We start from the raw sequence: 140731 nt of genomic DNA, 5'->3' as shown, positions 1-140731 counted from the left end.
AGGCCAAACACTAGAATAATCAAACTGTCTCAGGGTATGCATGATAGGCTTAGCTCTCCTAAGCTCTAGCCCATTCAAATGTCTAGTAACTGCCTCAGAGAATTCCCCTCGGAAAATGGAAAGAGCTTACCAACGGAGTAATGGGCAAAGATTGCCTAAAAGGTGTAAATTAAAAGATAAAACTTACTGCTAAAATCTGCTTCTGTATATCTGCTTCTGCTTCTTGCTCAGCTGCTGCTTATGTGATTCTGTAACTCCCCATTGTCACCATTGTTCTGATTTTTGTCAAAAACTTATTGTATTGTTTCCCATTTACCGAAAACTCACTGTGAAGCTATAAAAACCTCATTCAAACTCCATTCGGGACCGCATTCCTCTATGAATGTGGTCCCTGCCGCAGGAATAAATCTCTTTACTTTACCATCCGGTCTCTGGTCTCATCTGTAACACCGCGGGTTACAACAACCTGCAGTGCATCTTTAAGGAGCTCCCCCGCCCCCACCTTCCATTACTACGTATTACTACTACTACTACTACTACTACTACTACTACTACTATTACTACATTTCATTTGTATGCCACTCCATAGCCAATAGGGCTCTCTAGGAGGTTTACAAAAAGACAAAATACAAAATCAATGTAAATACCATAATATGGTCAAGTAAATACAACTACAAGTACAAATATACATATACAAAATTAGCCACAAACAAAATAGAATCAGCAAAATTACTTTATACAACAATATACTACATAATACTAAATAATAATAAATTATGACTGTACCCCACCCCAAGCACTGATTCTCATGCCCAGCAATACAAATTGGCTGCAATACAAGTTTACATCCTTCTCTGGAATTTATTCAGTTCCAAGCTGTACAGTCTGCCTTCCTGTCCTTGAATAAATTATGCTGCTCTTCTCTACACAAAACATTTCAAAGATGTTGCAGCTATGTCCCAAAAGCCATGAGAAACTACCCTATTGAATCTGGTCAAAATCCATCCAGACATCCTCTGAAACGGGTGCCTCTGGTTTGCATACCAGCATTTCTTAATCTGAGATATATTGCCACTGTGCATGGAGGCTCCATTTAGCTATTGTGGCAAAGAGCAGTCAGTAAATCCAGCATCCTTCAAAAGTCACAGTGTAGGGAAAGCAGTGACTGCAAAAATTATCATGGTGTAAACAATATGTACTGTTTTGGAGGCTTGTGGAATAACGGAACAGTTGTGTGGATAAATCCAGTTCCATAACTTATTTTCACAAATTACAAAAACAAAACAAACAATCTGCAAAGGCAGCATTTGCCACTGTCTAGCTTTATGGAGATGGAATGCAGGACATGCTGTATTTCAGGCTCCTCCCACTTTAGTGTTCTCTTGCCTACATTTCTAAGGGCATCTTTAGCATCACTGTGAGCAAGAGGATGGTCTTATCTTTTCAATCAGCTGCTGAAAGGAAGTGTTAACTCCTCACTTTCTACTATAAAGAAAGGCCCTTGCATTTTAGCACCATGCAGACAAATTGCTTCTGGGTAGTGAAATTCTAATCTCCCACCCTCTTCCTCTGGCAATTGAATGGAATACTGACTCCCTGGAGAATGGCCGTTCTGTTCACATTCTGAAAAAATTCCTCAGTCAATTGTATGGTGATTGCTGCATTTTCCTCCATTGCTAAAGGCTTGTGTGGCAGGAATGGCAATCATACTCTTTCGGAAGAGCATTTGGGAAATGCTGAGCACTAGTTTGCAAAACATACATGTACACACATTGCACCAGTATGCATAATTATTGTCAGCTAACTAAGCCGCAGTGATTTATTTAAGCATTTGAGTTGTGATGTATTCTGGGCATAATTTGCATAATCACCTCCCCTGTCATGTCTTGTTTGTTTGAACCAGGAAGGCATGACTTGTGTAAGGGGGAAACAACCCTCAAATAATCCAAGAATAGTACATGACTTGTTTAGGTAGTGTTGATCATCTGACTTTAAGATAACAGTTTTTGAAAGGAAAAGATTACCACCAAAGGAAAAGTTGTGACAAACCAGATTCAGGCTAGATATCAGGAAAAGTTTCCTTACTATCAGAGCTATATGACAGTGGAACCAGTTGTCTAGAGAGGTGGTGGGCTCTCCCACACTGGAGACATTCAGAAAAAGAAACTAGACAGTCATCTGAGTGGGATGGTGTAAATGGGTGTTCTGCAACAGCAGGAGGTTGGACTTGATGGCCTTCTTTGCTCCTTCCAGCTCTAGTATTCTATGATTCAATTAACCAGGTCATTCTATAGCTCAGAAGGTTTAAAATTGCTTACCTGGAGTAAACACTTTTCATTTAGGTTTCTCGCCAAACACTGTGCTTCTGTTGTGGAACCCATGCGTGTTGCAAACTATTCTGCGATGCATTCATGGAATCATATACTTGAAGAGGGCCATTTAAGCCATAAATTCCAAAGCATCTCTGGTAGATGTTTGTCTACCTGAATACCTATAGCAGAGCAACTCCCATGACAGTTGGTTCTATTGTCTATTAGAAAGTATTTCTGATGTTCAATCAAAACCTTCCTGTAATTTAAGCCCATTATTTAATGTTCAGTAGCCTTAGATGTTGTGGCCTTCTTCTGTATAATGCTGCTGCCACCACTGTTGCATTTTTATTCCACCTTTTTCCCTCTTGCAAGGAATCCAAAGGCAATTTACATGGTCCTCCTCAACTCCATGTTATTCTCACATCAACAAACCTGTTAGGTTGGGCTGAGACTGAGTGCTGACCCAAAGTGACCTAGTGGACTTCATGGCTGAGTGGGAACTAGAACCTAGATTCCCCAGTCCCCAGTCCAACACTCTGACCACCACACCGGCTCCACTGGTTTAGGTACTTGAAAAGAGCTATCATATCCCTACTAAATCTTCTGTTCTCAAGGCTAAATATACTTCGTTCCTTCAATCTTTCCTTGTATGACTTAGTTTCTAGTTCTCTGATCATCTCTGTTGTCTTGCTCTGAATTTGTTTCTGTTTATCTCGATATATCTGGAAATGCAGTATCTAGAAATAGACATAATATTTCAGATGAGGTCTGACCAGCATAGAGCAGAGTGGAAGTATTCATGCACTTGATTTAGAAACTATATTTATACTGAAAGTGAAAGATGAAAGTGCATAAGCAGGACTGGAGCAGAATATGAAGAAACCAAAATTCAAGAGTACTGAAGAATTATAGAACGATACTGTTAACTGTGAAGATATTGAAATTATGAAAGATTTTGCATACATTTTTTGCTCAGTAATCAATTCAAAGGGAGACTGTAGCCAAGAAATTTGAAGGCTGAGTCTTGGGACTGTACTAGACTAAACTAGAAGGAGCTAGAAAAGATCATCAACTGTATGGAAGACCAAGACCAAGATCATCTACACTTTTGTATTCCTGATCACTATCTGTGGATGTGAAAGCTGGACAGTGAAGAAACCTGACGGGAAGAATATGGTTGCATCCAAAACAGGTGCTAGAGGAGAGCTTTATGAATTCCCTGGACTGACAGAAGAATGAAAAATAGGTCATAGATCAAATCCAGCTGGGACTTTCCCTTGAAGCAAAAGTGACAAACCTGAGGCAGTCATACTATGGGCACATCATGAGAAGGCAAGACTCACTGGAAAAGACTATCATGCTAGAGAGAATTGAAGGCAGAAGAAGAGGAAGAAGACCAAATATGAAATGGATTGATTCCACAAAGGAAGCCACAGCCTTAATCTTAGAAGAACTGAGCAAGGCTGTCATGGATAGGATATTTTGGAGCATAGGGTTGCCATAAGTTGGGGATGACTTGACAGCCCATAGCAACAACAAAAACACTTCAACATAAAATTGTATTTGCCTTTTTTGCAACTACACACTGACTGATGTTTCAGGCTACTTTCTCAGCAGGGAAGGAGGCATAATATGCAAATTAGTGTAGTCAAGCTCTAGCTTCTTTTAAAATGCAGTTTCCCTAGGAGGTGGAGGAGGAGCAATTGAAGGGAAGGAATGCCTAATCATTTCCCTGTCAGCTGCTTTTCTGTTCAAAAAGATTGCTGCCTGACATGTGGTTTCAAATGCCGAGGTGCATCTGGTACCCTGCAGAGGAAAAGTACAGTGGTACCTCGCTTCACGAACTTAATTCATTTCCCGATTCTGGTCGCAAACCGAATTGGTCGCGCAGCAAGTCAAATTTCCCCATAAGGTTTGATGTAAAATAAGGTTAATTCTGAACCATATGTAATTTTTTTAACCAGAAAAATATGAAACAAAGTACAGTACAGTTTGAAGAGAGAGAACACTAACCTTGCTTGAGGTGATTTCTGGCATGGAGGACAGGAAAGTGGGTGGGGAGTAGGTTATTGTTCGGAGGGAGAACCTGCGACCACGATCTCAACTAGAGGAAGCTGCAACCACATGTCAGAGCAGGGAAGATGACCGTGTTCGTGCAAACACGATCATGGCCATCTTCCCTGTACGAATATGATCCTAGCCATCTTCCCCACACCACAACCACATGTCAGAGTGTGTTCCAGCAGGGAAAATGGCCGCGTTCGTGTGAACACGATCGTGGCCACCTTTCCTGCACGAACATGATCGCGGTTATCTTCCCTGCTCGAACATTCTCTGACACATGGTCATGGTGCTTGGAAGATGACCACAATCGTGTTCATCACCTGATGCGGAATTCGTGAACAGAAGCAAAATTTTGCCAAACTTTGTGAACCAAATTGTTCACAAACAGAAGCATTTGTGAACTGAGGTATTACTGTACCTTCAAAGTGCAAAGAATAAACCAGGATGAGGAAATCTTTGTTCTCTTGAGAGCAGCTTTCCTTCTTAGGGGCCACACACTAGCTGTGGATAGGTCCACAGATCAAAATGAGTAGGGTGTCCCCACTTTCCTCTCTCCGACTGGGTGCTCCCACCTGGATGGCTCTTATTGCTCATAATTAAAAGACATTGTGCAACTATTATTCCTCAATGGAATTTTTGTGGTAAGAAAAAAGACAGGCCCAGTGGTGAGAAGAGACCCGGGAGCTACAAATGGATGAGGATGATGTCCGGACCCTCTAGAAAATGCCATGATTGCATAGAATGGTTGTTTAGTAAAAGCCTTGCCTGGTCGTGACTGGCCATTTTGCATGATCACCATAGCTCACTGTGGCTTATTTCGGCCAGAGTGGGTAGTAGCATGTGCTGGTGTCTGTTTTGAATATTTACTCTGCAGGGGAGGGTAACCATGGTTTGCCATGTCACCTGGATCAAGGTAGCATGGGTTGCTGGAAGTGGGTTGATATAGGCTGCCCAGGTTTATATAACATGGCAAACTGTGGCCATTCAAACCTAGTGAGATTAGAATCTTGAAAATGGCCTCTGGCACATATCACAAGCTACCATGGGTTATACAAAGCACAGTTCATTGGTTTATACTGTGGGCTGCAGTGATTGTGCACAAGCATAATGACTGTTTCCACTTCTGTCACCTCCTCTTCTTCCCTGTCCAATGAGTGGAGGACTTTATTGGTCTTACAAGAAAAGGGTGGCCAAGTGTGGCTTGCCGAAACAAAGCACCACCCCAAAAGAAGTCAGCAATTTGCATAATATTTGTTTTTGATAATTTATATGAATAAGTGCAAATTTAGCAAGAAATATTATACCTGAAAAGGAAATTGATTGGCTAAAATGAAAAGCCCCGTAGAACAACATGTGCGGACACTTTCATCCCTGACCAGGGTGAGGCATCAGGGCTTGGGATGAGCCGGCAGATTCACTGCTTCATTCTTCCTTAGAACTGCCATGTAAATTGTGCTATCAGTCTTTACAAGCTTTTGGAGATGTGTGGAAGAGAAAAATGTATATATATTGTATGAATATAGCACACAAATTTACAACATTATACAAAATTGTATATAATATTCCAAAATATATATTATATTGGTATAATACATCTTGTATCACTTACAGATCACCAAAAGAAATGCATCACCAAAAAAGGCACCAATGTGCATAGGACAGTCTATATATATAGATGAACATTTAGTAGACATGTTCAGTTAAAAAGGAAAGCAGAACATCTCACCATAATGTGCAAGCTTATGAGCAGGTGATTTGTGTGACCGCTGAGGAAGTCTGCAGTCTGCATGTTCATGGCTGATGGGCCACAATTCTTAAGGTTATTTATTTTGAAACCACAAATGGACAGAACAGTCCTTTACAGTAAGGATGGTCCTCTGGTAGTCCTTCAAATAGAGGACTGTCTTCTGTAAAAGAGAACACCTGGTCATCCTATACCGGAGGTCTGACTTCTTACAGAAATTTGGCCAAGGGCTGCATGTGTTTAGGAGATGCAAGTTTATCTACCACTGGGTTATGTGTCTCCAACAGTGCAACCTCCCATTCCGCACCAAATCCCCAGCCTCCTTTAAAAGAAAAACTATACTTTTTATTATTTAAAATAATGTTTAGGCCACCTTTAAAGGCAGGACCCAAACTATTTATAAGATGATATTAAGTGGTTCCAATAATGATGAATAAGTGTACATTCAGTAAAAAATTAATAAAAAGAGAAATTACCCATAAAAACAGAAAAATGAAAACACTGTAGGGCTCTCTTACATGCATTTACACAGTTCCCATTAATTTCAATGAGGCTTGCACAGAAAGCCTTCCCAGTGGCTTTGTGTCCTTCATTCATTAGTGGGAGGTGGGTGGATTTTCTGCCTCAGGCACTTAAATATTTCCTCCTAGGCGGTTGTCCAAAAGGATTCTGTCTTCTATGCTTCGTCAGTATGGCTCAAAGGTAGCTTGGCCACAAAGTCCCATTAATGCAGCTCTCCAGGTTTGTTGTTCCCTCCAGCTTATGTAGACCTAGGATGAACAGTATAATAGGATCTTGACTGTAAACAAAAAAATAAAAAGTAGCAGGACTGCTCTTGCCTGCCCCCATTGCCTGGCATGAGTCAATATCCATTCCTGGCACAAAGCAAGCACCTAATCCACCCCTAATAAGAGTGCTTCAGTGCCTGAGAGAAATAATCAATAGCGTGCCTTATCAACAAGTCAACAAGAGGCCTCAGAAGACTTTGCAGCCTGAGAGATCTTGATAGGAAGCTCCCGTTGGGTCAAATATGCTGACCTCTGGTGGAATTAACACACAGTTCAGTCCTGCCTAGTCCAGTGGGGCTTTGGTGATCAGCTGTGCTATCTTAGTGCTGTAAATATGTAACAGAAGGGCAGGCTCCCCAGTCTTTGGGGAGGCAGAGGAAATATAACCTACTGGGACAGGGTCAGGACCCATGTCTGTGGCTGTGTGCACTTTGCCCATTTTAACCTGCTTGTGACTCAGTGGCAACTGATATCTGAGGGTGGGGTGGGGAAGCCCAATTCTCACCAAACAAGACAGTGTGGTAAACCTCCTTGTGAGCCTCCTGCTCCACATAATAGGGGCAAACTACAAGTGATGTTGCATGAATCACTGCAACTAATGCTCAGTATTTTTTTTAAAAAAATGTAAACTGCATCACTTGGAGTAGGATAGGAATGTGTCCTCTTTTACAATAGGCTGTACTCTTTTTGGAGGGCTGGCCAAGGGGACAGTCGTCTATTTTGAAGACAGCTGCTATTTTAAGGGCTGTTCAGCCCTGGCACAGAATAGAAATAGTGAGCTGCCTGAAGAAAGAGTTGGGCCTTGAAGTTGCCCTTCAACAAGATCTGAACAGCCGACCAAGCAAAGCACCCAGACAGGTTCCCATACTGTGATGAATTGTATCATATTTCTATTTAAATATAGATTTAAACATTTCTATTTCTATTATAGAAATAATATTGAAGTATAAATATTTCTATTTTTTCTATTTGAATATAGATTTGCATGTCTATATAAATTTCTACATATATTCATATGAATCAATTTATATTAAATTCATATAATTTGCACCTGCAAATTCTATGCAAATAGATGTCCTTTTTCAGGGGTGCATATCCTCTCTTTTGGCCATTCACAAGTGACCATCTGGCTGGGTGGTGGCAATAATTAACAGGATTACTTTGTTGTTGACTTGACTTCTGATAATCACGTTTTTTGTGTCATCCCAATACCTTTTCATCTGAGATCCAGCAAGGCTCACCCTGTGCCTTCTACTTTAAAGGAATTGATCCCCCCCCCCCCACGTCCCCTGTGGTCCCTTGGTCAAGGCCCTCTGCTTGTAAATCATCTGCTGTCCACACTGTGGTAGAAGAGATTGAATAAGAAGAGTGGGGAAGCTCATCCCACTATAATGACATAGCTAAATTGCAATTGATGGGCAGCATAATGCACGGCACAAGATGAAGGCAAACATCTTGCCTGATGGCACATAAAATACAAACCTATGACAAGTCACAAGAGAAAAGAAAACCTGAAGTCGCTGCCTGAATCCACAGAGGACGAAGCATGGATACATCCTATCCAATGGCAGGGGTGGGCACAGACCTCTTGCCATATGGGAGTTGCCTGATGGCTGAACGTCACACCTTCCATGGCAAAAAACAGCAACAAGGTTGGGACTTTATTTGCAGCAGGAAAATGGCACAGGGAGGAAGAGGTGAACCTTCTCTTTCCAGAATGGCACCCTGAAGCTGATTTTTGTGAAAGAAACCCGAGGACTAAGGGTTTGCTTAATATAACATGCAGCTTGGTCCTCAGTAATATCATGAATCTGAAAAAGCAGCCATTCAACTTCAAAGGACATATTTCTCTTCTCGATGATGATGATGATGATGATGATGATGATAACTTAAGACCATGCCTGCAAACAGCATGGTTGCCCTCACTGCTTCCAGAAAAAGGGAATCAGCTGTGCAGGAGGCTTGTGAGTGGAAGGTGTGATTTTACAGTGTGTCATTGTCTGGACACCCTGTAAAATTCTGTGAATGTGACAGACTGATGGCACCTTGAAGGCCTTACCTGGAAGCATCCGAGAACTGGTCAGGGCAACCCTTCTCTGGGCTTGGACCATTATTAGTGGGTGTGGGGGGTGACAACCTGGCCAGTCTTTTTTACTTTCAGGCTTGTTTCCAGAAGAGTCAGGTAACAAAGCTGCTTCTTCTACCACTCAGCTTGCTTATTTATTTATTTAAGGTATAAGCAGCCTTTCAGCTATAAGGCTCTCAAGGCTGTGCACAAAGCAAATATTTAAATAGTTTAAACAGAACAAATATTAAAGCAAGCATCAACCGTTTGTTAAAAACCATCAAAAACTGTGCAGAATAAAAATGCCTTTGCTATGTTCTAGAAGCTGAGCCATGGAATGGATTAATTTAAACTCCTGGGAAGGGAGTTTCAGAATAATGGTACTGCCAGAGAAAAGACTCTGTTCCCACCAACTCATTAAGCAGTGTGACATGCAACAGAGCTTTGGACAAAGAGTGCAAAACCCTTCCTACACCCCCCAAATGTCCAGAATTTTTCCATCCAGGGTCTGTCTATGGGAATGAAGATGGAGCTTCAGGATGTGTGAAGTCACCTCCTAGCTAATTGTTTCCTCAAATGCACAGTGCTGCCAGAAAAGGGAACTTACAATGTAACTGTTTGAACCCACAAAATGCATCAAAATGCTAATCGCCTGATATGTGCAGTGCACACCTTGTCAGCACCTTCTGGCAATGGATATTGGTGCAACAGTAATCTTGTAGCTTCAGAAATAGCCTCCAGCTGCTCCTCCACTTGCTATCTAAATACTCAATTGGTTTACTCTTTGTCTTTATGGAATCTCTTACCTCAGACAGTAAAAGCAACCATTGAAACCTGTTAAATTCTGTAACCTTTGTTTTATTTTTAATCTTTACTCAAGCTCCCAATGTGTCCTAATGTTTTCCTGATGATTTCTCTATGCTTCTGTATTGTCCTTGTGTTTTTCTACATTGTTCTTGTATATTGTCCACTGCAAGTCTCCCCTCTCTGCAATTTGTACATGACAACAACTCCATAAAACACTCTGTATATGCTCTGTTCCTTTGTAGTTGGTCTTAAATTGGCTATCCTTAAGCGTTCTTGTATTTAGGAATACTTGCTTGCTGTTAATAAACTATAGAATGCTTGGCTGTATGAATTTCAGTCTGGACATTCATTCTTTTGCAGGTCTGAAATCCTAATATCAGCTATGCAGGCTTGGGCTTATGGAAGCTGGGAACCCATATCGAACTGCTCAACTAGACCTGCTTGGAGCTGGTGTAGCTGATTCCCTTTCTCACTGCTTCTAATTGTGGGGGAAAATTTACCATTTAATACATAAGCAGAAGCTCAGTCCAGATAAGATTAAGATGCTGTTACTGTGTGGTGCCTCCATCTGGATGGAGGGCGCTCAAATGTTCTTAGCAGGGTTTGTTTATTTATTTATTTAAAGCATTTTTATGCCACCCCCTTTGCAACAAGCCTCAGGGCAGCTTACAAAGCAAATAAACAAATGTTGAATAAAGTTTAAAAATCCGGATACATCTAGGCAGAGCTATAAAAACCAATAAATAAAAACCGCAATTAACAGTTAAAATATTGTTTAAATAAAAAGGTCTTGGCCTGGCGCTGAAAAACAAATAACGACAGCGCCAGGCAGACCTCTCTGAGGAGCGCATTCCATAGGTGGGGCGCCACCACAGAGAAAGCCCTCCTCTGGGTACTCACCCTCCTAATATCTTTCATGGAGGGCTCCCGGAGGAGAGCCTCTGCTGCCAATCTCAGGGGGCGGGAGGGCATATATGGACGCACGCGCTCCTTTAGATAACCAGGTCCCAAGCCGTTAAGGGCTTTATAGGTGATAACCGACACCTTGAATTGGGCCCAGACTTCAATGGGAAGCCAGTGAAGCTGATGGAGGACTGGGGTTATGTGAGAACGCCCAGTCCCCATCAGCAACCTGGCAGCTCTGTTTTGCACCATCTGAAGTATCCAAATCAACTTCAAGCGCAGCCCCACATAGAGCGGGTTACAGAAGTCTAATCGGGAAGTTACCAATGCATGTGTCACTGTCACCAGGCAATCATTCTCCAGGTAGGGACGCAGCTGATGGATCAGCCAGAACTGGAGGAAAGCACTCCTTGCCACCGCTGTTACTTGAGCTTCTAATGACAGCTCTGGATCGAGGAGCACTCCCAAGCTGAGTGTACTCCTCTTGAAGGTTCAGGTTCGTAGCTTGGGGGTCTTCCTTTAAACAATCCTTGTCTGTTGAGGCTCAGGGACCTCAAATGGAATAGAGTGGCTTCTACCAGTGCCACCTGAGGGGCTTATCTGGACAGGGATGGATGGATGGACAGATGAATAGCCTGTTTTTTTTTCTGCAATGCACCTAAGGAGGCTTATGTAATCCTTCCTTCCATTTTATCTTCACTACTACAATCCTTTGAGGTAGGTTAGGCTGAGATTCAGTGACTAGAGTTTAATGAGGTTCATGGCCAAGTAGGGAGTAGAACCTAGATCCCCCCCAAGTCCCAGTCCAACACTCTTAACCCATCACACTGGTGTAGATTACTGAAACCAGGTTGGATTCATGAAAATCTGTGCTTATTTGAATAATTTCTCTGACATCCTTGCAGGATAGCCCTTCAATAGTGGAGGGTCCTCTAGCAGCTTTTCGAACAGAGGACTGCACTCTGAATAAGAGGACTGCTGTCTGTGCAAGATGACACAAAGGATTCATTGCTGACACATCGGTGGAGCCTGATTTTTTGTTTTTTTAATGGAAAGTCATTGGTCTTAGATGAGCAGGTAATGTGGCTTATGGCATCATCTGTTCTTTAGTAGAGGAATATACTGCTGGGTGGATCCAAAATATGACAATCATTTCTAAAAACTTGGCAAAACACAGCCATCTTTCCCTCCAGGCAAATCAACTCAACAAAACAGCCTGTGGATGATCAAACATGGACCCAGAGCTGGCAAACTGGGCATGGCACACCCTGGAAAAAGTTGTCGGTTGGATCCTGTGGGCTGACAGTTTTTTCCTCCGGAAGTCATCTCCTGTCATTTTTGCCAGAGATCCAGAAAACGCCCTTGGGTTGTTGCTTGCTTCAATGAAAACAAGTCGGGAGCATGCTGAGGAGCAGATATGGAATGGATCAAGCTCAACATCCTTTTCAACCAGCTGTTTGTGGTCTCCCTTTGCTCTATCATTTATGTTAAAAAAAGAACTTGCAAAGCTGCAATTCTGGCTTTTGCTTAGGTAGCAGGTTTTAGATCGTTAGCAGCAAGGGCCCTGGAGATGGGCTGGCTTCATTGGTGACACTTTCAAACAAATTTACCTTTCTCCCTACATGTCAGATTAATGAATGCTGTTGACTGGTTTCTTCCTTCTGAGCAGAGGAGGATGGCTGTTTGTCATAGTGAAATGCAGGGGCTGCTTAAATACCCATGGGTGAAAGAAACATGCCAAAGAGGATTTGAAAGTAAAATGAAAGCCCTTCTTTCCAGAGTCTGAATTATTACTATCATCTTCTTTTCACACTGGATCCAATTTACTGAGAAGAGAAAAGCAAGCCATTTAATACTTAAAAATTTATAAAGACAGCCAAAAGTAAATACGGGTAGTTCTTACACATGGTGTCACGAAGATTCAGTTGAATGAGAGACCACAGACTCCGAGTGTGAGGCTGGCCAGCTAAACCACACTGAAACAGGGTTAGTTGAAAGGGAGCTGGAAACCTGGGGTGCTGAAGTGTGAGTCACAGCAAGATTCCTTGTAGAATGGTTATAAGGCCTCTTTTACAGCGAACAATCCTCTGTGTAAATAGCTGTCAAAGGGCTGAATGTTGGTTAAAGGTGTCCCCTGTTTGAAGGAATATCTGCTCTAATTCTGGTTTAAAGCTTAAGAACCATAAGAAATGGTGCCCATCAGCGTTCCACACCTGTTCAGTGGCATAAGTGGGCAGGAACACATCACCTGGTTCCTCCCTTCCACACTACAGTGAGATGTATTCCTATGTAAATGATACTGTCTTAAACTTGCACCTATACATGTAAATTATCACATGCAAATTCCTTGCAAGTCAGAGCTCTTTTTCTAATAATGCATTTCCTTGTTTTGGCAATTCAAAAGTGGCCAACCTGTTTTGAGACAGGTGTCAGAAGGTGCCTCTGGAGCAGGATGCAGGAGGATCCATCCTGGAGCAGAGCCAGTCAGTTGCTGGCTGAGGAGTGAGCTGAGAAGTCCTTTGCAAAGAAGGACAAGTAGGGGCAGGTAGCCAGATGGCAAGCCAGGAGAGGAGCTTGTAAAAGGGGAGATGGAGGAGGAACAGGCTGAAACCTAGATCAAAGGTGGAAGCTAAACAAGCAAAACAAGAGTCTTACCTGTTGTCCAGGCAAAGCACCAGGTCTAGCCATATGCAGCTGGCATTTTATAACTAGGCCAACCCAGGAGGAATCAGCCAGCTACCTGGAGGAAAGGCATCATGCTGTTCTCAGGGAGGGTGGCTGTTTTGGGCAGCAGCAACTGTGCTGTTAAAGACCTGCCTCTTACCCAAACTCCCCCTGGAAACTTGTGCTGCTGTATTAGTTCTTAGTGTGCTTATAAGTTTTGTTTTGTTTCAAATTAGGGCACAATCCTATTGAGTGTCTGAGTTTCCCATGTCCTGACAGGTTGATGCCAACAAAGCAGAAGTTGTGGCAGAGTCAACCCCTTCCTCCCTGTCCTTCTCCGTGGGTGATTTTTGCTAGATGGGCATCCTAGGCCATCCAGTGATGGCATTTTGGAGGGAAAGGAAAACATGATGGATCAGGATCTCTTGTCTCCTGCCTTTTCTGACTCCTCTCCTCCAGGCCTTTAGTCAGCTTAGAAGGTTGTAGGGAGCATCAAAACAGTAGGGTAGATCATCGAGTTTGTAGGGTTCTTAAAGGCAAAATCATAAACATTTTTAATGTGTATGTAAAAAAATATTAGGAGGAAGAGAACATTTAGGAGGAGCCAGGCTCCCTGGCTTGTCTTAGCTACAAGCTCACTCCCCAGCCACTGGAATGCCCCCTTCTTTCCTCTTTGTCGAACCTTGGAAAGGCAGCCCGTGCAGTTCTCTCTGCACCAGCTGCAGAGGGAGGGGGGCTGGGGTCAGGGGTTCAACTCCCCCCTCAGGTCAAATGGCTGTCTCTAACCTTGGAGGGGTTTTTGTCCTTAGGGCTCCTGTTCCCCCCCCCCACCCCCCGTGCACCCAGAGACCATTAGATTGCTTTCTTAATCAATTTAATGAATGGGTTTTTGTTTTTATTGTGATTTATTTTTGGGTTGAGTAAACAGCAATGAATAAAACTCACTCACCCCTCTGCTGTCTGCAGTAGATTATCTCAGGGTTCAGTGTACACTTGGTGTTGGTTGAATCTGAAAAAGGACTAGTTTTGATTTCATAGGAAATCCCATTTAGATGCTTTGGAACCCAGGAGCATCTAGATGTTATTTACCAGGGGACCTTGTGGCACAAAGTAACTGAGCCAGCCTTGGGTTCTACACTTCCTGGCTTCTGGGGGCACCATAAGTTGCTCTTCTGCCTCAGGTAGCAAAATGCCTTGCCCTGGTCCCTTGGTGTTTCTTTCTCCATGTGTCTACTGTTCCCTGCAGATGTTTGCATGGCGTTATTGGATTTCCCTATTGTTTATAATTTTGTAAGCTGCCCTAAGAGGTTTTTATTATTAAATTCAGAATATATTAAACAGTGGGAGATAACTGAGAGGAGAGCATAATGAGAATTGCAAGGACACTGGGGACAATGAAAAAACAAAGATCCCCAAACCAGGCTTAGTGGAGATGGTGCCCTTTTGAAATCTTACATAAAGTTTGCACTAAAAAATGTCTTCTTGCCACATCCTCCAAACTCCAAATTTCAGTTTGAGATATGAGCCCAACAAAATGTCAGTAATGTTGGCATATTTCATTCCACTGAATGGCTCATAACCACAGCCAATTCTAAAGGATAGTAAAAGGCGTGAAGCTTATATATTACCACAAGCATTAATGGATGATATTTTCTCAAGAAAATCAGTTATTTCTGCTGTGGCTGCAATGTGCAAACTCTAGCAGTCTTTACTGGCACCAGTCTTCCCTTGCATTCTGCATTGAGCAATCCTACTTTTCCTGACCTGCTTCTCTGGGAGTTGGAAGGCAAGTGCTGTGCAGCGTTTCTCATGGACCCATAAAAATTCAGAGGAACACTCAACACAAAAGTCCAGTGTTTTTTTAAAAATGAAGTGCATGGGGAAGCCTCTTTCAGTCCAAGGGCTGAATTCAGTTCTGGAAGCATTCTCGGGGGCCATATTTCAGGGCAAAAGCCCTGGCAAGGGGGCAAAAGCAGAGAAGTAGGGTAGAAATGACAGCGTATTGTAGTTTATAGCTGCCAGCTGCTATGTTTTAGGAGAAGCGTATCAAGCCTTTAGAACACGGGTGAGGAAAGGGTGGGTGATTAGGAAAAAGGAACGTGGTCATCTGTGACCAGACTGGGATGCCAGGAAAGCAGACAGGGCCTCTGGGTCTAAAGCTGCCACTCCTGGATTAAAACAACTATGAAGAAGTTTACAGGGCCATAGCTTTTGAGCAGGTAGGAAAGCAGTCCCACAAGAATGAAGATGGGTGACTTCAACTTTCATATGAAGAGAAGAGACGAGACAAGATGAGACAAGACGGTGGACCTCAGCATCTTCACTTGTGATCAGTAGGAATTGTGTATGGTAAGGTGGCCATGTGTCTTATTTTTACAAAGCATTGTCCTTTAGTTGAAGGTATACTTTATTTGAACAGCTGTTCAGCCTCTATCCAGCTTAAAGGGAAAGAGCATAAAGATGGACCTTATTGCCCATTAGTACAGTGGTACCTTGGCTCACGAACTTAATCTGTTCCACGACTCTGGTGGTGACCCAAATTGGGTGTGACCCAAGTCAAATTTCCCCATAAGATTCAATATAAATAAGGTTAATCTGTTCTGGCCCTTCCGAATGTGGTTGTGAGCCAATTTTTGGTCACAAGCCAAGTCAAATTTCCCGATAAGATTAAATGTAAATAAGGTTAATCCGTTCTGTAACTATTTTTTTTAATCAGAAAAAATTGAAACAAAGTGACAAAGAACAACCGTAACAAAGTGAAGAACACTAACCTGGGGTGGGGGGAGTTTATTGTTTTGAGGGAGAGTCCCCCTCCATAAGGACAATGGGGAGATCTCTTTCAGGGGTTTCCTCTCTTCTTTGTCTCTTAGCTGCAGGGTCAGTTTTGGTGAAAAAATCTGTCTATAGTTTGCTGTTTTTTCCTGTGCTGCATAACCCTCCGGAAATGAGATACCACTTGGGGTGGGTAGGGTGGGGAGATGGCCACAATCTTGGTTGCTACCCAATACGGAGTTCACGACCCAAGTCAAAATTTTCATGAAATTTTTGTTTGTGACCTGATTTGGTTGTGAACCAAGGCATTCGTGAGCCAAGGCACCACTGTATATTTATTTAATTAATTTCTCCCCCTCCTTTCTAGCCAGAAAAATGGCATTTGAATTTGGACAGCAAACTGAGCAGGAACACCGATCATTGGTCACAGGCTTTGCTACTGCAGGTAGCTATATTCTATTTCTCTAAATTGTATCAGTTCTTCTAAATTCACATAACTATGTACCTACATAGATAATCATACCAAGTGATTTATATGCAAACTGGAAATACATGAGTAGCCACCATAGTGCATAGGGCTACAACTTTATTCAGTAGCCCTTTTATTTACACGGATATAAGGAAAAACCCCTTTCTTGAGGCATACTTCTTGCTTCATAAAAGCAAACCTCCACCCACTGAAAGCAAAGGCACTGGTTGACCGGGAAATACTTAGATTTTTTTTCCCCCAATTGCTTAGAGTACCCCCACTGAAGTCAGTGAGAAGTAACTCAGCCATAACTAACAAGTCTAATTTATTTAGAGTCAGTGCAGCATTAGAGTCAGTGCAGCGTAGGGCCACAAGTTTGGTGGCTGGTTTGCAGGGGATGGGGTATGAGGCAAGACTGAGGGAACTGGGTCTCTTCAGCCTGGAGAAGAGGAGACTCAGAGGGGATATGTTGGCGACATACAGGTATGTGAGGGGATGTCACATGGAGATGGGTAGAGACCTGTTCTCCTCTGCAGAGGAAGGCAGGACGTGCTCCAACGGAGCAAAGTTCAGGGAGCCAAGGTTCCATTTGGATGCCAGGAAGCACTTCCTGACAGTCAGGACCCCAAGGGTGTGGAATGGGCTTCCACGAGAGGTCGTTGAGGCCCCATCAGTGCAGGTGTTCAAGGATAGGCTGGATGTCCACATGGTGGGCATGTCATGAGAGGAGCCAGCTGGAGCTGGGGATCAGACTAGATGGTCCGGGAGGCCCCTTCTGACTCGCTCTGTTTCTATGTTTCTATTTCAGTGGATTTAACTATGACTAAATCTGGATCCAACCCATAAACTTTCCATAAATGTGAATGATGTATGCTGGGTGGAGTCAGATATTACCATGACAGCCCCATGCCTCAGAAGGAGGGTTATTCCCAAACAACTATAAACAGTGGATGCAGGCCAGTTTTCTCCATGCCACCTGTATGCCAGTTCCAGCTCCATACCTGCTAGCTGGTAGTCACAACAGTGCAGGCCCTAATTGCCCACCGTGCCTTTGATGTGGAATTTCTCTATGGGAGAAAAGCTGCATCAAATGCAGTTACCATTTCAATTTTCCACAATGCTGTGGAGCAGGACTTTGCAAGGGGCATTGCGGGTAATAAAACTGCTGGATGGCTCCCAGACTCAGCCACCAAGCATCAGTGGGTGGCTGTACTGTGGTGCTGAGACCCAGACAACTGCCCAAGGATACTTGGTACTGTTTATCCCCTAGCCTGTCTTTTTCACAACCAAGCTCATTTTCAGTGTTGGGACCAAAGTAGAAGAATAGTGGCTAGGGCTTGGGGCTCTGTAGCGCTTCTGGGGTGACCTGTATTTTAAGACAGTCCACAAATTTGATAGTTCTGCCCCTTGCTTTTCTGATCTCCTTTGAATTCCCATTTACAATATCCTTGCCAGTGTACTCATACTATTTCTGGCTATGGGGCTACATGAAGGAGGGGCCTGGTTACTCCCGCAATGGCGGCCATGGCTGCAGGTTCTTGCCTAAAGGGATGTTCTACAAGAGACAACTTTGAAGACAGTGAGTGGGTGTCCCCAGCTGAACAGAACCACAAGAAATGTCTCTTGGCATCCCTCATGTGTTTTGTCAGGGAGAGAGCAGTTTTTATGCTTTTGCCCTTCAGCCATAGGCTCCCGCACGCTGCCTTTGTTTTTCCTTTCCAGACATTAAGCAGAAAGGCATGGTAAATGACATTTTAGGGCACTGCAGGCATCCGACATTAAACCTGACAGAGAGGAGGAGAGAAGGCCGTCTTTAGCGACATAATTCTTACAAAAGTGAAAAAGCATGTGGAGTCTGCTTCCTTGTACTGTTTCTTTTTACTCCTCATGCAATGGAAAGCCTCCACCCACTGGGCCTCAGCCAAGTCCAGAGTGGTTTGAAACTATGTGGATCAATGCGAGCCTGTTTGGGGAGGGCAGCTTCCTTGCAGTTTTTTTGTTTTCATTGACAATAGGAAATGGTGCCAGAGAAAATGAACTCTTGGTTGAAAAGAGCTGGGCCTGGTGTCACAGTTTCACAAACACCACACTTCACCCGAAGGTGAGTGCTGACACTGGCATATTGCACAAGACTATCGCTCATCCATCCCTCATTTGAGCTTCCCAGCTCTGGATTAATTTCATCTGAGCTATGTACACAACCAGCTGTCCCCAACCCAGGGCCCTCCAGATTTTGGACCACACCTCACATCATACTCAGCCAGTACAGCTAATGACCATACCACCTAAGGTGATGGGAGTTAAAAATCCAACACATCTGGAGGGCAGCTAGCAGGTAAGCCCAACAGAAGGCCCTTTACGAAGGGCCCACTCAAAAATGGAGCTGGGGTAGAGGTGGCATGGAGAAAACTGACCTGCACCCACTGCTTCTAGTGGTTTAGTAATAACCCACATTCTAAGAGCTAATCCTTTGCTCAATGCAGGATTTAAATCTCCCATTCAGATTTTAACCAGGCCTGATCCTGCTTAGCAGCCAGGATTAGGCAGAACCAGACACTTGTTTCTATACAAAAGCTCAGGAGCCTCTTCCTCTCCATTTTATTCTTATATCACCCCTGTAAGGTAGGTCAGGCTAAGATTGGCCCAAAGTCACCTAGTAAACCTGATGGCTGAGTGGGGAATTGAAGGGTTCTTGTCCAGCACCCTAATCCCTATACCATGCTGGTTCTCATCATTGTAGGCTTCTCCTTGGCAGAATTCTACCCTAATGGGAAAGGCCTCCATCTCTATCAACTGACCTATTTGTTAATAGAAATTAATTCTCTTCTGCCACCTAATAGAAGGTTTGCAATGTGGGTGAGTGGGGGTTCTTGGGATTGCTATGAGGGAGGAACCAGCAAACCAATCAAATCACACCTTCATAATCCTGATCTACCCCTACCCCACAAGCTTGTAATTTAGAGTTTTAAAAAGATTCAGAAAACTTGAAGTCTTTAGGGTCATATATAGTTTGGTCCTAAAGATGGTAAGCAGAAATAAGATGTTAAATGTGTCACTTTAGGTCCCATGAATCTTCTAAAAACTCTAAATAGCAGGCTTGTGGTGGCTACATGAGGATCAGGATTGAGAGTGTGGCATGTGTTTTTCAAATGCTTTCCTCCCCCACTGTGGTCCAAAGCCACTCTTGCAATCTGCTGTTAGCTTTAGGAGGGAAATGCTAATACTAAAAGGACTAAGTTGGTGGAAGCAGACCCCTCTCATGTAAAACTATAGATTGATGGAGTCAGACCACTGAAATGAGAACCTGCCTCAAGTGTAAGAGATGGCTATAGGGATTGTATATTTAAATATTATTCCATTAAAAAACAAAGGAAACATAATCTGCAAATTCTTGTAAATAGTATGTCACAGAGAATGCTACACCAAACCTTTCTTTGCCATCTATGTCTATGTACAAGGAGTTTTCATATCCTTCAAGCAGTTTCCACAAATGCACAACCTGAAGTATCAAGTCTGAAGTAGTACAAAAAGTTTTACCTCTAGACCTTTATAAACTTGCCCCCAAAACTTTGTAATATGGGAAAGAAGTCAGTGATTGTAGACCAATTCCAGATAGATGCTTTCAGTGAGCTATCGAGCCCTGAACAATGGCAAAAGACTTGTTGCCAGAAGCATTTGTTTGGGTGCGGTCATAAAAATGGCCAACAATTAGTTTGTCCAAGGCTGATACATCAGAGGTGATTGAGAGTGGGCACTATGATACAAGGAGGGCAGAGAGAAAGACTGTGTCTATCCAAAATGGGGCGGGGGGGGGGGAGCCTTGGAACTGCTACCAAGACGGTTCTCTGTATGTAGCACACAATCCATGCATTCTTGGAGTACTTCCATCTTTGGTCCTTTAGCACTTCTTCTATGCTTTAAAAAAATATGTGTATGTTGCCATTGATTTTATTCCCATTCCCCATACACTTACCAATTCAGCTTTGTTCTCTTTAGTTTCCCATGGCTTCTCTCCTTACAACCATTTTTGAAAACCTGGTACAGTACCAGTAGGCAGATTCTGAACAAATTCATTTGAAAACTCAAAAGTCATGCCCACAAAGGATCATGCATACTTGAGTTCTCTGGCCACTTGGAAATCACCAAAAAAGAGAAAACAGGTCACCATAAAACAATTATAGCATATGATACAGTTTTGCAAAACATGGGCACATCCTAATTTATACAGAGGCACAAAAGTAGAAATTGTAATTTAAAGAGCAATACAGTGTATCTCACCGTTATGCAGAAGGCAGTAACCAGGTGACATGTGGCTGGTAAGGAATAGATGAGGGAAAGGTTGCTGCCAAAACTCTCAGCTATAATTCTCCCAGCAATAGGCTTCACATAGGTGCAGAGTGCATATGTGTGAAGCACAGAAACTGCGAAGGCAGTGGCTTAGTTATTGGTAGTAAGAGCTTTAAAACAGAACATGCTGATATTTTGACCCCAGCCTTTTGCCTTTGGCCCTGCTCCCCACCAGAAAGCAGTCTCCCCGAAAGCTACTCTGAAATGATATTTGGCCCTCTGGCTGAAAATAATCCAACTCCTCAGAAGGTGTGAAATAATAACAAAAAGGGGAGTGTGACTGAGCATGCTCCAAATATGCTCTAAGAATCTGTCCATCTAGCAATATGGGGGAGAAGGGCTTCTAGGGCAGAGTACATGACTTCCGAATGAGACTTCAGCCCTTGAAATTAATCACTGGAGAGACTAGGAGGTACAGACTATCATAGAATAATTCTGAAGTAGTTACCCCTGGAAAGCCAAGCTAAGTGCTGACATACCTTAAAACAGCCATTCATGCATTGCATCATAGTTTTTGTGGCTTTAATTTTTTTGGGATGCCTGCTTACATATAGGTCCCAATTACATTGACTAGATAGAGATTAGTTCTTCAAGGCACTCTGGCAAGTTGGCTTCGATATGTTTCTTTAAATTATACAGTGACTGTAATCTTTTTACAAGACAGTTGAAATTGGCATTTTGTACATCCATGCAGCAGGGGAACAAGCTGGATGACCTTTCTTCCCTCCCAACCAAGTTTGATTTAGGGAGAACCCCAGAGTGGATATTTATTTGAAATGGCTCCCTGGAAACACACAGCAAGGCTGGGAGAAGGCAGACTGCCTACAACACAAATCCAAATATTAAAAGGCACCGACTTCCTTCACATGTGTGAGGCTGGCCATAAACACCTTGGTCACCGAAGCAGAGAGGCAGGTAGAATAACCAGTGCAAAATGAAAGCATTTCCCAGGGAAAAGTAGTGGAGGGGAGGGAATTGATATGCACTGAATAGTTGCAATTTAAAAAAGGTAATCTCCAACTAAGTTAGGTTACAGCTCTTTCAAAGCAGCAAGTCATTTAAATTTGGCTTGCAGTTCCTGGCCAATGGATCCTATCTTACTTTAGTGTTACTCCAGATGTGCTTTCTGTGTGATGGCCACTTTTCTATGCCCAAACAGCCTCTGGGATGGGGTAAATTTTTGTTTCTGTAACAGTGAGGAGTGTGGGAGAGAGGAATACATTTTCCATTTTAAAAAGAAATGGCAAATATGTATCTTAGCATAGCCTTGAAATTGCTAAGTAAAAACAAAACTTTTTAAAGGAAATCTTCCTGTGAAGTATAGACATTGGAGAGTGGTAGAAAATGGAGAGCTAAACACAATGGCCATTTACAGATTGTCATAAAGGAAGAAATGTATCACCAAAAAACAAGGGAACAGACCTGGAAAATAATTTCATGAGCTAATTTACATGTTTAGATGTAATGTCAGAAGTAATTGCTATAATTTAAAGAGAAATACAATGCAAGAAATACAAGGCTCAGTCTGTTGTCCAGGGGACTGAGGGTTGAGGCCTCTCTGTAGTCCCTTCTTATGGTAGTTGACCTTTAAACTAGGTTTGGATCAGACTGCCCTTCAAACAGAGAACTGTCTTTAGTAAAGACTCAAGTCCAGCCTGCATTTGAACTGGTGACTGCTGGCACAGAAAGCCAAACTAAGTCCTATAAGCAAAACTGGATCTGAGAACATCTTAAAAAAACAACAAAATACTATCATGGGAGGGCCTGATTAATCTCACCTGTGCTGATTTCTTAGTGCAAACCACACATCCACCAGCTGCTATTGACCACAGTGAAGGAAACATACAGATGTTTGTTGAACTGACAGTGCATATTAGCAGAATAAGAATCCTTTTTTCAAGACATTTTGTTGCTTGGTGTCCTTAAAGCATCTGAAAACACACCAGGAAGACACCATGCAGTCCTGATCTGTGCCTGTTCCTTTAATATACTCAACCCAGGCAGTGAGTGAGAATTGTCAGCCAGGACAATACACATTGTGTTGTCTTATAGATGGGAAGGCCCTAACATCTTCACTCTCCCCACATCCACTGCTTGACAAGTAAGGATGTAGTTTGTGACCCTCTAGCTTAGATTGTAGTAATTATGTTAGTTTACTTATCTACAGTTCTGCTATTTGTTCACATAACAGGATGGAGTTTAAGAAACATACTTCTGGCATCTGAAATTCTCATCAGCAGACTCCCCCTGCTGGGAGTTAACCAAGATGCCAGAGAAGGTTCAGAGTATGCCCTTGTGCATAACATATGCACATAACAAGGCAGACTAGTGGAATTCGTCATGTGCTACCTTGTTCACTTTGCTGCTGTGGGCATATATCTCAGTAGAGGAAGCCAGAGCAAATACCAATTGGCAACCTCCACTGTTATGTGTGAGGAAGTCATTCTGACCAAAGATTGCTGTGTGCTCATATGCCTAGAAGAGACTTGGGCACACAGGCAATTATGCAAGTGCCCAAGTCTGACTCTCAATTTTTAAACAGCATTTAGAACAGGTAATCACCACTACAATTCTGGCTAATCCTGCTTTCTCTGAAATGAAACAAAATGACTATGCCAATAGTTTAGTGGCAGATGCAGTTAGGGTGCAGTGGTTGAGGATGGCAAGCTTGATCAATATAGAAACATAGAAACAGAGTGAGTCAGAAGGGGGTCTCCCGGGCCATCTAGTCTGACCTCCAGCACCAGCCTGGTTGCCAAGTTGGTGGGCCCGACTGTCCCATAAGTAATGATGAGATACTTGAGAACATAGAATAGGAATCCAGTGGGACCAAAAGCCCATAATTTAATCTGCAGCAATGTATAAACATTAAACACCACTTTATCAGAGAAGTGGAAACTGAGCAATCAATCACAAGATTCTTCCTCTCTCTGTTTCTTTCTTCATATCAATTTATTTACTTTGTAATTGCTATCCAAACTGCTAGGATGCATTTTGCTGACCAGATATGAGTGAGGAACCCAGATATGGTTTAGAAGATTCTTTGGCAGAATGAAAAAGATCTTATGTACCTCTCTCTGGTTTTACAGTTCTTATGATTCTGCAGCTGCTGCAGACTTCACCAACCTGGTGCTAATTAGGAACAGTAGGAGTTGTAGTTCAACATGTGGGGGGCACTGGATTGAGGAAGGCTGTTCTATAGCCCTCAGCCCTACCTCCATTCTTCAATGCATGGTGTTGAAGAGGTAACAAATTATATTCAAGGTTGACAAAAATCCATACAGTTGGCCTAGATGCTGAGGGTGCAGCTAGTTCCTCAGTATTCATTGCTTGCTGATTTATGTTTATCAGCTGCCATATCCTCCAGCAACCATAACAGTATATCTGCATTAAAGCAAAAGCATATGTCAATTTAACACTGGTTTGGCATTAATTTATAGCCTGGCCTATGGCTCACTTGCAGCATGAGCATTCATATTGAAGACCTGCTGAGGGTGAGGATGGAAATGCTTTGGGATTTGCATTACTTCAGCACTGGATTGTTCCATACTGCTATTCGATTTCTCTTCTGAAAGGCACTTACCATGTTCTGCTGCTTCCTACACTGAGAAAATTTCCATGTAGGAAATTGCAAGTGGCCAATATAGAGTCACAAAGGCACAAATGTTTCAGTTCATGTACTCAGGTTGGAAGCCTGACCTGCTGGTAGATATCCACAGAGGATACATATAGTTGGAATGGCCCCTTATGACTCAGACATGGACCTTTATATCCTAATGAAATGGGAGACAATTACGGCTCATCCTACAGGACACAAAGAGTGCTACACAAGAGGGGAGGTGGCTGATAGATCTGGGAGAGAAGCAGCAGGGAGATCAACAGCTGCCTATAGAAAAGGCCATGCCCAGTGTCCATGTTGCAAGCTTCATGCATAGGGAAGCAGACATATGTGATAGCATACAAATGTAACACAACAGAACTTCCAGCATGGAAGTGATATCATTATAAGAAATTCATTGTATACAGAGCAGTAAAAGTTCCACACACAACCTACAAAGAAATGAGTGCAGCCATGCTGATACTATAACAGCCTTGCAAGAACATCTCATCTCAGCTGTCCACCCACTCAGTGCTGCAGCTAAACATTCTCTCAAGAACATGCACTTTCACCCATGTTTTTGCTTTCCTCCTAATTAATAGCATACCAGTACTCAACAGAGAGCTGCCACACATCCATGGGGATGTGTAGGCTGAAATTCTAGACAAGCACAAGCACAAGAGAGCAGAAAACACAGGAAATTATAGTAGGAACAAAATTCAGCTTCCTGGAAATCTGTTTTTGAACACCACCACCATCACCACCACCACCAACTTCTCTGAGGATGGCAAATATTTGCTTGAAATTAGTGAGCAATGCCATTTGAAATCTCAGATGCTAGAGAGGTAAGTAAATATTCCAGGAGTCAGAAGTGGTACTTCAGTACCTTTTGTAGCTCTTTTCCCTTCTACATAAATAGGATGTGCTGAATAAATTATACACAATATTTTTTTTAAAGCAGAATGATGGAAAATGTAAAAATTTAGAAACACCTGCTTTCTTGATAATTCTGGCATATTAAACCTCAGGTTATAGGCAGCCCTGCTTATGTCATTTGGGTCCAGTCCCCCAGTATAGCTACGTCACCACCATTTCCAAACATACCCAGCACAACTGGAAAACCCACACCTCAGCAATCCTGGATTTCACCTGTTCTTTACTCCTTGGAGGTAGACTCTCTGCATCAGCCTGCAACTGTGGGTTTGTAGCCTATGCTATCTCAGTCTGATTTGGTCTCTGTATTTTGGACATAGCTGGGCAAACACACTGTAAGCCAGTAGTAGAATGCAGTAGCTAAATCTGAAGGAGGAATCATCCCTCCACAGGTGTTTCCAGATAAAGCTTTTATTGTGCAATCACCATGCCCCATTCACAAAATTTTACATGGGTCCAGGGGACCCAGTTTTCTACCTGTAACCCTCCTGTGTTTTCCCCATTTGTCTTTTTTCTTTCCATTAAGAAAAAAATCTATTAAGAAAGAAAAAATGGAGTATCTGCACAATGTCTTTTAACAGGTAGTGCTAAGAACCCTGTATGTACAAGCCCCAATATTTGTGGAAGAGACACCCAGCGCTGTTTCTTTTCCATTTACCAAGCCTACTGATCGGTTGATAGAGAAACAAAGATTGCCATTTTCTGCTTCTGGAGAATTATGTTCTGGCCATTCCAAACTTTATCCAAGAAGTGGGAGTTTTGTCCTGTGTCCACTTTGTGTCCTAAAAAGGAAGATGCAATGGCTCAAGCATCTGTGTTGCTACCTTCTGGAGCATCCAGAGAGTTTCCTTGCAACAGTGTCTCCAGCTCATTTGGACAGCCATCTTGATTATCATTAACAGGATGGAGCTTGGAGACAATCCTAGCAGTCTCTGGAGTGATCTCAAAGTGCTTGCATTTCCCACGGGTGTCTGGTGATGAACTGCGGCTGCTTGTTCCTGGCTCCAGAAGACCACTTACTGCCTCAGAGTTAGACAGGGCAGTGACCAGCAAGGGTAGGGTAGAAACTCTGGGGATCATGGTGCGAGCATGTTTCACTGGCATTCGGCTGAAGCGTCCTCTGGGATGTGGGCTGAGCATGGTATCTGGGTCAAGCAGAGAGTCCTTCTGTTTGGCACAGTTCCTGCTGTTCAGCTCTGAGTGAAAAGAAGATACACTAGAGGGAATTAGGGAATAGGATGGCCTGTTTAACGTATTCATCCGAGACAACATACTTGATGCCTGCCTAAAAACTACGGTTTTAAAGGGTTGCCTGGATCACTCTGCAGAAGCAAAAAGAACATTCCCAATGTAAGTCTTCATTATGGCAGGAGACAGAAAATCTGTCCCTTCCAATCAGTGCAATAGCAGTTGGCATGTGCAGTCCTGCCAGTAATGGAGGTAAATACATCAGCCATCTATTTTTTGTAGGTTTTTTGTTCCCTAGAGCATATGTGCATTACAAATTTGCATCAGGTCAATGCTGTCATAAGTACCTAAGAAGAACTTTGCTGGATTCCTTTAGCCAGAATCCTTTATAGTGGCCCACCAATTTTTTCCTCAGGGAAGCCTGTCAGGGCTTTCTTCAAGGAACTCTGGGAACCTTAGTTGATGCAAGTGATGAGAATTTGATGCTACAGATCCTCTCTCTTATCCCATCCCCAGCAGGACTATAATTCTCACGGTTCCCCGGGAAAGGAAATGGCTGTTAAATCCACTACAAACTATCTCAGTTGTAGTCTAGATATATGTGCCTTGGGCCTTCCACAAGGTTGAAACTGTGCATTTATTTTTTCTGCATCAGTTGTTCAAGCCCACATCAGTTTCAGCATTAATGCTTATCCGGCCCATAAGGACTGAGCTACTGTTCTTCCTCTCTGCTATAAAAGCCACTCTGAGAAGAAAGTGCTGACTTTTCCACAGTCTCTAGTTCTGAATAAAGGAGAACAGAAGTTGCTGTTCTTGAAAGGCTGCTGTATTCAGCTCTTTCCACCTAGGTAGGCAGAGGTCATTACATTGAATTCCAGCAGGCTGAGATCAGCAATGGACTGGATGTTGTCTAACACATCTAAACTTATTCTAGACATGACAAAAATAGTCTTAAGTATAAGACAAGTAGAATTCAGTCTATTGAAATGGGATGGGATAGGAATGGGATGGCAATTCCTTTAAAAATCAGGTTAACATTTGGGGAATGTTCCTGGACTCAGGTTAGCTCCTGGTTCCCAGGTGTCAGCTTTGTCAAGAAGGACTTTTGCCCTGCTTAGGATGGTGAACTGTATCATTTCTTCAGGGATACAGCTTGGCTATGGCCACTCATGTGCCAATCAGGGTAAGATTACTGGAATAAACTTTACATGTGGATGCCTTTGGAAACCATTCTGAATCTGTGCTGCAGTGATGATTTTGATCAGCAATAGTATTTGGGAGTAGTCATGTCTGACTAATCTGGTCTGAGGGTGGGATTTCCTCAGCTTGGCTCCCTGGACTTTGGCACATTTCTTCTTTGCCCTGAGTCTGCCTCACAATGAGCATTTGCACAGCCATCCACCAGGAAGCAAGTCCAATTGCATGGATATCACTAGTAAGGCCAGCTCGTACACATGTAGTCCTCTGCCTGCACACCTGCTATGCAAGCAGAGTTCTGCTACTTGCCATCTGCATGCCTACACTGTAAGCACAGTCCTGCGTGTGCACACATGGCTTGCAGACTTTGCATACTTTGGGCTGGCCTCATTTACAGGTGAAGAGCATATAACAAACATCCCTTCTTTGACCACTCTGATCAAAACAGACAAAGCCAACTCTACAGCCAAAGTATCTAGGGGAAGAGCATGCAGGTACCTGGAGGTTATGAGAAGGAATGCATTAATAGTCTGCGGGAGGGGGTAGTTGAGCCAGCTGTTTTAAACTTGCTGAATTCAAAACATTATCCCCAGAATGTAGGACATGGAATAATCAATTCAATTCGTGACAACCCAGATTCATGTTGGACATCAGGAAGAGCTTCTTCACTGTCAGAGCCATACAACAGTGGAACAGCTGCCTAGAGAGGTGGTGAGCTCTCCCACACTAGAGGCATTCAAGGCAAAAATGGACAGTCATCTGAGTGGGATGGTGTAGCATGGTGTCCTGCAACAGCAGGGAGTTGGACTCTATGGCCTTCATGGCTCCTTCCAACTCTACTATTCTATGATTCTGTAAAAGTATTGACTACAATTTCCTAAGAGCTTGTTTTTACAGAGGACAAAAATTACCTACGGTGTCTCTTGTTACAGTGCAGGGTGTTTGCTCCATATTGTGCTTCTCTGTGGCTTCAGTGGAAGAAAAGACTTCAGCAACAACACCACCATCATCATCATTGTCATCATCATCTTCATCAAGCTCAAGATCAAGATCAAGATTAGGAAGGAGTTTCTGTTGGAAAAAGCAGTGCCTGTGAATGGTGTGCTGAACACTCCTAGCAACTTTGTGAAGCTGTGGTCACTCAAAGAAAACCATTGGTAAAGCAGACAGGGCCTGAAAGAGGTGAGTCATAGCCAGATTTTTTTTTTTTTTGAGGGGAGGGGAAGTATAATTAGAAGTTTTTATTTCACCACTTTAAAGTTGAGTGCCACATCATAACATTTCTGCACTCCCTACTGTAATAGAATGATTATGCAGACTGCAGTCTTGATATTTCCCCTGAAACAACTATTTTATTATATTTTTATTTTATTTTTTTCTAAGTCATCACTTCTACTTTTGATGTTTGATAGTATCTCATTGTTCTTTTGTGCTAGCAGAAGTGAGTGCAGTGTGCGTATGTGTGTGCACATGCATATGTGTGTGAGAGAGAGAGGTTCATATATATGATTTTTAGAGTGGGGAAAACAGTAATTGACTGCAAAGGTGAAAGAAAACACTTTTAAATGGATGTATTTGCATTATTCTGCTATTCCACAGTGCCACCTGGTGGTTATCTAGTGGGAAAGCAGGAAAGAACATGTTCTTTGTGTAGAGCTTGGATTTCAATTCTTTGACAAAACAGAAAGTAGGCACAGCAGAGTTACAGCCCTGTGTAGAAAAGCTCACAGCCCTCCCTGCCTTCAAAGCTACAGAACAATGTGATGCCTTCATCTTCCTCAAGGTCCTTTTATAGTTGGTGGTTCCAAATGAATCTGTTCTCCTGTACTTTTTCAGTCCCTGCTGCTTTCTAGTGTATCTCTTTCCTTCAAAATACTACTACTTTGAATAAGGTGCATATACATTCCTGAAGGGAAAGTGGGCAAAGGAATCAAGGAAATGCAATAGCCCCTCAAATAATGAAAAGCAGATATGTGGGACCCCCCCCCCCCAGTAATCCCTACCTTGACATCTTTTTCACTGTTTGAAAGTATTTCATTGGTATTTGTTTCTTTCAAAGAGTTGTCACGTTCACAAAGCCCAGCCGAAGGCAGGTCGTCTATCCCAAAGATCCGTTCATAGTTGAGGATGAGAAACTCAACCATTTGGGACTGGTAGCCTGACTCCACAAGGCATGACATGGAAACATAACTGCTAGCGGGAGGGCGAATTAGTGTAGGGCCGAAGATGATCCCCAGGTTGCTGGGTGACATTTTGTTCTCCTTGTACCTTTCAGCCACCCTTGGAAAGAGAAAGACAGTCGTCAAGATTTTGCAGGTGTGCTGACAAGCTGAATACTGTTTCAGAAATGAGAGACACCAGGGTATTTACACTGCATTGTCCATAGAGCAGGTAGACATTTTCATCTTGTGGTTTGTAGTACAGGAGGGAACTGGTCCTTCATCTCAGGCAGTAAGGGGCAGGGGAATGAAAGATACTTTAAACACAGAGTGGCTTAAAGCAAAGCCAAACTTCTCCCACTGTGAGGCCTGAGAAGGAGGAAGCATGAGTCTCCCCAGTTTTTTTTTTCTTTTGCAAAGAACCCTTCTTTGCTACTCTCGCCAAGGGGCTCTTCAGCTTTTTGACTTGACCATCCAAACCCAGAACTGAACTGTGTTTGGATAACATGCAAAGTCAAAACAGGGAGCTTCCTTAACCCCACAACAAATTGTGACCACTTTGTGTGGTTTATATGTCATCCCAAGTGGCTCAGAAAGCACCCCAAGGTAAGTCAGAGAGTGGTTTCACATGCTTTCCCAGTGGCTTAGCATATCATGAGAACCCAGTCACTATCCAACAGGGGCTGTAACACTTGTGCAACTATATCACACACAGTGATTTTGAGAGCAACAGTTATGCTGTCAGGGGAAGAGCTACATTTCCCCAGCAACAAAAGATAGGTGCTTGAATACAAGAAAAAAAATGCAGTACCCTTGACTTCACTGGAGGAACTCTCTGCTTCTTGCAGACCTTCTGTTTCATAGGAAGCACAGGATGCTACCTTTTATCAGGTTTGTCCATCTAGTCCAGTACTGTGTACCGTAACTCACAGTAGTTCCCCACAGTTTCAGGAAGAGAAGTCTCTTTCTTGTCACTTGCTATAGGTAGTTTATATGGAAACTGGAAATGCCAGGAATTGAACCTATCTTCTATCTATGAAAAAAGTGTTCTGGAACTGAGCAATGGCCACTCTCCAATATAAATGCCAAGTATATACTAAATGTCCATTTCCAAATGAGACTACTTGGCTGAGACTTAATACAAAAGTGATCACAGTTGTGCAAACTACCCCCCTTCTACCCTTCAGTTGCACCTGGGGCAGAATGACATGGCACATGCAGATGTGTGCAACAAAGCTCTAGCAGAAGCTTCCAAGGAAGTCAGTTTTGTGAAGGGGCATTTTAGAGGAGGGCAGTTGCTCAGGTCTTTGCATATCTCAATGCTCCTATCCTGAAAGTGCTTCATGAATTTTCCTCTCCATAGAATTCCAGAAAATGTGCTTGTGAGGACAAGTATGTGTAGAACACCATGGGGGAAGGGGAGAGCAGAGAGGGAGAAGCCGCAGGTAGGAAAGGGCTAAGTGTACCACTACAACCTTACTGATTCTTTTTTTCCCAAACTGCCTCCTCCCAAAGATATTTATTCATAGAATGGAGGTTTTCAAAGCTCACTATGTTTAGGGCATCATTATTGGATTGATTTCTCTGCTGCAGGACTACTGCATGTTGCAAATGTTTCTGTGGAAGTTTCAAAGGCACACTGAACCACACAAGAGTCTCATGTGAACTGAATGAATGCCCTGGATCACACTCAGCACTTGCTTGTGCATTTCAGTAGAGGATTAGCAGTAGCATCCTTTTTGAGGAAGCCTGTCTGAGCAACTGCAGAATCCCAGTTATCAGAATCCATGTTAGCAACCACTGTCCTAGAAGAAGTGCCTACCAAGATTCTGCTACCTGTATTTGCCTTAGTGTGTACTTTCCCTACTTTAAGAACATACAAACAGCTGATACCCTTTGTAATTATTCAAGAATCCTTGATTTGAGTTTTCTTTTTAAGCATTAGGAGATGGAAATTGTGTCTTTTAAATGTTCTACTGATGCCTGAGGCTTTGGGAGAAAGCAAGGCACAAATTGCACTTATAGGTCTCCATTTTTTGACTGTGGCCAATATTCCTAGTTCCTTTATATACAACTAAACTTTGTATGTGGGTGTTAGAATGCTTTTATAAAAATGATTTTAGCCATGTTGGGGCCCTAAAATGGGGTCTCCAATGTAGGTCCAAATAGTTTAATAGGTTCACCATATACAATCTCTTCTACAAGACAAAAGCTGAGAATTCAATGTCAGGTGCCCCACCCATTACCTGTACAGGTGAGCAATAAGGTGCCGTAAAGTGTTATAATTCGTTGCTGGCAATTTGCTCAGTAAGTCCTTTGCGGTCTTGATGGAATCTGCCCATGTCTCAGACCCATCTCCTTTTCTGTCTTCAGTTCTCTGCAAACTCCTTGAGAGGGCCATAAACTCATCATACAGCTTGTATGGAAGCACTGGGCTGGTAAGCTGTAACAAGAGTGGGGACAAGTGTCAGAACACCTTGGCCATGTTCAAAACAACTCTTAATCACCTGGGGTGCTATCTTACCTTGAGGTCCGAGTTCAGACAGGCAAGTGGTTTCCATGCATGAATGGTTTCCACCCTCCTCCATCTTTCCTCCTAATGGAGCCACTTATCTCATCAAGCCCCCTGTTCAAAATCCATCCCATGGTGGACTGCTGTTGCCTGCACTGTTTGACTTTCCTCACTGTCCCACACACTCCCCTGGGCATGACCTCAGCCAGCTGCATTTTTTGTTTTGTTTTTTCTGCTGCTCAGCAAGTGACTGCCTACTCACTAGAGTAGTGCCATCACTCTGGAATAGCACTAGAGTAGCCCTCTCCACTGCTGCCATGCTCTGTGCCAATGTACAAGCAAATGCACACATCTCTCCCTCTTCCCTTGCTGAACATTTGTCCATGGTCCCCTATGGACGGGACTTGCACACACTGCCAGGGGGCTGCCTCCCCACTGCAGCAAGGCACACAAAAGCATCAGTGTGGGCACCTGTGTTAGCGATGCAGGGAGTACATCCTGCTGGGCAGACCTTCCTGAAGAAGTGCAAGTGAGAAAGTTGCACTGGGAAAGTTTTCCAGCTGGCTGTTTGAACAGTTTGTTGCATAGCTCTGGAGGTGGGGATAGCAGGACTTGTTGACAGTCTCAAGGATTGTCAGGGACTAGATAGGACAGAGGCACAGGTGAGAGGTGGAGTGGGAGACATGGTTTCCTCGGGATGCCAGCCCTGTTGATGATCTGTGTGCTGTCCCTGTGCAGGGCAGATGTCCCAAGAGGCGACCAGAACTTCCGTGTGCAAAGCCCATTAATTGGAATGTGGTCCAATAATCAGTGTCACCCAATGAGAACAAATGGGCTTGCTCGTTCAACATTCTTTGTGACGAGAGGAGCATTATCTAAAGAACACTGGGGAGCTCAAAAGAATGCCTGAGCTCACTAAACTTTCAAGATCTATAGACATCATTCTGCAGCACCTTTGGGATCAGGAAAGCAGAAAGACAGCATCAAAAGAATTGTTCCTTCTGTTGCTGAGGAGTAAGCCCCAGCAGAGGGCTCCAGTATAGGGTTCATGACACCCAACTTTATTGCAACATGAACTCTGAGCACTGGAGTGCTGTCAGTATGAATCAAGGAAGAGGTAGGTTCACTGAGGTTGATTTTTGGCAAGTGTTCTGGCCCCAGGAAGCTCAGTTTTGAATACAGAAAGCTGGTAGTGTTATGCTTGTACTCTACAACTGTCCTACTCCCAGATTGCCCCAATCTAAAATTACATCCAGCCAATTCAAACAGCATTTAGAACAGCCCATCTTATAAACTGCTTATAGACGGAGACAGACATAAAATTATTACAACAATGGGGACATCTTGGAAATGTTGTTCCATGTTCTGGCCTAAGATACCTTGTTGAACAGAGTTCAGCTCTGATGTAACAGTTCTGCAAATTGGTAGTGGAAGCAGGAAGTGGCTGGCCTCTGTGATACTCTCAAAACTACAGAATAGTTCTGCTCTTTTATAAAATTCCCCTTTTAAAATGTAAGAATAGTTGGACAAGCAAATGTATAACAGCGTTTGTGCCAAAGGGTAGGCTGCCTGCATGATTTGTTGGTATGTATGCCTGCCTTCCCCAGTGTCCTTTAGATGATTGTGATGCAGGGAAAAAGGCAGGGTTGCACCACAACTTTGAGTTTGCATTTCATATGTTTGCTGTTTGTCCTTAGAAAAAACAAACCTCTAGATATTTGGAGGTTGTGTTGCTTGAGGAACTCCCACTGTCTGCCTAAGATACAACCCTTTGGGGAATCACTTTTAAGTACCGACAAATGCACTTCTATGGATATTTCCATCTTTCTTCTATACCTCCTTGAGGAAATGTTTGAGGATTCCAGTGATGTCATGAGGGGAATGATTGGAGAGCTCCACCAGTCTCCGGCCATTCTCAAAGGCCTGGCACAGCCTCTCCATGCGGACTTTGGCCCCACTGATGCGGTAAATTCCCTGAATAGAGGACATAAAGAATCGAATGAGATGGTATGCATGTATTTATGTGCAAACACACAGACAACTCAGCTGGTGGGATTCCAAGCACCAATATATGCATACTGTTCCTCCTCTCCTGGAACTCTGAGGGATTTCTTGTAGAACTGACACCTGGACTTAGCTGGAAATTCAGCGCTAATTAACATCATGAGAAAAAATGCATGGAACAACATCAAAGTCTTGTGATTGGCAATATCAGAGTTCCACATCCTTCTGAGCCATATTCTGTCTTCTTTATTTCTGTACAAATGCTGTGAGACTGATATATAAAGGGGTAGACAGTCTTTCTTGTCCTACCAATCAAGCACTTAGATTCTCCCAGCATGCTCTGCTTCTTATTATGTAAAAGCTTCTCATCATTTTAAACATTTCCATCAATTAACAATGCTGCCAATGGTGGCCACTGTTCCCTTTCCAATGACCTGGTTAACAGATAGTCCTAACCCACAGTATGAATTGTTTAATTCCATATTGTCATGACATGCAACTGCATGAACAATGGTTTGTTAACCACAAACAATCCAAAAAAGAACCCATGGTTTGCTGTTGGATTGTGAACTCTGGGTTGTTTAAACCATGGGCTGTCATCACACGAGAATTTTCAACCATAGGTTGTTTTGCCAGGCAATAGAGGTATCAAGCAAAAGCAGTAAAACAAATGAAAAAATCAATATCAGTTTCACCACAAGCAACTGTGTTCTCATTTGCCCTTTACCTGAACTAACACTAATAGTCAAGTATTGCCTTGCAATACTTGTTTTAGTTTGCACAATGCTATGTTTGCTGTGTTTATAGACAAGCAGCTATTCAACTAGGAAGGTGTGAAGCAGCCTTCCACTGATTCAGACTGCTGGACCATTTAGCCCAGTATTGTTGACACTGAATGACAGAGGCTTTCCTGGGCTGCAGATAGCATTCTTTCCTAGCCCTTTCTGTGTTCAGAGCAGCCGCTGTACCACTAAGTTACTATTTATCAAGCTCTTCTTGTACGGGCATTGAGACTATGGATGGACCTCACTGCTGCTGCTTGTTCTGGTTTCTTAAAGAACACAGATTATGCTGCAACAGGATTTGTGCAGAGAGGAAATCAATTACCTGCACTCCCAGGGCACGACTTTCTATCTCCGAGGTACACTTCACCACAATGAATGGCACCTCTTCTGGGAAATCCCGTGGTACTTGAAGAAAGTCAATCCCAAAAAGTGACACTCGAGCTGGCAGCTTCTGGTGACCACAATTGATGAGAAGACTCTCCAGGCATTTCTTGTGACAGGTCATCAAGCACTGCAAGTAGCCCACAAATACTGAGTTAGTCTGGCTCGGCTCTCTCGCAGTCCAGAAGATGCCCCATTCTTATTTTTCACACCTCAATAGTCTGAGAAGTGCTCAACATACTAGCAGCAGGGGGACACATTGGTGTTTGCAGGATTACTTGTCTTCTTAGGCTAAGCACAGGCTGTTTCTGATATGGCCACAGTCTTAATACACATAGCAATCTCACGTTAGAGCTACACACATAACATTGTTTTACATTTTATAATTAAATGGTAAAGAATGTAATAGATATGAATACCACACAGGCCCACTCTTCAGGGAGCTGTGACTGGTTGCAGGCCCTTATGTCCTGTATCTCTGGCAGAATAGGTTTGTCATGAAATGGTACTTAAAGAGTTGCCAGTTTAACTCTTTTAGGATTGAGGATGCAGAAGGAATATTTTATGTGCCAGCAGAACAAATGTGAGTGCTTTACTATATAGACAAGAAAAAATATGCTATGGAATTACACTCAAGTACACACTGGGGTCCTGGAATTGGCAATATCCTAGAGTTTCACAACCTTCTAAGCCATATTCTGAATTCTTTTTTTTTTCTGAACATCCACTGAACTACCATTAGGAAGACGTATAAGGGGGTAGATGGGAAGGACACTTGTTCTTTCCAGTGCTTTCCGTTTCAACTCCTGAATCCAAAAGTCAACATGGCACTCTGCTTCTGCTTGTTTTTAATGACACACATTAATGGCAACTAAAAGCAAGACTGTTGGAGATCCCTGTTGGAGGAGATCCAAAATCCATCCAGTCAAATGTCCTGCTTCCTAAAATGGCCAATCAGCTGCTTTTGGAAAGCCTACTCAGAATACTCCTGCTCTGGAAATTGCTGGCTGACAATTCCCAGCTTCATGTTAAGGCCAGCTCTGATTATTTCTCAGACCAATATTATGAACTAGGGTACAGTTAGCTCTCATCTTCAAAAAGGGAACTGAACCCAAGAAACAATATTGGGTCAGCATCCTCTGGGCAGTTTATAGCCAAGTAGTGATCATCAGGACTGGAATGAAAAAACACTGCATCATAGCTGAGCAAAAATGGAGGAGGCTGGAAAGTTGAAGATGCTTGTGGCATCTACATTCATACCATTTTTGTTCTGGTAAATGGCCTTTCCAGCATTTGGTACTGTTTTGTAAACATGTGTTAATGCTATGAGAATGAAGTCTCTAACACCATTTGTAGCTCTCTGACTTTGGCCATCCTGAATGAGACAATACAATTAAACATTGTCACTCTAAAGCTGTCTGTCACTAAGGCAGCAATGAGGTGGGGTGCAAACAGCAAATCACTGCTGAGAGTGATCTCTAATGGGTCAGATTCCCTGTTCTCTTTTCCTGTGTTCACATCCAGCTACATTAGAGGTCCAAGTATACATACAATATTTTTATGTCACCATTGCACTGGCCAAGTTCAGATTGGCAAGCAAATCTATCTGATACATATTCACCCACTAGAGGAGTTGTTGGGCACGTTCACATATCATGGCAACCCATCCTGCCAATAAATCATGGTAGGTTGGCTGTTGTGCAAACAGCCTTCAGTGTGTCCAAGAGTCAGTTGGGCTCCTCATTGTTGTTTGCCCCCTTCTTCTGTCCTCCCATGGATATCTCAGGGACCCAGCAGCAGGACTAACATCTTCTAGCTCCTTAGCATGACTGGGAGCAAATTTTGGCATGCTGTGGCTTTTTGTCCTTTTACACTTTTTTGGGGGGTGGGGGGGGAGGTGAGGGGAATATCATGAAGTCTAGCTTTACAGCCAGCTTTTTCAATTTTTGTTGTGGCAGCCACTGACAATCCCTTCAAAGTGCTTGAGTGCCACCTTGGAGCAGCTGTCAGTGGTTGGCAAACATTTTAAAACTTTTTTTGAATATACACATTTTTGTCTTGTTTAATTCTTTTTTTAGCTGTACATGTGCAACTGCAGAAATTGAGACCCTCACCTGGACAATGTCAGGTTGGGGAGTGGGGAATATAGTTTAATATTTGGAGTTTACTGTCTCAAAGGGCATAAGACTCACTTAATAGACAGCAGCATCCTATGCATATTTCTTCAGAGGTAAGTCCCCATGGGACTTATTCCCAGACAAATGGGCATAGGGCCAAAGCTTAAATAATTATTTCAAAATCCCTGGATTACATTGTAAACTCCAGACTATTTTTGTGGTTTCCATTTTCCCAACACTATTGTGCTCTTCCTGAAGCTGTACTGAGTACAAGAGCCTGTTTCAGATCTGAACTTCATGCTACAGTACAGCAATTTATGCTCAACTTTATGCTCAACTTACCTCTTCACATTCAAGGCCATTATCCACAAAGGTCTCACATTCTCTGCATTTTGAACGGTGTCGCAGCTTCCGTAGACGGTGGGTCCGAGCAGCACTTGACAGGATTATGTCCTTAAACTGGCCAAGGAACAAGTCATTTTCAGATGCATCATTGAGATCTGAAAAGGGAATGAGGCATGTGGATATCAGTCTGTATTGGACTGAAGCATTTTTCTACAGACTGATGAATAGCCAAAGATGTATCTATGCACACAATAGAGTGAGGGTGTTTTGCTTCTCACCGTTATCATAGGCTGATATCAAATCTTTGTCTTCACACTCCTCTGAGGATACCGTTCCAGTGGACGGAGCTTTCAGCAACTTCTTGTGGCCTAAACATGAGTTAAATTCTTCTTTAAACAAAATGAGACCCACTTAAGAGTCAAGGTAGTTAATTACAAAGCTGCACTGGGTTTGATATTTCTTACATGAAAAAGACAAGATGCCTGGTACTGATGTTGATGCTGTCAACCCTGGCAAACGCTCAACTAGACTACTGGAATTTACTACTGACAGGGTCATTCTTGAAAATAGCTTGGAAACTACAGTTGATCCAGGATGTATATTGATGTCTGTACCTCACTCCACCCACACCTGCAACTATGAGCTGTGCCATGTGGCTGGCAACAATTAAACAATATAAAAGCAAATAACATCAAACACAGATATCTTTCATGTGTTAGATTTTGGATACATATGACAATTATTGTTCAAGAGCTTCACTGATTATTGATCTATCCCCAAATTCAAAGTGCTATTTTGTATTTTTAAAGACCAAGAGGGCTTAGGTCCAGCATATCTGACAAGTGCCTTCTCCCATTTATACCTTCCTGTTTAGTGATGCCCACTTAGTAAAAAGAATATGTTGCAAAGGTCACTTCCATGAGATGCAAGATTGGCCTGAAACAGTGCAAATACCTTTTGAAGCATCACTGCGTTTATGCAACTCCCTGCCCCTTGAGAGCTATCAATCTACAAGCCTGCATTATTCAAGCATGCAGTTCAGGATTTATTTTTAAAAGCAATCTTTTAATATTTGAGGCAAGATGTCTGCAGTGGTGTACTGGATACTCTCTTCTTGATTATCAGTTGTTGTTCTTGTTGTTGTTCCTATTATTATTTTGTTTTAAACTGTACTATTATATTTATTATTTGCCTTGGAAATGCTTTAAACTGAATAGCAGGTATCAGTTTTCTACAGAATGGTGTACTGCTGATGAAATTTATGTATTATAAATTACATAATTTACATAATTGATGCATCGTACTTAAATCAGACTTTACTTGGGCAGTGTGCCCATGTACGTACATCAGTTGCTGGGGAACAAGGACAGGAGAGTGATGTTACACACTAGTCCTGCTGTGGGATTTCATGGGCAATTGGTTTGCCATTGAATGAACAGAGTGCAGAACTAGATGGATCATTTGTCCAGCATGACTTTTACTTTGTTCTTATGTTCCCATCCAGGTGACTGATCAGATCAATACTTACGTAGTTGCAGCAACTTTATGGCAGGTTGTGCTCCTAGCCTATTCATTCAGCCAAAATACAGAATTTATTTATTTTTAGGAAGTGTAATTCAGGATCACTTAAATTTGCAAAGGGAATGCAAATGGTCACTTTGTTGATCTGGAAATTCGAAATGCAAACCCAGCTTTGAAAACCAAATTAAAACTCAGAATTGTAGAAGGATTCTTTTAACTTGGAAAAAAGTGCATTGGCAAAAACAACAAGAGTGACTTGCACATACAAAGGAAGATGAGCACCAAGGTTCATATATACTAAAAGCCAAGTAATGTGGAACATAATTAATATGAGACCCAAAAGGTCTCATATTATTACCATGAAATCTGATATTTAGCAAAAGAATATGATAATGTAAGAAATATGGCTGTTTGGGAAAACAAGGATCACACTGAAGCAAACCAAAGATATACCACTTCTGAGATGTAACTGTAATCTCTCTCCAGCACAACATTTATGATCAGGTCACTCAGTTCACTCCCCTCAGCACTGACATGATCACTCTTCCTTTGCCATGAACAAGATGCACTTCCTCTCACCTGGGCTGGAGGTGAGTGAATCCAAGGACTGGCACTCAATACTCCCTCCCAGGCTCTCGGTGTCACTGTAGAAGGATTTGCTGACAACTGGACAATGAGTGAAACAAATGAGCATAATTAATATTTTCAAAGTGATAGAGGTATTGTAATTGTCCACAGTTCACATGTATATTTTTCCTGTCTTGCTGTGGGGTCCAGTCAAATATGTTTTTGAAGTGTGGGGCATGCTTCATGCTGAACCTATAAAAACCCAATTCTCTCTTTCCAGTGTTTGATTCGCTGGACTTTGGGAGTGCCAACTGGTTAGCATCCATTACATCACAGGAGCAAAGTTACCAAGTGGCATCTGTGGGCTCTCAACAGGTTTGCAGAGGCCCTTGGCATGTTCCCCTCCCACTAGTTGGCCAAGTCCTATTGGCCCTTCATCCTATTAAAGTCCTTGCAAATGACAGCAGAGAGGAAAAGGAGGTGACAGGAGCAAGAAGGTAGAGGCTAGCCCTCAATAGCTGCGTGACACCACCATGTTTGCTTGGACCAGTCTGCCCATTTTTTAAGTATCTTTATTGCTAAGGAGAAAGATATATGCAAACAAACGCATATGTGGCTTTAGTAGTGCAAAACTACTAGCCCTCAGTCCTTTCAGCAGTGCCAGTCAAGCAAGTTTTCTTACTTTTTCAATATACAGGGTTAGCCAAAAGTAGATATACAGCACTGATCAGGTCATGTTTAGTTTCTTAGGTGTTTGAGATGTCCTCCATCAACATTGTCACATTCCTGGAACCTGACACTGTGACACAAATTTCGGTTAGTGCCAATGGTGATACATGCTTGCAAGATAAACTCCTTCAATTTGTCCACTGTGTGAGGTTCTCCATACCCAATCAGTACTTTTGGCCCACCCTGTAGTTATTCAGTTAATGTAGCAGGATTAGGGCAAACACTGCTATAATCAGACAGGAATATCACTCTAAAAATATTTTATTTTTTATATCACGAAAGAAAGACAGTAAGTGGTGTAGGAAGAGTCATCTTAAAAGATAGTGGAGAACATCTGTGCAACAATCTGCAGGTCAGAAAGCATTACTAAGTCCATTAACTTTGGCCTGTGCCAACACTACTCCAGGGAATTCAGTTGTATGCCTACTGGATCAAGGTAATGTAGATGCCAAGCTGCAGTGTCTTATTTAAGAAGTGTCCTGTTATGATTAAGTAGCGCATCTGTCCCATCAGCAGCATACTTAGATAATCAGCCTGCTATCAGGCAATCTATACAGTGATAAGTCTAACTTTCCAGGAACCTGTCATAGAAGGAAAGTGAGAAGATTCTTGGTATCTTTAGCCAAAAGAAAATGCTGGGTGGAGAAAGCTATCAATAATTTTCAGACCTTTAAGTAGAAGAGTGAGCAACACTTTTGGTATTCAGGGCCTCAAAGAGAAGTGTTTGCATTTTTGTAGGCACACATGTGCATGTATAAACATGCATGCACAAACAAATGCATAAATGCATACATGGGCACACTTGTACAGACATATATAGTATATATGTGTGTATATATGCATACATGTGTAAGAAAAATGATAAACTCATGCATACATGCATAGGTGCTCATATACCCATTCCTATTTTAATTGATTAAAAGTATATAAGATAGAAAGCCAAAAAAGAAAAAAAGAAAAAAAAACCCAACATTTTAAACTGTAGGCTAGATGTTAGGCATTTTCAGCTACTAATCCTCTCCTCAGTTTCTGAAAAAGACAAGTCAGATTGTTCATTTTATCTATAGAATGGTCAAAACCAGAATGGTTCTATAGTAAAAAGATAAGCTATATATTTCTCAGCTAAGTAAAGGGGCAATGCTATCTATTTTGAGAGACTGGTTGAAGAACTATAGAAAGCTGAGTATGTACCGTTCTGCAGACAGAGGAGATCCACTAGCAAGATGGCAATTGCATTGTTAGAACCCAGCTCACCCTATCTCCCAGTGAACCTGCAAAAAGCTCTGAAGGCACAGGTGTTCCACCAGTGCTGGTGGGTAAAATAAGGCATTTCAGGGGGTTGTTGTAGGCATCCATGAATCCAGAGGACCCAAAGATCATTCATTCCCCTAACATATTCACACTATCAAGAAACTATGCTAGCCATGGAGCTGGCAAGGTTATTCTGCCCCCAATACCAACTTCCCTGGCTTCAGGGAGTTGGTGGGGCTATGGGGGCAGTGCTTGCTCCCCCAGGAAAAGAGTGATATGTAATTAAGTCACTATAGTAAGTGAGAAGTTTTGCTACTCATCCTTGACAAGGAAAACTGGCTAAATTACACCAATGTGAGAGAGAATTGCACAAGCTGATGAGTCTCTGGCTACTTTTGTCTAACAGAGGCAGGGCAAACCAAAAGGTTTTTGGAAAAGAGCAGTGAAGAAATGCTGCCAAGTATTGAGGAGATAAGAGCTTTGAGGAGGAGGAAGCCAAAGGAAGCATGGAGACTTTAAAAATCTGGGTTGTAAGGGGAGGGTGGAGAGGATACAGTCCATAGGAATGAGAAGAGAAGATTCCCAAAGGGAGTTGTCTGGGAGAAAAAGAGAAACTGGGAGATAGATGAGCGGAGAGGAGGCATGGGGCAATGGCCAGCAGGGCCCTTGTGCAAGTGGTCCTTAACTCTGATTCATCTGTGCAAGCAGGACTCAATACTTGCACAAGAGAGATGTCCTGCTTCCTGGAGGAAACTCTGAGATGATTGCAAGAGTTTGTTTCTGGATTGGGACAGACTGGGGGAGCTCCTTTATATGAGATCCACTGACCCTGCCCCTCTCCTGTTCCAGAAATGAGCATTTCCTTTCATTTCTGGCTGCTCCTGGAACAGCTAAATTACAGGTATACAATGGAATTGGCAGGGAGCTCCAGAGGCAAGATGTTCAAAATGATGAATTCCAAATGGCTGCTATGAACTGAGTGCTGAATGGAACAGAGCTGTGCTCTGTTCTGCTCCTGAGTAGGCCAAGCAGAATGTGTCCCTTTGCTCTAGTCTGGTCCTCACAGGTGGGTGTGATGGCTGGTAATGCCACTCTTGCTAGCAATCACCACAGGCAATATGACAGTGACTAACAAGCATGCCCTGTCTTACTTCTGTACACGAGGAGCCCTTGTGTGTGGGACTGAAAGGTGGTGGCACTGCGAAGGGGGAAAGCAGGCACTCACCTCAAGCCACATGGCAAGACAAGCAAGCCTTTTGGCTGCCCTTGCCAAGTGGCTCCATAGCAGTTATGGGTTGACCCCATGCTGGTCCTCTCATCCTGTTCAGACAACATGGTGAGCCCAGGGGTAGTGAATACACTCTGCAACAAGCCATGACCTTTTGTGGTGATGTATAACCCCTGCAGCTGGACTTATAAGCCACCCCAAACAAGCCATGACACAACAAACTCACCGATTTATAAACTAGGGAGGCTTATAAGTGTCATGTGAATCCAGTCACTGAGCTCTTTGCTAGCCAAGACTAGGGACTGGCAATTGGTTGCCTGCAAATCAAGGCCCAGAAATATTTTTGAGGCTCTGAGAGCTAGTGTGGTGTAGCAGTTGGGAGTGCAGGACTGGGACTCAGGTGATCTGGGTTCTATTCCTGACTCCACCATGGAGCCAACTGGTTGACTCCAACTGTTGGCCAGTTGCAGATGCTCAGCCCAACCTACCTCACAGTGTTGTTGTGGGGATAAGATTGTGAGAGCAGGAGGAGGAGAATGAAGTAAGTCACTCTGAGTTCTTAAAAAAGAAAAAAAGGCAGGATATAAATCTAATAAATAAATCAATAAGTAGCAAATCTTAATATTTATTAAAATATTTTCCACAGATTGACACTCTGGGAAAAGTTGGGATCATGTGTGTGAAAAGACACTTTGGCTCCCTAAATGAGGGAGAGCAAGTAATCAATCCTGAGGTAGAAATCAGGGGAAAGATGATACCCGCCCCCACCTCCTTGCTAGTCACTGAGGGGAGAGCAAAGCATTTCAGATTATGTTGCTTGTGAGGTTACCCTTCTGCAGTCACTGCTACTGTCTCCACCCCACTTTTCATTGAGGTAGCCCAGCCTTCAACTTGGTGCCTTCTATATGTATTGATGTACATGTCCCATCACCCTGAGCAAGCACTGCAAACTATAGTGGCTAGAGATGATGAGAGTTGTAGTCCAGGACATCTGGAGAATACAAGGCTGGGAAAAGCTGATCTAGTTTGGCAATAGCCAGGATCAGAAAATAAATCTAAAGGATAAGAGAAAATTAACTAAATATGAATGTAACGTACTTTGCTCACTGCTTGAGGAAGACTGTTTTCCAGGGACTTCTTCTGAAGAGCTGCTGAGGTCAGCAGCAGATGCTGGAATGCGGGTATAAAGTGCAGCATTCTTTCTTCTAGGATAGGAGGGTGACCTGAGAAAGCAACACATCCATTACCCATCACAGTTTTTCCACAAGAAGCAAACATTTGTCTTTCAAATAAGCATTTCCTTCCAGAAAGGTCCAACTGAATGCTCAGCATTCAGGCATTCTCAGCATTCTTTTGTTTAAGACAGCCTTGCCCAGTCTGGTGCCCTGAATTCCCATCAGCCTGGATAATAGCTAGTAGTGCTGGAAGTTGTTATCCAAAACATCCAGAAGGTACTAAGTTGGGGCGAGCTGATTCAGGGTGCAATCCAGTAGACTGTGCCTTCAGTGCCTATGAGCCTCCTGTCTCTGCCTCCCTGCTCTTTCTACTCTGCAAGACTGCTAGATAACTAGTTTTGGCCATCTAGCTGTGATGCTTTGGATGGAGAGCAAAGGAGGTTAGTGGGTCAAGTCACCTCCCCTCCCTTTCCCCTGGAACACCCCTTTTACTTATTCTCCAAGGTCATTTTACTGACTGTACAGAAGCAGCTGACATGGTACTTCCTATGCCAGTTGGAGCTCTCTTTCCAACCTTAATCTAGGAATCCAAAGAATCCTGCAAGCCCCTAGACTCTGTAGCTCTTTTAACCTGTATTTCATTACTACATTGACATTTTAAAATACTACAGCCCGGAAAAAGCATTTTTGCTGTAATTAAAACATGTATGAAAAATTAACAGGGTTATAAAATGATACCCAATGCAATGGTTACAGTGAACATGTGCTGAGCTGTGATTGGTTCACCACCCTCGTATGTCATTGCCAACATCAGAACCACTCTGCTTTAGAAAGGCAGAGAAATAGCAGTAATGGAAATCGTGCTCCTCCTTCATTCTTTTGATATTAGTCAGACATTCTGCAGTAAGCAAAAAGATGGGAGCTGAACAGGGGAAACACAGGAGGATTGCAAAGGGGTGCAATCCTAAGTGCTTCCAGACTGGGACATCTAGCTGCATCTAGTGCAGCTATTCCATCTTTTTTTCCTCAACAGATTTTCTGTGGTAAGAGAAAAGATGGCAGAAGTAGTGAGGAAAGACAGGTGGGCTATGAATAGGAGACAATGTCATCCAAACCTTTTGTAAAATTCCATGAATGAAGCAGGGCAATGGTACAATAAAAGCCTCTTCTGGAAACATCCCCCTGTAAAATCTGACTGAATGAAGCATGGCAATTCTACTTTCATTATTTCATGTGGGAGAACCTTTTGTCCCCTAAATTATTGCCCAGGGGCATAACCACCCTTGATAAGAGAGATACCCATTGCTTTCCTGCTATTCTAGCAAGTGGGTTATGTAATCACTAACTATTTAAAACACTGGGTTTTCAAGTCTTGGAGAAAGTTGGATAAAATTTATATATAGAGTAGCATACCTCCAAATCATAGTTTATATACTTTTCTCCCAGATTTTGACAGAGAGTAATGATGCACAGTAAAAACCGTATTTACTATACATACTTTTATTCATAGCATGAAACTGGTTTGCCTATATCCTATGCTTTTGTTATCATACAGTCCTTGTTTCATTTCACACTCATTTTTCAGTAATATATAATTTTGATACTACATGCCCCTTATCACTGTCTATCATCATCCTTTCAAAGCATGCTAAGAGTAGTGATTTCTTTAAACTATGCAGTCAGTTAAGCTATGATCTTACATAGAAGAATTCAAACTGCTCTGGCTTTTAAGTGCATTTTCTCTGAGGTATTGTTTTGCTTCCAGGCTCATGGCTGGGCAAGCAGTAGCTGGAAATGCCCCACTCAAAGTGGAACTATATGTCGTCTTTGGTTCCTCTCCATGTTTGTGAATGTAGACACAAAGGAGGCATTTGTAAGGAGAACTGGTAGGCAGGATGGAGGGGCACATATTCTCCCCTCTATCCCCCGCCATCATAATTTCTTCTCATGCCTACATGCCTCAGGTTACAGAGCCTTAGTTCTCTGTGTGTGTGTGTTTGTCAGCAGGGGTAGTATTTAAAATGGGTGGCACTTACAAGGGAGAATCTGCCAAATTTGTTTTCCTCATAATATTCAATTCTGCCCTCAGGCTTTCAGAGAGATCTGTAGCAAATCTACAGAGAAACAACTTAATTTTTTTGCCCAAAAATGTTTTTAAGTTAAACAAGTTTATCCTTCCTGAATAGCTGGTTCAGGCATGGCCAGTTGATAAATGGAATGTAGGCAATATAATGCTATATATTACAATTTGGCTTCAGTAAGGTTTTTGATGTAGTACCTCATGGCATAGTAAAGATAAGGGGGATGTAGTATCAAAATATATACCACTGAAAAATGAGTGTGACATGAAACACAGATTGCATGATAAAGTAAGCACAGGAGAGAGGCAAGTCAATTTCGTGTTGTGAATGGAAGTATATGTGGAAGTACAGCTTTCAAGTCTGTCTTGACATATGCAGGCATTCTGTGTCCCATTGCCTAGCTGGGGTACCTTGCATGCTAAAGCTGTGGGGCCATGGTGGAAGCAGTGATCAAAAGCCACCATTTGTCAACCAAGGGCTTCACTGCTGTTGTGTGACAGCTGCTGAGAGTTCAGCTGATTCTGCTGAAGACCCACCATGGAAATATATGGCAAAAATTAGGAAGGTTTAACCATCCCAAATGAATGTCTGGAGGTAATGATGGTTCTTTGAATGGAAATCTTGAAATTTTCTGCAGAGGGGCACAGTTCCAAAGGAGCTGGTGTGCCAACTGCAGGAAGAGAGAGCCAATGCTACCACTGGGAAAGATGCAAGAAGTGCTTTCTATCTCCTGCTACTTGAAATCACATCATTCCACCCTGTTATATGCCTTCAACATGCTGTGATCTTCACTGATAGAATTTTAGCCTGAAAGGAATGCTGTTTATTACACATGTGACAGCTTTACATCCTAAAACTACTATCAGAACAGTTACAGGTCTTCAGAGCTTGCAAAAATCAGGGTTGGGACAGCAGACATCAGGGGTCAGAAATGAGGCGGGATATAAGAAACCATGTTGCTCACAGTAAGGGAAGAGAGAAAGAATAAGGTTTGAGCTTCTTTACCTTTGTCCTGAAGGTACAAATTCATCAAACTTGTACACCTCCATTGGAAGCTCTCTTTTCTGCAGATTCTGAATGAACTCCAGGTATTTCTCGCCAGACTTGTAAGGCGTGCAGAATTCAATCAGATTCTGATATTCTATAGGGATTTGCTCTGCTTGTTCATGTTGCAGTTTAAGCATCCTCAAGGTGACCTTAGAGAAACAAAACCGGCATGGTGAAGTTGTTAGAGTGTTGGAATGGGACTTAGGAGTTCTGGGTTCAAGTCTCCACTTGACTGTGAACCTCAAACACTGGTGACTTTGGGCCAGTCATTGACTTTCAGTCTAACCTGCCCAGCAGGGTCATTGTGAGGATAAAAGAAAGAGGTGAAGTCTCACACAAGCCACCTGGGGTTTCTTACAGGATGAAAAAAGGCAGGATAGAAATGTAATAAATAAATAAATACCAGAAAACATAAAGGAAATGGTTTTTTGACAAAGTTCTGAAAGTTTTGTGGATTTGTGCAATTCTCTACAATCTTTACCAATCGTTAAAGGTGTGAAATAGACAGTTTGCACTTCAATCAAATTACACTTGTCATGATCTCACTAGGTTGGCTTAAGCAAGTTGTCATTATGTAAGCCTCAGCAAAAACATGGGAATAGTAACTCTGCTCTATGTCACAAGACAATTCTTGAAAATCAGCTAAGAATGCATGTGAAATACTTTGAGCTTAAAAAAATCTATCTGGTTCAGCTCTCTTTCCATTTTTTTGTTTTAAAGAAGCAGGAACAAGTGTGAGTGCTTGTTTTTGCCACCTGATTGTTCCCACTGTAGCTAGGTGAAGCTAAACAATGCAGAAACAACCCACTCCCCAATTGCTGGGTTGTGTGAGGTCTGAATGAGGAGCTCCCAATTGCTAGGGGAGAGTTACATACAATTCAGAGTCATAATTCTTCCCCAGCAATCCAGAGTTCTGCATTTGAACATCATGGTAAGCATCCCTGGGTTGGTTAGTTCAAGCAGTGGGGGACAGGTGGCCGGGAACAGGTTGGATCCCTCCCTCCCACTCACAACTATCAGGGTTTATTCTCCTCTCACCTGTTTACAATTCATCTGCTCCCTCCAACTCTCTCTCTCTCTCTCTCTCTGTTTCCCAGTAATTCAGGATTTCATGGGTCTCAAAAAATAGACTATATGCTATAAGCAGTCTTTAAGTTGCCACAAGTTCCCTAATTGTTTTTATATAAAAAGCTATGACAGAAGCAACTCTATCATACTGTTTTCTTTATCACCACCATCAATTCTCTCAACAGTAAGCTACTCCCATATCTCCATATTACTTAAGCTGCAACTGCTGCTGAAGCCTCTCAGCTAGTGCCTTTTGTTGTTTCTCAGAGCGCAACCTGACTTGTTCTGAGGTTCAATCATTCATGTGCTTCCCCTTTCTGCATCTCATTGCTTCAATTGCCATTTTCCAATTCCCACTCCCTGTTCTTCTCAAACATACCCCAACATTCTGGTTCCTCCCCTTCTTGCTTGGCTTCCCATTGGCCCAGTAAAATGCCCATCTCATCACTATTATGAGCAGGGCATTATAATTCTAGACCATGGCCTTGAATCTAGCTTGATGAGGGGAAAAAACTACAATGGACACCTGTTATCTCGCATGGACTTGCTGCGTTTGGTTTCCACACTCCTGTAGCTCCCCTCCCTGCAGCTAGAGAGGCAAGGAAAATGGCAAGGATATTTATAACCACAGATCACTACTTACCCGTGTCAGCACCTCATCTCCTTGATACACCAGTTTACGGATGTGGGAGACAATTCTCTCCCTGACTTTCTCCAGTCCCTGTCGGCGGGTGTTGGCATCACAGACGCAGCCTTTATAGGTGATTTCAGATTCCTGAACCTGTATGTAGTGAAATAAATATACAGTAGGATGGACTGGAGAAATGCTGAGTTGCAAGAGTGGCATTGTGGGGATGTCTTTTTATTTAACCCTCATTTTAACAACTAATACTATTTTATTTATACTACTAATTTGTATACAGTTGCATTTTTATTATTTTTATTAATTAAGGGAGGATATATTATGGAATGTTTTATGTTATTTATAATATTATATTGTTATGTATTTTGGAATTTTATTTGTGTAAGCTGTCCTGAGGCTCTCGCAAAGGACAGAATACAAATATCTTAAATAAATATATAAATGAATGTCTGAGTAAGGGCACTGTGTGGGTGCCAAAAAACATCTCAGTTCTGCAGCCCCCCACCCCCACAAAACAATATGTACCTATTGTGCACAATAATTTTAGGACAAAGCTAAAATCATTCATATAGTTTCTGTTCGGGTTCCATTTTCACATTCAACAACAACAAAAATCTACCGTAGCAGCATGTTCCTTTTTTCTCTTTTTTATAGAAATTTTATTAGGATTTTGAAACTAAAACTACAAACAACAATCATTGCACACACCAGATTTACTGGATCAGTCCCCTACTACATATCTTTTAACATTCTATGATCATACTAGAATCCATTTATAATAACTTGAAAGCATTGTTGGATCAAAACCAGGTCCCGTTTCTCCAGCCAATAAAATAATAATAATGATAATAATCCAAATTTGATAGAAGTCACTATCTTCCTCTTCTTCATCCATGAAATCAGTCTTATCATTTCCTACAAAGTCCTGTTTCTCTTGAGCAATGTCAAAGGGAAGCATCTCCAAGTTAAATGAAATTGCAATATTCTCTTTCTCCTTCAGTGGTAAGTTTGATCTAAACATTTCTAGACAATTCAAAATATTTTCAATTTTCTAATAGTAAACAACTTTCTCACTACCACAATTACATGTAAACATCAAAAATATCCATTTAACATCTCTACAATTGTCTTAACTATTCTACTTCATGATGAGTAATACTTATAATACTTATAATATCTTTTAGAACATTTTTCTTTAAGCTAAGTTACTAGTGTTTCATCTCACTTAAACACCATTTAATCAAATATGGTTAGCTCCATATAAAAGCCCAGGTGTTTACAGTCTAACATATATCATCAATAACAGTAGCTTATTAGAAATACAGTCAAAGATATCCATTTAACAATAATACCTTTTAAACAGGATTTCATTAAGCTAAATTGCTACTATTTCACCAGCAATAATAGCTTAGCCTTTCTACATTACATGTAAGCATATCAAGCTATATAAATCACCTTTTTTTTTGGAATAGAAAGAAATTTCCCTTATCTTCCCTTTGCACCCCTGCCATGTTTCCTTTTTCTTTACCCCTCTACCAGACCTTTCTGTTTTTTTTTCCCATTCCACCGTAATGTCTGTATTGGAGTCTTCAGTTGCAGCCACATAAACATAACCTCTTTTAAGTGGTCAGCTAAAATGTCCTTCTCTAAGATGACACGCAGATCCCATGGAAGCTTGCTTCGTAATGTCTGCAATAGATCATGTGTCTTGAGTTGCAGCCAAGCTGTCTTCTCCTTCTCCATCATAACACGCAGATCAGTTGCACTTATTTTCTTTCCAGTTTCAGATTTTCCTTCTGCTTGTTGGATATTTTGCATATTCTGTTCAGGTGCAAGTTGCTTATCTAAAGCCTGATTAATAGAAGTGTCTAATTTATCAAAACCACTTTTTTGTTCAGTTAAAAAACAATCAAGTCGCTCTAGAACAATCTTCTGTCGTATTATTATCGCCTGCTGGGATAGCTGCACAGCTGTTAAAGAAGCCTGTATTGCCAGAAATGCCTTCCATATTTCTTCCACAGTAGCGGTAAATTAGCAAAGCTTGGCAGGTGTCCAAGGATCCCAGGAACAAAGAGAAAGATGGTTGCCAATTCTTGGCAGTAGTCCAACACAGATGAATAAAAGAAAGATCCTCTATTACTCAGTTCCACAACACAAGTATTCGCCCTTGGAGAGATAAAAGAAGATAAATCTTTTCCTTACTTACAAAAAGTTCTTTCTTTCTCTCTGTTATGCAATTCGCCGCTTTTCAACTCCGTGGGGGGGAAGGTTTCATTCCCCCTCCATCCGAAGGGCTTTTTAATTAGCAAGAAATGCAGCTTATTCCATGGGTATCATTGCAGAAAAAAGAAACAAAAATACGTTCCAATAGATCCGGTGTGTTCACAAAAGCTAAAACAAAACTTTAAAAAGGTAGTATGTTGAGGATTTGCAGAGGGCAGCTCTCCCTCTGGTACTACCCGGCTGAGAAAAGCTTGATTTCCTCCCACTAAATGTGGAATTGCCATTCCACATCATCTGGGGGATTTGCCAAGCAATCTATCTTAGCCCCTACAGAGCTGATTGAACCCCATGGCCCACCACCAGGCAGTTACCAGCGTGATAACGGAGGTTCGTTAATCACATCTGTATCATTCCAACGCCATACTTCTTCTCCTGCTGCATGTTTCTTTGAACACTTTGCTACTGGGATTATGAAATCTATGGACAAAACTTCATAGGAGGAAGAGGTTTCACAGTCTTGACTGATGTGTGAGACTGCACAGTTCCCTTTCAAAGGCTGGACAGCTTCCTTCACTATTTCTCTTTTGAGCTTACCTGGAAAGCAAGCCCCCACTGAATCAACTTTCAAATAAACAAAGAAGGCAGAGGGACATAGCTCATCTATTTTTTGATGACAAGGTTCTACGTTTTTGGAATACTTCCAGTGTGGAATCAAAATGGATGCATATTCATCAGATCACCTCTGATTATTCCATGCTCAGAATTGTGATTCCCCCACCCCCAGCAGAGACATTTAGGGATCAGAGTGGTCCTGTATCCTTTTGTATTGCATGAAGTTGAACTTGCTTGGTGCTAGGAGGAAGTGCATTTTCTGATGGAACAGGAACTATGTGGGGAGGAAATACTAACAACAGTACATGACCTCTGCAGAGCAATCTCAACTCCGAAATTTTAAACAATCTACCCACTGTGACAATGGGCAGGTTTACATATCACATTAAGCCACCTTGTAAATAAACACATGGTTGTTTACAGAACTCAACAGATGATTATGCTTCCTGTGCTTTGTTGTCCTCCTTCCCCCTTGGTTCTCTAGGTGATTTCTCAGTGGTCTTCATGGCAGAATGCATCTTGTTTCCTCCTTCCCATTCTGGTCACAACCTACCCCTGTTCTTTTACCTTTTTTAGCCCCCTAAAATGGCATGATTTTAAAATAATGTTCTTTCTCACATCTGCAAATGGACGCTTATCTGGTATGTGTAGTTTTGTCTGGTTAATTTCCTTGTCTCTATCTGCTGTACAAGGGAAGACAAGGGAAGACTTCCTTTAGGCAAATTTACATGCAGTTGTCAGGGACCAAGTGGCAACAGAAGATGCTCCCTTAGCAATGTAATCCTTGCAATTTTTAATGTCACAGTCCTTGGTGCCTACAACCTTTTCAGCACTTCTACAACTCTCCACCTACTCCAGAAAGGGGAGATATTAACTCTCTCTAGCAGTTCTAGAGCACTTACAACTGTGAGTACTGTGGTTCTCTAATAGTTCAAAAAATAAACAGTATGCGGTATACACAAATGGAATAGCTATGAGGTAAATGGAGGAGAAATGTGTGCAAATTTAATGGTTGGAAAATAAACAAAGTAGAAATGTACACACTTGCATCAGCTACTGCGTTACTGCAAGTGCACACATCTCTCCTCTATTTACTTCCCAGCCATTAAATTTGCATAATTATCTGTGGCTATTTTAGAAGTGGGGGAGAACCTCAGTAACAGCAGCAGTATGTGCTCTGAAAAGGAGCTGCAGAAAAGGAGAAGTTGAGATCTTCCCTTTCTGGAGTAGCTGCACACTCAGGGAAATGTTGAAAAGGTGGAGAACACTGAGATTGTGAAGACTGCCAAGAAAGTGATAATGTACTCAATGTTCTAGGGTGCACCTCCTTTCCCCATTTTTTTGTCCTTTACTGGTACTTTTCCATCAAAAGCTTGGTGCTTGATTTCTGGCAAATGAACTAGATACAGTTTTGCCTTGTATTGGGTAGCCATTAAGTGCCCACTTGCACAAAGAGAAACAAAAAGCACAGCTTTCAGGAGCCAGTGGAAATTATATGAACCCAAATGCACATTTTCACGCTCTGATTTCTTTTAGATGTTGAGGAATGAGCAACAGTCCTCCCAACACAATGACCTGCCATGGCTCAAACAACCTCTAGAATAAACCATGAGTTCTCAGGATGTCCTATTTGTGGAAGGAGAAGCCTCACTGCAGACAACATGCTGGATTTTGCTGACACAAAAATCCACCATGGTTGCTTACCCATGGCAGATTGTCATGGCATGCCAATCAGATCATTGTGGGTCTCACTTAATGCAGGAGCCGGACTGGTCTAATATTGCCAACTCCAGTGTGAAGGCATCAAAGAATCTCCTTCAATGACACAACAAGTTCTTTTTAGTGTCCTTCTAGCGTACATGCTTTTGCTCTCTTAGAGCTATATCCACTATACTCAGATAACTTTGTGTGCCAAGTTGCCCGAAGACTCACAAAAATCTGTCGTTGTCCCTGCTGGATTTCCATGCATTTATGTACCTCTGGAAGAACCTGAATTCCAAAGTTTGCACCACAGATCATAAATGACAGAGTTCTGAATTACTTTAGGACATGAGATCGATACCTTTAACTGGGCTTCCTCTCGATAACGCCGCCGTTTCTCCAGTTGCTTGTTGCCGCTGCCTGCTGCAGCCTGGAACTCTTCTTCTGCCTTGGCACTTAACACTTTGGCTTTCTCTAAGTCCTCACAGCGCTGGAGGTAATGGAGGCGGGACTTCCGCATGGAAGACAAAGAATCATTCTGCAATTGAAGAAGGTGTTAGCATGACAAACCTGCTTAGCTTCAGCTCTGAATAGTTCTGTTTTCCGAGTTTTGCTTTTAAAACTTTATCATGTATTTGGGATGATTCTAGGCAGAAGCAGTTTCTCTTCCTGTTCAAAGTGAATTGTCATGAGTACTCTCCTAGAATTTGTGTAGCTATGTTGTGTCTTTAATTTCTTTATATTTCCTTTTCTTTCTCTGTGTATTGTCAGGGACTCCTGGAAGAGCAGTCGTGGGAATGTATGCTCAGATCTACAGGGGGACACCTTCACCTCGAACCTCAGCTCTTTTATCGGTGAGAACACCTAGGTAAACACCTCTGCAGAGTACAAACCTACAACAGTGCTGTCTAGTAGAGGTATGCCCACCAACTACAAGTTTTTAGAACATAAACAGAGGATTTTATAGGCTTCTAGTCACACATACAGGGCAGAGGATGAGAAAATAATGGGCACATAATGTACTCATAGACAAATGAAGTGAGAGATCTGCAGAGGTGCATGAGACAATTGTACAGCAAATATCAATGATTACAGGATATTGATATGACAATCAGGAAGATACATGAATCATTACAGGATTTGGGTGTGGGTATTGACATGAAGCTCAAATACTTTGGCTAACTAATGAGAAGGAAGGACTCACTGGAGAAGACCCTGATGCTGGGAACGATTGACAGCAAAAGGAGAAGGGGATGGCAGAGGTTGAGGTGGCTAGATGGGGTCACTGGGGCAGTGGGGGTGGGCTTGGGTAGACTCCGTAGGATACGAAAACAGGAGAGCCTGGAGAAATGTTGTCCATGGGGTCATGGTGGGTCAGACATGACTTTACAACTGAGCAACAGAACACTGACACGCAGGAAAACTAGTCGGGGCAGTTAGCTGCAGCTCAGCACATTAACAGAACAAAAGCCTCATTGCAGTGAAATGCTAACAATGTAACAAGCTTAACTTTGCAACTAAAAGTTTCAGTCTCTTAAAGAAACAGATGATTAATAAAGCTTCAGGGAAACAAAGGAACCTGGCTTGGAATTCTGGTTCTTTCTGGGCAAGAGGAGCAGGGACACTGCAGGTTTGCTTTTATATCACAAAGGCACCTGTAAGCAACCTTTCTCTATAAAGATTTATTTGGATTTTCCCAACAGTATGTAATGCTGCCATCAGGAATTTAATTCCAATCATATTAATTAATTTCTTCCACAGTATTGTGTCCAAGCTATAAGGCTCCTTTGTTGGACTATGTGGTCCTGAGGATTGTTACTGAACTCAGCCAGTCAACAGCTAGGGCAAACCCGGGTGGACCCCAGACCCAAGTCAAAAGGAGCCTGAGATGAGACTTAGAGCCAAAACCAGCTTTATTCTAGTGCACTATAGAATCAAGGGAGACAAAAGGGGACATTCAGTCAAGCAGTGTCTTGAAAGTTGCACCCCGGTACATGCATTTTATACTCTAGGTAAGCAATTAGGTCACCTAATACACTTCTCATACATCAATACATCAATGTAGCAACACCCCCACTGCTGTTAGCTTCAAAGAGTCTTTACTTCTGTCAAGGACCAGGCATTTCCCATGTCTATTTCTTATCTGCTCAAAATTCACACAGGCTTGCCATGTTCTTACTCCCTGCACATTTGCAACTTTCATGGTGGCTATAACCAGTTTCCCTTTGATTACCGTATTCAAGGTCAGGCTAGCATGTTAGCTGTGGGTTACACAAAGTTCATTTTGTTCTTATCCACCCTCCCTTCAGGGACAGTATAACTGTGGTGTTTTTACTATGTGGACTTCCTCTGGCCAACTACTTTTAGGGCTTTTCTTTGACCAATTACTTTTGGGGTGTTTTGGGGTGCTGCAATTGGCAACAGGATGATTCTGGTATTCAAACTGCCTATGACTCTGAGACGACAACAAACAAAATAAAACTTTATTTGTACATGAAGCATATAGGTTTCAAGATGTTCAGTAACTTATTTCCTTAATGAATAAAACAACATATAACAACAACTTCTAACTGAGGTATCCCACTGTTACCCTTCACAATCATTCCTTATTCTCAGATCCTTCTTTCATGTCTGAATATTCTTTGACCAGACTTTAATCTATTTATCTCAGTTCAGTCTTTTCCTTCTACACTCAAGTTTCTATATACTGCCTTATAATACTAGACAATATTCAGTTCTGACTCTCCCTAGGCACAAATATGTCTCCCAACTATTCTACTTCCTTCCCTTTGTCCATATAAATACTAAATGCTTTTCACAGCACTCTTTGAAACTCTAATGAAGAGGCTGTCTCCTCAGACTAATGACTGATTCCAACTGACTGCAACTGCTGACAGACCACTGTGAAAGTTAACTGCCAATTAACTGACAGCTTTCTTCCTTCTCTCTCTCCAATTACACTTCCAAGCCCCACCCACACATGCTCAGTCACCAACCAATCACCTCACTCACTCATCCCCCTCCTTTACCCCCATTGCCCTTCTGAAATGTAACAACATTTAAAGGAACAGCACATAGCACTTTAAATCACTGCATGAATCATCCTGTTGTCTCTACATACACCAGCCAGAGCACAGGAGGGAAGAAGCAGGCAGTATTAGACAGAATCCTGCTGTGTGCATTTTTCTCTTTTTAAGTAAAAGGGCTAGAGCGACTGAGTTTCGAGCTTTCAAGCAATACCAACGATTCAGGGAAGGGTCTTTCCTGAAAATCAGTATACCAGTGGCTGCAATATTTGGGACAAGAGGACAGAAGAATGTTCTTTTTACCTGAAGGCACTGGTGAATCTGTTTTTGGTCATATAATGTGTACCTCATACATCCCTAGCCCTTCCCTTCCCTGATAACCTTCTTCTCTATCAGTTTCATTGTGTATTCCCCAGGAATCCACTGACACATTTTGCCTTATGGGATCTTAAGACAGGTGGCCCACAGACAACAGGCAAGAGACCCAAAGTGATTGTAGCTTCATCCTTATCTTAACTTTGCTCTTACCATTCTTTTTTGTTCTTTCTGCCACTGATCCTTGAATTCCTTCCTCCATTTCTCAATTTCATTCTTCTTGGCCCAAAGTGGCTGGGGGGAAAAGAACAGGGATGAGAGGAGTGAGATCTTAAGCACTCATAAAACCATAACATCACTGAGGCATCACGGGGGGTTGAGGACAAAACTACAGAATAAAAATGTGGCATGTATCCTTTCCTCTTTCCCATTCTCCATCCCACTCTTCAAATGGAAAGACCAAAGCTTCATGAGATGTTCTAGCAACAATCATTTCAGACCTAGCACTCTGGCCAGCTAGTTGAGGAGACCTGTGTCCAGTTCTGGGCACCCCAGTTTAAGAAAGGTGCAGACAAGCTGGAAAGGGGTCAGAGGAAGGTAACAAGGATGATCTGGGGACTGGGGAAAAGCCTTATGAGGAGAGATTGAAAGAACTGGGCATGTTTAGCCTTGAGAAAAGAAGTCTGAGTGGGGACATGATAGCACTCTACAAGTACTTGAATGGTTGTCACACAAAGACAGGATCTCTTCTCGATCATCCCAGAGTACAGGACATGGAATAACACACTCAAGTTACAGGAAGCCAGATTCTGGCTAGAGATAAGGAAAAATTTCCTGACTCTTAGAGCAGTACAACAGTGGAACCAATTACCCAGAGAGATTGTGGGTTCTCCCATACTAGAAGCATTCAAGATGCGACTGGACAGCCATCTGAGAGGGATTATTTAACTTGGGGGTCCCAAACTGAGCAGGGGGCTGGGCCCAATGGCCCTCTGGCCCCTTCCAACTCTACAGTTCTATGATTCTGTGATTCTTTTGAAGGACACAAAGGGTCTGGACTAGATGTTCTTCACCCAATTAAGCATGACAAGAGTGAGTGGAGCAAAACTGTATTTTATTCTTGAAAACAGTTGACTGCAAGCAAAGGATCAATTGACCCAGACCACATGATGGAGTCCCCTTTGCTGACCAGGTAGCAATCACAGATATCCATTGGTTTGAAAGTCCTGCTGCAAGTGCTAATTGATACATTCAAATTCAGATAGTTCCCACACTTACCTGGGAGGCTAGACTACCTAGGAGTTCAGCTGGGAACTCTGGCAAGGGATTTCTCAATTCCCAGCCATTTGATTGGCTCCCATTTCATAGGTAATGCTTGGGGGATGTTACTAGCCTGTCCTGGCTCAATGCTGGCCAGTCAGGTATGTCCTCTCCTATGATTCCATGACCCATAACCTATTTTAGTATCTGCCTTTGCATAGCTGTTGCATAGCAGTGTTGTATCCAAGCCAGAAAACACTGAACCTCGTAGTATTGTTTCCGATGCAAAACGCCGGCTGTCTTAGAAGCTAGGTTCCCCACATTTATGTGATGCTCCATGACTTTGGTGTACAGAGTCTGGAGGGGCATGTAGTTCTGAAAAGAAAGAAAACAAGACCCAGCATTATCTTGTCCATATTTGCCCTCCCGCCCCTTGAGATTGGCGGCAGAGGCCCTCCTCCAGGAACCCTCTGTGAAAGACATTAGGAGACTGAGTACCTGGAGGAGGGCTTTCTCTGCGGTGGCACCCCACCTATGGAATGCACTCCCCAGAGAGGTCCGCCTGGCACTGTCGTTATTTGTTTTTTGGTGCCAGGCCAAGACTTTTTATTTAAACAATATTTTAATAACTGTTAATATTATTTATTGGTTTTAATTCTACAGCCAGGGTGAATCTGGATTTTATATGTACTATTTATACACTTTGTTTATTTATTGTATTGGAAGCCGTCCCGAGGCTCATGTGAATGGGACGGCATATAAAAATTCCAAATAAATAAAAAATAAAATGGGGTGTTAGAACTTTCCCAAGAATTCAAGGCCTGAATACAATCTGGGAGAAGTTCTTAGAGAGTGTCTTCCAGTGGTGGGAGAGCCAAAGAAAGAGGAGGGGCGGAAATACCTGTATATCTTTGTTTAAAGCTGTTCCCAAGCCTTTCAAAAGGCATTTTGAGAGAAATTTCAAGATTTCACGAGAGGCATTTCAACTTAGAAAGATGCAAAAGCTGGGAAATTACCAAATGTTTGGCGGTCAGGAGAGAAAGGAAGGAGCATAGCATCTGCGGAACCTTGGCTGGCTGGATTGGGATGCCAAGTAGAATAAGGACATTTGGATTCAAATCTGAGTTTCTAGGTATGATACTCAAACTCCGTCAGAAACAGCAATGCACTTCATATCCCATGTGTGACCTGTGGTTGCTAGTTTTATTTGGCTGCTCAGTGCAGTTGCTGTAGCTCATGCAGACAACTCACCCATATCATGAGTAAAATCCCCAAATTCCTGCAGGCCACTGGGTTAGTGTTAGAAACTTTCCAAGGGACAAAGTGAGTTGCTTATGAACATTACAGCAGGCAGAACGAGCTCCTACCACACAGGAGTGACTTTTAGACCCATAGAAGGAGCATCCATAAAGTGGACCCAGGAGACTTGCACATCAGGGTCATCACCACATCCCAGGAACTGTGATGGGACCTACCCTTATGGCACACTGGTACAACATACAGAGTATTGCTGGTTGCATCTCCCATTCCAGTCAACATGTCAGAAGTGAAACTGCCATGAAATTAATATCCATCTAAGTTCTTTGGAAACTAACACGGACAAAAGTAATATCTCATTCCAGTGGGCTGAAACCTGCCAAGAAACTTCCTGTGGATCAGCATCCTCTTCTACTGTTTTCACTGGGCCTCAAGGCCCATCTGAAGAGTACCAGGGACTATGGATATACCTCAGTCTACAGCTGCCTTAGTCAATGAATTTTGAAACCAACTCCACTTTCCACCCACAATGGCATAAACAAACCCTTAAGAACAAATTGCTTAAAATATGAGGTGGTTTCAGACATAGCTGTACTAGGACTACTAGCATGGATTTTATAAAAATAGTATTTAAAAGATTCCATCCCATGTTTTGGTCACATGGGTGTCGTCCCCGTCCCCCCCCCCCCCGGCTGATAAGTGTTAATTTTGCAGGGGAAGTACAGAGGGGCACTTTCAAGAACTGGGTCCTTTCCTTAAGTCAGCCTATGAGAATATTGCACCAGAAACAACCACTGAAAATGATACCCTGGAATGGTTGCCTCTGCATGTGGTGGTGGATGGATTCATTCTTCCATGTACCAGAAAAATGGTGTCTGAACACACAGTGCGAATCCCAGGCATGAAAACACACACACATGCACAGATTTTGCTTCAAGTTCCATCTTGGAGAGACCAGCAAAGATGCTACAGGTCAGATGTGGTGAGGCAAAAAAACAACTCACACTGAAACTATTCATGCAAATTACAAAATGAAGCTCATAGAAGGAGCATCTAGGAGAAGTTACCTGTGAGAAAAGGAAACTTTTGCTAGCTTCTGTAATTTTCAGGATGTTCTTGGCAACCTCCACTTCTGTAAACAAGAAACAGGTTAGTACTCTGGGATTCCAAAGAAAATGCATAGTAAGAGAAGGAGCATATTTAGCCATAAAAATGAAATTTTGGAAGGATGCTCCCACCTTGTGGCAAGGTTTAAATGAAGAAACGTGTATTTGTTCTGATATAGTATTTTGCTATTTTAGCCTCAGGATGGCTTATGAAGACTTTTTTAAGGCTATATGGAATATGTAATGTAAGGGACCACTATTGATAAAGTGATGGTTACCATTTGTACTTTCCTTCTGATCTTGCTTTGTCCTACTATTTGAACTATACAAAAAAGCTGAACCTCTCCACAATATTCCACACACCTGACGCAGTGAGCTATAGTCCATGAAAACGCATGCCAGAATGATGAAGCCTCGAGGGACCGGCAGGACCCCCAGTCTGGGATGACAAGCGGCAAGGGGGCCTCTGCAGGAGAGGCGAGGGCCAGGGCACAGCCTCCCACCACCACCAGGAAGACATGGTGGCAGGTAATTGTTGTTGGGGACTCCCTGCTGAGAGACACTGAGGCAGCAGTGTGCCACCCCAACCTGGAGACAAGGGAGGTTTGCTGCCTGCCGGGCACACACATCCAGCATGTGAAGGACAGAGTGGAGCATCTTGTTCGTTCCGGGGGTCACCAGCCGCTCCTGGTGATCCATGTGGGCACAAACAACGTGGCCAGGCAGGGTGTGGTCAGGATCACCAGGGACTTCGAGGCCTTGGGGAAGAAACTCAGGGAACTAAAGGCCCAAGCAGCCTTCTCATCAATCTTACCGGTTCGGGGATTTGGGCCAGGAAGGGACAGGAGGGTCTCTGAGGTGAACGATTGGCTTAGGGTGTGGTGCCAGAAAGAACGCTTCACGTTCCTCAACCACGGCACTCGGTTTCTTGCCAATGGACTTCTGGCAAGGGATGGGTTACACCTCAAGAGGATGGGGAAAAGGTCCTTTCAAGATGCTCTAGTGAGCTTCGTCCGGAAGATTTTAAACTGAGCCGGCGGGGTGGGTTCAGGCCCCCCAGAAACGTGTCTGCACTGGACAAGTGTGGGGGGAGGATCAGGGCTCTGGAAGCAGGGTTTTAGAGGTACTGCAGGGACTGACAGGACTCCTACAGAGAGGGGCCAGGTATCAGGGAGGATGGGAGGAAGGAGGAGGCTGGGAACTCCAAGCAAAGAAAGTGGTGGGAAGGAGTTGAGGTGCATGTACACCAATGCTAGGAGCATGGGTAATAAGCAGGAAGAGCTTGAAGCTCTCCTGGGAATAGGAGGGTATTACCTGGTGGGAATCACAGAAACTTGGAGGGATGAAAGGCAAGGCTGGAATGTGAACATAGAAGGGTATCACGTTTTTAGAAAGGACAGGAAGGGAAAGAGAGGTGGGGGTATGGCTTTATACATCAGGGAAGGGATAGGATGCAGTGAGATAGAATGCAGCACAGATGGGGATTCGGTAGAGGCAGTCTAGGTGAAACTTAGGGGCTTTGACAGGGAAAGAGACCTGACAGTGGGGGTATGTTATCGCACTCCAGGTCAACTTGAGACCCTGGATGATGTCCTGACAGGCCAGATTCTAAGGATATCTCGGGGGAGAGACACAGTAATTATGGGAGATCTCCCAGATATTACCTGGGAGACTCACTCGGCGGTGACAGCCAGGTCACGTCACTTCCTAGAAGCTATAGAGGGAGGATTTTTCACACACAGGGTCCAAGAAGCAACGAGGGGGGGAACATCCTTGACTTGGTCTTGACCAATAGGGAGGAGCTGATAAATGAAGTACAGATTAGGGGAGCGAGTGATCACTCCATCCTTTGCTTTGAGATCAGGGGACTGGGGACGTGCAGCAGGTTGAGCACTAGAAGCTGGGACTTCAAGAGGGCCAACTTTGGCCAACTGAAGGCCAGACTGGGGAAAGTCTCCTGGGATAGGTTACTGGAAGGTAAGCAAGTTGAGGAGGGGTGGATGGCACTCAAAATGGAGGTTTTGGAGGCGCAAGCCTTGACGATTCCTCTAGTCAGTAAGGTGGGGAGACGGAGGAGAGTGCTGCCATGGACGCGAAAGGAGGTGGTTAAAGGGATTAGATGAAAGAGGAACCTCCATAGGAAATGGGTACTGGGGCAAATAGACAAAAGGGTATACCGGGAGGAGGAGGCCCGTTGCAGAAGGATTCTTCACAAGGCTAAGGCTGATTATGAGCTGAGACTTGCCAAGAACATCAAGAGCAACAAAAAGGGCTTCTTTCAGCATGTAAATAGGAAGAGGAAGGGGAGACAAGTGGTGGGACCACTAAATTAAGAAGGAGATCCACTGACTGATATGAGGGAACAGGCACAGATGCTAAATGACTATTTTGCCTCTGTGTTCTCCCCAAAGCAGGATGGGGGATATCCGCATAGGAGATTAGATGAGGCTGGGGGCTTAGGGGCACAGATTAGAGTCACCCCCCCTTGAAGTCGAGGGGCTCCTCAGGGCATTGGACATTACAAAGGCACCAGGCCCTGACGGGTTACACCCGAGAGTACTTAGAGAGTTGACAGGGGTTCTCTCACGCCCTCTGGCCTCCATTTTTGATGCCTCGTGGAGAACAGATGAAGTTCCAGAGGACTGAAGGGTGGCATCTGTGGTCCCAATTCTCAAAAAGGATAGTAGAAGGGACATAGGGAATTATAGACCTGTTAGCCTTACATCCATTGTAGGAAAAACAATGGAAAGGCTCATAACAGAGAGAGATCCAGTGATGCTAGATAGCGAAGGGAGGCTGACAGCCACACAACACGGCTTCCTCAAAAACAGGTCCTGCCAGACAAACCTTGTGGAATTCTATGACGAGGTTTTGAGATGACTAGATGGAGGGGATGCAGTGGATGTGGTACACCTGGATTTCAGCAAGGCCTTTGACAAAGTGCCCCATGATATCCTGGTGGAGAAACTGAGGTGTTTTGGGATACACCAAAGAACTGTCCGATGGATTAGGGCATGGTTGACTGACTGAAAGCAGAGGGTAACCATTAGTGGGGAATCATCAGGATGGCGGCCTGTGACAAGCGGGGTCCCCCAGGGCTCTGTCCTGGGGCCAATCCTGTTTAATCTTTTCATAAATGACATGGAAGAAGGGGTGAACAGACTGCTGATCAAATTTGCAGACAACACTAAAACTGGAGCAGTGGCCACAACTGAGGCGCAGGTACTCCAGATCCAAAAGATCTGGACAGACTATGGAAGTGGGCAGGAGACAACAGGATGGCGTTCAATGTGGATAAGTGCAAGGTCTTGCACTTGTGGCATAGGAATAGCTATCATAAGTACAGGTTAGGGGACAAGTGGCTGGAGAGCAACACTTGTGAAAGGGACCCCGGGGTACTGGTTGACTGCAGGCTAAACATGAGTCAGCAGTGTGATGCGGTGTTCAAGAGGGCAAATGCCACCGTTGGTTGCATAGCCAGAAGTGTGGCTTCTAGATCAAGAGAGGTATTACTACCACTCTATACAACTCTGGAGGGACTGCAGGTGGCGCAATGGTTTAAACTGCTGTGCTGCTGGGCTGGTAGATCGAAATGTCGCTGGTTCGAATCTGCACAACGGGGTGAGTTCCTGTTGCTCTGTCCCAGCTCCTGCCAACCTTGCAGTTCGAAAGCATGCAAATGCAAGTAGATAAAAAGGTACCACTTCGGTGGGCAGGTAACAGCGTTCCATGCACTTTGGTGTTTAGTCATGCCGGCCACATGACCACGGAGACTGTCTCCGGACAAACGCTGGCTCCCTCAGCTAGGAAATGGAGATGAGCACCGCCCCCTAGAGTCAGGCATGACTGGACTTAATGTCAAGGGGAAACCTTTACCTTTACTTTTATATGACTCTGGTGTGCCCGCAACTGGAGTATTGTGCTCAGTTTTGGGCCCCTCATTACAGAAAGGATATAGCCAGGTTGGAGTCAGTGCAGTGTAGGGCCACAAGGTTGGTGGCCGGGTTGCAGGGGATGCTATATGAGGCGAGACTGAGGGAACTGGGTCTCTTCAGCCTGGAGAAGAGGAGACTCAGAGGGGATATGTTGGCAACATACAGGTATGTGAGGGGATGTCACACGGTGGTGGGTAGAGACCTGTTCTCCCTTGCAGAGGAAGGCAGGACATGCTCCAACGGAGCAAAGCTCCGGGAACCAAGGTTCCATTTGGATGCCAGGAAGCACTTCCTGACAGTCAGGACCCCGAGGGTGTGGAATGGGCTTCCAGGAGAGGTCGTTGAGGCCCCATTGGTGCGGGTGTTCAAGGATAGGCTGGACGTCCACATGGTGGGCATGTCGTGAGCGGAGCCGACTGGTGCTGGAGGTCAGACTAGATGGCCCGGGAGACCCCTTCTGACTCACTCTGTGTTTCTATTAATTTGTTAGTCCTGAAGGTACCAGAGGACTCTTTGTTGTTTTGTTGTAATGGACTAAAGTGGCTACCATCTGGAAAATATATTGCACAGGAGACTGTTAATGTAAAGGTGGATATATATAGGGGAATGGAGAGTTTGGTGGATTGGTTGGTCTGGTTAAAAAATGGTATAGTAAGAAGTGAACCTCACCATAAGTAAGGCGTTTGTCTACCCAGATCAACAGCTCCTTGACATATTTACACCACATCTTGGCATATTCCAGGGCTGCTTCGACACCGCCATCACACTTGATCAACATCTCATCAGCCTCTTCAACTAAGAACATTAGGAACAGATTGGTTTGAGTAAATATCTGGTGATGAAGTCAGCCTTACTATCCAAGACTGTTCCATCAGCACCATAAGAACCTCTTATTAGGCAGGTGAACAAGTCTCCACAATCAGGCTTGAACCATGAACCCTGCAGGCGATGGGCTGGAGTCCTAGCCATTGAGTCACTGTATCACTTTGGAAAAATATTAGTCTCCTTGGGCCCCATGTATTATTACCAGCTTTTTGGCTTGCTCTACACCCATTGCCCTTTTCAATCTTTGTAAATTTTCCTTTCTTTTAACAGACTTTGTCAGTGATGCTCTCATCCACAGCTCATGGGCTCCACTCTGTGCCCTTCCCCTGCCTGTTTCTGCTTAGCCCACCCTAATCCAGCAAACTGTCACCAAATCCTCAGTCTTGGTAGTCCCTGTAGTTTCTTCTCTTCTCACACATGCCCCAAGCCTTTCAAGAATTGACACCAGCTTGCCTCTCCAGGATACAATTTTGCCTCTCTACCCCCATAAGCTGGTCCTTCAGCCTATCTTCCTAACTGTAAAGTGTAACCCTTCAAAACTACCAGTCTTCCTCTTCTCTCCTGGGAGGCTTTGACCTTCCAGAGGGGCTGGGGTCCCCTCCTGCATGAAACATGTCACATGCCTGATGATTGGCACTTGTATATCCAAGGCCATCCCTACCATTAGGTAAAGTGAGGTACTTGCCTCAGATGCCAATGGTGGGTGGTGAGGGCGAGGGCAATCCCATGCACCTTCTCCTCTATTGGATGGCAGGGCTCCGCCTTCCACATGGCCTGCCCTACACCCCTTACACTAGCCTACTCTGTTCAAGTGAGGTGCAGGAGAGAATGGCATTCAGGACGCCATTGAGGGCTATCTCCCAGGGGACTTCACCTGGGCAGAGACCCCTGCTTCTCAGTTGGAGAGCTCTTCCATGGAAGCAGGGGAGCAGGAAGAGGTCTCTGTGGAGAGGGTGTTTCAGAGGTGCTTCTTTGGGTGCATCATCAAGAAGGAGGGTGTTTCAAAGGCACCTGGAGATGCAGCAACCACCTGAGAATCAGGTGTCCCTATCAAGATCGAATATCCAAAAATGATCTTTAGTTGCCACTCACCTATGTCTGAGCCAGAGCAACCAGCTTTGTTGAAAGCAATTCACTGGCAACCTGGAACTGTGAACTTATTTGGATTTATTTTGCATGCTGAAGCCGGGGCTGATTTGTCATGATGCTCACGAAGGGATACTTGTCAAGGAATTACATTATAATCTTTACTGTGGATCTTTATTGGGACTATAAAGGTTTATGGCTAATTAGTGGCATTACTGCAATAAAAGATTTTTATTGAGATTTGTGCATCAGCTCTGGGAAACAGCCTACTCTGATGTTTTCACTGAAAGTCTCATTGCTCACCTGATAATGGGAATATTGGATCAGGCCAAAGGTCCATTCAGTGTAGCAACTTGGGTCCCCCAGAAGCTCACTAGATGCCTTCAGGATGCCCAAATACCATTTATGAAACAGTCACCTACTGTCTTTTCTCCCTTGTAACTGGTACTCAAGAGTTTTATGTTCCACACAGTCAGCTAATTTCCTTTTAAAGCCATCTAAGCTCATGCCTATCATCACTGCATCTTCCGACAGAGAATTCCACACCAGTTACTTTTGCATTTTGTCTGCCCCAAATCTCCTGCTGGTCAGGTTCTTTGGACAATGTAGAACTGTGAATTGGGTGGGGAAGGGTGGGGGGAGGGGGAAAAAACAGCATTCCTTTTCTCTGCCCATTTTCTCCGTCCAAGTGCAATAGCGGAAAACTGAGAACAGCACAAACCAAGATCCATACTGGCCATTTCATTTGACCTCCATTGGAGCTACCTGACATGTTTGCTGGATCTCCTGCCTCCACATCAATATCACACTTGCTGAAATTTTCATATATCTGCAAAATAATGAAATGCGAGAGGAGGAGGATGTAAGTTTTTGGAGATGGGCAAATGTCCCTAAAAAAGGTTCGGCAACCTCCCTCAGCCATTTAAAGTTTAGCACAACTACCCCATTCATGCATCTCAAGATTGATGTACACTTTTCCTCTCAAAAATATGTTTCTGATCCAGGAACTGGGGAAGGGATAAAGGTAAGTGCCTGAAGGTGAAACAAAGAAGGTAACCAGGTTGTTCTGCTGTCCAGTCTCAGAAAACATCTCATGCAGGACATGAACAAATGTGTTAATTGATTTTTTTTATTTTATCTGCCATTCCGGTGCTTACCCACTACTCAGGGTGGCTAAAAGCAATTGAAATCAATAGTATGATATACTTACAAAGAGGAAAAAGCAATCAAATAAAAGGACAGCTGTAGCATATAAAATGCATCCATCTGATAAATGAACAGCTGCCTCAACAAGGTTTTTACCATGTGGTGGAACACCATAAGAGAGGGTGCCAACTTAATTTACTGGGCCAAAGAATGCCACAATTTAGGTGCAGCAACCAAGAAGGCCCTTTCTCTTGTTTTCAAGAGTTGTGTGTCCACCATAGCTGAGACATAAAAAAAGGCTCTCCTAAGGTATTTTAAGCAAATCTCTCACTCTTCGTGCAATCTGTAAATGTCGTTCATACTGGACAGAAAGCAGAAGAGATGCATATTTGTTTCTTAAAATATCTCTTAGATTTAGGAACAGGCACCAAATAACTTTTTTGAGCCTGAGGGCCAGATTCAATGTCAGAGAAGGGTATTCTAACTCAAAGCTCTTATTGCCAGTAACTGAGTCTCCAGAAGGGCATTCCAACCTTTTAGAACAGGGAGAAAAACTGCAAAATATTGGGAAACCCAGAAATAACTGGCTGTTGGAGAAGCCAGGGACAGATGCCATGGCCATCTGGTGAACCCTAGGTGAACCCTGGTGAACCCAGGATTTCAACCCTGGCTTGAGTTTCCGCACCCCTACAGTTAAGGCTAATCACAATTTGTTCAGTATGGATATAATACTAACCACTAGTTAGGTAACCTAGAAGAGGAAACATTAGATCCCCTCATCAGTGAAAGCAGAAACCTAAGCTTATTTACATAACAACAAATAATACATTTGTTGTTAAATATCAAAAATCAAATGCAGCCTTTCATTTTTAGCTTATGCTGCTGGGATATCATACCTTCTTTGTGCACAAAGCATAGAATGTTGAGCTTTCAGGAAATGCAAGCATTTTTCCCTGTACCAATAATGACGACCACAGTGATTTTACTTCCATACTCCCAATTGCTGAAGCAGTTTACAACACTACATAAAATACAATATATGAAACGCAGTTTGTATCCCATCAGCTACTGGATATTCCCTGGGCTACCATCAGTCATAAACAATGCACTTCTCATCTTGCCTGCACCATTTTGTTATCTTTATTTTCAGTATTAATTCTTTGGTATTAATTCCAAGAATTAATTTGCTCCCCTCTGCTGTGCAAAAGTCGTGCCAGACTGCTCATGCAAGGCTTTTTCCTTTGTCCTGACATTGCAAAGAGCAGCAAGATTTTTGTCCGCTCTCATTGCCCCACTAGAGCAGAACCTCAGCTTTGTCTTTTGCATTACAGTTCTTGGAAAGCTGAGTACCATGCCACATTGCACATCCAGCCAGGGTTAAGGGCTGGGGGGAAACAGTGCCGTGCATATTTCCCTGCAGCAATGCTATTCCCCCACCTCACATCCCCAGCATGTATTATGTGCAGACAGAATAGCTTGTTATTGCTCCTGGATTAGATCTTGTGGGAGAATGGTCCATCCAAAGGAAGGGATGCCACAACTACTTCTGTTCAGATGGGGTAAAAATGTTTTTAGCAAGGCAGCCCTGCTAATGGTTTTTTCATCCCAATCACTTTTGATCATACCTGTAGTTTTTCAGGCTCTGAATCTGAGACTCCAATGCCGTTGTCATTAGCGTCATCATTGAGCAAATCAACTGCCCTGCAAATGAGAAACAACCAGTTGGGAAAATTCCATTAAAGGCAGAATAAATATTGGCCATTAGGACTGAACACGATCCTGTGGTCTCATCAGTTATGGGGAAAGAGCCAGCAGCCTCTGGTGGTGGATTTTGGGTGCTATTACGCAATGGCAAATCTGCCTTTATTTAACATATTAAATGTTTGCCTTGCTGGGAGAATAATACTGCTAGGATTTTTCTACCTCAAGAAGCAAAATGTCTTGGCCACACCAATCCATAAAAGTGTAATGCATGTATTGCTAAATACATTTAAATAACAGCCTTGCTCCTTCTGTCACCATTCTCTGTTCACACAAGCAGCTCCCCACACTTTAGGACATACAGGCTCCAATCCTAAACACACTTTCTGAACTCAATGGTGCTTACTTCTGAATCAACAGGCTCTGACCACAGGCCCTTACTTCTTTTTTTATTTTATTTTTTTACTCTCCCCCCATTATTTTTACAAAAAAACCCATAATTGCAATACATCACAACAATAATAACATAACATAACAAAAACACAATAATAAAAAGGTAAATAATAAAGTGCCCCCACCACCCCAGAGACCAATGCTACCACCATTCACATACTATAACAATTAATAATATATAATATACTTCAATTATTTCCATATCCCCTCCAGAAGTTCATATAATCTTGACTGGGTTTACAGCCTTTGCCTTCTATCAGTACTGCTTTTACAAAATCTCCCCAGATTTCATTATATTTCTTCGTTTTCATTAACCCTCTTTTAATTTTCATTTCTGTCATCAGTTTACCATTAATTACCATGTTCCATATTTCATTATACCATTCATGCCTTTGCAAAATCCAATTCTGTTTCCAGGCCCTTACTTCTGAGTAAATAGAACCTGTTCTATTCTTTCAGCCAAGCAGGTCTCAGCTTGGCTGGTGTCTAGAGGAAAAACTGCCTGGTTCTCCTGTGTACATCAGCACAAGACTAAGATATAACTGTAACAGCTTCGTAAATCCATCAGATGCATGATGCATGCTAGAAATGTATCCTGGTTAGAGCCTGCAGGTACTGGGGGGCACCCACTAAACTTGAGGAGGTACCTGGGCAAAATACGAGGGGGAGCAGTCAGAGCAGGTAGCTGATCTCTGGGAAGCAGGCTTCAGGGAGAGCACAAGGACAGACATGGGTCTCTTACTGGACAGAGGGGCATATGAGATGAAGAAAGATTGAAGGGGCACAGACAGCTTTGTTATAACAAGCTAAAGAACACAGGTAACCCTTGCGACTGATGATTGCTGCAAGATCTGCTTCTCAATGGGAAGTGGACAGAGTTTAAGGGGCCCAAATTTCTATATGGCTGCACAGGAGGCACGCAGTGCAATTTACAACATGCAACCTTTACAAAGCGCATGTGTGCACAATGCTGCAGATGACGCTACCACTGGCTTAGAGAAAGTCTGCCTAGCAGCACAAAGAGCTCCACTGGACTTTCCTCTGGCTTTGCAGCCTGCAATTCTGGCCAAAAAATAATATTCTAGGCAAAGGCAGTACAATTATGGTTGTGACCGTTTTAAGTCATTTTCATGGCTGAACTGCCCTTTTTCCAGGAGCCACAAATCTATACTGGCTCATTCGCAGCCTGAAGCACCATCCAGCTCACATTAAACTTTCTCCCTGCAGTCATGTACCTGCAAACACAAGATCAAGACATTTAGTGGCCTTGTGAGGAGCACTATGAAAACTTTCTTGGATACATACGCATTTCCAATTGAAATTTCTAGGGCATCTAGACTCCGGAAAATCTCACTGTAGCGTTTGCTTTCAGTGCCTTTCAGTTGGCTGTGGAGATCTGGAAAGGGAAAAAAAGGATTAAAAAGAAATTTCAGTAAAGCCTTTTTCAAACAATGAAATATGGACTCTAACCATGCATACCGCATCCTGACCCTTCTGACGAAGTGAAATTATACAGGAGTCTGGCCTTCCTTTCAAACTGAGATTGGCTGAAGCCTGCTTGAACTATGAACACTGAGTTGTGCTCCAAACCTCACTGGGGCTCAGTGAGTGCTGAGGATAAAGGCAGATATAAGATTTATAGCTGGTTTGAAACTCTCCTCAAAGCAAATAACCCTGCTATTCCCCAGAAGAAAACAATCATACTGTAACAAAATGTTGGCTGAGGACAGCTCCTATTGGTTAGTTCTTTGAGCCACTGACTGCAGCATCTTCATCTAATCCTTTAAGCAGCTTTGCAACTCTTTTGAAACTGTTTGCATTTAAAACTGCTTGCAGTAATGATGGTGATGATGATGAAATTCAACAGGGACAAATGCCAAGTTCTACACCTAGGCAAGAAAAATCAGCTGCATCGATATAAGATGGGGAACACTTGGCTCAACAGTACATAAAATAAAAGGGACCTTGGAGTTGTAGAAAACAAGCTAAACATGAACTAGCAGTGTGATGCAGCCGCAAAAAGGACAACACCGTTTTGGGATGCATAAACAGAGGCATCACTTCCAGAAATAGAAAAGTGCTCATTCCCTTCTACTATGCATTAGTCAGACCTCACCTGGAATACAGCTTTTGGTTTTGGGCACCCAGGTTTAAAAGGAGCCTGATAATCTGGAGAGGGTTCAGAGGAGGTCAACAAAGAGCCTGGAAAATAAGTCTTATGACAAGAGGCTGAAAGAACTGAACCTCTTCAGCCTAACTCTAGTCCTCAAAGGCAGTCACAAAGATGGAAAAGACCTCTTCCCACTCATCCCAGATTGTAGGACATGGAACGATGAACTTAAACTACAGTACACCAGGTACAGGCTCAACACAAGGAAGAATTTCCTGACAGTAGGAGCGGTATGACAATAGAACCCGCTGCCAAAAGATATTGTGTGCTCTTCCACTCTAGAGACATTGAACAGATATCTGATTGGGATGGTGTAACTGGTGTCCTGTGCAAGCAGGGAATTGCACTCAATGGCCTTCTTGGCCTCTTCTGACCCAGCTATTCTGTGATTCTGTGAAAGGATACCTGAATAAACATACATGAGGCAGTTAACAAATCAAGACAAGCAGTGCACTTGAAGCATAGTGGTAAAACAAGACACTGCATTTGTGAATAAACTATACAACTCTCATGGACATTGCAAAGCCAGGAGGGCCTCAGGCTCACATCGCTGGTCAAGAACACACTATGACTTCTCTTTAACTGTTATGTCTGCTATCTTTCAGAGTAAGAGCTTTTCCAGATGATTGGGGCAGGTAGTGGTGGGAGAGCGAGAATGCAGCACTAACCACGCAGGCAACATTGCTAGCAACTTAATATGACCCCATGCAATGGATGTTCTTTGAGGAGGGGATCATACAATATAAACAGGTGGATACTAAATATATGATATGATATAAAGGCAAAAGGAATTAGTGAAACTGTATAAGAACCACATCAGATAGCAAAAAAAAACTCATATCTCAGGCACTGGGCTGAGCTGGTTTTGGTATCCAATAGAAGTGAATTCAGCTGGTGTTACTAGAAGACTTGTTTGCTTGATCTTTACATTTACTTTTTCCTCCTTCAAGGAACCCAGCTGGCTTACATAATCCTCCACCTTTCCCTTTTCATCCTCACAACAGCCTTGTGAGATGGGTTAGGCTGTGAGTCAGGGACTGGCCCAAAGTCACTCACTCAGCTTATGGCCAAAGTGGGCACCAGAACCCAGATCTCCCCAAGTCCCAGTTCGCACTCTGAGCACTACACCACTCTGTTGTCCCCCACTGACTTTGCACTAGCTTCTCCATTCTGTAGCATGGAGGAGGCCATGTCATAAGGTTACAATTTGTTCCCCATGTTTTCTAACATCTTGAAGTTGCAGTAGGAACTTATCTGGAGGTTTGTGCTAAAATGCTATCAGAACTAAAGTGGTACTCAGCTCTGCCTCTCATTTTCTTGTTCTCATTCCAGGGAAGCTGTGGAATGGAAACTGTGGACGCCAACTGATGTCTAGAGGCTATTTTGACATGGGTGACGGTGTTGCCCCTTTCTTCAGCTATTGTTTTCCAGCATTTTTTGAACTGTCCCTCATCCCTGCTTTTTCTCCAAAGACACTGCAGAGTTGCATTCTGTTTATTTATTTATTTGGAGTTTTTGTATGCCGTCCCATTCGCATAAGCCTCGGGACGGCTTCCATACAATAAATAAACATAAAAAATAGTATACATAAACTCTAGATTCACCCTGGCTGTAGAATTAAAACCAATAGATAATATTACAAGTTGTTAAAATATTGTTTAAATAAAAAGGTCTTGGCCTGGTGCCAGAAAACAAATAACAACAGTGCCAGGCAGACCTCTCTGTGGGGTACATTCCACAGGTGGGGCGCCACCACAGAGAAAGCCCTCCTCCAGGTACTCAGTCTCCTAATATCTTTCACCGAAGGTTCCCAGAGGAGGGCCTCTGCTGCCAATCTCAAGGGGCGGAAGGGCAAATATGGAAGCAGGCATTCCTTTAGGTATCCAAGTCCCAAGCCATTAAGGGCTTTGTAGATGATAACCAGCACCTTGAATTGAGCCCGGACTTTGATGGGGAGCCAGACTGGGGTTGTGTGAGAGTAACGCCCAGTCCCCATCAGCAACCTGGCAGCTCTATTTTGCACAATCTGAAGTATCCGGACTGTCTTCAAGGGCAGCCCCACATAGAGCACGTTACAGAAGTCCAATCGGGAAGTAACCACTGCATGTGTCACTGTTGCTAGGCAATCATCCTTGAGGTAGGGACACAGCTGATGGATTAGCCAAAGCTGAAGGAAAGCGCTCCTCGCCACCTCAGTCACCTGAGCTTCCAAAGACAGCTCTGAGTCGAGGAGCACCCCCAAGCTGTGGATCCTGTCCTTTAGAGGGAGTGTAATCCCATTGGCTTCCTTTTTTCTGGAAACAAAGTTCTTAAGACATTGCAGGGAGAATGCAGTGGAGATGAGGGGAGAGGAATGGGGAGGGGAAAGGAGGTTGTTCTTGGCTTTGGGCCTGAATCCAGATCAAAGCCAGGGCTCAAGTGTCCTCCCTCATAATTCGTGTTCCCAACTGTTCTACAAATATGACAAGCTTGGTCAATTTTTTTCTTTGCTTTTGCATCAGTGGCCAGAAAACAAAGAGGTAAGAATCCCAGACTTCCTACCCCTTCAGTCATTTTTAATGTTGCAGAAGTGATGAGCTGCATTTGTGCTGAGTTCCACCCCTAGGCTTGCCAGAATGACTGGGCTCCATCCCCAGACCAGGCAAAATCCATACCAAGCCTTTTCCAAGACCCCTTGACTTATGGCTCCACTGTCTTCCTCCATTCGAAGGTTTGCCAGAGGATCATCCCCTACTTTGAAGTCATCCTCCATTTGAAGGGCTGACCAAGCCAGTTTGTACCCATAAAGTATCAGAAAGAAAAGCTAGGCTTGATGTTGCCCATCTGGACAACTCACAAGGCACACAGGACATCCGGTCACACTGTTCCACACAATGGCAAGGTGTATGGCATTTCTATGTAAATTGGAATAATTATTTCTAAATTTGCATCTATACCTATAAATTAGTATATGCAAGTCTTATGCAAATTGGCATCATTTCTTGTCCTTTTTGGAGATCAACTTCCTCTTGTTTGATGAATTATGTGTCTGTCCTACTCTGTCTCTATGGCCTAACCCAGAAGTAGCACAAGTTTGATTTCAAGAAATGGCAAATCTACCCACTCCCATCTGGATCATGGATTATTGAGGAAATACAGTATGAATCACTAACTAGCTGGCTGCTCAAAGGCAAGTACAAACAAGGCATCCACCTTGAGGCATAGCCACACACAGCAGAGGCTTAAATTGCTTTCCTACTTCCAAGAAAGCCTGTGGGGAATGATTGGGCATCTGTAACAGAATTCTCAGGACGAATTCCACATTACACTTCCCAAGATTCTTTGGGGGAAGCCACAACACTTCCATTCACATAAAGCCACAATGAGTTTGTATTCTGGCTATGTCCTCACAACTGGTTCTTCCAAGGCCAAGCATGGCGAGAGGGGAAAAAAGGCATACTTTACTGGTTTTACCCATTCAAGGCAGGCCTAGTCCAGACTGCAACCCCATTAACACGTGGGAAAAAATAGGCTAAATTGGAGATAATGCTTGAAGATATTTGAGGAAACGTATTTCTCTTTATCAATGTACCTATTGCCCAGAGCTTCTGGGATTTGCTAGAGCTAATCAGAAGCCTTGCTAGCTGGTACTGTTACTGGGTGCATCGTCTGCTCAGCTGAGTGATGTTCAATCTATTCTGAAGGCAACTGCAAACTTCCCCTAATGGATCCTGTTCATAGTTTGGGGCTGCTCTTAGAACCAGTATTGTCACTGGACTTACTGATGCCCTTGGTAACATGAAACACTTTTTATCAGCTTAGGCCAATGAAGCAACAATGTCATTGTCCTCATCACCATCATCATCTTTATTTCTATCCCACCTATTCCCAGTGATTGGGACTCAAGGCAGTTCACATTTAAAACTTACACAATTAAAACATTCAAAAATATGCAAATATTGCATATTAATATAATTAAATCAATTAAATATTAACTAGATAGAGATAACAGCTACGGTTCTCCACACTCTAGTAACTGCTTATCTGGACTACTGCAATGTATTATACATGGAGCACTCTTTGAAAATGGTTTGGAAGTTTCAGCTGGTCCAAAAGAGGGCAGCAAGACTTAACAAGGTCTGATCAATACGAACATATTGTGCTGCTTTGATATTATGCTTTGTGATCTACACTGGTTTCCAGTCTATTTTCATGCCCAAGTCAAAGTACTGGCATGAACTTTCGAAGCCCTAAATAGCTTCAGCCAGGTGACCTGAAGGATTGCCTTCTCCCATATATACTTGCCCAGACTATGAGGTCATCTTCAGAAGCACTCCTCTGGGTGTCCCCATGAAATGAAGTGATACAAATGGCTATTAAGGAGATGGTCCTTTCAGTTGTGACATCCTGGATGTGGAACATTGTCCCAGTGAAGAATGCCTGACACTTGTGTTGCACCTTTTCAACATCAGGTGAAGCACCGATTTTCCAGGCATTTCATTTTTTTCAGATCTTTGGACTCATGATTTTTACTTGGATTTTATACTGCAATTTTAAACTTTTAAAGGTGTTATAGTGTGCTTTATCACATTGTTATATTTTATGGTTTTAACTGTTGCGAACTATTGAGAATACTTGAGCTATTGTGTGGTATAGAAATAAAATAAAGTCATTCAATAAAAATGTACCAGAACAAGCAGAAGACTGGTCCAGACTTTTCTTTAAAACAGAAAGAGTTTGGGTATGCAATTAAACTAGGAGTTGTCATTTGAGAGACAGAGAAATTCGGGGTTTCTGGTGTGACACACATTCTGATGAATTACCAGTCCTAGTGCTCCTTACTAGGACTGGTACAGGAGGCAAAGAAAGCTGCTGAGAGGGACAAAACACCATAATCATCAGAGATGTTGCTCCTAGGAGCAATAGGAGCCAATGTTGCTAGTAAGATTTACAGGGCTCAGATATATGTGAACAAGAGTCTAAATTGAATGGAAAGTGTAACCTCTGCAGGAGTGTGGGACCCATTAAACTGGTTCACCTTCAAAGAGTGCTGGATCCTAAATGACTTCTGGATATCCTGGAAGATTTTCCATCCATTATCACTGTCCAACCTGCCAAAGCTCTAGCTAATCTGCATCTGAAGGCCCAAGTACCTGCAACAACTAGGGTCACTTGTGCCCAGTTTTGGCTGGTCTGTTTACTGATGCAAGATAATCTGAATTTAAGTGTCCACACTCTGATGGAATCTTGGATAGATTACTGCCACATGGTCTACATGGGTATTTCCTTGAAAACAGTGCAGAAGCTGAAGCTGTCTTGGAATTTGCAGCTCATCTGCTGGTAGAAGGAGCTAGGAGGGATATTACACCCACCCCAAAAACATGGCACTGGCTGCTAGTGAGTTATCAAACCCCATTTAAGGCCTTCCCATTAGCATATAAAGCCCTTAATGACTTGGACTCTAGCTATCTGGGGGAGTATCTCCCCTTTACCAGCCAAGCAGAGCCCTTCAATCTACAAGATGCCTTGCACATTGCCCCCAGTGTAAATGAGGTAAGGAGGGTGGGGGTTTAAAATGGGGTACAATCAGTGACAATCTCCTCATTTGTGGAACTGTAGTAGTTGTTTTGTTGGCAATTTGAGTATTAGCATTAGTAAGTGGATCTGTGCTCCTACTTTGGAGGAATGACAGAATATGAGAAAATGAATAGATGAACAAAAGACAGTTGATTTGGACACTTTACTCCTCATTCCTAAAGATCTTGTGTAGAGACATAGAACAGAGGCTTCTTGCTTGGCTAAGTAGCTTGGAACAATGAACCATTTCAACAGACAACTAGAGTGAGAGAGGAGGAGGAAAAATATAACTTCAGAGGAATAGTGAAGACTGCATCGCTTTGTTGGGCTTTCACTCTATTAAAATGTTTGTTATTCTTCACCGCCAGAATGATGGTGCTAGAAGGTCTCAGCTTTCATGCCATGGCTGTGGTATCTGGGGCAGCTCAGGACTTCATGGTGACTATAAAAATCATGCCATTTCCACATGTTGTTGGCCCAACACACACAAGAGGACACACTCTTGATCCGGTTTTCTTGAATGGGCAGGAGGATGATGATCCAAAAATATGCAGATGACACCCAGCTCTATTTCTGCTTTTCATCCAATTCAGGTAAGGAAGTGACTATTCTGAATCAGTGTCTGGACATGGTAATGAACTGAATGAGTGCCAGTAAACTGAGACTCAATCCAGACAAGACAGAGGTACTGTTGGTGGGTGGTTCACTGCCTAGCATGAGTGAAGTGGGTTGCATTCCCACTAAAGGATCAGATTTACAGTTTGGGGGTGCTCCTGGACCAAGATCCATCACAGTTACACTCAGCTTAAGACCGATACACCAACCACATCCTTATCTGGACAGGGACAGCCTAGCTACAGTTATTCATGCTCAGATCACCTCAGGGTTGGATTATTGCAATGTGTCATATGTGGGGCTGCCTGTGAAAATGGTCTGGAAGCTTCTGCTTGTCCAAAACAAGGCTGCAAGCTTAAACAAGGACTGGCCAACATCATCTTATTAGGCCAGTACTTTACCAACTGCACTGCTTGCTGGTTCATGTCCAGGCCCAATTCAAAGTGCTGGTATTAACATTCAAAACCATAAAGAGGCCTTTTTTGTTGTGGCATCCCAGCTCTGGAATAAACACTCAGGGAGGCTCACCTGGCAACTATATTGTACTCTTTTCAGCACCTTACTTTTCCAGGAATACTCCCAGGAATTCTTCACACTATTTTAAATTCTGTATTGAATTTTAAATCTTTTGTACTGCTAGTGGTTTTACTCTAGTTTTTACTTTTATCTTACTGTTGTTTTAGATATTTAAATTTTTAGACTGCTTTTTTGTTTAAAATTATTTTAAATTGATGTGAGCAGCCCAGAGAGCTTCAGCTACAGGACAGCATAAAAATGTAACAGATACGTTTAATGGCATTCTTGATTTAATATGATGTTTGCTCCTGTGTTTCATGGTGTTATATGATGCTTTGATGTTTTCATTACATATCGTTCTGGGAACTTGGTAGGTGGAGGCTGCAATGTATAAATGTGATTTATAAATCTAATGAACAAATAATAGTTTTCACTGAAGTGTACATAGAGCTGCAGATGTTTTGCAAACAGCTGATGACAGAAGCTGAAAGAAATTTCAGCAAACTAGCACTCATCAAAAACTAGTTCTTCAGCAGGGCAAAAAGTTAAGTCATCAAGCTATTTAGTCTGTTGAGTGTGAGCTTGCAGGACACATTTACTGTGGAGAAACCATTTATGATTACATATATATCCATATTCTCTTTCTCTCTCTCCCTCCCTTGCTCTCTCTCTCTCTCTCTCTGTGTCTGTATTATTTATATATAAAATGTGTGCCCTCAAGAATAAACATGTACAGTCTGACATACTGGGAGACCAGACCCACCAGACCCAATGTGTATCCCTCCCTTGGCACACACATGCACCTGAGCACGCATGGCTTCCTCTGCTCATCCATACCTGCAGGCTCCCATGATCCTTCTCTCTGACCACTTATACCTTCCCCAGGTTCCTGTCCTTAGCCCTCTCTGGCTGCCCACCTCCTTGAGCAGCTTTGCCCCTAAGCATCCAGCCCATTACTACTCAGCCTTTCTTATGCCCACAAGGAAGGAAGGAGGAGCAGTGGTGGCAAGAGGAAGTAGAGGTAGAGCTGGAGTAGGGAGGTCTAGAAAGTTAATGAGTGGGGAGGAAGCTAAGCTGGACTGAGTGTGGTGCTCTGTCCAGTGAGGGAGGGAGACTGGGGTCTGGAAGTGGCGAATGGGAATGGGAAAAGGAGTGGAGGGGATTCAAAGCAGTGAGGTGCTCAGTGGTAGGAACAGCAAAAGACAAATGGGCAGAGGAAAGCAGGAACTGCCCATCCAGAGTGCTTGTGAAGTGTTGGGCCTTTCTTTAAATGAAGCACTTCTTGTTCTTCAGCCCTTGTTTCAGAGAAACCTCCTGATGGGGTGCTGTCATTTCCATCTTAGCCAGGAGGAACTGAGTCTGAAAGGCAGTGATTTGCCTATGACCATGCAATGGCCACAGGCCAGACGCCCTCCCCCCTTCCCACCCATAACACAATCATGTGATGTGAGCTCCAGCAGCGCTGAAGGGGAAGTGCAGCCACACCCCATATCCAGTATCTTTTGCAAGCTGTCCTGACAACTTTGGCTGCCTTGCTGTTGTAACAGCAGCAACAACTTGTAATTTCTCACTGTTGACATCCAGCTGTTCAGCATGGCTGTGGGGAATCCCACATGGGCAGGGCTCTATATGCACAGGCCCTTGAAGACGGTCCGGCAATTGCAACTGGTGCAGAATTGGGCTGCTCGCTTGGTAACTGGTACTGCCAGAGTGGCCCATATAACACCAGTGCTGAAATAACTTCACTGGCTACCAGTTGTGGCCTGGGCCCAATTCAAGGTGCTTGTATTGACATATAAAGCCCTAAACAGCTTGGGACCTGGCTATCTAAAGGGCCGTCTGCACCTATATATACCTACCCACCCCCTTAGATCAGCCCAGGAGGCCCTTCTACAAGAACCACCCCTCAGGGAGATGAGAAGGGTAGCAACTAGGTAAAGGGCCTTTTCTGCTGCTGCTCCCCATCTCTGGAACTCCCTCCCTAGGGAAATTGGCCTGGCTCCATCTCTATTTTTCTTTCAATGCCAGGCAAAGACATATCTTTTTAGGAAATTTTTAAATGTTTAGCCTGTATGCTGAAGCCCCTTTTAACTGTTTTTAGATGTTTAATTCGTTATGTTTTTAATGTGTTTTTATCCTGTTAGTATGCATTGTAAGCTACCTAGGAAGGCCTCAGCAATAATAGGTGGCCTATAATTACATATAAATAAATAAATAAATAAATAAATAAATAAATGTGAGCTGGGGCCCCAGTTGCACAGGATTCCAGAAGATCTCATGGCCCATGAGGTCCATGCAGGTAGGCCTCGTGCTACAGATACCTCCAGGCAAGCACATGGACTTCAGCAGGGGCTCTGGGGAAGCCAATGGAGCAGCGACACAACCCCATAGGGTTTATCTGCTGAGATTCCTAACCAGGTCCTGTCCTGCACCAGAGCAAAGTGGTAGGTGGAGGCGGTGCAACTGTGTGCCTGAGAGGAGGCAAAAGAGTGAGGCCATTGTAGAATGCTTCTGCAAGTCAAGGATGGTTCTCCTCTGCTTACTTATTGGATCCATTTACCATATCTAAAATGAGATCTCTATGTGGTTTTTGACAAAATCCAAAATGTTGTCCAACCTGGATCATAACATACATTCCTTCAGAAGCAGGTTTACTTATAATAAGCAGCAATATTTTAAGAAGAGGGTTATACAGTATTTCTTCCTGGTACGCTAAATGATTTACTGTATGCAGGTAACTTTTTATGCAGCGGAGGGGGGGGGGAACTAACAAAAAGCTATCCACCAGCTACATTCTGCAGTGATGTATGGTCCCACCGATTACCTCTGAAAACAACTACTTCATTTGTGCCTCCTTCTGCATCTGCCTACTTCTGGATGATGGATATTGACAAGTACGTTAAAACCTGGCTGGGGTTCATGATACAAACGGAGCAAAATCTCCTTTCCCTTCTCCCCAGAAACAGGATGTGGTTGCCTTAGAGGGGTTGCTTCACCCAGTAGAAGATGAAAGGAAGAAGCCAGTGCCTCTTCGTCTTTTTGACCCAGCCAGGGCTTCCTTCCTTCCTTGCCACACTAAAGAAGAATGCAGATTGTCAAGTAGTATCTGAACTGAGAGGCAGTAAAAGGCAACAGACAAAGGAAGGGGGGTTAGTTCCATCTTTTATGGTATCACCTAACTTACCTTGGCTGGTCATGGTTAGTGGCCTGGGTAAGAGGAAGGCTTTAGGAGATTGTAGGCTCTTGTCTTGTGTGCAGGCATGCTTGATTCAACTGAATCCAACCACCTCTGCGGTTCGAGAATTTGCAGTAACTTGAATGTCACAAACAGCTGTCAACAAAGGCATGCCCAGAAAGCTGGCTTCTGTCCTTCCTTGTAATTCTGGAGGTCTGCACATCAGAAGTGAGAACTCTATTTCCACATAATGGGTTGGATCCAGTATCTGCCCCTGCAAGAGGAAGAGATCTACCCACAAGTGGTTCCTCTGCCTGATTTGGGGCCTGTCATTCATATTGCTGTTCACCCCATTCAGCAGGGTTCCTGATTCTCCATGTAGCACTTCCAGGGAGGTAGAGGAATTGGAGAAAGTCTACTTCCGCCAGCATGGCTGATCCAGTATAAATCTTGATCAGATCCAATGTAACCGACTGGGGCTAGCCTTACTTGTGGTAAAGGAAGGGTAGCCAGGCTATAGGAACAGCCAGGAAAAAGGCTTTTGATTTTAACTGGGAGGGCCTGAATGGTGGAATATTAATGTTACCACTAATTGTAGTTATAACTGGAGACATCTATGAAAGGGAAAAATAGTTGATCTTGAAAGAGAATAGCACACCATCCTCCCACCCACCCACTCTAAGTCTCCTTCTATCATTTTGTGTGTAATTGTGGGCCTTCAAAATGGCATGAGTTGGCCAAGGGTGTGAGTGCTATTTATCTCTAAAATGTGTACCCTGCATTCCTAGACTGACAGACTCTGCAGAGCATCTGCAGTCAATTTAAAACATAAAAACCCAACAACACAGCCTGCCCCCGCAACAAATAAAATATTCAAGAACCATAATAACAAGAAAAAGGCAACACATAATGAAAAAACAGAAGGGCAAAATAACCACCCAAGGTGCACAGAATAGAAGTGATTCTACTAAAAATAGTTGTGGTGAACATTAGTCCTCAGCCTTCTCCCAGTGTCTTCCTGTATACAAAGAACATGACCGTCCTCCTGACCATTAGTTGTCTAAGCAAGCCTCTGACCGAGTTCTAGATGGAGGGTGCCACTGCTGACTTAGTTATTACCTGCCAAATCCAGACAGCACATGGAGGTCAGGTGGGAATACACACAGCAGGGTAGCAAAATGTGGCAGACCAGCCTGGTGGAGATAACACAGCCACTAGCCACTGGGAGTCCATCACCCTTTTGCACCTCCCATTCAAAACACAAAGGCTGAGTTCACATGACACATTAACTCCCATGAGAATTTTACCTGCGAACAGCAGGGCTTTGGGTCCCTTCCCACCATTCCTCTGCAGTATCCTGGGGGACACTGCAGGAGCACGAAGAAAGTGGCAGAATGTTGGCCTTTTTAGCCCATGTCATCTGCTTCCCCATCCAGCTCTCCTGCCAATTCCAGAGAGCTGGATTGCTTAAGCAAATCCCACTCTGCTGACTTCAGCTGGAGTGCTGTGTGGGGAACCTGTAGCAGGGGGTGAAGGGAAGGTCCCCCTGGGGCTGGGCTCTGAAGCTCGGGGGTGGCGTAGCCTGGCTGAGCAGTGTGGAAGCTGCCTGAACCCTTGGCCTGCTTGTTAGCTGCAGTGCATCCTGGCTGACCAGTGGCCAAGAGCTATATTTGGCCGGGTCTTCCTGGGACCACACTGGGACCACCCTGGACCACCCTGCAGTCCTCCATCCCCAGATGTTGTGGGTGCCACATCACCCAGGAACTGGTGGGGCGAGCTGGTGTTTGTCTGCACTCCTTCCCATGTCCCAACTGGGGATTGGGACCATGGTATGGGGCAGCCACACCTGCCCATGTGTCTGAAGTGCACTGGGCAGGCAATGGGCTCACCCTCTACCCCAGTTCTTCCTTTCCCTTCTTCCAGAGAATCTCAGCAGGATCCATCCCTATTCTCCCTGCTCCCAATGGGGCTGGGATGCTGGGGCACTGTGTATGCCTTCCTTGAGAAGAAGACAAATGGAGCGCCTTGTTCCTGCTGATGATGGCTGCAGTGTGGTGGCAGGCAAGCGAGATCCACCCCTGCTTCCTCCTCTCTTTGCTGCGAAAAGAACAAGCAGGGCCACTCCTCCCCACCTACCATCACAGCTGGTGACAGCACTGATGGGCAGGATCCTGCCATTTGGCCCTGCTTCCTCATGAGGCATCTTCCACCGTGTCATGTTTGGGACCTGGGGAAGCAGCACACTGTGGCACCCAAGGTTTCCTGAGGCTCCATCTGATGCCAGCAGGAGAGCAAGGACACTCATGAAAAATCCTTTGTACTTCCCACATCAGCAGGAGCCCAGGTGAACCTGCAGTTTGCCAGCTGTCATCTAGTGGAGCCCCTTGGCCACAGTGGCAAAGGACTTTCACTGTTCTGGCCAGCTTGTCCATGGATTAACATGTCACCTCAATTGGGGTGACATGTTAACCCACAAGGTTAATTTACCCATAGTACCCAAGGTTAACCCAAGGTTAATTAACCCATAGAACAAGCCATGGGTAACTGAGGCAGTGTGTAATGGTTAAGAGTGTGGAACCAAGACTCAGGCTATTGGGGTTCTAGCCCCCACTCAGCCCTGGAGCTCACTGGATGAATTTGGGTCAGTCACAGACTCTCAGATGCCATCTCACAGGGCTGTTGTTGTAAAGATAAGATTGAGAGGAGGAGTAAGCCATCTTAAATTCCTTGAAAGGAAAAAAAAGGTGGAATATAATAAAAAATAAATGCAGGGGTGGTTTCTAAGCCACACCTGGGCTTATAGATCACCCTCAGGAAGAGTGCTGAGTTCAGATGACACGTTAATTCACTTGTGTCTTATAGACCATGGTGGGTTAGTGTGTTGTGTTAACACAAGCAAGGAGCAGCTATGCTTGGCAGGTCTTGGAAAACAAGCATCAGCAGGTTTAATAAAAGCCAGATTATAGGTCAGAAAAGCAAGATCCTGACACCTAGGGGAGTGTGATCTTAGGCAGCACACAAGTCAGGAAATGTTTACAACTTCGCCTGCTAATGTTTAATATATTCCTCCCCTTCCTGCGAGTTATGTCATGTCTACCAATGACTGATCATGGGAAAACAATTGGTCTAGCTCTTCTTTACTTCATTGTTTGATATGGATCAATTGGCATACATAATCATATCTCTATGTAATAGACAGTGTTTCATACAAGGCTAAACTTAAAACAGGCTATGCAGTTGTGTATATATGTGACTTAAGGAGTACCTTTCAAAGGATATTTGAAATCTGTACCAAGAAACATTGAAACTCTGAATGCTTCCAAATTGTGAAAATGGCATGTATTTGCCCATTTGACTTAATTTCTTTTGCTTTTTCTGTCAATGAAAACTGGCAAACAGCTTTGGAGAGCACTAAAGCCCCGGACTCTTGCCACCAGACATCTTTCCTTGGTTCCCTCTGTCTTGCACTTGCTGAGATTTCATCAGGTACTGTTCTTACTGCTCCAAACCTATTTGAGCTGTCATGAGGCCTGGAAACTTACAACCGGAGTGGGAAGGATTACATTCTGAAGCAAATTGCTATTCATGTAAATCTTGTATGCATACACCATATCCTATATAATCTCTCTTTTCAAATCAAGGGTACATATTTGGACACATTTTCTTCAACTTTCAGCCTGAAAGCCAAATTCCATTCCAGAGACACTCTCAGGATACGGCCAAAGGCAAATGCGGAGGGACAAAAATACAGATATATTGTAGGTTAAAGCTCTTGCTGCCAGTTTGAAAGCTTTAGGTATTTTAACCTTTTAGAATGCAGTGGAAAGAACCTGAGCAAAAGCTAGGAAGCTACCAAACAATGGGGGTGGGGTGGGGACAGAGCTGGGAAGCTTATCAGGACACCAGGAGGACTGAATCTGATCCCCAGGTTCAAGGCTATGCACATCTGTCATAGAATATCCACACCATTTCCCTCCACATTTTTTCATCCCTTTCACTCTGCCTATGGGGTCCCCCCACACCTCATTTCCATATTTATTCTCTGTTCTCCCCAAATGTCACCATGTGCAGGTCACTGATTTTCTAGCTCTGCTGCTGATTGATCCCAAACACATCAATGAACCTCCAAAAACTACTAAATAAAGAGAGTGCTGGTACCTTGAAAACAGCTAAATTAAACTAGCTCCTTGTTATTTAGAGTCACTGCCTTTTGTTCTACCCTCAGGAAAATCACTCACATTGCAAATTTTTATCCCCAGATACAACATTAGCAGAAATTCAGGGCAGGGGAATCACTGACAACCACCAAAAGTGTGGCTTGGGCACCTTATGGTGGCTGCCATCCCTACTAAGCTTTCATTGCTGCTGCATGGTTTTCCTTAGCTTACTGGCAGAAGCAGTAAAGGTGGAAGAGGTACCTCGTGATCCCCACCCTTCCTCATTGTTCATTGGGCAGAGTGGGAGTCCCAGGCTAATTTAAACCAACCAGGCTTACAGTGTTGGGCAAATCTGTGAATGGACTGCATGTCAATTTGTACAAAAAATTCCCATGCCCTCTTTTGTAAATGCAGGAAGGCACTCTGCGCTTTTTTCTTTACTCTCGCTTGCAGCGTTAACATCTATTCTGCATGTGTCAGGCCCCTACCGGAAATAATGTTCTAACCCAGACAGGGAAAGATGTTGAGTTATTTAAGCATTCAACACTTTCTGTGAAATGAGGTAAGAGAAGGGAACCTGAAGGGAAGTGGAACTTCTGGGCACAAGCGAACTCTAAAAACATCCACAATGAAGAAAGAGAACCAATGCCTACTTTTCCTTGCCTTGCAAGTTAAATTGATGAAATGGAGGTCTGAATGGGCATCAAGAACAACTTTTCATTCATGTAGCACCATGGGATTGGTGCATCCATCTTGACCATGTGAGTCAACAGGGCGCACAAATCTGTTCTCTCACATGAAAGAACTATCTATACCCATTTAGTATAAAAAGTAAATGCCTTTCAGGGTTTGATCAGATGTACAATGGATTGACTGTGGTGGCAGAAAAGGACTTTCTTGGCCCTTCCTTCTCACAGCAGCCCTGAAAATGCTACACAGGGCAGTCAGGAGATCCTGCTGAATGGGGTGAGCTGTGCTGTGTGTGGGATCCCCAGAAAACAGGCTGCAAGGGACTTCTCTGAGCAAAGTCCTTCCTCTTGCGGAAGGCAGCTTCTGGATCCAACCCCCGTTTTCCATTCCCTTCATTCCCATAACAGCCTTCTGATGAAGGTTGCCATTTCACAGATGAGGAACTGAGACTGACCTTGAAGCCAAGACTCCACAGACACTTCCCCACCCTCCATCACAGAATAGAAACCCCCAGGTTCATAGGCAACTTTTGGTATAAAATTTGTTAAAAAAAATCTTGATCCCAAGCAATTTGGGGTACTTTTTATCTCATCTAGCCTGAGCTCAAAATATCTCAGTCTGTTTTTATTCATTTTTGTACAGAAATCAGAAATATTTTTTTCTTGGATATCTTGGTGTGCTCATTTTTCAAAAGCCCTTCATTTAGCATGAAAAATCACACCATAAACTGGAGTCAATGAACACAGGTTTATATTTAAGAGATGTTGTTCTGTACCTGCTCTTAAACCTTCACTCCAAGCTTTATCTATCAATTAAGAACCCATTCCTCAACAGTTCAACACCATTTCAAATGGCTCCAACCATCCATCCTCTGTCTTCCCCTTTCATTGGTCCAGGAGACCCCTTTCACAGTCAGCGTCACATACACCAAGCTCTCTAGCAGGCTACAGGGGGATCAGTTGTGATGGCTTTGGGTTATGCCTTCCTTTCATTTCTAATAATCTGGAAGATTTCCCCCTTCCTTGGTGCCTTTACCAAGGGGCTCCAAGGGATCATAGTTAAGGGCTTCCTATGAACATGGCAAGCAGAGTTTTCATCACTTTCAGACCTCATATTTGGGAATGAAGTTTCAGCACATCTGATGGACACTTAGCAACCCATGTGTATATGCTTCTTTTCTCTTGTAGCATGATGCTTAGCCCTATTTCTTGAGTAGAAAGAGTGGACGACTTATATAATCATGATCACCAGCACCACCACCTTTACTTAGAACCTTGAGATACACCAGTTGGAATCTGATGAAAAACACCAACACAAGAAATTAAATATTTCTGTGCCCAGAAATCTGCTTTAAATACCAAAACAAATGGAGCTTGTGGTCCTTTCAAACACACACACACACACATACCCTCTTCTGGTTTCCTCAAATGGTCTTCATAGGTTCCCTCAAATGGTCAGCAGCATAACTGAAGTTAGAGAATGAGTCATTTTGCTGCTGCTATTGTGAAACACTTGGGAGCCAAAAAACCCCAGCCAATAAACAGCAAAATCATCCAGAGATCTACTTCTGCACACCCCGGATCTTTTATTTTGAGATTTATGTGGACACTTCTTCCACAAGGCATATTGTTTGCTCCTGGACGGAGCTTGTGCCACAGCACAGTGGTCCGTAAACTACAGCTAGTTTATCAGACGATTGCTGTAGTATTGACATGGGCTCAGTGGATGTGAGAGCCTGCCTTCAGTCAGGAAGTGGACAGCATGATTTCTCTGTCCTTTTCATCTCTATGATACTACTAAGATTTTGTGTTCCACAGGTAGGCATGTGCCCAGAAGCATAAAGTTAGGCAAAAATGGTCAGAAAATAGAAAGATCTGCTAAGTATCTGCTAAGCCTTGAGTATGGCTGACAGTGGATGGGTCACTCTGCCGGTGCCCCATAGGTTGTGTAAAGACCTTCCACTGAAACTATTCATCAAAGTGCTAAAAGAAATATGAAGAGCATTTTCTAACATTGTGTAGACACAGAAATGTATTGGCACAGTTCACAAAGTGAATACTTACAATGCAAATCTTTCAAAATCAGGGTTTTAAAATATGTGTTTCTCAAGCTTTAGGAGAGATTCAAACTTGGGTGTGCAGACACACATCAATGACTCAAATGTTCAGAAGATAATTTAAGTGTCAGCCTTCTAAATGCTAAGCTTGGACCCCAAATATGCAATGCCCCTTTCCATAAATGCCAAATATTTCCAACTATGTTCTGAGCCTTTTTTCCAATTGAGGATACAGTAAAGATACAATAGGATTCCTGTTTTCTATAAACAGCTGAACTGAACTCTAAGAATCTACTTTTTTAAAGACTGAATGGATTGGAGACAAATGGCTGCTGGTGCCCTACAGAGACATTTTTCTTCACGCTATACACACTCATTTCTTTTGCTCCATTGTTACCTTGGGCCAAACAGGTTTTGCAGGTTGCTGACTCTCTGAAAAACCTGTTCATCACAGAAGACACTGACTATTCACCATAAGTAACAATGCTTCTTTTGTACTACTTTCAACTCTGAGGTGGGGAAAAGCCTTTCTCTGGCCTCAAATAAATTGTTGGCACCATCCAGGCTTTATGACTATGGACTGAACTCCAAAGAGACTATCCTCCAATGGATAACTACAAAAAACCTACAACAGGCTCCAGATGAGTCCTGGGGATGGCCTGTGATACCCCAGAGATACGTTTTCTACTCGTTGTTTAAAGAGATCAGAAGTTTGCTTCACCTACCGGCAGGTTCAGGGTTTGCCATGGCCAAGTCCTCAGCAGGTGTTCCCGGTATGAATCCCAGCCCAAATCCTTGGATGACTCAAAAACCTCCAGCTCTGGCAGGGGACTCCATAGATTTGGCATACTTTGCAGAGCCTTGTTGGTCTGTGAGCTCGCAGCCACTCAGACTTTGCTGCTTCCTGCTGACAGCATTTCCGTGTGAGGAAACTGATTTGTCCCTTTGATTTGCATACTTTTTACTGTGCAAGAAAAAGGGCCCGTGGACAACCCAACTCGCTGTGCTATCCCCTGCAACCACACTGAATCTCACAGATGTGAGTGTCTACTCTGGAAGAACACTGTATTTGCATCACCTCCTCTAACACTAAATGCCTATTGGTTTTTGAGGCCCTTTTCACCATCAAAAAAATTGGAGAGGGAGAGGGGAAGGAAAAAAGGGCCTTTTCCGTTGTGGTGGTTAAAACTGTAGAATTGTCTCACGGGGGGAGGGGGGCGGGTCTTTACCTGTTTTAAACAGGGTCCTAACAGCATCTTATTTAGGCAGGCCATTTAAAAAGAGTTTTAGCTGCAGTCTGAGAAGTTTTATGATACTGCTTGCTGCTATGTTTGAAATTTTTATGGTTGCAACTGTATTTTAACTTGCTTTATAACTGGTAGCTTTGTTTTATAAGCCACCTGGACACTGCTGGGTACAGAAAAGCAGGATGTACACATGTGTGCATGCACTTGTAAGTTACCTCCAATGGGGGGAACCCCGGGGTACACCTGGCACAGGCCAACAACATCCATAGTGCATTTCCAAAATGTGTCATAGATCACAGAAATCCTTACGGTAGGCCCATCAGGTTGGCTTCTCCTGTTATCCCCAGATCAAAGCTAAGTACTGATGCTGAGAGACTAGGAGCCTGCCTCTTGGTTTGAGAGAGGCATCACTCCTAACAATGCATCAGTCTTGCGCTCTGACAATGGGTGAGCTGGGACTACATGCTGGGTGAAAACTGGAACAAGGTGGGTTGCAAAAGCTGCCCTTTATATAAAGGTAAAGGTTTCCCCTTGACATTAAGTCCAGTCATGCCTGACTCTAGGGGGCTGTGCTCATCTCCGTCTCCTAGCCGAGGGAGCCAACGTTTGTCCGCAGACAGTCTCCATGGGCATGTGGCCGGCATGGCTAAACACCGAAGTGCACAGAACAACAGAGCAACGGGAACTCACTCCGTTGTGCAGATTCGAACCGGTGACCTTTCGATCAACCAGCCCAGCAGCACAGCGGTTTAAACCACTGCCCCACCTGCAGTCCCTGTCCTTTATATAGATACCTGCTATATAAGATGCAAGTTCGGGTTAAAGGTCTGAAAAGGCTGAGAACAGTGTAGATCAGGGGATGAGTCGACCCAGTTTGGGCAGGCTTTGTAACAGAAACCCCACAGAGCATTGAAGTGTTTTCACTCCTGGCACTTTTACCACTTAAGGTGGCTTTCCTCAATCTGGTACCTTCCAGCTGGGTTGGACTATAATTCCTAACATCCCCCCAATCATGCCGCCTGATGATGGAGGGAGCTGAAGCCCAACAACAGTTTGGGGAAGGCTGACTTAAGTTTTATCTAATCTGAAGCTATTTGGGATATGTATCCTTGCTTAAGAATGTGTGCCTTGGCTGATCAAGCCAAGACCCATTTAATCTAAGTGTTCTCTGTGAGGATTGCCACAACCAGTGAGCATCATGTAATTTGCTAGTGAACGGCAGTCTACTTTCCACCCATTCCTGACGCAGACACACTTTTGTGCACATGGGTAAACCACAGTCAGTGTTGATCAAGCAGGTTTTGAAGGGGGTTAAAACAATTCCAAAACTTGTAAGACCTGTTTTGCCAGAGGCAAAGGTTGAAACGAGGATGATCCATCCTTTACATGAGAGGTGTAGAAACTCTTTCAGCCCAAGGGATGACTTTCGTTTCAGAGGAGCTCTAGGGACCAAGTTGTGGGCAGGGCCAAAGGCAAAAGAGGCAGGACCAAAATCCCCCAAATTTGAGCTTAATATTCAGCCAAAGAGTTCCTGTGGCCCCTAGGCAGCATCAACAGGGCCACAGGATTTTTCAGAGTCCGAGCTTCAACTTTCAAAAATGGCCTTTTCACTTTGGCATTGGGACTCTGTGCTCCAAGTGCCCTTACCCCTCAATTCCAGTTGATGCACCAAATATGAACAGTAATATACTAGAGACAGGTAACAGAAATTAGGGACTGTCCCCTGATAAGCAAGAAGAGGTGGAACACACAAGATTTCACACCTACATGGTTTCAAAGCTACCTGTGCTGTCGTCATGGGCAGAATGATGCTAAAAAAAGAAGTGCTGAATCCTGCATTCATACCAGCTCCTGGGTGTCTATCAATCATGTGACTATACATTTGCAGGGCTTCCTGCAGTGCCTTCCTCTCAGCCTTCTCTTGTTCCAAACGTGTTTTGAATGTTTAACACTTGTTCAAAACATGATGGATGCTACTTTAGCACAGGCTTCCCCAGCCTGGTGTGTCTTACAGATGTATGGAGATAGCTTTCATCCTCCCTTGCCCATGCTGGCTAGGGTCAATGGGAGTTGTAGTGCTGGAGAGCAGCAGGTTGGAAAGGCTGCCTCGGCAGACTTTTACAAGCCTCTTGGCACTGCACTGTGCAATGGAAGAATCACCTCTCAGAAGAAAGTTAAAAGGGATTTAAGGCTGGGTTAAGCCACAGCAAACTAGATGCCCCCCATTGTTCAGACTGTATGAATAATCATAAGCCGATATGGCAAAAAAGCAAGCCAGAAAGAGGAAGCTGGGTTTTGTGCTACTGCTTCTGCATTTTCTAAACCACAAAAGACGTCTTGGTAAAAAGACAACCTCCCAAAATGTATTTGCAAACATGCTGCTATCTGGCAGCCTTTTGCCCAGATTCAGTAGGGCAGGAACAAATCAAACTCCACGTGAAATTCCAAGCAGCTCTATATTGCAACACATACCTTTTAACCAATGTCTAAAAGTTTGCATGAACAACAAAAGGTGGTGAGGGAATCTAGTGACCAAATGCCCATCTCTCCAGCTATAAAAATTATTGCACATAGAAAACTAGAGTCTAGGGAGCAATGAAGGCAGTGCCCTCCTGCAAAAGCCAGCTTGTGTACTAAATCCATCAAACAATATTTTTAAGACCCTCAGGAGAGGCCCTTCAATCCCTCCAGAACATTTGAAGTGAGTCTCATGGGAGCTGATGAGAAGACCCCTTGGTCTTGCTTCCAGGCTGGAACTCCTCGCCAAGGGCCTGGCTAAGCCTCATTTCTGATTATTTTCTGTCAGCAGGCAAAGATAATTTCAATTATGAGGGGCTTTGGCCTACAACTTGTAAATAAGTTGTAATTTGTTTCAGCTGATAGTTGTAGTGATGCTTTAAAAATGCTTTTCCTGCTTTAATGGCTCTGTTTTTCTGTTTTGTATCTCATTGTTTTCCCAGGCAGTATCTAGTATTGTTGATGTGCTCATGGTTGGTCTGTTGGGCAAGAAGTACAAAAAGCAACACCAGAAATGAGGAGGAAATGCTTCTTTCCAAATTGGATAGGTCAGCAGAGCTTCCTTTTGCAAGCTCAGTTGAGTTGCCCTTTTCTGCACTTTTTCCAACTCTAGGTTATGCACATTTTTTTAAAGGTGAGATGACTAGAAACCATATAGAGTATTCTAAGTATGGTTGCACAAGAGATTTGTAAGGGCTGGATGATTCTGGGAATTTTAGTTTTGATTCCATTTTTAATTATGCCTGTCCCCACAATACCTTCTCTTCATACACAGTCTGAATGCCTGAAAACTGCTAAGGAAAAGCTTCACATGCCTTATAAAGTGGCTATTTTAAAAAGTGCAAGATCAGATCAAGGCGGGTTTCATTCCAGCCAGTTGACACAACCCTAGATCCAAGTTGGCCTTTCAGCAGCAACCAGACCAAATAAACAATGGGAAAATTGGGCCTGAGACAAATCAAAGCAGGGACAGAGCAGGGTATACACCAGGGTTCCTCAAACTTTTTCAACAGGGGCCAGTTGAAAGGTGCCGGTGGTGTGTGTGGGCCAGTGAGGGGGCGGGGGGCAGCGCATCTGCATGCACGCGCATGGTGAGGCAGGGGTGGGCACACGCAGTGAGTCAGTGGCAGGCATGCATGGCAAGGCTGTGGCTTGCTTGCACGATCATTTTCTCTGACTGAGTCCAAAATGACCCCCACGTGAGCAAGCCACTGCCTTGCTGCACACATGCATGAGGTGGGCAGCATCGGGTGCAGACACAGTGAGTCCAGATCCTCTGAGGCGGGCCAGATAAATGGGCATGGTGGGCTGAATCCGGCCTGTGGGTCCTAGTTTGAGGATCCATGGTTACACACTCTGAGGTAAATTCGGGTGAATAACTGAACATGAGAGTGTAGATGCCCAGCTGTTCTTCTCAGGATGTTTCCATTCACCACAGACCATGTGACAACTTCCTCTTTAAATACAGGCCCCAGCCCCAGAGTGACTAAGGACCTCCCTACAATTGTTTAGGAAGAAAGAAAGCATGTACTTGCTGGGAAAAGGAGACCAACAGAAAGCTTAAGGGACATCTAAGCGACCTTTATGGAAGTAGCAACCCAATGTTCTTGGAAACTTGACCCAGGAAGCCCTTAATCACTGGCATCACATCTGCACAAGAGAGGTCTGGCAACCAGTGCTTGTGTGATCCAGTAGGGAATGAGGGACACCATTCCTTTTATTTACACTTGAATAAGCTTGGACTGAATTTGCATGATCCCTGGGCCCATGGCATGTTCATTGCACGCTCTGTGCTTTGCTTAACTCCCGTCATGGCGTTCAGCTTCCCATGCCCTCTGGACCCATTGAAATTGGCTTATTATAAGCTGTCCCAAGACATTTGTAGGGGATGGGATAGAAAAGCTTGTAATAAATAAATAAATAAGCTTGTAATAAATAACTAAATAAGTTTGTAACAAATAAATAAATAGTTTGCAGTGTAGAGAGGGGTCTACAAAACTGTGGTGGCCGGGCTGGTTTCTGAGTGCCCCCTCCATGCACCTTCCTGCATTCAGATGACACAGGAAGCCACATACCGTAAGGGCACTTAGGCAAATTACATGGTACACAACCAACGCACAGGAGGTGGGGAAAGGAAACCACAATAGCTCCTTTGCCCCTGTGATAGGCTGAATCTGGCCAGTGGGTCTTCTCACACTCAGAAAGGTTTTGAATTTCCCCTTTGATTATAAGTCTGAGATCAGAACTGCCTTGTTATCAAATTTTGACAAGTGGGGTAAAATACTGTTACCTAACTGCCACCCCAAGCTCCTTGGAGGCAGTCCTGCACATAAATGCAATGAAGACACATAAAGTAATGTGTGAAAGTGGGAATTCTGGTCAATATCACCTCTTTCATTGCTGCAGCAGGACAAGCCGCACTGCTAATGTTCCTTTGCAAGGTTTATAGGTGAGCACATGTTCTGTTCTATGCTATCATACCACCTATCCTCAAAAATTACTTTGAACATGCCATGCGTGATAGCTTGCCGGTGTTCAGGGTGAGAAACTTACTGTTCATACTGGTGATGAGGGAGGCAGTAGATGGCTGGATGGTGTGGCTGTTCAAGGCCGGATACTTGCTGAGAAAGGAGGAGATGGTTTGGAGCAAGTCAGCCAAGCGAGCTTCCACAGGGCCCGAAAGTAGGCCACCTGCAAACAAAGCAACAGAAGACAAACTGAAATCTGCTATTTGGCAGAAGGACAATATGCAGACTTCATTTTTTTTCCCTTCACCAGCCAAGGTGTGTGTGGCAGCAGGTGGGAGGATTTCCCACAGCCAACCAAACGATAAGCAAGGGCATGGGGCTTCTTGCACAAAAAAGCCCATGCATGCCTCTGGAATGACACATTATACCTTGGCAGATGCAGGTTTCCAAATGCACACTTGCTAAGAGAATAACTGCAGCACTGAAGGGGGCCTCAGTTGGAGGAAGGGGTCCCAAACTATTCCTGTACCCACAGATATTCCCCTGGATATCCTCTGGCTGAGGGCCAGAGGATATCCAGCCTCTGGTGTACCCCTTTTAAGCCTGATGGAAGAAAAAAACTTCTAAAAACGTCCTTGAGGCATTGGCAAGAAAGAATCAAAGGTACACCAGAGGCTATTATTTACTGATTCAGACCAGGGGTTGACACTGACTGGCAGCCAATTATTGTTGGCACTGACTGGCAGCCAAGCTTCAGGGTTTCAGGCAGGAGTCTCCCCATCCCCCAGACCTCCCTGGAGACTTCAAAGCAGGTGCTCCTCTGCCACTGAGCAACAATCCTTCCTTGTGGGCTTGGGCAGGGGTGGAAGAAGCGCTAAGCATCCCTTTGCTGACTCCCAATAGTCCATTACAAGGGAGGTGTTCCCTCAGCCTTGATTGATTGAATGATTGATTGATTGATTGATTGCATTTATATACTGTCCCACTAGTCCAAAGGGTTCTCTGGGTGGTTTACAACATTAAAACCACAAATACAATGACTAAAATACCCAATTTAAGCACAAAACACTAAAACATCCCTAATAAAATTACAAACTGTAGTAATTTCATATAATCCGACAAGGTAGAAGCAGCAATACAATATTAAAATATAAATATATAAAATTCTCTCACTATTAATTTTTAAAATATCTGGTGAGTCCAAGTATTTTCATATGGGGCTTGAAGGATAATAAAGATGGTGCCCGGCTTATCTCTCTGGGGAATATATTCCATTTGTAAGAAAAGGAAACATGGGCCTGGTTTATAAGCCATCCTGTCAACCCATGGCTTGTGGTGGGTAGGGTTTGTTTGATCCACAGTGGGTTGCTGTGTTGTCTGAATATGGATGACATGCTGCATCATGGGCCAAGAGAAATCCCTTGCACCACAGCAGAAAGGGCAAAGCCCTCTTGCTTAGTATCTGCCTAGTGATTGCCAGTGCCAGCTGCCCACAAAGTGCCCAGTGGCAGTTGTGGATGGCTGACAGAGGCATCCCCCTTCCTTACTGTGGGGATTTCCCCTTTAATCCCTCCCCCACCCCGCAGGACTGGGAACGGTGGTTGTTAAGCAGCCTTTCACAATCCCTGCTTTGGCAACCAGAAGCCATCCTTCCAGCAGCACCTTGGAGAGGCTGACTGCAGCTGCCAACATTTGATTTACATTTGAGAGTACACATAGTTGCACTCACAGAAGTTATTGTTAAAACATTTGCACACAAACTGGGAGCCCCATGCAAAGGGTGGGAAAATGCTCCTGCCCCTGCTGCCATTGGGGTGTCAGGCAGCAGTGACCCCGAAAGAGCTCAAGAAGCACCCGCGGACAGCCGTCACTCCCCCCCCCCCCAACCCCCACTACTACTACTACTACTACTACTACTACTACTACTACTACGAGCTTTCCTGGGCTTGCCTCAGTTTGCCTGACTTTAGTGAGATCAGAGGAGAAAAAATTATTCTCCTTTTAGCAGGTCCTTTTACTTGCCCATTTTCAATTCAATTCAATTCATTTTATTTTATTATTTTATTTTCTTACTCCTAATTGTGAAGATTTGTATGTTTGTTGTTATCACCACCCTTTCACAGCTGTGGATGACCCACTTATGCAGGAATAGCAAAGGAGAGTCAGGTACCCATGCTATCTAAGCCCCCTTTTCAAGCATTTGACAGGTGTCAGATGCTTGCAAAGCCCCAGGTGAAGTTTGTTAGCAAAAGTGGGTTGCTTATAGATTACTGCCTTCACTGCAGATATTTGGGGTTTGAGGGGAGAGGAAAATCATGTAAATGCAGTGTTTTCTAAGTTTTGCAAGTATCCCAAAATGCTACCCCTTTTATGGGGGTACCTGCTTTTTGACAGATGAGCTGATATGTCAGAAAGGAAAACTCAGTTTTTAAGATGGGATTTCTTTCTGAGCAGGATAATATGCATACATATAGACACAATGTGTAGTTTCTTTTCCTCATGACAAATAACATCAAGGTGCATAATCCTGAACTTCAAACTACCAGTGAACTTGGACACTTTATAACACTGTAACAAAACAGTATAGCAAATGGCCAAAACATCTTTCCTCAGTTGCCAAAAATCTGTTTATACAAAAAAGTCTTAAATAGCATAAAGACTTTTTCTGAATGAACACATTTTTGGCACCAGACCAATATATTCTGGCTATTTTCTACTTACTCTGTTTCTATACTTTACAAATAATTTTCTAATGTAACATGTTTTACCCTACTTCTTGCTTATATTGTTATTCATTTGCATCCATTCATGGTCTGTGATATACGAGGGGCGTTCAATGTATTATCGGTATCGGTATGAAGAAAAAGGAATAATAAATTGAAATAATTTTTATTTTTCAATGTAATCCCCCATAACTTCAATACACTTATTACATCTAGCAATTAACTTAAAGGGTTAAAAACTACCCTTCCTCTTTGTCTAAAAAAAATGTGTGTTAATTGCCACCTTGAGCTCTTCATCGTCAGAAAATCGCTTTCCATGAAGATCTTTTTTTAAATTCGGGAATAGGTAGTAGTCTCTGGGGGCCAGGTCTGGGCTATAGGGTGGGTGGTTTATTTCTTCGAAACCACAGTCTCGCACAGCAGCCTTCGAAACATGCGCCATGTGAACGGGCACATTGTCGTGAAGAAGCAACATACCTGCGGTCAGTTTTCCCCACCTTTTTTCTTTAATTGCTTCTCTTAAATTATGCAGAGTGGCTGCATAAGATGCTGCATTTATGGTTTCACCTTTTTTTGTGTACTTGATCAATAAAATTCCCTTTGAGTCCCAAAACACTGTGGCCATGATTTTTCCGGCCGATGGAGTGACTTTCAATTTCTTCGGAGGGTCAGCACCTTTTTTATGCCACTGCATGGACTCCTGCTTACTTTCAGGTCATAGTGATGAACCCAAGTTTCATCTCCAGTAACAATCCGGTAGAAAATACTCAATGGATCTTCACCACAGAGCTCTAAAATCTCCTGACAGCACTCGACTCGCACTTGTTTCTGAGGTGCCAAGAGCATTCATGGCACCCATCTTGCACAGACCTTTGAAAAGTTAAGATGGTCATGAAAAATAGTAAATATGGTACCAACGGACAGGTTTGTCATCTCTGCTAACGTTTTGATTTTTATTCAGGCATATTCCAATACAAGTTTCTCAATTTTTTTTTTCACATTTTCTTTCATAGTGGCAGTAACTGGCCTGCCTGAGCGAGGGTCATCTTCAATGCTTTCGCTGCCCCTTTTAAATTCACTCGACCACTTTTGAACAGTAGATAATGAAGGTGCAGAGTCCTGGTAAATGGCCACCATCTTTTCATGAATGATTTTTTGACTTTTTCCTTGTTTTGTAAGGAACTTAATCACAGTGTGGTGCTCAATTTTCTTCAACTGTCACGTCAGTCATTATAGTCGTCTTTCACTGAAAATTACTAGGGAACTAATGATCACACTTATTTGAAATTTTGCATGTATACCTCAGATAGTGTCATTAGCTACTGAAATAATTAAATTACCCACATCAATAGCAAATCAACCCATTACCAAGAATACACTGAACGCCCCTTGTATCCTATCTTGGTGTTCTGAGCAAGGTTTCCTCCCTTTGCACATGGAAAGCCACAGACCTTTCTTGTGAAAAGTCCTTTCTTGACCAAAGAATTTTCCAGAAGCACAGTCCCCCAGAATGAATCTCTGGGGATGCACAGAGTGATTCGTTGAACCCAGTCCAATATATATTTCTTGGAACTCTCCTTATGAGTCTGTTTGGACCCATCCTTTTGGCAGGGGTCTTTTGGAAATGAGCACCTCTCCTCTCTGCGTACCGATCCTCTAACTGGGCCACCCTCCTCTGCTAATGGAGCATTATGAGGTTGAGAGACATGCCCGACTCATCTGTCTCTGAGAAATTCCCCTGTTGCAATCCCTCTCCTGCTACATCTTCTTAATTCTCAGAAGCTGCCTGCCCACTTGTCTCAGCATCTGGAACTGGCCCACCTTCTGAGGCCCCCTCCAGCTCTCCCCCCTCTTCCTCCTCCCCAGTCAGAAGGTCTTGGGAATGCATGTCAAAAGCAACTGTCCTTATTAATCCCAACACTAAGGGACCCTCATGCCCCTGCTCCCAGCTCTGCAGGGAGTATTTGATGATGACAATTGCATTTGTATCCTGCTTGTCCCCCTTCTTGAGCAGAACACAAGGCAGCTGACATAGTTCTCCTGCACTTCATTTTGATCCTGAGCACAACAACTCTGTGAGGTAGATTAGGCTGAGAATAAATGACAAGTCCAAATCACCCAGGGAGCTCCATGGCCAAGTGGGGATTAGAACCTGAATCTCTCAGGTACCCAGTCCAGCACTAACCACCACTCCACAACAACTCTCACACAATGCTTTTCATACTGACTGTATCCATAACTGACATGCAATGGAATTTTGTATTTGAAATTACTCAGAGGTGGTGACATCTTAGCTTATATCTGATGCTTACCAAATTTTTACAAAGACTATTTAAAAACTGCCAACATTCAGGATTCACATTTGTAATTTCCCATTGAAAGTTTGAAATAGTGGCAAATTTCAACGTACCATGCAATTTTAGGTCTGCACTAACCTATTTTAAAATACTGAGACCAAAGCAACTGTAATCTAACTCATGGTAGTTTAATCCATGGTTGTCAATGGGACTTCTCTGGAAGCACATGGTTGTCAATGGGGCTTCTCCTATATATGTGCATTTTATTAAAGCATTGGTACAACACCATCAGAACAGGGTACGGCTGGCAAACCAAGGAGAGGTCCTCAATCCATGCAAAACAGGGACTCTCCACTGATGTCAATGTAAATCATGGAACCCACTTCCTCCTACCCCCACATCCCCTATAATGAGCATCCTGGGTAGTTTTCTCACAATTGTCAACACTGTCTGAACAGAGTTGCATGTACCTCCTTTCCACCCACCTGAATGGTGACGAGGTTGGCAGCTGCCAATTGCACCAAGAAGTGCATGAGGCAAAATGGAAGGGAAGGGAGGGCTAGGCTTGAGACTAGTCTGTGCCACTGGAGAAAGCTGGCCTGGCCACAGGGACATGTGCTTGACTACATGCAGTTTAGATTACTGCAATGTGTTCTATGTAGGGCTGCCTTGGAGGCGATTTGGAAATGGAAGCAGACACAGAATGTGAATGCTTGTGGAAAACGGATGTTCTGATTATATTACTCCACTCTGTATTACTCCTGTACTACTCTTACTTCTGAGCCAGATACAAGGTACTGTTTTTGGCCTTTCAAGCTCTAAACAGTTTAGGGCCATGCTCATCATGTCCTCCACCACTATTGTGAATGCCTACAGTGTGGTGTAAATGGGGTTGTGTCTGCAAGCAGGGAGGAACTGGGTCTCCCGTCCTTGAGTGCCATCTGGTGACTGTTTCTGGACATTTGTGCTGGAAGCAGTCCTGTGCTTCTCAACAGTGCCTTTGAAGTCTCAATGCTTTTCTCCTCAGTCCTTCCCAAATCAGGAGGGGTTTTAGAGTGAAAGAGCACCATGCAGCTCTCCTTACAGATGACAGACTGACATCCTTGAATTCAGTATTCCTCATATTAACGAAATAGGGCACATCCTCCACAGCTGGGGTGAGTTGCTTCTGGCCCCCCATATGTTTTGCTCTGCATCCCTCATTGGTCCTAACTAGCACAGCCAATGGTGAGGGCTGATGGGAGTGGGTTGTGTGGCCCTCCAGATGTTCTGTCCAACATTGCCCAACCGTGTAATATTTATGTAACGGTAGATCAAGTACCAATATTCTCACTGAGTGATACAGCTGCTTGTTTTCTTTAACTACTACCATGAAGCTGCCTATCTTCTTTGGGAAATGTGCCCCATCATGTCATGAACCTTCCCCAAATGTTAACAGCTGGAGGCTGAACCCTATACACACTTACCAGGGAGTGAGCCCCATTAAACTCAAGAGGACTGAATAGATACATATAGGCTTGCCCTGTGAAAATGTTTAGCTCTGGGGGAGTGTGGGGCAATCCCAGTGTGCATGTTGGTGTGCTTAGGAAAAGGCATTTTTGACAGTTTTTAAACAGAACACATCCAATAAACCAGAACTTCAGAAAACAAAGAAAACAAACTAGAATTGTAAGAGGGGCGGAAGATAATATTGAAGAATCCCTGGTGGGTGACAATACCAAGAACTCCCCCTTCCCACACACCAGTTTGCCTCATCCCTTCCTTACTGGCTTTTTACATGTCAGACCAAGACAGGAGCCCTGTTCCAGAAAGCTCTTAGACTGCAGCTCTGATCCATGTTGATGATAATCAATATTTACAAAGGGGTTTAAAAAAAAAAAAAAGATGTACTTTATTTTTTACCAGCAACATCAGATATTTTTAATATGACTTCGCCTTGAATCTGTAACTATGAACACAGCTTTCCTATAACTGCCAGATTCTCATGGTCATCTCAGGACAGATATTTAATGTGAACATATCGCTTGGAACATATTGCATAACTTGAATTGGACAACATGTTCTCTTCCCTGTTGGAACATTCAATATAGGACCAATCATGGAATGCAATAAGTTAAAACTATTTGTATCTGATGTATCATTACCATCATTTCAATTCTTAGGGTTTAGTCCAAGCTGTTGAGATGAAATATAAAATAAAACCCAGGCTGTGGGAAACAGAATCATCATAACCCTTGGGGGATGGAGGATAAAGTTTTCTCCCCACTGCAGCAATTCTGGTCTAGTTGATAGCAGGAAAAGCTTCATCCAGATTGCTAGGGAAGGAGGTTAAAGCCTCTTCTCCAATATCACCTCCATTGTGGTTTTGATCCTGGTCACTGTATCCATACAATACAGGTGGGAAATATGCAGCCCTCCAGATGTTGTTGACCTACATCTCCCATCAGCCCTAGACAGCAAAGATAATAATGAGGGATGACAGGAAATGCAGCCTGACAACTTTGACATGACAACTACATGTTTTCCTTCCCTGCACATCCATCTTGATGGCTCAGCAGAGGGGAAGAAAATGCCTGAACTTCACTTTCAGCCCTCACCCCAAAACCCTAATCCTGATTGTATGTGTGTGTGTGGTGTCCCCATCTATAGCTACTCCACTCACCCCAGCCCTTCCTCTAGGACAATGAAGTTCCACTAGTGAAGAAGGAAGGGCCATGATCTCTTTTGTGAGTCATGACCTTTCACATGTGGAACAAACAAACGAATAGGAACAGAAGGCGGAAATCAGCAGCCCTCTCCCTGTGCGCTGTGCTCACAAGACATCTTTCTCATTAGGGACTTGAGACTAGTCTGAACCTGAACATGCTTTGGTCAGCTATAAGCCCATTTTCTTTGGAGTGGATTTAGGGTGGGCCACCTTAAAGCCTGTCACAATCCAGCCACTTACTTAAGGGACTTGCAGCATCTGTGATATAATCCTAGGTTTCTGAATAGATCACTTGAATTATCTGACCAAGTTCATATGAAATTGGTAAACAGGTCACAAATTAATCCTACACCATTACTATCTTCCACAGCATTTTTCATTTTTAAGGGAGTAGGGACAGGGAATACTGGCTTGTACTACTATCTAGGAAAACTCTCTCTGCAGAGTGCTCAAATATGAATAGTCTGTCAAACTTATGCACAAGCAAGAACCCTGATTTCCTCCTTTTTATACAACATAGAGAACTGCAAGCTGTAACTTCAGTTGGCCACAGCACAGTGCAAAGTTAAGTGCACTTGAGTCCATTGATTTAATTTGTCTTGAGAGCACTTAAATCTCTGTTGGCTTGTGGCCACTGCAATCTTAGCTGTTTAACTGGACTTCATTCCTTTTTAATGGGATAACCTGTGAGCCTGTTTTAACTTATGGTTATGACCCTTCAGAAAGCAGCCAGTGCTAGCTGCTGCTTAAAGCTAGGCTAGCTGCTTCAAGAATTGCATAATGAACTGGTATATTAATTAGTGTAGGGAATTTACAAGATCGGCATCTTTTCCCCATTCTGATAAATCTATGGGGTATGGAATGATTATTGGGGTTGAGAATAATTACTGAAGTTGACTTAACCAAGTAAAATTAGGTTTAAATTAGAAAGCCAGCATGGTATCAGTGGTTCTAACATCAGGCTTGATTGTGGGAACCATAACTTAAAACCCTCAGGGGCCTTGGGAAGGCCAAGTTTGGCAGCCTAGAGAAGGCCAAGCTTAATTTAGGGATACTCAGAATCTGATCTTTGTGAAGCCCTAAATGAAACAGCCTGATGTGAACTTCTCAGAATAATATATGGAATACAACTTTGCTATCCAATGAGGCAATGCAGTTTTGGGTCATTTAAATCGATTTGGGGAAGTGTTTCCCAAAACAAAATGCATGGATGAGTGAGGAAAAGCAAAAGGGTAAAACACACCAAACTGGAAATAGCTAAATTTGCCCATTCCTGGCTTAATCCACTCCTTACAGGGTTGTCATGAGGCTTCAACACCCTCTGAGCAACTTGGAGGAAGCACCAGGTTGTGACACATGAATAAATGAATGGTTGCCAATACTTACCATTGTGCTGAAAAAGTTCTCGGAAATGCCGAAATTTCTCATCAATGTCTCGTAGGTGCCTGGTGACTTGAAGCAGCTGAATGGGGCAAGGTTTAACACACCCCATGCCTTCTTCAGAGGCAGTCATCTGTGCAGAAGCCCAAACAGCACTCAGAAACCCTGAACTTGAAAAACCACTGTCCAGTGAGGGGTGCTGGCCATCACAAAGGCAGGCAAAGTCATCACAGCCTCTGGTTGTGTTCATGATCACTCCTCACACCTGGTCATGGAAGAAACCCACCCTCACTCCTTGCACCTAGAACATCCTTCAAGCTTTGGCCTCCGAGAGAAGACATATGCCCAGCTATTTCCCAACCAGCTGCATCTTCAGCATGGTTTTCCTTGCTGAGCTGTCCTGAGGTTCTGTGTTGCTTGGGAAGGGCTTAACAACTTCCTAGATAATCCAGAGTCTGTTGAGATTAGCTGTGGAGCCTTCATGGTGGGGAGTGAAGTTCAATTAGGGCATCTATCAGGACTGGCTTCAGAATGGGAGTCATCCATCAGGCCTTGGAAGAGAAGGGCAAAGGACCTCCAGACAAAATGCCCACCCTGATAGTTCTGTGAAATACAGACCCAGCACCAGGGAATACCCCACATTTTCCAGAGAGAGAGAGCGCGCGCTTTGAAAACAAGAGAAAGTGGAAATAATCTTCTCTGTAGAGTAACAATAAGGTTCTTGAGCTGACGTGTGCCCTGAATTGAGAAATCAAGTCATCTGGAGAGAGGAGTCCTACTTGTTGTCAATCAGGTTGGAGAACTGAATGGTAATCTCACCACTCATTCGCAGCCATATTCCCCAGGAGATCCAAATGCATCCGACTGGAGTCTGCCTTTCCCTTAGTCTAAATCCAGTCCAAAGCCTACTTTCGGAATTGTCGGTACATGTCACCTGTCTGTGGGGAATGGATGAACCATTCAGGTTCCACACACCGGAGTGTCGGGCAGTGCGGATTTTCCACATTCCTTTTGCAGGAGTGATGAAATCAGAGGCTGCTTCCCACAGTATTTCTATACAGGAGGAAGCCTTTATACTTTCTTATTAACTGTTTCCTGTCCCACAGCCTAGGAAAAGTTTTCAGGGAGTTTGGTGCAATACAAAGGGGAAATGAATCACTTATTTATTTCTTAGATTTCTATCCTGCTTTTTTCCTTAGGAACTCAAAGCAGCTTACATCATTCTCCTCCTCCTGTTCTCAGTCTTATCCCCACAACAACCACATGAGGTAGGCAACACGGTTCTCTTTTTTATTTGATACCTGGTTCCTGCTCCTTTAACAGCATCTTAAAAGCAATTCATTCAGCAAAGTCAGTTTGCGTACTGGCTCAAAGACCAATTTGTGAACTAAGAAGCCCACCATTTCACATTATCCCACAGCACAAACTCCCAGGTAAACTATTGTCTCTCAGCCTCAGGCCCTGCCTCTGTGAAATGGGGATAATACTGCCTTGTCTCATAGGGTTGTTGTACAGTTTACTGAGATGTGTATGTGTCGTAGAAACATTAGCATCACATATTGCTAATGGTTCAAGGAGGGGCAGCAGTAGAAACTGTTCCTCTCCAGACTGCAGCTCCCATCATTCTGGTCCAGTGGGCATGTGGGATGAGGCGGACCAGAGGTGGAAGTTCAGCAGCATCTGGAAAGCTGCAGGTTGTCCACCTTTGCTTTAAAGCATGGGTCCTCAAACTAAGGCCTGCGGGCTGGATCCAGCCCGCCATGCCCATTTAACTGCACTCGCTGAGTGAGCATGCAGGTGAGCAGCTTGCTCACAAGGAGGTAGTTTTGGACTAGCTTGGAGAAAACGATCTCCTCATGAACAAGCTGGCACCTCGCCCCATGTGCCCTCCACATTCCTGCCTCGCATGCAAGCATGTGCACCCTGACCCCTCACCGGCCCGCGCCCCCCCACTGGCACCACCTTGGCAGCCCGTACCCACCACTGGCTCCTGTCAACTGGCCCCCTTAAGAAAAAGTTTGAGGACCCCTGCTTTAAAGCAACCCTAAGAGTAAGAAGGCCTCTTTGGGAGATTTAGAGTGCTTCATGCAATACTCTGGTTGTAATTTTATTTATTGGATTGAAATAGTAATTGAAATAATCTGTATGGCAGTCCTGTGAGGCAGGTCTGTATCATTGACGCTGCATTATGGATGGAGTCACAGATGCTCAGAGAACGGGGCCTCACTGAGTAAGTTGAAGAGAGATTCATGCTTCTCATTGGCACAATGGTTCATGTCACAAGGCCAGGCCACTGTTCAAAGTGCCTGAGCAAAGCCAGACAAAAAACAAACCTGTGGCCAGCCCAAACTCAGAAGAAGTGCACAACCCAAGTTGCTACCTGGCTTCAAAAACAAAACAAAACAAAACAAAACATGCTCTGAGCCCAGCCTGCTCCTGCCCTTGGTTGAGATCCAGTACGCAGGAACCAGCAGGCAAACCTTTTCACGGCACAGAAATAACCCACCCTCATTCTAACACAGCTCAGGGGAAGAACGCCATGCTCTGAATGATTTAGACTGGAGGGCCCTTGTCACAGAAGCACAAGACAGAAGTATTTGTATGGAATGAATACATGTTTCAGTAGGGAAGGTCCTTGTATGATGTCACACTGTGTATTATGCCTCCATCTTTTCTTCTGTTATTACCAAACAAGTTCCAGGAAAGGCCAGGTGGGAATGCAGGTTGGCAGAAGCCGTGTTTCCTCAGCCACACCACCATGAACCTCTTTCTCAGTGGTCTCCTTCAGCTGCTTGAGGCAATGGTCAATCTTTCTTTTTTCAGTAGCAACACTTCTGAAAACAGGCCCATCTCCCTTTTGACATATTTATTACTATATGTCGATCCTCTTTTTTACTCTCTTGGTAGGTACCTGAGACTTACATGATCCGCCTCCTCTCCATTTTTATCCTCCCAACAACCCTGAGAGGTAGGTTTGACTGAGAATCCATGACTGGCCCAAAGTCATCCAGTAAATGGGAACCAGAACCTGAATCTTCTGAGTCCCAATCCAATACTGGCTCTCTACTTCTTTGGTGAGTTGTCTTTATGTTGCACATTTTGCATGGTCCTTCAAGTCCAAAGTTTTCTAGGACAATGGTGGGCAGACTTCAGGCTTGCAGAACCAGCACTGTTTTGTATTAAAACCTTAAGGTCCACCTGCTGCAATAGTAGCTTTGGCTGGGGGCAAGAGGACAGAATGACACATTCCCTCAGAATAAAGGCTCAAGGGTGCCTCTGAGCACATGTTGAACCCAGGAGTTTGTTTTCAGTACCAGAATGGTATCTTGTCATTCAAAAGCCCACTGCCTGTTCCCCCTGCCCTGTCAAGCTTTTGTGCAACTTTTGTGCAAGGGGGAGGCTTTTCACTGTTCCCTTTGCTTAACAGTTGGGATTGAAGAACCTTTGGTGGTCTATTGCAAATCCAATGGAAAGAATGGGCAGATCCCAAATTTCTTTCTCCCCACTCCTGCCTCTTGGTGGTTCCTGGTTTCAAATACACTAATACAAAACATACCATATGTGTCTAAAAACAGGGGTCAGATACAATAATCAATGATAAAATATAGTAGAAGATAAAACCCTCTGATAGTAATTCCCAAATTAAACCCTATAGAAAACGTGACATTTTAGAAGCAAGGCAGCTTTTGCTAGGAGGTTTACAAGGAAAGATCCTGCCTGTGGCGAATGGTGATCTGGGTTCAGTGGCTATAGGAGGCCCAAGCAGTGATTTGGTGAAAGATTCCAGTGTCTGGGGAGGTACATAAAACCTCACAATTAGGCTACTGTCATATGGTTTTCATGGGGCTTCCCCTGAGCCTGGCGTGAGAGCTGTAGATGGTACAGAAGGTAGCAGCTATGATGCTCAGTGAGTCAATCAGCCATGCACACATTACCCCTGGGTTAAAAGAATGGCACTGCCTGCAATTAGCTATCATGTTCACAGTTCTGTTGTTGCAGACATACCTTTTCCTAGATAACGCAGGACCAGCATACTGTGCTGTGCACCCTGTTGACCTTTAAGATCTTTGGAAGAGGCCCCATTGGCCATTCTGCAACAAGCAAGATATCAACATGCAGCATTATGGAAACAGGCCTCCTCGGTGGTGGTACCCCCCCCCCATGCAGTTAGTGAAGCAGAAAATATGCCAAGTTTTAAGCACCTTCTGGCTTGTAACTGTTTAAGATGCTGCTTCATTTTATTTTCCTCTATTTCCTTTTGTTGTTAGTTAGAACTGTTCATTATATTGGATTGGGTATGTATTTAGCTGTGGTTTTTAGTCTTTACATAAACTACATAGAGATGTTCTTAGATTAAGCAATATATAAACAGTGTAAATGAATACATATGGAAGTAGGCGGTCCGTGATGTTCATAAAGCATGCAAGAGGGCACAGCTGCTTATTTGCAAAAAGTGTGCAATGGAGCACATGTGCCTCGGCTTTTCTGGGGAGGCAGCAAAGTGCGAAGCACAGCACTGACAGTGTACCTCGACACCACCAAAGAACTCATCCTGTGATTTCACTAGGCATGGCCTACACACTTGCAAGACTATCTTCATAATCATCTGGGACGGAAACAAGCTTTTAAAAACGCTATGAAAGCAAAGAACTTAGAATTTCCAAAGACGTGTGCTCAGAAACAATTTGTGGGTGGTACAGCAGATGTGCATGAGACACAGGGTGCTGCTCATGGGCTAGGAAACAGCCAAGTTCACCTACATGGAGCTTCAAAAGGAAGGCCTGCCCTATTAAGGGGAGGCACCCCCATCATCATCTTTGTTTCTCTTCTTCCTCTTTTTCTTTGCCAGCTTGTATTTGAACCGACAGATGGGATCAGTGACGCTCCTCAAAGCCACATTGTCGAAATCCTGTGCCAAGAGGAAGTTCCTCTCCACCAGGTCAGCTGCCTCCTGCCAGTTCTTGAAGCAAGCTGGGCCAGTCTGCTTGATCTCCTCCACAGCATTGGCAACAATGACCTCTCCGTTTGGCTTCAACACCACAACTACTGGGAGGTCCTTCACAGAAAATCTCAATTCCAGCTCCCTAGGAAACAAAACAGGGGTGGAAAAGATCAGGCTCCCAAGGACTGGAATAGAGGCTTGATGTGGGCTGGGGACAGGTAAGACTATTTTTATTTGGAAAGCAGAAGGAGGTATAAAAGGGCTATAGTCACTTAACAAATGGATGACTGCTTGTTTCCCTTGTATAGTTTTGTATTTGGGGGTAGTGGAACATAATACTCATCTGGGGGAGGCCCCCAGATGTGGCATCTCTGTGTCAAAATTCTCTTCCCTGCAGTATGTAGGGCCCACTTACTCTTTATTTCCCTGCAGAAAAAAAGGAGGGGAATGCACAACATGAGAGTTATGACATGCACTAAATTATCATTCATTGCAGGGAAATTGGGGAGGGGGGAACTTGGTACAGAGGTGATATTAGAACCTCCATGTTGAGTATCATTAGAAGCCAATGTTGAGTATAATGTATTGTTCCCTACTCTGGGAAAGCAGGATTACAAGAGTACTCATTCTACAGAAACAATAGAAAAATAGCAAAGAAAAAAACCCAAAACATATATGGTAGATGACCATGCCTTCATTGTACTATATTTGGTTGTATTATAGAGCAATCTTACACATGCCTACTCAGAAGCAAGCCTCATTGAGTTCATTGAGGCACTGAGACTGAACACTGATAAGGTGCTCACTTTCACTTGATCAATCCTGTAAATAAAGCTTTGGTCAACAGAGATCTTGGCTACCTGGGAAGAGTGATCTCCTGTAATCTTCTGCTGGTTAACTGTGTCTGATATTTTAAAATGTTTAAATGGCACACTGGCTACACACCAACACATAACTGCATGCTCAACCAAATGGTTCCATTGCATACAACCTAGTAAAATGGGGGAATCCAACCCATAAAGTTGATAAAAGCAAGTATGCAGTTTTTATTTTTGTATTTATTAGATTTATATCCCACCTTTTTTCTTTCAAAGAACTCAGAGCAGCTTACATCATTCTCTTCCTCCTGCATTTCCCTTATTCCCACAGCAACAACCCTGTGAGGTAGGCTGGGTTGAGAGTCTGTGACTGATTCAAAGCCACTCAGTTGGCTCCATGGCTGAGTCACAGTCCCATGCTCTTAACCACTACATCATGCTGGCTCTGCCTTGTTTAAACATTTGTCTCAGTACAAAACCTTTAACATTTCCCCTTCTTTAAACTTAAACAGGAAGGTCAAGATATCTTTTTCTAATGCCAGACCTGATGGCCTTCTTGGCCCCTTCCAACTCTGCTATTATATGATTCTATGAAACTTAACCAAAAATGCACCTACTTAATCATACTCATATGTGTCCTTAGCTCATATTGTCAGATCTGATGACACTGAGTGCTACTTCCATGACTTCGTCAGCAACAGCACTGCAGAAGCAGATAACTTAAAAATGAAGCCTGTCTCCCTTTTCTTAACTTGTCCCTTGAACTATACCAAGAAGAACTTCATGAAACTTGGTGTGGGGAGCAAAAACTTGGTATCCTGTTGTGGGCTTTCCTTACTGGAAAGGGGCAGAGGCAGCTGGTATCTAACAGAGATGTAGATGGCTGCCTTGGAGGATATGGTAGAAATTGTAGTCCAGTATATCTCAAGGGTGCAAGGATTTTTTTCCCTTCTAGGAATAGAAAGAAATATTCCCACCTCAGGTTGCTGTTACAGGTGCCCTTACAGGGGATGAATGGCGTTGACAAAAAGGATGCATATTAAATACATGTGCATATGGTTACTATCCCTGAATATGGGCATCGCCTGGTCTCAGTTTGCGAATTCTTACCTCTTAAACTCATCCTGGAAGGGTAAAAACAACCATCGCTTGGGCATGGTCTTCAAAAACTTGTTTTGCTTCTCCTCTGTCTCATCCAGTGACACATAGACCAGGACCAGCTGGGATGCCCTCTCCACATAAAATTCATCCGTGAGTTTCACAAAGAATTCTTTCAGGATGGGCGCAAACTCTTTGCATTCAGGACATTCACTGGAGCCAAAGTAGAGGAGCATCACCTTGTTCTCCAGTGCTCGGATGAGCTCGCGTTCCAGTTCTAACTCATCATTATCCTTGTTGTTCACTATCAGGGTCTTGTTGAGAAAAAGGGTAGCCATGACTACAAGCGGGTCATTGTGTTAAAATATCAATTTCCTTAAGATCAGTAAAGATCATGCATCACTTTCAGCACTGAAAACAAGAAATTGGCATTATCGAGTTTAGGTTTCTAAAAATGTTCATTGTACATTCTTAAAATATTTTTCATTATTACTTAAACATACACCCCACTGCCCACTTTAAAGACTTAAAGCAGTGGTAGGCAACATGGTTTGATGTCCTCCAGATGTCCTGGACAACAACACGGATAGATCCTGTCCATTGACCATGCTGGCTAGGGCTAATGGGACCTAGTCTAAAACATCTGGACGGAACCCAGTTGCCTACCTCTGACTTAGGGTATGCAGCCACAGACTGGAAAAGTCAATTATCTTTAAGATCATATTAGGATCTTTTTAGAATGTTACAGGATCACATAAATAAAGCAAACAACATACAGTCCTCATGCCATCTATTGGCTTATCCCTGGCCCAGCCTGATAGACATTTGAGTGATAGTTAGAATCTTAGGGCTGTATCCAGGTGCTTTTAGGATGGCACTAAAGGCATTACACTAAAGCCACTTCTTAATTTACAGTAGTAGTTGTCTCTTGATTTCTAAATCCCCTGGCATTTAAAAAATCTGTACCTTAAAAGGTACATCACGAGTCCAATCTGTTTCATGCTGTGCTTATTTTCTACTTGCAGAGTCTTTAAAAAAGAAATGTAAGGACTCATTTAAAAATCCTCCATCCTCTGTACAATTTCAATCAGTTCTGCTACCTTGAAACTCTTTCAACTGATTCAGCTGCATGTGTTGCCCAGGCTTCTTATCCCAAAAGCTGGGCCAACAAGAGCCTTTAGTGAGCCATGTGTTGGATGGGGAGCATCAACACCTTGGTTCGAATTCCTACTCCACTATGAAGCAAACTGGGATCCGCCATCCTCTCTCAGCCTAATCCAGCTCCAAAGGAGCTTTGAGCAAGAAACGGCTGCTTCCTTAACTACCAGCCATGGCATGGCAGCAGCCAGGGGACAGCTATGGCTGCACAAGCCCTTCCTTGATGTGTTTAGATCAAGGGCTTCCTTATACTTCTTGGTACATAAAGCCAGTCAGGTCAGGCCAGTGCTGTGCAAAAAGTACAGTGGCAATGACAAAAATAACCACAAATTGTTAAGTTCTTGAGAGGTAATGCCACAGCCAGATTTCTTATACCTTCCCAGTGCTATTCAGTCACCATCCATGGATGGGGAGTCTATACTTTCCTTGCTGAATTACTAGGACACTCATGTTTTGCTCTGGTTCAGATTTTTCTCACCTGGAAGCCATCTCCACATCCAGAATGAAAAGTCACAAGTTTCCCACATCATCAGGGGCTTCATACCATCTGAAAGAGCCTTCTGTCATTCTTCATGTGGTTCCCCCTTCACAATCAAGTGAGACACATCTCTTTTGCTGCTATAATTTGAATTGCTGATGTGAATAACCTTCCTGCTGGGTTTTACCTCCCTACCTATTAATAGAATAAAGAATCAGTACCTTAATCGTCTTAAAGCAGCTCTTAGGAGTTAATACGATCAATGCACTGCTTGCCAGAAATCTATTTATTTTGCTAACAGCTAGCTGGACAGGCAATAATTCTTATGATATAAAAAATAATTGTTCTCTCTGCACCATCCTCTAGCAATCCCATTCTTACTTGGACAGAGCAGTGACAACTTGTTGCACACCTCCCAAACAAATCAATGTATTGATTTAAACTATTTCTTTTTTGCGCTTCCATAAATTGTCTATGGCAGTTTACAACCATTATAACCAATAAAACAACAATAATATTATAAAAGCATAATAAAAGTTCAAAAATAGATAAAATCAAGATTAAAAATACCACTGTGTATAAGTGTCAAAACACACAGGCTAAATGCCTTTCTGAATAGAAAGGGTTACACACTGCAGTGGAGGGCCATCAAAGAAGGATCACCTTCACCCTCCTAGGTTGGACTGAGAGTCTGTGAGTGGCCCAAAGTCTCCCAGTCAGCTTTGTGGCTGATCAGGGACTAGAACCCAAATCACCTGAATCCCAATCCATCAACTACACCACACTGCCTTTCTTAATTGTACATACAGGTAGAGAGAGAGCTAGAGTTGGACCTTAGGGCTGAGCTCAGGGCCCTATTGCTGTTGGGCCCCAGATGACCAAAGCACAGCAGATGGCTGTGGCGGTGGCAAGCTGGTCAGCCCTTGGTGGGCAAACTCCATGTCATTCTTGAAGTCATGATGGTGCAATGATCTAAGTAAGTTTTAAATATGAAATTATGCCAGCTCAGAGTATTTCTTCTATCAGCATTGGTAAACATGTTTTGTCCTAACATCTCAGGCACAAAGAGATAAAATATGGAGTGGTGGCAGGGAGAACAAAAAAGTGCACACTTCACAACTGAAGTAACTCCTGGAGCAGTTGAAAAGAAGCTCCCATTGTGGTCCAAGGTCTAAAACTACATTGCTGTACAACAGTGTACACAGGTTGGAGCTTTTATGTGATGTGTGACATCAGTTGCAACACATGCACCAGCTTGAATTCCAACCTCTCTCCTCCTGCCCTCCACTGGGGAGCCAGAATCAGGCTGAGGAAGCCATCAGGGGATGCACCAGCTGGATTTGCCTCCACACCAAACTGCCCCCCACCGCCCAGCCCAGGGCCTTCAATTGTCCTGTGGGGAGAATCCCAGAAGAGAGGCAGGTGGAAATGACATTGGGACCTGCTGAAGCTGGTCCCTGCTCTCCACATCCATTATCCATCTATTGTTAGTTTGTGTAGATTGTATATTTTGTTGGAAATCTTCTATCTCCAGTAACAACAATCCAAACACTGGGAGGATCATATCTAGTTAGGAAAAATGTACATTTACCAATGTAATTAGCAGTCCCTGGGGAGCTTAATTAAGAAACACATCAGGAATTGAACTCTTTCCTCCAGGGCTTTGGCCTTAGTCAGCTGGTCCAAATCACCTTGCTGCCTGGGGCAGTTAAGCAAATACAGGCACTCCACCCTGCAGCAAAGGAGTACAGCACCCAAGGCTGGTCAAGTTATTTGGGAACTTGGAGCAAAAGAATAAAATAAACTCCTACGACCACCTCTTCCTCTGCATTTGTACTGGGAGTAAAGATGTGGTAGTATCAACCATTTACTGCCATTTGATAAGCCCAGAACCAGCAGCTTCGAGCTAACCCACTCTGCTTGCCTGAAGCTGCTGGTTCTGGGCTATCAGGGCTTTGGGCAAGCTGACCCACTGACCCTCTCTGCCTGCTGGTGGGCCTGGCCCTGGCCTCAATGGTTGCTGTCCCTGCTGGAATTTGCCATGAAAAGGAAGCTTCCATTGGCATGGGAAGAGAGAGTGGGGAGTAGTACATGCTGGAAAGGGAAAGCCACCTGCAAGAGCCATCAAAACAGCCACTGTCAAGTGTTGTTAATCTTCTAGAATAGTGGATGGCGAATGTGTGGCCCTCCAAATGCAACTCCATCACCCCACAGCCTCAGTAGTTCTAGCTAAGGCTGATGAGAGCTACAGTTCACTAACATCTGGAGGGCCACATGTTCCCTATTATGAATAAAAATTCAACATCCTTTTGCACAATATGTTAACCAGCAGGGGCTTACAGAATATTGTGGTGATAACCAGCACCATCCTTTTCCCAGATCAGTGCTCTCTCTGTTCGAATGTTTGTCTTTTGAAATCAACAATGCTATCAGTTTGAAATCCCCTGCTGAGACTTGAGGTTTACTGGGAGGCTTTGTGCAAACAACATGTTTAGCTGAAATTGTATCACAAGGTTCCGGGGAGGATAAAATGGAATTGCATGAAATCTGCTTATGCAATGGCCCTGCTGGTGAAAAGCGAAGGGGGCAGCAGACTTTTGTTTGATTCCCTCTTCCATCTGCACCTGCTGAAAATCTGCTTGGGGAGGCTTGGGCCTTGTGGAACAATGTGGGAGATGGCAAGAATACTGCAGGATGGAGGGAATTTGGGAAAATTATCTCCTCCCTTTTGCCAGCTGGAGCTCCACAGATCAAAAACCTTTCCATTCCAAAAAGAGCAAGTTTCAGTTATTTATTTATACAAGCTCTTATATACTGTCCTTCATAACCACATTGGCTCTTTGAATGGTTTACAAGTTGGAATCCAAGCCTTTGCAACCAACACTAAATTCATGGCATAGGATCAACATAAACCGCCGAACAAATAACATTCCATATAGATACCTATAGTCTGCCCTATCCTGACAGTTCAGGGTGAGCTATACAATAGTTCCATCAGCAGAGATAGATGAATTACTGCCCCCCTACCCCAAAAGGACTGCAACCTGCTTAACGGATATACAGGACCAGGAGATCAGATGATGGGCTAACCAATAGGACAATTATAATATCCTTACCGAGGTTTTTATCTAGCAGTCTTTCCTCAATGTTTCCAAACCCTTCATAATTTTTATTGTCCCCCTCTGGACCCTATTTTTTTGGCATATTTCTTAAATCTTGGTGCCCAGAACTGAACACAGTATGAGGTCTGACTAGTCAACAGTATAGGGGAACTATTACCTCTCATGATTTAGAAGTGATATTTCGGTTAATGCATCCCAAAACAGCATTTGCCTTTTTTGCAGCTGCATCACAGTTGATTATTGTTCCTTGCACTTCCTCATCAAAATAATTAATAAAGATGTTGAAGAACACCAGGCCTAGGACTGAACCTGTGGCATCCCACTAGTTACCTTTCTCCAGTTTGAAAAGGTGCCATTGATTAGTACTCTTTGTGTCCAATTTAGCAGCCAATTTTGGATTCACCTAGTAGTTTTTCTAACTAGTCCACTTTTTGCTAGTCCTGCATTATGGGTCAATATAAAAAAAATGTATCCTTCTAGCTCCAAGCACCTGAATTATCCAGTAAAAGTGTTGGTAGCAAACTATTATTGCATGGTAAGGTAAAACATCTGACAGCAGTAAAGGCAGGAGGACATTAGGTTCTATGGTTGCTCTCTCTGATGGATCTTAATGGATTATACTGCAGGGATGTCCTAAAAATCCAGAAGAGCAGGAATTCGCTTTAAAACCCTCTTTCAGGTCCACACACATACTACTATCTGCACTACATTCAAGTTTGGCAAGAAAGAACTGCCTTTTTTAGGATGCTATGATGTGAAAGGAAATACAGGGGGTGCTGCAGCACTTTACCCATTTGATACTTTAAAGGCAGAATCATATGCTTGTTCAGACAGCAAACAAAATCTACAATTCTCAGCATGGGTTTCCTGGGCATACTGGAAAGTGTAGGTCTTTTTTCTGTCTAAACATACAGAGGATTGCCCTTTAAAGGTGGGAAAACACTTCCACCTAACCATTCCTGTGAGCTCTTTTACAATAGTTTTGGGACTACGCAAATAGGAATACAGAAGTACTTCTGCTGATCTGAAAGTAGAGGAAAGGTCATTGGAACATCATGTAGAACAGGGGTCTCAAACTCAACTTACCTGGGGGCCGCTGGAAGTAGAGTCTGAGTGAGGCTGGGCCACATCAAGTATTCCACCACCACGGGGGTGGTGGGCCGTGCCGCTGGCACTTTGAAGGCCACAAGGCCCCTCCCCCGTGCCCCGCCCGTCCCGGCAATTGGCCCGCAGGCCGCGAGTTTGAGACCCCTGATGCAGAACAAAGTTCATCCTGAACAGAACGGGAAGAGAAGCTGAGCATGTCAACCTTCTATGGTTGTATAGCTGTAAAGTTCTGGTGCCTTTCTAATCAAGGACCTTGCACTAAATATAGTTCATTTTATTGAAAGGACTGTTCCATCTTCCGAAACACAGATAGGCTATTTTGTTTTACACTCTTCACAGTTCCATCTGTCATAATGGAAGAAATTCATTTCCTAAGGGTTCCCCTTAGGCAAGGCACCCCTAATGGACGCCTTACCATTGCTGTTGTCACCAGCCTTTCTGTCTCATCATTGTGACCACCACCACCTCCTCCCCACCACCACCATTATGTTGACCAAACAACAAGGCAGATGAACAAGTAGGTTGCAATGATGAAGAGGAGATACAAGCCCAGGGTCCTCTACTAAGCTGTGGGCCTTTGACAGGTACCCAAACTTGCCTCCTCTTCCTGCCAGCCCTGATCACCATTTGAAAGCATTTGCTCATTTTGAAAGGCTGATGATTTGGTAAAACTCAAGTGGATAACTCCCATTCCATAGGAATTTTTTCAAGCAAACGTATTTACATTGGGGCTTCCATGCTTTCCTGATAACATGGGATTATAAAATGGATTTCACAAGCTCATTATTATACATATAAACAACTATGACAAACCCCCCCGCCATTAAAGTACCATGTTCATCTCCTCCTGTTAAAAATAAATCAATGGCAAAAATCATGTTGAAAAGAAAAAAACAATGAGTTTGCCTTGGGTAACTTTCAAATTAGCAATTGGTTTAGTACTGAAGGTAATGGGATTTCAAGTAGCTTCTGTGCGACACTTGAGGTAGAAAATAGTGCTATGGTGTTATCTTTTAATCTGGCAAATTATTGACAAACCAGCGTTTTGTTTTGGGCAAAATGATGAAAAGGCAATCTTTATTGCATTCCTCATCATGATAGTTCTAGACTCATGGCTATATTTAGTGGTAACATCATTTTATTTGAATTATTCAATACAGTTAATATTTAATCATTAGAGAAAGAATATCTGTCATTGCTAGTTTTAGGGTACAATCCTATCATGCCCCCCCTGCAAATGCTCAAAAGTCTCCAAACTCAGAAGCTGATGAGGAATGCAGTGCCTTGTGTCGTCCCCCCCCCCCCCGCCATGCCTTGCATTTTCTGTAGGCAATGTCAGGGGAGGAAGGATGTTGGGGTGCTGACTGGAGTCAGCATTCCAAGCCTCCTCCCCACTCAGCACACTTTTTCCTCTTCCAAGGCCCAGTTGTGACCAGCACAGGTATTCCCATGCTGGCTGTAAGGGGGTGTGGCTCAGCCTTCAGATCCTGTGATCTTGGAGATGGAACACCAAGAAATTCCATGGCCTCATAGATGAGGTCAGAAGCCCATAGAATTGTAGTCTTAACACCAGACTTGTGTCAAAGAAAGTAAGATTTATATCTGTTCTTCCCCAAAGGTCTTTTGGTGACCCTGAACACATCTCTCTCAGCTTGATGTACATCGTTGTGCTCCGGTCCTGAAGACAAATGTGCACTCCCTTGATTTCTCTAGCACAGAATAAAATTCAACACCATAGTTCTAAACTGTGAAAACTGGATGCCTGAAACTTGGCATGCATACTAAGAGGAACCGAGGGTATGAACCCTAGGTGGTGGTTGCTGTTTCATGCCATCCAGTCATCTTCAACTTATGGTAACCCTATGAACGAACACCCTTCAAAATGTTCTGTCTTTGACAGCCGTGCTCAGCTCTGGTAAACAACATCAAGGTTGTATGGTTCTAATTCATTTTGATGACTCCAAACATAGGCCCATGCATTTGAAGCCTGTAGTACCACTAACCATCACTAGGTGGCACATATTACTCACCAGCCCATAGTTTTGCAATCCTCTTTGAAGCCAGGGAGTTGGCCAAGGGAAAGAGCTATATGGCTGTCTTTTCCCCACTGCTGTGGGGCAGCCCTGCTCAGAAGGAATAGCTGGACAAGCTTCTCAGGGGGCTATAAGGGGTTACCATGACAGGGTGTACCCCCAGAAGTGCCCATGAGCATGGCTGTACTTGAACAGTGTGGGAACAATGTAACTTTGCTTGAAGGCTTTGCTGCATCAAAGTAAGGGCAATACTGTGTGAAGACAGGTCCACTCACTACTTATTATTCAACCAACCCCACTGGGTTTCTCTCTCCTCCACAGTCATTTAGCAACAGCTGCTGCCATTCTATCAGGCTGATGCAGAGGGAAAGATAGGGAGCAGAGCTCATCCCTGGTTTTTTAATTTTCCCAACATATACAATTACATAGTAAAAAAATACAGAACAAAAGAGAAACTAACACAAACAGAACAGACTAAAGTGAACAAAATAAAGTTAAAAACCAAATTTCCAAGAGAAGTACAAACACAGCCCATATACTGCAGCTCCCAGAACCAACTCTCTTCATATCTTCCCACGCTCTGTGAGAGTTTGCAAAAAAGAAAAAAGAATCATTATTCTATCCATCAACAGATTTTCTAACCAGTTCAAATTCTAATGCTTTCCTTGTTCCCTTCCAAACTCCCCCGAACTTCCATTATACATGCTAAGCACAATAAAATTGCCATTTCTCATTAAATTCCTCTACTGGTATTCTAGTTACATAATTAGTTAGCTTTGCCATCACTGCATATTCTGTTAATCTATTTCTCCATTCTTCAATGGTTGGGGGCTCTGGTGATTTCGATTTTGGAGCTATTATGATTCTTGCTGCCATAGTCATATACTTAAATAACTCTGACATATTTTAAAAAGGTTATTCTGGAATGATATTCAAAAGCATGTTCTTGGGACTCATCAGAAACTTAATTTTACAGATTTTCTGCATTTCTGCATGTATCAATTTCCAGAATTTTTGTGCTATTTCACAAGTCCACCACATATGATAGAAGGTCCCATCCACCTTGTTACATTTTCAACATTTTGCATTACAATTCTCATCTATATTCCCAATATCTTTGGGAGTAACATATCACCTATAAAACATACCAATGTTCTCTTAATGCTTGACTAGCAGTGAACTTAATGTCTTTCTTCCAAAGAGCTTCCCACTGGCCAGATGGTATTTCTTCACCAAGATTGTTTCCAGATTGTCATGTTTCTTATCTTAGTGGCTTTCAGTATCATAGTGTAATAACAGTTTGTAAAGTCTTCCCAGTAAGTGATCATTCCGCTGTGTAATCAACATTTCAAAATCTGTCAGATCTCTTAAAATGCCTTCTTCTGGTTGAGCTTTCCCCTTCAGTCTTGAAATCAATTGATGATAAACAAGCCATTGTATATTTTTCCATCATCTTTCAGTTGTTGCCAAGATTTAATTTGTCTTGATTGGTCAATAACATCTTCTTGAGTGTTTTCCATATGCTTCAACCAGGGACATCAGGGGGGAAATTGGAGGACTATTTTTTTCCCTCATGGAATACCACATTTTTATTAAACCATCTCTTAGCACATGGTTATTTATGATCAGAGCCTTCTTAACTGATGTTTTAGCCCATAAAATATTGTGTATTACATCTTCAAGATCAGCCAGTTCCAACTTTACTCGTTTATCATTAACATTTAAAATCCAATCTGCAATGTAGACCAGGCTTGCTGCATAATAATATAACTTCAAATTAGGTACAGCAAGACCTCCTTTCTCCTTTGTGTCCTGTAATATTTTGAATCTGATTCTTGGTTTCTTGCCATTCCAAATAAAACTATTTAACTGTCTTGAAAAACTTTTTTCGGGATCACAGTTGGTAACATTTGGAAAATAAAGTTCAGTTTAGGTAACACATTCATTCATTTTTACAATTGAGATTCTCCCCAACCAAGATGCTTTTAGCTTAAGGGCTCATCCCTCTGTTGAGAAATTGTTTCCATTTTGCTCCTCCTCTTTGAACTAGCTGCTCTGGGGTCTTTTAGGCTGAAGAGCTGGGGAAAAACACACATGTTACTACAACACATTGCGTCTTTTTTTTAGTGTAGCCAATCAATAAGCACCAGTCCTGTTCAGATATTACATATGAATAAACAGCGCCCAGTAATGCATGGGTATAGGCATGAGGCTACGACCCCACAAACTCCACCATGTAGGGCCTTCAGTTCCAACCTTGATGTGGTGAAAGGGAAGGCCTGAGCAGTTCTGCTCACTCATGCTCTGCAAAGACCTGGGGACACATGCAGAGAATTCTACTTGAGTTCCATTAAACAAGAGGAAAACAGCTCTTCAACACAGCAAGGCTGGAACTGAGAGGAAAGGAGTGGCACACACTGGGCAGGGCCATTATGTGCAATCCTTTGTTGCTACTCATAACACAGTGTACCCTGTTCTGGCTTAACACCCACCTAGATTTCTGTGCTCTGCATACCTATGGGATGAGTTACCTTGTTGCATCTTTTTCTTTTAAAACTGTATTTGTCCTTTGTCTGCAGATGCCCCTTTCCTGCAGATGCCAGAATCCTGAGAGAATCCAATCAGAGCTCACTACAAAAAACTTAGATTTTTAAAAAATGATTTCAATACCAGAACTGAGTTGAACTCTTCCAACACAAAAATCTACTCCTGGTTGCTCGCTCACCCTGCCCCAGCTTTCTTCATTTGAATGGCATACATTCTGAGGAGGAGGAACCATTTTGCTGAGAGCCTGTGTGGTATAAAAATTAAAGTGCTGGACTGGATGCAGGTTCTAATCCTCATCCAACATGAAGCTCACTAGGTGACTTTGTGCCATTTTACAGACTTAGCCAAAGGTTACTGTGAGGACAACAGGGTGAGGAGGATTATATAAGCTCCCTAAGTTTCCTTGCAGAAGAAAAATTGGAATATGATAAAGAAATAGACAACAAAAAAATAAACCTTTGTGCTCTACTACACATCTTGTGGAGATTTATCAGTAACCTTTGATCTATAATTCTGCCCACCTTTGGCTCACAAAGGCAAAATCCTCTAATCAACACTTTTTCCACTGGTAGAGGCATGAAGCACTTCTAGATTAGCTCATCCATAGCTGGGCACAGGGAAGTTCCACTTCCTTCTTTGGCTGACTTTTCTTATTCGGAACATTTACCAAATGATCCTGCATCAAGAAGTAATTTGTTAAAATACCCCATGGCAACTCAGAGTCTGCAGTTGACATAGCAGAAGGCATGCACAGTCATACCTGGCCAGCAGCTTGGACCATTAACTTTCTCCTGTCCAACTTACACCAAAATCACATTTACTTACTATATTTCATATACTGTCTAATAGCCCAAGCTCCTGGAGGGTTCACAAAAGTAAAACCCCAATAATGCAGCATAAAATGCAATCCCATTAGAAGTTTAAAACAATATCGAGCCAAAGTATACATCAAAACAAGAGTCAGCAGCAGTGTACAGTTCTAAAAAGGTATTTAAGACACAATTCCGGGCAAGTTTAGGCAAGATAAACGGCGCACAACTCAGCATGCCCCAGCTAGCCACCAACCCTTAAAAACAAAGACTAAAGGCCTGGGAAACTAAAATACACTTTATCAGACAACTGGTCTGTAAGCCCATTCTTCACTTGCCAAACAGGCTTACAGACACCACAAAGCTGCCTACTCCCATTCTAAAACCATAGGCTGAAATTTTGGCTGCAGTCCTATGCAGACTTCACTGGACTTGAGTGTAAGTCCTATTGAACCCTGTGGGACTTATTTCTAAATGAACATGGATAGGCCAAAGCTAGAAGCTTGCCATTTTATGCACAAGGCTGCCAGTTCTGCAAATGCCTTACCATTACTTTGCTCAACTCAGTGGTCCATTTGGAAGCTTTGCAGTGCCTTAGAACATAAGCCATGCAGGATTAGACCAAAGGTCCATCTAGTCCAGCACTCCAGGGCAAACACACCATGGCAAGCCAGCTGCCCAGGATCCCTCACACAGGATGGGTGCAAAACCTCTGCCTGCCCAAGCTCCTCAGCAATTGGTGCATGAAGGTTTGCTGCCTCTGATGAGGGATACAGCAGAAAGCCACTGAGAGCCTCTTCCTCCATGAATCTGTCCAGTCCCCTTTTAAAGCCATCCTGATTGGCAGTCATATCCACTTCCTGTGGCAGCTAATTCCACAATTTAACTATAGGCTGTCTGAAGAAGTACTCAGCTTCAAGGGATGATCCCTAGTTTGGGTGTAATGGAGGTGAGTCACCCTCTCCACACTATGCATTATTTTAAACACCTCTACCAGGTCACCCCTTACTCGCCTTTTTTTCCTAGCTGAACAGTCCCAGTTGTTGCAGCTCCTCCTCATAGAGGGCCTGCTCAAGCCCCATAATTTTTGCTGCCCTTCTCTGCACTTTTTTTCCCAACTCAATTATGTCCTTTTTCAGGTAAGGCGACCAGAACTGAGCACAAGAGTTGTATGCCTTAGGTTTGTTTTAAACTCGAAAACATTCTAAAACTAAAAATGAGTTTAGAAAAAGAACATTTCTGTTCGGTCAATCAAAAGTATCGCGGGCACACGTTTGAATCTATAATCCCTCCAATGTTGCCTGTGAGCCATCCCTCGCTCCTCTTTCCCTAACCCCCCCCCCGCGCCGCACGGATAAAACCCTTCCTCGCCCGACGTCATAAACGAGGTCGTCCGTGGTTGGACGCCCCTGCACGATTCCAGATAGCGGCGGGAGAGCACAGGCAGGGGTGTGACCTGTTGTGGTCAATCGGTCTTGCAATCCGCCGCATTCCCAAGAGGCGTCTAATTTTGTCCCGCCTTCTACCCTTCTGTCCCTCTCCTCTCTATGCCTTGGCCTCACTTCGCCCTGCTGTAGCCTTCTCGCCGCGGCTCGGTCACTTAGGGCGGTGCGTCCTTCCTGCGCTCCGCCTCTCCCTCATGAGTCGAGGGAGGCGCTTTCAGAAGCGGCGCTAGGAGACGCTGCTTGAAGGTGAAGAAGGCGCCGGAGCTCGCAGCTGGACGAGTGAGTTACGGCGCTGGTGTGTTACACTGAGGGCGGGCGGAGGAGGAGGGCGTCAATGGCAGTACCCTGGCAGCGAGGGGAGGAGAAGCGGCGGCTGGGAATTACCTGGCAACGTGATGGGAAGGACCGGAGAGAGAGTAGTGGTGGCATCGCCCTGGTAACGGAGGTGGATGTGGTTGACGAAAAGTCGCTTTCTGAAACGTTTCCGTAGCTGTGTGAATCCGTGACACTAAAACCAGCGAAGTGTCTTGTGGCAGCTTAACGGCTAACACATTATTTCTGACACAAGCCTTCGTGGGCGCTGCTTGAGTCGTCCAGTGCAAGTGGGCTGTCTTCGAAAGCTTGTGCCCGAATAAACGTGTTAATCTTTAAGGGGCCGCAAGACTCTCCGCTGCTTTTGTTAGGCTAATGAGAGAGTCTTTATTAGGGGTTACATGGGGCTTTGAATTGGGTTTTTCTGGGGCTAGTGTAAGCTGATTGGCGCCAAAGGGGGTGGCGGAGAGGGAAGGACTAAGTAGGTATTGACGGGGTAGGGGATTGTTTGGCTTGTGAGGAGGACGGCAGGACTTGAGTTGCGGGAGGAAGGATATGTGGGAATCGCAGGCCAGCCGTAGGAATCACTGGAATATCTCTTGGGCAGTTTGGGGGCCGTGATGTTGCCAACTTCTCAAACAGCCACTGGAACTGATCTTTTCAACGGCAGCGGCATGTGCATTCTTTAACTGGGGATACATTCTTATATTCATACCGTGGAACGTGCCACCTGCTTTAGATAGTTATAAAGGCAGAGGAGCAAGCCCGGCTTCAGCCTTTTCTTTTAATCTCGTCGGTTGCTAACCGTGGTTTCTCACAAGACTTTAGCAAGACTGTGAAAGTGGGTGTCTCGTTTCTGTTATATTTAGTCACAGGAGCAGGCTGGGCTGAAAGTTTTTTGTTTTTTTTTTTCCTGGTCTGTTGGTGATCTTAGGAACACGACTTGTTGGATAATTTGGCAAAGGTTTGTTTTTGGGAACCCTTGGAAGAAAAAGTGTGTTCTGCAGTGACTGTTTTGGGAATGGAGTTCCAGGAGGAAGAATCTGTTGGAACATGATGAGGGTGGGGGGCAAGTAACTTTAAACCTTAGGGCAAGATAATATTCTGACATGCTAGATTCTTTGCCATCTGCCAGCTTGCTCAAACAAGTCAGGTTTTTAAAAGTACAGTAACTTGCCAGGTGGAAAGCACTGAGTGTAGGAGCTCCCTGAGCAGTGAGACTTTAAATTCCATGTGTGTCTTTAGCATCCTCCTTGATCATATATACTTGTCAAGGGTTTTTTTTTAAGGGGAGTAGGAAAAGGCCTTTGTGATCAAGTTTGTGATATATCAGAAGGGACAAGTTGGTGCCACTTTAAGGGTGAGGTAATCTTGTCAGACAAAGGGATTACAGTATTGAATTTCATGCCCTGAGGGTTATCTACAGTATTGGCTCCTTTGTAGGTAGATGTACACCTCCTTTTTAAAAACCTCAAGGAGTTATTCTACAACTCCCCCATGTAACCTATCCATTGGCTGTCTGTGCTTCAAAAGCATTTCTTATTAACCTGTTTAAATCTGTTCTGACTAAACTTGATTCTTGTTTTCTCCATGTGACTTGAGTAAACAGCTGCATGTCATCTTTATTGCAGTTAGATATTTGCAAAGTGATACCGTGTACTACTTCTATATCTTTTCTCTAAAATAAACAAACCCAAGTCTTCCAACCTTTCCTCTTATGTCATAAATTATGAACTCTTTGTTACATATTGTTGTTCCTGTTGCTATCCTGAATCTTCTACTGGTCTGTTTCTTCTCTTCACGGTCTTAAAGCATGCTGACAAAAATTGCTATGATATGCCTGATGTTATTTGCATCTGCCAGAGATATATTTTTGGTAGAAACAAGACTGTATGGAAATATGAATATTAACTTAATCCTTGGTATATTGATGGCCAAATTGGCATGATCCTAGATGACTTTGGGGAAAAAAACCTTAATGTTTTCTTAAGAGCCTTGCTGGATTGAACCAAAGGTCCATCTAGTTGCCAACAAGCATGTGACAAGTAGTCTTCTGGAAGGCTTATAAGTAGGGCCTGAATGGAAGATTAATAAATCTTAATGTAATGGTTATTACTGCATCTGGGAATCATAGAGTTGAAAGGGTCATCTAGTCCACCCCATTAATGCAGGAAATCTGCTGCCAAACTAGGTGGCCATCTATTTCTTTTTAAGGCATCCAACAAAGTATAATCCACCATCTTTCAAGACTGCTGGTTCAACTGTCAAATAACCCACACCTTCTGGAAGTGCTTCTATTTGGTTGCAAGCATTTTTTTACTTGATTTGAACCCACTGACTCATGGTTTCCCCTCTGGAGCACCTTCATCGTGTAAGTGACAGCCCTTCAAATACCTGAAGATGACTATTAGACTACCTTTGAACTGTGTTTTCTCCAGGTTAAACATATTCCACTTCTCCAGATAGAATGTGGTCTCCAGGCTTTCACAGTTTTTGCTGCCCTACTGTGGACACATTCCCTTTTGCCAGTATCCTTCTAAAACTGTGAGCACTGGTGCGTGACACAATACCCTGAGCGATGCCTGACCAGGACAGAATAAAATGGAACCATGACTGCTTGTGATCAGGACTCTACACTGCTATTGAAAGAATTACATTAGCCTTTTTGTTTCACTGCATCACACTGCTACTGCTAACCTATTCTAGTTTATGAGCTGTTCAGAACCAGACTAGGGGTACCAGTGCAGTCAGAGCAGTCTACAATGCCCATAATATTGTCCATTGGCCATGCTGACTGGTGTCAATGGAACTTGCAGTTCAAAACAACTAGTGAGCAACATGTTGCCTGACTATCTATAGATTCTTTTTACATGCACTTAAGGCAAGTATATCTCATCCTTCCTGTGTAAATGCTTAACTTTTCATTTATTTCTGTTAAAATTCATTTTATTGGTTTTGTCCCAGTATCATCTTCTATCCTGCTACTTTCTTGTAAGCTATTAATTACACAGCTATCATTTGCAAATTTCGCAAGTGTCTCCTCTTTTGTCTAAGTTAGGGGTCCTCATTTTTTTTGAATAGGGGGCCAGTTGAAAGGCTGCATTGACCATTGCAAGCTGGTGAGGTGGGAGTGCCTGGGGGCATGGGCCAGTGAGGTGCTGTTGGGCATGCGCGAGGCAGCATCAGGTGCACGCGGTGGTGGTGGTGGTGGTGGTGGTGGCTCGCTCGCTCGGAGAGCTCCCAGTGAGTCCAAAACCATCTCTGAGCGAGCGAGCCACCACCTCCCTGCCTGTGCTGCGAGGCAGTGGCGAGCAGACGCATATAGGAGGCAGGTGGTGGCTTGCTCGCTCAGAGACCATCTCCAAGCGCGCTCGTAGGGGAGGCAGGTGGCAGCAGCGGCTCGCTCTCTCAGAGACCATCTCCAAGCGAGCGAGCCACCACCTCCCCACCCATGCTGCGAGGCAGCAGTGAGCGCGTGCATATGGGAGGCAGGTGGCGGTGGCTCGCTCACTCGAAGATCTCCCAGTGAGTCCAAAACCATCTCCAAGCAAACGAGCCACCACCTCCCCACCTGCGCAGCAAACGCACATGCAGGCGGTGAACGACCGTGCGGGCCGGATCCATCCCACGGGCTGTAGTTTGAGGAACCATGGTCTGAGTCATAGATGTTGAACATGGCTGGGCCTGGACAGAAACCTGTGGTACCCATTTTATCACTTTTCTCAAAGCTGAGGGAAGGGCCTGTCATAAGTACTATATGGGCTGGTTCATATGATCAAAATAAGCTACCGTGGCTTATTTAAAATGTGGCATATGTGGAACACATTTTCTGTAATCACCACTAGGGTGTGACTTGCTTTGTCTTCTGAATCTGGACAGTGTGGTTTGTTGGTGAGGTAAACATGCTCCAGTAATCCATAACTATTGGAGGGTGGTTTCCCCTTTCCAGCAAACCATGCTGCCCGGATTTGGACAACATGAGAAACTCAGCTTAAGTGGTGGTTATGGTAACTGCACTGCAGTTTAAATAAGCTACAGTAACTTCTTTTAATAATCTGTTTACCAGCTACAAATCCACCTGATAGTTTGATTGTCTAGCCTACATTTTAATTTGCCAACAAGAATATCCTAAGCAACTTGTCAAAAATTGCTCCTAAAATCAAGATATATTATGCCAATAGGATTCCTTTATTTACCAGCCTGGTTGTGACTTTCATTAGGCTGGAATGATGAAACACTAGCTGTGTCCAAGGGTCTCTCACCTTCCTACTTAGAGTTTTATAGTCAAAATACATTCAGAAGTATGTCTAACAGCATCATTTATTTCTGCAAGGATCAGCAGGAAGGAATGCTGATCAGTGGGCTCGATGAGACTTGTCAAGCTATCCATTGCATTCTGGATATGTGCATTAGGGAGAAAATACCTTTCATAGTGACATATCAGGACAGCACACCTATCCCTTCTATAGGGAGTCAACAACTTACACTACACATCTTTCTCTTTGAGGTAGCTACAGGCTTTCTTCCATCCACAGAGGCTGTTTGAGACTGGCTTTGTGGTTTGGAGAGCCTGGGAAAGCTGTTTCTTTTCAATGGTGCAGAACCAATGCCTGTGGGGAGGGCTTGGAATTGATTGCCCAGCTCCAATAACAGAGAATTCTTCTAGCAGATGACATTCTTCCATGTCTCTATCCTGCTTCTGTCAGGACCTGGGGCTGCAATATGAGCAGCCAGAGACAAGATAAGAGCAACAGAGGCACCCAGGCAGCAGAACTTTAGGCAAGACCAGGATGGATAAAAATCAATGATAAATTTTAAAAAATATATTTTGGATCTTTTACAAATAAAATGCTTTTTGAGGAAAAATCTATTTAAGTTACATTATAGTCCAAAGGTTATTCATCATGAAATAAGGATTAGTTCTTAATTATGTAGCATGAGGGTATATATTCATGCAATGTTTAAATTTTTTGGCAAATGAATTCCATTTATCCATTCATAATGTTATGTTCTTCCTGAGATTTCTGTAAGTTTTTCTGTCTAGAAGATTTTATCACAGATGCATGGTTTTTGATCTAGTGATGCTAGATAGGGAAGGGAAGCTGACAGCCACACAACACGGCTTCCGCAAAAACAGGTCCTGCCAGACAAACCTTGTGGAATTCTATGACAAGGTTTTGAGATGGCTAGATGGAGGGGATGCAGTAGATGTGGTATACCTGGATTTCAGCAAGGTCTTTGACAAAGTGCCCCATGATATCCTGGTGGAGAAACTGAGGAGTTTTGAGATACACCAGAGCACTGTCCAGTGGATTAGGGCATGGTTGACTGACTGAAAGCAGAGGGTAACCATTAGTGAGGAATCATCAGGATGGCGGCCAGTGACAAGCGGGCTCCCCCCAGGCTCTCTCCTGGGACCGATCCTGTTTAATCTTTTCATCAATGACATGGAAGAAGGGGTGAACAGTCTGCTGATCAAATTCGCAGACGACACTAAAACTGGAGCAGTGGCCACAACTGAGGAGCAGGTACTCTGGATCCAAACGGATCTGGACAGACTATGGAAGTGGGCAGGAGACAACAGGATGGCGTTCAATGTGGATAAGTGCAAGGTCTTGCACTTGGGGCATAGGAATAGGTGTCATAAGTACATGTTAGGTGACAAGTGGCTGGAGAGCAGCACTTGTGAAAGGGACCTCGGGGTACTGGTTGACTGCAGGCTAAACATGAGTCAACAGTGTGATGCGATGGTCAAGAGGGCGAACGCCACCCTTGGTTGCATAGTCAGAAGTGTGGCTTCTAGATCGAGAGAGGTATTACTACCACTCTATATGACTCTGGTGCGCCCACAACTGGAGTATTGTGCTCAGTTTTGGGCCCCTCATTACAGAAAGGATTTAGCCAGGTTAGAGTCAATGCAGTGTAGGGCCACAAGGTTGGTGGCCGGTTTGCAGGGGATGGGGTATGAGGCGAGACTGAGGGAACTGGATCTCTTCAGCCTGGAGAAGAGGAGACTCAGAGGGGATATGTTGGCAACATACAGGTATGTGAGGGGATGTCACATGGAGATGCGTATAGACCTGTTCTCCCCTGCAGAGGAAGGCAGGACACGCTCCAACGGAGCAAAGCTCAGGGAGCCAAGGTTCCATTTAGATGCCAGGAAGCACTTTCTGACAGTTAGGACCCCGAGGGTGTGGAATGGGCTTTCAGGAGAGGTTGTTGAGGCCCCATTGGTGAGGGTGTTCAAAGTTAGGCTGGACATGCACATAGTGGGCATGTTGTGAGCGGAGCTGGCTGGTGCCGGGAGTCAGACTAGATGGCCCGGGAGGCCCCTTCTGACGCACTCTGTTTCTATGTTTTACAGTTCTCAAAACTGAATTTGTGTCTGCAGATACCACATGCCTCTTCTTCACAGCAAAAATGCTACAAAATAAACATACAAAGTTCAGAAAGATACCTTAGTCTCATTGTGGCTTTGCAAATCTATGTACATAGAATCAACTCCTTGCCTGTTAAGTTGTTGCTAGTTGCGAAGTCGCAACCGACCCATCGCTACCCCATGGACAACACTCCTCCAGGCTTTCCTGCCCTTCACCATCCCCTGGAGTCCACTTAAGCTCACACGAACTGCTTCAATGACTCCATCTAGCCACCTAATTCTCTGCTGTCCCCTTCTTTTGCCATTAATTGTTCCCAGCATTAGGGTCTTCTCCAGTGAGTCCTTCCTTCTCATTAGATGGCCAAAGTATTTGAATTTCATCTTCAGTATCTGGCCTTCTAAAGAGCAGTCAGGGGTTTGATCTGGTTTGATCTGACTGGTTTGATCACCTTGCGGTCCAAGGGACTCACAGGAGTCTCCTCCAGCACCACAATTCAAAGGCCTCAATTCTTCAGCGCTCAGCCTTCCTTATGGTCCAACTTTCACAGCCATACATTGCAACTGAGAAAACCATAACCTTGACTATACGCACTTTTGTCGGCAGGGTAATGTCTCTGCTTTTTAGTATGCTGTCTAGATTTGCCGGAGCTTTCCTCCCCAGGAGCAGGCGTCTCTTAATTTCTTGGCTGCAGTCACTGTCTGCGGTGATCTTGGAACCCAAAAAAATAAAATCTGTCACTACCTCCATTTCTTCCTCATCTATTTGCCAGAAAGTGATAGGACCGGATGGCGTGATCTTAGTTTTCTTGATGTTGAGTTTCAAGCCAACTTTTGCGCTCTCTTCTTTCACCCGCATCAAGAGGCTCTTTAGTTCCTCTTCACTTTCTGCCTTTAGAGTGGTATTGTCTGCATATCTGAGGTTTTTGATATTTCTCCCAACAATCTTAATTCCAACTTGTGATTCATCCAGCCTGGCCTTTCTCTTGATGTGCTCTGCATATAAGTTAAATAGGCAGGCTGACAGGATGCAGCCTTGCTGAACTCCTTTCTCAATTTTGAACCAATCAGTGGTTCCATGTCCAGTTCTCACTGTTGCTTCTTGACCCTCATACAGGTATCTCAAGAGACAAATAAGATGGTCTGGTACTCCCATCTCTTTAAGAACTTGCCTCAATTTGTTGTGATCCACACAATCAAAGGCTTTAGCTTAATCAATGAAGCGGAAGTAGATGTTTCTCTGGAACTCCCTAGCTTTCTCCATGTTTCAGAAAATTCAGTGAACAGAAGAAGATTGTTGGAAGTGAAATAGATCTGCACAAGAAGCTAAGTGTGATGAGGGAGAGGCAAGTAGTAAAAATCTAAGTCAAACCTTTTGAGCAGAATACTCTAGAAGTCTTCAGATCTTTTTATGTATAGCCTGAGACTTATCATATTATTCTTTCTCTCGAGAAGAAAACCTATAATGGGAGCAGGCTGTAAAAGAAACCCAGTTTGGGAATATTTTAATGAAGTTCCTCTTCCTATGGGTAAGGCAGCCATGCATGCAAACTATGTAGAAACCCATGATTTAATTCTAGTCTTACTGAATTTAGGCTAGTCATGCTACAGGCCAGGGTCAGGAACCAGACGAATGCATGAGGGCAGAACAAGGACATGGTTAGGAACAAGTCAAGGGCCAAGAACTAGGAGGACAAACAGAGATGCAGGTACCTTTGACAGGCTAACAGGGCAGGGAACATGGCACAAAAGATACACAAGACAACAGGAACCAAATGTAGCAAGGGTCTGACAACATGCAGGAGCTGAACACAGCTCACAGTAAGCCCTGCATTACTGAGGAAACATGGTGAGGCAGGATATATGGGCAAGGCAGGACATAGGTCAGCCAAGAGGTAGGCACAACACCAAGGCAACATGAAAAGGCAGGAATGAGGAGCAGGCAATCAGGCAAGATGCAGGTACAACAACAAACAGGCAAACCTGTGCTGCTGAGGCTACTTGGCATGGCAGGAGACACATTAGGAACCAGGAACAGGTCAGGCCAGGTAGCAACAGCAAACAGAAGGACCTGTGCTACTGAAGGGGTGGAGTAGGGCCAGGCCAGACACTACAGCAAACAGGAGGATCTGCATTGTTGAAGCTAGTTCTGGAGGGAAGAGTTGCTCTGATAGAGTTTTTCCTCCAGGACTATCAGAACTGATCCTGCAAATGTGGTGGTGGGTCTGGCCACCAAAGCAGCCCAGATTCTGACATCATCTGATTTTCTTTCTTTTGCTTAGAAGTTGCTACTCCCTGTTGACCTCTCACAGGTACTTGTGTTCTCTCATGAAATGCTTCATTTTTCCTCATTCCCTGAAGTTTGCACTTCAGACACTTACAGATTTTCTTCCAGTAGGGATACCATCTTGCACATGTTACAGGTGTCATTTTGTACTTTCTCAAAAAGAAAAAGCAAGCATAGCACAAAACTGGCCCTTTAAGCTCCTTAGGTGGCCAAATTGTTTTGTTCTCTGTTGGTGTTGCTGCCACCTTCCTAGACTTCCCCAGAAAACTCACACACAAAACTGCCTGATGGTTGCTTGCATTTGCTCACCCTGCATTGTAATCTTTTTGAGTCTGGCAGATTGCATATGGAGTTGTGTAGTTGCTGATCTCACCCCAGCTAGCTCAATGGCTCCCTTCAGTGGCTCCTTCAGATGGCCCCTCTCACCAGTACTGCGTGGCTGAGCACATGGCAGCTACTTTCTTTAGGACACAAATAGTTCAAGAATACGAAACAGCTTCAAGCAAAAAGCCTTCAGCAGTGAATTCTGTAAGTCACTGTTAATGGTAATTTATATTCTACCTTTTATGGATAAAAATCTTCCAAGACAGCTTAAAAGTAAAATAAAAATACAGTAATGAAGTCATAGTGTCTAACTACCAAAACATAGGTCAGGAAATTTACTACAGGGCAGTTGGTAGTAAACAGCCTGGTGAGAAAGGAGAAATCCAGCTGGGAGCAATGCTCCAATATTGTCTTTGCCTTCTCCCCTTAACTCTACTGTGGATCTTCTGTGGATCATATGAAGTGCTCTATTTTGTCTGATCAGAATATGCTGCTAGTACATCTGAATGGGCATTCCTGTGTTCTAGTATTTTGCTAAATACATGCATCAACACTTCATACAGCAGTCATATTTTAATGGTTGGGCACTTTAAGAATTGGTGGTGTAGCTGAAGAATTTGCACCTGGAATTAAATTCTTTCATTTTCTCCATGTGTGACCATTTACCATACAAAATACAAAGCCAGAGCAGTCAGACATCAATATTATAAGGGTTAATCATGGATTGGAAAGTTGAGGCATAATAGTAAAGAATATTTGGGCTACCAACCAAGGTAAGCAGGGGATTTATCTCTCTGAGAACAATTGCTCACAATAAGTCTGTAAAATATTCGTATCCTGATCTTACTTCAAGGAAGTCAGGGTAGCATACATAGGAGTTCATAGAACTTTTATCCATGTAACAACTCTCTGTGAAGTAGGTCAAGGTAGCTAGTGTAGAGATCAAGTGTGGTGTAGTGATTAAACCCGCTGGACTGGTACTCAGGAGATCTGGGTTCTAGTCCTCACTCAGCCATGCAGACTACTTTGGGCCAGTCACTGCCTCTCCGGCTAACAGAGTTGTGAGGATAGAGAGGAGAAGAACCTTATATGCCACCTTGAGCTTCTGGTAAAAGAAAGAAATGTGGGATATAAATGCAAGATGATGATAGTGACTAGTTCTGGATTGTTTTATATTGTTGTGTACTGCCTTGAAGTCTTCTTAGCAGATAAGACTGTTACCAACATTAATACATAAGTAAGAACGCTGTCAGCTTCATAGCTGAGCGGAAATTTGATATTGGGTCTTCTTGGCCCAAGTCCCAAACTCTAGTGGATACATCATGTAGTCTTCTACATTACATGAAGTACTAGTTACAGTAGAAGGCACAATACTGACTGAATACAGTGATATAGGTACACTGCACCAAAATATTGCAATTCTGTGTCAAGGAAGCCTCAGAATGACTCTAGAATGAATAATATAAATCTAAAAAATAGAATGTTGTAAGCATGAAGGGTTATTCTCCATCAGTAGAGGATGGTATTCTGGAAAGGCAGGTTGCTTACCTGTAACTGTCGTTCTTCGAGTGACCATCTGTGCATTCACACATATGGGTGCTGCGCCTGCGCAATGTCTAAGGTCGGAAAGATTGCAAAGCTTAACGTTTTTTGGCAGGAACTCTGCACCCCCTCCCCCTAACAGTATAAATGGAGCGGAGTGCCCGCCATTTTCCCAGTCTACTGGAGACTGAACGTTCGCCCCCTCGCAGAGCGAGAGATATTGCTGAAAGCTCTTGCGGTACCAGAAGCACATGGTACCAAATAACCCATTCACCAACACCGAGCAGGGCCGGCGGGTGGGTTGTGTGAATGCACAGATGGCCACTCGAAGAACGACAGTTACAAGTAAGCAACCTGCCTTTCTTCGTCGTGGCCTCTGTGCATCACACATATGGGTGACTAGCAAGCTTACCAGACCCAGAGGTGGGCGGTGTCGTCACTGAAGGACAACAGAAAGGACTGCCCGGCCAAAGGAGCTGTTATGTCTGGCACGCACATCAAGGCAGTAATGCCTGGCAAAGGTGCAAGGAGTAGTCCATGTGGCAGCCTTGCAAATGTCTTGGATCGAAATCCCAGCAATAAAGGCAGAGGAGGCTGTTACCGCCTTTGTAGAATGCCCTCTGGGCATGAGGTAAATCAAGCTTGGCAAGTTGGTACGCCAGCTCGATTGTCTGCACAACCCATTTCGAAAACCTTTGTGAACTCAAGGGAGAATCCTTATCATAGTCAGAGTATTTCACAAATAGGTGGTTAGATTTACGGAAGGACTCTGTACGAGACCTGTAGAAGGCAAGGCAGCGATGAACATCAAGGGAATGCAAGGACTGCTCAATCAGAGTGGAGGGCCTTGGAAAAAAAGCAGGTAAGACAATGTCCTGGTTGATATGGAATGGTGACACAACTTTAGGCAAAAACGCCTAATCCGTGCGGAAAACAACTTTTTCTTTATGAAAGTTAAGGTAAGGAGGGACTACCCTAAGTGCACAGAGTTCACTAGCCCTTCTGGCAGAAGTGGCAGCTACAAGGAAGGTAGTCTTCCAAGACAGGAGACATAAGTCAGTAGTTGCCAGGGGTTCTAAGGGAGCTTGAGGGAATGCTTGGAGAACAACCAACAGGCTCCAGGTAGGAATAATCTGACAAACTGGTGGATGAAGGTTCTGCAGTCCCTTGAGGAACCTACGAATGATGGTATGGGAGAATACCAAAGAGCCTTGTACTTGTCCGTGGTAGTGGGAAATTGCTGCTGTGTAAACCTTGATCGATGAGGGTTTATGTCCCTACTGATGGAGTGACAAGAGAAATTGAAGGATGTTTTCGACAGAGGCTGAGGAAGCAGTAAAAGAATTAGATTCCGCAAAAGATGCGAAGCGTCTCCATTTGGCCACATAGGATCGCCGAGTTGCTGGTCTTAGGGCAGATTGAAGAATGTACTGGATATCAGGATGGAGAGCGCTCAGGTCTAATGTAGAGTCTTTTGAGGCTAAGGGGACAGGTGCTGTATCAGGACAGTGTCTGGCAGCTATAACAGACATTGTTTCTGTCGGTACCGAATGGACTTCATGATTCACCGGATGAGCCAGGCCGTTAGACCTAGTGAAGCAAGGTCTGGATGGCGAACAGCCCCATCTTGTTGGGTTATTAAATGAGATATGAGAGGCAGTCGAAGAAAGGTGTTGTCGGATAGATGGAGGAGAGTGGAGAACCATGGCTGATGGGGCCACCAAGGCATGATCAGAATCCCCGTAGCACTGTCGTGGACAATCTTGGAAATGACCTTCATTATGAGTGGGATCGGAGGGAACACATAAAAGAATGTGTTGGACTGGGGATCATAAGGGCATCTCCTGTCGATCCTGGACCAATGCCGGCACAAGAGCAGTACATTTTGCAGACCCTGTTCATGTGAGTGTCAAACAGGTCTATGTCCAGATAGCCCCAGTTGTGAAAAAGGCGACGGCAGGTTGGATGATCCAGTTCCCATTCGTGGGTCGTTGACATTTGCCTGCTCAGGGCATCGGCCTCCTCGTTGTCGGTACCAGCCAGGTGGACTGCGAGAAGAGTTTTGTTTCTGGGGATGCACCAGTCCCACAGCACTAGACAGGCTAGAGGGGTGGCCTTCGTCCCGCCCTGCTTGTTTATATAGAATACAGCAACAATGTTGTTGGAGGCAACCTGTACAATGTGTCAATGGAGAGTGCCTTCGAACGAGCAAAGTGCTTTGAAGACCACCAGGAGCTCAAGATAATTGATGTGCCTGGTGGACTCCCATTGGTCCCAGGTGCCCTGCATTCGAAGGCTGGCTCACAGGGCTCTCCACCTGGTCAGGGTTGCGTCAGTGTAGAGAGTAAGGGTTGGGTGAGGCAGACGGAATGGAATGTCCACGATCAGATTGTGTCGCACTGTCCACCACGAGGACAGAAGTCAAAAGACGAAGGAGTCGGTAAGGCGAGTCTCGTTGAGGTTGAAACATTTTGTTGAAGCATAACTGGAGTGATCTCATCTGTAGCCTGGCGTGGGGAACTGTGGCAACTGTAGAGGCCATGTGGCCAAGGAGCTTCTGAATGAAGAGCACTGGAACAGCTCTGTCCATTTGGACTCGATGGATCCAAGAGCACAGATTGTCTTGTCAACTCGGTGGAAGGAAGGCTCTCGCCAGTGTGGAATCGAGACGTGCTCCAATGAAGTCGATGACCTGTGAGGGAACAAGGCACGATTTCTCATGGTTAATGCAAAGTCCCAAATTGTCCAGAAGAGTACAAGTAATTCTCAGTGCTGATTGAAGGCTTTCCCGAGATAGGGAAGCTATCAGCCAGTCATCCAGGTAGAGATACACTTGAATCCCTTGGAGCCAAAGATGTGCACACACTGGGGCTATACATTTGGTAAAAACTTGGGGGGCAGTAGCTAGTCCAAACGGAAGGATGTTGAATTCAAACAGGTTGGAACCATCAGTAAATTGTAGAAGACGCCTATGGGATGGATGAAAGGCAATATGAAAATAGGCATCTTTCAAGTCCAGAGAAGTGAACCAATCCTCTCTCCTAAGCAACAGAAGGATATTTTGAAGGGTGGTCATCCAAAACTTTTTGGTTCTGATGAACCTATTGATGTCACATAGGTCAAGAATCGGATGAAGATCACCATCCCGTTTGGATACAGTAAAATATCTAGAATAGAATCCGTGGAGCCCCTCAGAGCGTGTAAGCTGTTGAATTGCTCCTTTATGAAGAAGTTGTTGAACTTCGTTAACGAGGACCGATGATTGAGGTGTAAATCGGATCAGTCCCGGTGGGGGCATGGTATTGAACTCAATTCTGTATCCGTGCTGAATAATGGATAAAACCCACTGGTCAGATATGATGGACTCCCAGATGGAGAGTCGACTTTGTAGTCGATCCCCAAAAGGGAGAGAGGAAGGTGGGTTGAGGAGGAGAGGAGAGGTTCGCCCATCCCGTCAATTTTGGCGTTTGTCGGAATTGGGACGATGGCGGTTTTGTTGGAAGCGCTGTTGTTGCTTCCAACGTTGTTGACGGGGCTGACACTGTTGACGGGCCGGAAATTGGGAGTATGGCTGGTATCTGTAAGATGGACGGGACCAAGACCACTTAGGTCAGGATTGGTTTGGAACCTCCATCCGACGAGCGGTCATCCTTGATTCATGTATGGACTTCATTTTGTGGTTCATCCGTTCATGGAAGAGCCCTGAGCCATCAAAGGGCATCTCCTCAATCTGGCATTTGGTCTCCTCCGGAAAATTGCAATTTCAGAGCCAGGCATGGCGATGAAGGGAGACTGCACCTACCAGAGCCCTGGAGTCGGAATTGACATGGTGTCTCGCCGTGGTGAGCTGTTGGACCGCCACCTGCATGGCCTCCTTAATGAATATATGAGCCAGGTCTTTCTGCTGGTCTGGGAGTGAAGCAGTAATATTTTCTAGCTTCTGCATCAAAAAATATTGATACTGGCCCAGCGTGGCTTCGTAGTTCAAGATGCGGAGGCCAAGTCCTATAGTGGCGTAGATCCAGCGAGCCAACATGTTGATCTTGCGGCCCTCTTTATTGCGGGGTATAGTGTGGCCTCTTGACTTGCGACCCTGGGACAACTCCACAACTATCGAGTTTGGCCTCAGATGATGCAGGAGGAATGGGATATCCTGCTCCTGAACTCGATACATAGCCTCGTACTGATGTGAGGTAGGTTGAGGCTGATTCGGATAGTTCCAGGGCTCCATAGAAAGAAGAAGATAGAAAGCAAGTGGAAGAAGAAATGGGATATATATATTTAAAAAAAACAGAGAGGGGGTAATAAGAAGAGAACTTCAAACAGGGAAGGGTAGAACTTGGAATCGTACAACTAACAATAACTAAAGGCATAATATCTAGAGAACAAGTACAAAAGAAGAGGTGAAAGGCTCCAGGCACAGCAAACGGCGGTCACAAAAGACTGGGAAAATGGTGGGCACTCTGCTCCATTTATACTGTTAGGGGGAGGGGTGCAGAGTTCCCGCCAAAAACTGTTAAGCTTTGCAATCTTTCCGGCCTTAGGCACTGCGCAGCACCCATATGTGTGATGCACAGAGGCCACAACGAAGAATAGGATGAATCCGGCCAGCAGACAAAGTGCATAAGATATAGTTGTTGGGAGTTGTAAGGCCATTTTTTTTTGTTAAGATTGCACTGTAAAGTCTTTGTCCCTGTCATTTGGAAGAGTAACTGTCATCTTCTACTTCACTGGTTTACCTTCTTTGCAGTTGAAGATGGGTGCCTGAGGAGCTATGTCTCTTTTCAACTTTACTTGACATCTTTTGAGCAGCAAACTGGAAACTATCACCTAGGTTATTTAGGGTGGGAGGGAATCTCCCACTTTTATTTTTCTCAAGCCTAGGAACTTACCTTATGCCAAGTCTGCCCTTTAATCCATTTAGGTCACTGCTGTCTTCTATTGACTGGCAGCCCCTTTTCAGAATGCAGGCAGAACTATTTTTCCAGCCCTATGTGGAGATGCAAAGTATTCCAAGTTTAATTTCTTACATGTGCAGCTACTCTGCCAGTCAACTGCAGACCTTTCTTAGAGCAAGGAGCTTCCCCTGCTGAATTTATTTTGCTGCCTTAGTAGAAACAAACAAAAACAGGGAAGTAGTGCATGCATTCTGAGAGCTCACTCGAGGCCTGGTGGAAAACCATAATAGGTAAGGCTAAAGATTCAGACATATATTTATTGTTGTGAGCCGCCCCGAAGCTTCAGCGAATGGGACGGCATAGAAGCTTCCTGAATGAATGAATGAATGAATGAATGAATGAATAAAATAAAATAAAATAAATTTGGCATAGAGGTTGTTGCATCCTAGCAGAGACAGACTTCCTCATCTAATCTTGCTCCTTTTTCTTGGTTTTGTAAGTGAACATCTTCAAAACTGAAAGATCATAAAGAGACAAAACTGGATTGTAGACAGGGGCAACCTCCAAGGTTAGGAATCCTTATATTCTCACAGGTAAGAAGAGGAAAACTATTTTAAGCAGGTTTCTGCCAGCCACCAAATAAGAGTGGCTGGAGATTAATATTCTTTTGCATTCTGGAAATGCTAGAGTGCCCATCATCTGAGTTGCAGTGGGACAAAAGATGCCACAATCAAATACTGGGCAGGAATGACATGAGATTTCACTCCTCCCTTTGACTTTTCTAATTGGAACTGTAACTGGAGGAAGAACAAGAAGCTCATCCCTTTCCATAGCAGGACGTTAGTCTTAAATAGATTAGCTCAGTAGATTTCCCACTAGTCTAAAAAAAATGATCAGTTTTGAGGCACCAAAAAAAGAAAAAGGAATGAATGATGGGTCTTTCAAAATGTTGTTTCAGCATCAGGAGAACATCAGTCACTGATGAGATCATGATAAGCAAGCAACATGGCCTTTTTGCCATACTTGCTGGGCAATTCTGTAGCTGATTCTA

At 43.7% G+C, this 140731-nt stretch overlaps 3 protein-coding genes and 1 long non-coding RNA gene across 11 annotated transcripts in view; 1 reads left to right on the top strand and 3 right to left on the bottom strand.

Moving 5' to 3' along the window:
• Positions 1 to 24934: 24934 nt before the first annotated feature.
• Positions 24935 to 89983, bottom strand: LOC123024052 (GEM interacting protein). 4 transcript variants are annotated; one of them, XM_044431326.1, is made up of 22 exons: positions 89771 to 89982; positions 82152 to 82298; positions 71416 to 71506; positions 69582 to 69657; positions 67576 to 67639; positions 65569 to 65694; positions 60926 to 60990; positions 58866 to 58976; positions 57555 to 57635; positions 54362 to 54538; positions 49465 to 49602; positions 47712 to 47902; positions 44549 to 44673; positions 40255 to 40341; positions 38433 to 38522; positions 38152 to 38309; positions 35634 to 35822; positions 34359 to 34496; positions 32257 to 32453; positions 29855 to 30131; positions 28763 to 28922; positions 24935 to 26662 (listed from the first exon to the last, which is right to left on the bottom strand). In XM_044431326.1, the coding sequence occupies exons 2-22, from the start codon at positions 82162 to 82164 to the stop codon at positions 26271 to 26273; spliced, it is 2946 nt and encodes a 981-aa protein (XP_044287261.1). In that variant the 5' UTR covers positions 82165 to 82298; positions 89771 to 89982; the 3' UTR covers positions 24935 to 26270. The 4 variants fall into 4 exon arrangements, with proteins under 4 accessions (XP_044287261.1, XP_044287260.1, XP_044287262.1 ...); XM_044431325.1 differs by lacking the exon at positions 82152 to 82298; XM_044431328.1 differs by lacking the exon at positions 82152 to 82298 and having other exon boundaries at positions 26556 to 26662; positions 28767 to 28922; positions 89771 to 89981.
• Positions 89984 to 108862: 18879 nt separating this feature from the next.
• On the bottom strand, positions 108863 to 113264 carry NXNL1 (nucleoredoxin like 1). Of its 2 annotated transcripts, none has more exons than XM_044431486.1 (3): positions 112879 to 113264; positions 111255 to 111653; positions 108863 to 109468 (listed from the first exon to the last, which is right to left on the bottom strand). In XM_044431486.1, exons 2-3 carry the CDS (start codon positions 111578 to 111580, stop codon positions 109174 to 109176), a joined length of 621 nt encoding a protein of 206 aa, XP_044287421.1. In that variant the 5' UTR covers positions 111581 to 111653; positions 112879 to 113264; the 3' UTR covers positions 108863 to 109173. The 2 variants fall into 2 exon arrangements, with proteins under 2 accessions (XP_044287421.1, XP_044287423.1); XM_044431488.1 differs by having other exon boundaries at positions 111255 to 111556.
• Positions 113265 to 119629: 6365 nt separating this feature from the next.
• Positions 119630 to 123977, bottom strand: LOC123023943. Its single transcript, XR_006414834.1, has 2 exons — positions 120289 to 123977; positions 119630 to 119720 (listed from the first exon to the last, which is right to left on the bottom strand). It is a non-coding gene; the product is annotated as an uncharacterized LOC123023943 (long non-coding RNA).
• Positions 123978 to 124099: 122 nt separating this feature from the next.
• SLC27A1 (solute carrier family 27 member 1) overlaps positions 124100 to 140731 on the top strand; it is a 62183-nt gene continuing 45551 nt past the window's right edge. Inside the window, exon 1 of one of the 4 annotated variants that reach the window (XM_044431083.1) lies at positions 124100 to 124220. The gene's annotated coding sequence lies outside the window, so the exon portion shown is untranslated. Of the gene's footprint in view, positions 124221 to 124352; positions 124387 to 131857; positions 133445 to 140731 lie in introns of those variants that run through there. The other 3 variants (XM_044431085.1, XM_044431084.1, XM_044431082.1) reach the window with 3 other exon arrangements.

This window comes from Varanus komodoensis, unplaced genomic scaffold (assembly GCF_004798865.1).
Source record: "Varanus komodoensis strain SLA01 unplaced genomic scaffold, ASM479886v1 scaffold22, whole genome shotgun sequence".
Taxonomy (NCBI): Eukaryota; Metazoa; Chordata; class Lepidosauria; order Squamata; family Varanidae; genus Varanus; species Varanus komodoensis.
This window is presented reverse-complemented; position numbering and strand designations above follow the sequence as displayed.

Excerpts from the sequence above, each read along its gene's own strand:
- LOC123024052 (XM_044431325.1), bottom strand. The coding sequence starts at position 89,792 with ATGGCAAACCCTGAACCTGCCG. Across the intron at positions 69,658-71,415 it reads GAAATTTCAATTGGAAATGC|GGCAGTTGATTTGCTCAATG; the intron begins GTATGTATCCAA and ends TCTCATTTGCAG. Across the intron at positions 54,539-57,554 it reads AGAAAGAACAAAAAAGAATG|AATGATTCTTTGTCTTCCAT; the intron begins GTAAGAGCAAAG and ends CTTCAATTGCAG.
- NXNL1 (XM_044431486.1), bottom strand. The coding sequence starts at position 111,580 with ATGGCTACCCTTTTTCTCAACAAGACCCTGATAGTGAACAACAAGGAT. Across the intron at positions 109,469-111,254 it reads TTCCAGGATGAGTTTAAGAG|GGAGCTGGAATTGAGATTTT; the intron begins GTAAGAATTCGC and ends TTTGTTTCCTAG.